This window comes from Anolis sagrei, chromosome 1, assembly GCF_037176765.1.
Source record: "Anolis sagrei isolate rAnoSag1 chromosome 1, rAnoSag1.mat, whole genome shotgun sequence".
NCBI classification, from domain to species: Eukaryota; Metazoa; Chordata; class Lepidosauria; order Squamata; family Dactyloidae; genus Anolis; species Anolis sagrei.
The window spans coordinates 219,187,142-219,305,693 of NC_090021.1; the positions used below are offsets into that span (position 1 = coordinate 219,187,142).

Genomic DNA, 118,552 nt, shown 5'->3' on the forward strand with positions numbered 1-118,552 from the left:
AATTTGTTTGTTGTTGTTTTTTTTTAATTTGCTGTCAAAATGTACTGTTCCGAATAAGTTTTACTTCCTGATAAGTGTTCCCTCCAAAAGAAAGGATCCCCCCCCTCGAGAGAGACCCTCCCCTGGGCGGGTGTGCCTTCTGGTCCCAGTCCAGCTGGGCAGCCGGTGCGTCCTGGCGAGGGGCTGGAAGGGGGTTGCCTCTCTCTCTCTCTCTCCCTCGGAGGGGAGGGGAGGGGAGGGGAGGGCTGGAGGGGCCGGGCCTGGGCTTGGTCCGGGGCTGATGTCAGCCTCTCCGGGCGGAGCCTGCCTCGCTGGGCGCTGCTTTGACTTTCCCCGCAGGCTCCGGCCAAGCCGCACTGCTGCTCCCGCTCCCCTCTGGACCATGCCGTCCTCCCCGCTCGAGGCGCCCTCTCGGCCATGGAGCTGCGGGACTTGGCCAACCGGGGCTGCGCCTTGAGCGCCCTCCTTCTTCCCCTCCCGGAGCCTTCCCATTGTCCCCCCACGCGCTCCACGACCGGCACCACCCCCAGCAGCATGTGAAGCCCCCAGCACCATGCCAGCAACGCGCTCGGGTCTGCTCCATCAGTTCCGCCTCCTCCTCTTCTTCCTCTTGCTCCTGGCTCCTCTCTCCGTGGGCTCTCTCCCCTCCAGCGCCTCGGGGCTGCCTCCCACCGGCCAGGAGAAGGAGGAGGAGGAGAGCCCGGCCACCGAGGGACGCCGCACCGAGGGACACCCGGGTGAGTCAGGGAGCCCGCCAGGGGGAAAGGCCCGGCACGGAGGGCAGCGAGGACCGACTCTGGTTTGGGTTGGAGGTCTTTGGGGTCGAGGTCTCTCATTCTCTGACCACAACAGAGAGAGGAGGGTGTTTCAGCCGAAACTGCATGACCATCTGTCGGGAGTGCTTTGATTGTGCCCTCTTCCAATATAAGGCGTTCGTATGTCCAGTTCTTTTTCCAGAGGGATTCCTTAAGGCATGCAGAACGCGTACACTTTTGTGTAATGGTTGGAGGCTGTGGAGTTTGCCGGAGTTTGGTAGGGAAGGCTCACTCTGGCCCCTTCCACGCTGATGAATAAAATCCCACACGATCTGCTTTGAACTGGAATAGATGGCAGTGTGGACTGAAATTACCCAGTGTCAGAAGCGACTTGAGAAACGTCAGGAGAGAATGTTTCTAGAACATGACCATACAGCCCGAAAAACCCACAGCAACCTAGACTTGAGAAACTGCAAGTTGCTTCTGGTGTGAGAGAATGGGCTTACCATCCTTGTGGGAAGCTTCTCTCATGTCCCCGCATGGGGAGCTAGAGCTGACAAGAGGGAACTCCCCCGCACTCTCCCCGGATTCGAACCTCCGACCCGTCGGTCTTCAGTCCTGCTGGCCCAAGGGTTTAACCCACTGCGCCTCCAGGGCCCTTCTTTGAATGGGAATATATGGCAGCGAATCGGAGCTCCCAGTGGGACAGCGGGTTAAACTGCTGAGCTGCTGAACTTGCTGATTGAAAAATTGGTGGTTCAAATCTAGGGAGCGGGGTGAGCTCCTGCTGTTAGAGCCCCAGTTTCTGCCAACCTAGCAGTTCAAAAACATGCAAATGTGAGTAGATCAATAAGTACTGCTTTGGCAGGAATGTAAGGGCACTCCATGCAGTCATGCTGGCCACATGACCTTAGAGGCATCTATGGACAATGCCAGCTCTTTGGCTTAGAAATGGAGATGAGCACCAACCTCCAGAATCAGACACCACTAGATAATGTCAAGGGGAAATCTTTACTATAGGGCAGTGTGGACTCAAATAACCCAGTTCAAAGCAGATATTGTGGGATTTTCTGCCTTGATATTCTGGGTTATATGGCTGTGTGGAAGGGCTAGAACTCCCTGGATTTCCCAGCCCTGAGTCATGTCAAGGGTGTCAAACTGTGTTCATCTTCCAGCTTGGCTTGGTCAGTTCAATGCCTTGGAACGCCAGCCCTCAGCAGATGGCATCATTCCCCACACTAGCAGCAGCAGCAGCACCCAGAGTCTCCTGCTCAAGGACTCACCCTGCTTAGCTTCCCAGATCAGACAGGATCTTTAGGGCCTTTAGGATTAGGGGGCCATAAAGGGAAGGCCCACCTGGCTGGGGAGTTCTCTCATCCCCCAAGAAATCCACCCCCTCCCCCTGCTACACTCTTTCCAAGAAGGCGGCATTGATGCTCATCTCACCTTCACTCCCAGCAAGACGCTGTGGACAGTGAAACCAGCACCAACCTAACAAGGGGCATCTATGTTGTGGAATCAGTACAGTTAATGCCATGGCTCAGCGCTATGGGGTCATGGGGTTTGTAGTTTGTGAGGCACCTGCTCTCTTTGGCAGAGAAGACTAAAAAGTTCATAAAACTACAACTCCTACAGCCCCATCACATTGAGACATAGCAAATAAAATGCAGAAAATGGCATTATTTCTACAGTGTCGATCAGGCATGGACAAACTTTGGTCCTCCAGGCGTTTTGGACTCCAACTCCCACCATTCCTAACAGCCTCAGGCCCCTTCCTTTTCCCCCTCAGCCGCTTAAGGGGCTGAGGGGGAAAAGGAAGGGGCCTGAGGCTGTTAGGAATGGTGGGAGTTGGAGTCCAAAACACCTGGAGGACCAAAGTTTGTCCATGCCTGGTGTAGATGCACCCTTAGTCTTGAAACAATAGGACCTTCTGCTCAGCCAACCCTCTTCTCTTCCCTCCCATTTCCCTCCTCATGGGGTCTGGATTGATGGGAGGGGGTTCAAGCTTGTCCTCTGTGAGTGGTGGGCTGTATGTCCAAGGGACAGATCTCTCTCCCTTTCAGTCTGCCCCCCCCCCCCCCGCCCATTTGCCTGCTGATGGACAAGTGGTAGGAAAGAGACAGCTGCTCTTTTTCTTGCTAAGTCAGGCTAATGGAATTATGTAGTTGGCAAAAGCGTTTTGGAGAGTTTGCTTTGGAGGCAGGCAAAGTCCACTACTGGGGGAACAAAAGGGAATAAGTTCATTGAATCATAGGTCTGGAAGGGAGCACAAAGGCCACCCAGGCCAAGCCACTGCCATACACGAACACACAGTCAAAGCACACCAGACAGATGGCCACCCACCTTCTGTTTAAAAATCTCCAGAGACGTTCAATTTAACAAGCCACTGCCATACAGGAATGCACAAAGCACACCAGACAGATGGCCATCCACCTTCTGTTTAAAAATCTCCAGAGACGTTCAATGGATAATCTATGCGCAATTAGTCAGTTCAATTACCTTTATCACTATTATTGTTTATTTATTTTTATTTATTTACCATACTTGTATCTTGCCTTTCTCAATCCCAAAAAGGACTCAAGACAACCTTACAAAATCAAAAATTCAGTGCTGCATCTAGACATACATCAATGGATAAACAAAAACATTAAAGCCACCCAATTAAAAAAATAACATTAAAACAACAATTAAAAGCACATAGTGATTTTTTTGTGTGTGTTAGGAGCAACTTGAGAAACTCCAAGTCACTTCTAGTGTGAGAGAATTGGCTGTCTGCAAGGAAGTTGCCCAGGAGACACTCAGATGTTTTGATGTTTTTACCATCCTTGTGGGAGGCTTCTCTCATGTCCCTCCCTGGGAAGTTGGAGCTGACAGAGGGAGCTCATCCGCACTCTCCCTGGGTTTGAACCTCTGACCTGTCAGTCTTTAATCCTGCCAGCACAAGGGTTTAACCCATTGTGTCACTGGGGGCTCCATTATCACATCGTGATAAAGGTAATTGTTACTCATGATGATGATGACTATCATCATCATTGTCATTACAGCATGTAATGCTTGAATGCAGTTCTCCCCCAATAGCTACCATAGCTTCCCAAAACATGAAATGTTGCCAACTTTGAGTTTGAAAAAGAAATAGAATGAATGCATTTGAAGGCACCCATTGTTTAGAAATGGCTGATCATTTCTTAGGGATAGCACACCTCTGTTTAGCCAGAGTAAGTAGCTGGAGATTGGAAGAATTAAATTTAACTCCCAGAGCAGCTTATATGGCTCAATGTACTTTATCTTGCTGAACTAGTTTTTATCATTGTGATGGATGTTGCTGCCATCACGCAAATTGAAAAGTTGTGTCGAGAAGAGAATGAAAACAGAGTGAATACATCTTTTCTGTCTAAATTATATTGAATCGGTTATTTACAGTTCTCCAAAGTTTTTTTCAAGAGTGTTTTTAATAAGATTATACACAAATACAGTTAGAGAAAATAGATAAATGTGTGGCTTGCAGGACAAATGTCAGATGTACTTTATATGTGAATTCAATATTATTTATCTCAGGAAATGTATATAGAATTATATAGAAGTATATAGAATTGCAATCTTAATCTGTGGATTCTAGATGAAATTCTATACTCACTGCAGAGAAAGTTAAATTGAGGTTAATGTTTCTCACATTTGAGTGGACCTGTATACAAATGCACAGTCACACATCCTAAAATCTAATGAGAAGTATAGCGGTAAACATTATATGATATCAATTCTTTTGCCATTCTTAAATTACGCAGGATTATTACTTTAAAAAATCCTAAGGATGTAAGTAGGGTTGGAGTAACCCATATTAAATATATGTAATTCAATGCTTGATTTATTTTTGAGGGGAACAATACAGAGGGCTTGCTTAACCTGTCCCATTCTTCTTTTGGAATTAGGTAATTTGGCTAAAATGTAAGCCATAGGATAAGATTTTACTCATGCGCCTTCTTTTTTTCCTTAGGTAATTCAAGCATTGATAATAATTTGCATCCCATGAAAGTAAACAGAAGTACCATATTTCTTCGATTCTAAGGGCCCTTCTACACAGCCATATAAAACAGAATATCAAGGCAGAAAATCCCACAATATCTGCTTTGAACTGGATTATCTGAATCTGCACTGCCAAATATCTCAGTTCTAAGCAGAAAATGGTTGATTTTATTCAGCTGTGTGGAAGGGGCCTTAGACACCATTGATTGCAAGATGCTAATTCATTTGAGTACCACCAACAGAAAAAAGTAGCCTGTTTTTAGAGATGTTGCTATGGGTGGGGGGAAAGCGTGACTTACAATTGAAGAAGTACAGTGCTTTTAAAATAGGAAGCCAGCCAGTCCCCAAGTTACAAACATCTAACTTACAAACAACTCATAGTTAAGAACGGGAGTGAGAAAATAGGAAGCGAGAGAAAAATACCCCGAGGGAGGAAAATCCACTTCTGGAAGAGTTATCATGGGGGAAAGTGTCTCAACTGGAGCTTTATCACCGATCCTTGTTTCCACAACAAGCCAAATTTTTTGAAATGCAATTATTACAGAAAAGGAGGCGAAATCTTCTGAACAGGGGCACAAACAGCAAAACAATCTCCACAGGGGTGTTAACCCTTCCTGTGCTAGCCAAAGCATGCACACACACACACACACACACACACTCTAGCAGTACCCGCCATGCGTTGCTGTGGCCAACCCTCCCTCCCTCTTTCTCTTCTTTCTTTCTCTCCTTCCTTCTCTTTTCCCCATTTTTTCTCTCCTTCCTTCTCTTCTTCTTCCCTTCCTTCCCCTGCACATTTTCTTTACCTTCCTCTTTCTCCCCATTCTTCCTTCTCTAAATATTCTGGGACTGCAACTCTCAGCAGTCCTCCTGATCTACCTACCTATCTCTAATTTATCTATCTGGAGGACTGCTGGGAGTTGCAGTCCAGGAATAGGAAATTGGAAATATGCAGGGATCGAGATGCTCTCAAAGAAATCCAAGGAGAAGAAAGCTTGCACCTTGGAAGCAGTGCATTTGGATCATCCTCTTCTCCTAAAGGGCCTGGTCTAGGGGATGCTGGGAGCTGTCATCTGGAAGAAAGTGTGGATATGCTATTATGTGCATCCTTGAATTAAGTCTGGATTTGTGCTGTAGATGGATTAAAAAGACATCATAGTCAATTGAGTGGTCAGGTATTCGAAGCATTATTGTGTTAGCTTTTAACAAATAGTGGAAGAGTGGTAATTCTAAAACTTATTTTTTGAAACAATGATTTTAAATCTACATAGTGCTACTAAGTCGTTATTTATAGATTATCATCCACATCCACATATGAATTAAATTACATAGACCAAGGAGATCTTGATATTTATAACACAACCACAGGGAAAGATCAAATAGTTACAATTCAAACATATGCATATTATGAATATTTTCGTTGCTTATTAAGCATCAACTTTCCAGGAGAAAATTATATTCAGATACATTTAAATCTTTGTAGTTAACTGTGGCTATGGATTAGCAACTTTTTAAAAAAGACAAACATGTTAAATATGGTTATGCTTAAGTTTTAGGGTAGAGATTCCTGCTCTTAAAGGAAATGTGTGGAAACTGTCTCTTGTGTGGTTCACTGAACTTTTAGTCTTGTCAGTGTCATGAACTGACATTTATATAACAATGGGAGCCCCTGGTGGCACAATGCATTAAACCCTTGTGCCAGCAGGACTGCTGACCAAAAGCTCAGCGGTTTGAATCCGGGGAGTGGGGTGAGCTCCCATCTGTCAGCTCTAGCTTCTCATGTGGGGACACGAGAGAAGCCTCCCACAGGATGGTAAAACATCCAGGCATCCCCTGGGCAACGTCCTTGCAGACATTTAATTCTCTGACACCAGAATCGACTTGCAGTTTCTCAAGTTGCTCCTGACATGGAAAAAAAAGAAATAAAAGGTAGACTGTCATGTATGAAAGTGTAGTTTTTGGGTTTGTGGAATATTTGACAGTATTTGGCCATGATCAAATTGTTGTCTGTGAGCTAACTAGCACCCCAGTTTTGATAAATCACTTTGTTGATACAAAGTGTATATTCTGTAAAGTGAGGCATATATGGTTTACCATAGGTAGGTAAAGATGTGAAGCTGAAATGAAATGCACATTTCCCATAATCCTTGGATACTATGAATAGTTTGTCTCTGATGTGTTGGGTACATATTTTTGTAATCATTTTTGAAAGAGAGATGGTAGGAGATGTCAACCAATTAAAATGTAGCAAAATTGGTAAACCCTAGAGTTTAAATGAAACACATTACAAGTCATGTATTCAAGGATTACCAGATCCTTGAATATCAGGTTACAATGCGTATGGAATTTAACAAGTGGGGACATGAGAGAAGTCTCCCACAAAGATGGTAAAACATTAAAACATCCAGGCATCTCCTGGGCAACATCCTTGCAGACGGCCAATTCTCTCACACCAGAAGCGACTTGCAGTTACTCAAGTCGCTCCTGACATGAAAAAAAAAACAACCCCCCAAAAACAAGTGGGTGCAACTACTTTGCTGGTGCAATGCGTAACATTTTCTTGTTACAGTACATTTTAGTAGCATCTTGAGAATGCTTATTTAGCAATAAATGTTATTATTTTATCAGTCCTAGGATACAGCCCCGGGTAGTAGCTTGAGAGTTGGACTATAACTTGGGCATATGGATCCCCACTCAGACATGGAAATTCACTGTGTGGCCATAGGCAATTTGTATTCTCTCATCCCCAGAGGGAAGGCAAAGGCAAACCCTCTATGTACAGATCTTGCTGAAAATATCCTGTGATAGATTCGCCTTAGCATCGCTATAATCAGAAAACATCTTGAAGGCACTCCAAGTGAGAAGGCTGTAGTATTCGGTGTGAAGTTCACCTCTACTCATGATTAGAGGCAAGATACTGGGCTAGATAGTCTCACTTTCCTTGTGCCAGTTAAAACATTTATTAAAAGTAAGGAACAATTGCCTAAATAATAAGGGGACTGGGCAGGGATTCAGAAGTCTTCAGTTCCGTCTTTTTTTGAAATGGAGGAAACTCAACAAATTTACTCAAAATTACAGTTCCTATTTGGCTATGATGAATGATTGAGAATTTCCTATCTTGTTTGGGGTATTGTGAGGACAGATCATGAAAACAGTTGAGGAATGTATCATCCTCCAGACGGTTATGAAACTTAACATTTGGCTGGGACCATTTATCGTAATCTTACTAACATGAATGAATTAATGCACTTTACTTATTTATATGATTGTTGCATTTGCATCCTGTCTTTATTTTTCATGCAGGAACTGGAAGCAGGGCCTCTGTGGCATCTGTAAGGATATTTGTGATGTTTTTGAGAACAATTTAAAAAGTAATGACATTTGAAACTTACAGTATGGGCAGCCACTTTGCCATTGTTTCCTGAAATGTCACAGTAATTTATTGGGATTTATAGTATGCCTGCCCTCCCAAAGCTTGTGTATCAGTTGTCAAAGGCCTTACATGCCTCTGTATGTAGAAACCTCTCAAGTGAAAAGTAAGATAAGAAAAGCTAGGAATGGGAATGATAACGAAAAGCAAATAGGATAGTGTCAAACCCACGGGATAGAACCACTGGCAGATTTGTTTGCACAATCACACTGGATTTCTGTTCATAAATTTGAAACCAAGTGTTTTGCAATCAGTTCAAGTTTTTGTCTGTTGAACTCTAGCATTTTATGGTTGGTAATCCCTTAAACACTCATATGGCAAACTCTCTGGTGAAGCAGATCTGTTCTGATTTCAAACAGCAACATTATTACACAAAAATACCTTGATTTATAAAGCTGATAATTTTCTTTAAAACTTGGAGGAATTTGCCCAGGGGATTGCCTTATGCCCTCATAGTTTCCATGATGGATCCTTTATGATAGTATGGTAGAGTGTGTTGAGAAAGACCACAGCCTTTGCGTGCAAAAGATATTATTTTAAATCCTTGCTATCTCAAAAGAATCAGCATCAGGTAGCAAGTGATTTGTCTGAAGAACTCCTTACCATCAGAGTAGATAATATGAGATGAATAGACTAATCCATTTAAGATTTTAAGTTAATCTTGTAGAATGAGGAATGCTCCGAAAAGGAGGAGGGGATATTTTAGCCATATGTGTGCGTAGATGCAGAGACCATGGAACTGCCCATTGTTTGTAGACTCTTTGTGGCTCCTAAAGTTGGTCATCCAGGTAATTTGGACGTCAACTCCCAGAATGTTGGCCAAGCTGAAGAGGGTTTCTGGGAGATGAAGTCCAAATTGTCTGGATATCCAAAGTTTGGGAAACTAGAGTTTTAAAACAATGGAGAATGGGCATCCCATATATTGGAGACTTTTGGGTAGCATGCCCTCATTGGGTTCACACCTGAAACACTTGTCTCACAGGTGGCTTTGGCAGAATGTCTGGCAAAAACTGGCTATCTGAAGTACAGTGGATCTTTTCTCTATGCTGAGATTTTGTTCCAGTACCACACAAAAATAACAAAATCTGTGGATTATCAAGACCCATTATATACAGTGGCAAGGTAAAATGATGTTTCTGTTATCAAATGGCAAAATCAAGGTGGTGGTTGTTTTTATTATTACCCCATTCCATCCCCCTCAGGATTGAAATCCAAAGTGATTCACACTTAAAAACACAAAAGGTAAATATTAACATGAAGCAGAACTTCCACAATTATTAAAACAATTCCATCAAAATACAATTAAAATGAATAAACAAAAAGCTTTACAAGCCTGCCTGAATAAAAAGGTGTTTGCCTGCTGCTGGATGAAGTCGACGGAGTCTACAGAAGCTTATGCAACAAACCTCTTTCAGTTCACTAACTCAGGTTTGGTCGTTTTGGAATAATACCTTATCTGTTCAATGGTTACAATCTTCTTTATAGTTTGGGTGACTTACTGAGTTTAATGAGCTGACTAACTGAAAGAACAGTTTTCTCATTTCCTGGTGGATAATGGGAGTTGGTATCTTCTATACGGATATTTTGATGGTACTAGTTTTAAGAAAATTTGCAGAGAATCAATATCATGTCCCATAAATTTTGCTCTGTCCATCTGTGGAAGTAAACACTGGAGGCAAAAGCACCTGTGTGGTAGTAAGTGGGAATGGTGTGTGTGGCCGGGATGGAGGACAACAGTAATTTCGAGCAGTACTTTTGTAAGCAGCAAAGAGATTAGATAATCAGTTGTAACTGAACGGAGATACCTTACCTAACACCTCGGGATCTGTCATAGTGATCTGCTAGTGGACTTCTCCCAAACAAGATGTACAGATGCAAAGGGAGATATATGAAAGAGTGGGTTGTATGGCAGTAGATACAAAGAGGTCCAGGCATGTATTATCTGCTTGAGTCTCATGCTGTTTCACACAAGGCATTGGCTCATGAGCCTGGACTGACTGCTTTGTTGGTCTTCTCAGAACATTCACATCCTCCCTTTTGGACTGAAATCATAATTTGAGTCCCTGTTCAAGGAGGAAAAACTTTCCCACCCAAAAGGGAAATGAGATGGCTGTACTGCCGAGGCAGCTAGCCCAAGTAATAATATAATCTTAGAAGAATGCAGCTCCCTTGAGTAAAGGAAATTCTAAAACTTCAACATTTGGCACTATTAAAATAGCTCTTGCTCGCAAGTTTGGCTGCAACATTTCTATTTGGACCTAGGTTTCTGAAGGGCCATAGTGTTTGCTTTGGGGAAAGATGGAGGGACATTCAGATTAAGAACGAGGAAAGGAGTATTGTTGTTTGGCTGAAACATTTGTCTACGAACCGAGGCTTTTGAAGGACCATAGCATTCGCTGGCAGGCATTAAACCTAAGAATGGGAGAAAGCTGGGAATCTTTCATATCCCAATGGCCAGTCTCTTTAGAATTTGTGGTGTTAATAAAAATTCCTCAAGACCCCAACATCTGCTTTTTCTTGTCTGTCAGCTAAGAGGCCTTGATGGACACAAGAGGATGGAAAAGCAGATACTAGAACAGGAGGAATCTTGAAGAGATGAGGATAGATAGTGAAGCAGGAAGCCATATGGGTAGTTACAAAAACAGATTGCAACTTGTTGTTGTTTATTCTTTAAGTCATTTCCAACTCTTCGTGACCTCATGGACCAGCCCATGCCAGAGCTCCCTGTCAGCCATCACTACCCCCAGCTCCTTCAAGGTCAAGCCAGTTGCTGGAGTATAACAAGTACTTTCCAAATGTGTACCACATAAATAAACAAAAAAGAACACTTTCAAACCAGGAACCTTTTTCCAAATTGTGTTTCATAGTGTAATAATAATAGGACTTGAGTGTCCAAGGATCTCAGTATCCACGGGGACTCTGGAATCAAACCCCAGTGGATAGATGTCAAAGGTCCACTAGATGTTCATTTCAGGAAACTCCTCAAAGTCACATCAAACGAAGTGGTTCAGACTTTGCTGCAGCAATGTTGTTTATTCAGGGCTAGTAGCTTCCTACACTTCATGATCTCATGGACGAGCCCACGTCAGAGCTCCCTGTCAGCTGTGGCCACCTTCAGCTCCTTCAGAGTTAAGCCAGTCACTTCAAGGCTACCATCCATCCATCTTGCCCTTGGTCAGCCCCTCTTTTTTCCCTTCCATTTTCCCCAGCATCATTGTCTTCTCTAAGCTTTACTTTCTTCTCATTATGTGGCCAAAGTACTTCATCTTTGCCTCTAATATCCTTCCTTCCAGTGAGCAGTCAGGCTTTATTTTCTGAAGTATGGACTGGTTGGATCCTCTCACGGCCCAAGGCACTCTCAGAACTTTCCTCCAACACCACAGCTCTATAGCATCTATCTTCCTTCACTCAGCCTTCCCTATGGTCCAGCTCTATTGCAACTATTGTACCAAAAATGTACTATTCCTAAACAACCAAACCTGAATCACTGTGACCCATCATGGCTAACATGAAAGCATAAATATTTTGTATATGTGCAATTACACATGGTATTAAATATTCCTCTGCAGAAGGGCTGTTGAGCGCAAAATACAATCAGGATGTGGATAATCTATTGTTTTGAGCAATGAGACAGGAAGTCCTGCAAGGCGACAAGCATAAGGAGATAAGAGGGGCTTAAACTTAATGACATTTAAGGGCAGAAGGGAAGGCATTTGGCAGGCAGGGAGAGGCAACAGAAATGGTGAGGCTTAAAACATGGAAGTAAGGATGTACATATATGAAACAAGAAGAGCAAAGAAAGACGGAACATGCTTGCTCTGAAAGGACAAAGAAGGCAAAGGACTCTCAGGCGTGATAGATAACTGACTCCCAATCAGAATACGGAAAGGATATTTTGGGGCTTTAACTCCAGAATCCCTAGCCATGACTTGAGACTGGGTCATTCTGAGAGTTGTACTCCAAAATTAGACTTTTGAAGCCATGCGCTAGCTCTAATGTTTATCTGACACCTATAAGAGCCATCTGAATTGCCACCACTACTCCCTCAGTGCCTTCCCCAGCTTCACATCAATAGATATAAATATGGAAGACGATATGGGTGTACTTACAACCGGTATTTCCCAAAGTAGATAATGTAATGAAAGAAATTTACATAGCCAATTTATATGTTGCTATATAAACTCTTAACTCATAGCATGTCAAGTGGGTTTAATTTCTGGAATACTGTCATTGAAGTGGTATGTCCAAAGGAGGAATTTTAGTTTTAGAGGTGCTGAACTATTTTTGATGGTAAAGGCTCTCTGGTGCGATCTCAAAAAATTAGAAGAAAGCAGAGAAGCCAAGAGTGCTTTGTGAGTAATTCAAGGTTCCCAGTTTATCATTATATACTATTTTTTACATGTCAGAAGTAACTTGAGAAACTGCAAGTCGCGTCTGGTGTGAGAGAATTGGCCGTCTGCAAGGACGTTGTCCAGGGGATGCCTGGATGTTTTGATGTTTTACCATCCTTGTGGGAGGCTTCTCTCATGACCCCGCATGAGGAGCTAGAGCTGACAGAGGGAGCTTGTCCGCGCTCTCCCCGGATTCGAACCTTCAACCTGTTGGTCTTCAGTCCTGCTGGCACAAGGATTTAACCCATTGTGCCACCGGGGGCTCTTATCATGATATAATTTTGTCAATGTCATTTTGTCAATGTTTATTGCGGAAAGTGAGTATAATTAATTGCATCTGTGTCTAGAAAATGTAATGCTTACCACTTATGGCCCTTCCAGACAGACCCTATATCTCTGGGTCTGATCCTAGGTTTTCTGCTTTAAACTGGATTATATGAGTCCCTACTGCCAGATACTTTGGGATAAACAGAAAAACCTGGGATCAGATCGTGGGATATAGGGTCTGCCTGGAAGGGCCCTTACAAAGTCATTTTGCCCTGCATGTATGTTCTAAAAGACTATGTGAAAACGTAGTCACGAGTAGATCTTAGCATTTTAACATTCATCATTATCTGGTACTGTATAAAATTACCAGGCTAGATGCTAAATCTCAGTTCTCTTTGATATTATCATTCCATTTATCGACTGTGGGATGTGATACAGTGCTGGTTTGGAAGAAAAGAGCAAATAAAGCCTCTTTTCAAGCACCAGGTCTTAACAAGGTAAAATGATCTCAGCTTGGAATAATCACGAAGGAAAATGGGCAAACTTAAAAGGTGAATAGAGTTGGTCCGAGGCCTTTCTTTTTAATGACACATTTCCTGCCAGCGAGTTGAAAGGGATTCCCTTTCATGCTTACGGTATTTAGATTGTATTTAGATATGTTTCAAAGCTGGTGTTCATGAAATCTGACCAGAAAAAAAAAGATAATCGGAATTGACATCTGTGGATTAGTAACATGGCTACATCTTTTCAATAAAACCTAGGAATTTACCACTTGGCTTTGCTTGTAGCAGTGGGAGGAGGAGCAGAATGGGACTTACAACAAAATATTGTAATGTATCTGCACTTCCTGTTCATGGTTCCTGTGCCACATTGCAGTCACCCATGTCCCCATCGGGACACTCTTTTCTCCTACCTTCATTCTCCATTTGTCTTCTTTCTGCTTGCATCCAATTGCGATACAATAGTGGCAAACCCATTTTTCTGGACATAGAGGCAAAGTTGCTTCAACTGATTTGAAGGAAGATTCTCAAGCATGCTCTATATACAGAAAACGATTAGATAGATACAATTTGTTGATGAGGGTAGGAGGTCACAATTCATTCAGCTGTTGTATTGACATTATAAATAGGTGCTCCAAGTACTAGCCGCTCTTAGAATCTGTGTTTTTTATTATTAGCAAGGTAGTCTTGTTGTGTTGCAGGGCTTTTTTTAGTGGTTTCATGTTGTATCTTTTTGAATAGTCAGTGCAATTATCCCTGAATATGTTTGAAGACACCAAGTTTTGCAGCAACTGGGAAAACTAACAAAAGGGAGAAAATACCGAGTGGATGAGGAAAGTGTGTCCACACACTGCTATTGTGGGACCCACTAAATCTCCCAACTCCCCATTTTTTGCACTGTTTTAGGAAGCTGTCAAGCTCCAAACAACCTGAAAACGCAATAGTTTCATTTGTTGCAACCTCTATGCTTCCCTCAAAATCTTCAAAAAATTGGCTGAAAGTTAGCCTCAAAACAAACAAACAAAAAACCAGGAAGTTACATGATATCACTTCTGCTGCAATGTGCTTAAGCCTGTGAAGAAAGGGAAAACAAGAAGAACATTGTAAAAATTAAGTGTGAAGAATAAATAATGAGGAGGGAGGAAGAAATATCCCTTGCTATTACTTCTGATCTAGATGCTCACAGTAATTTTCACGGTAACTTTTGTGACATTTGCAATTTTAAGCTTTCTTGATTCCCAGTTTTGAGGAACAGGTGGAATTTGGATTAATATGATGATGATTTTATGTGCTATTACATACCAAGCTTTTACCAGCAGAAGTTTTCAATGGAGGCCTTTCAGTATTATCTGGAGACAGTAGCAGGGCTGACTCAAAACATTCACAGATTACTTTTAATATCTGCTGGGGTTTTGTGCCCCAATGGATACCAAAATCAGTGGCTGTTCAAGTCCCATTATATACTATGGTGTAGGAAAACGGTGTCCATTATATAAAATGGCAAAATTAAGCTTTGCTTTTTTGACTTTTGGGGAATGGGGGATATTTTCAAGCTGTAGATGGTCGAATCTGTGGATACGGAATCTGTGTAAATGGAGGCCTGACTGTATCTGCCTGAGGATAGAATAAGATGGCACATGCACCCACAATAATTCCAGTAGGACTGGTAGTTGCATATTTCACTACCACTGAAAATTAATGGAACACAAATCCTCTGGCACACTTGAAGGTAACAGGTCAATCTAGTGGCATGGTTCATTTCTCCATCCTGCACTATCTTCACTGCTTCCTCCTGCCACCTACTTCACTCTGCCTAATGAAACCACTGATCCTGGATGCTAGGTAAGTGGTCTCTTCTGTAGTACTAAACAACAGTGTACCATTCATTGAGGTATTTTCTAGATCTTTTTACAGTAGAGTCTCGCTCATCCAACCTTCGCTTATCCAACATACTGTATTATCCAATGCAGTCTGCCTCTTGCCCGGATCCACACCTGTTTCAATACATTAGGATGTTTTGGTGCTAAATTCATAAATACAGTAATTACTACATAATGTTACCATGTATTGAACTGCTTTTTCTGTCCATTTGTTGTAAAACATGATGTTTTGGTGCTTAATTTGTAAAATCACAACGTAATTTGATGTTTAATAGGCTTTTCCTTAATCCCTCCTCATTATCCAACATTTTCACTTATCCAACATTCTGCCGGCCCATTTATGTTGGATAAATGAGACTTTACTGTTTATATCAATGTATAGGGTGGTTTTTTTTTGTTTTTGCCAATCCTGTTCATTATTACTTGTCATAGCTGGTTGTGGAACGCGGCATTTGACAACTGATTTAATTCTTTGCCCACATGAAAGGAGGATGATGAATGGGATTGTGATGGTGTTGGACGAGTTGGCTCTTTTAACTGTGATGATAATGTTTTAACGTGTATAGTGCTGATATTTTAACCGTGTAATGAAGTGGCATTGTGTTGTTATTGTATATTTTTTGTATGTTAACATATGTTGTGAACCAGTCCGAATCCCTCTTTGAAGGTGAGAGGGTCGGTATATAAAACCTCGAAATAAATAAATAAATAAATAAACAGTTCTATATCTGTTTTGTTGGCTGCTTAATTGACATGCAGAACAAAAGGTTTGGATTCTTTGCCTGTGTAGCTTAATGAACAAAGGAGGAAAGGCGGCACTATTTTGCTCAAGAAACAAGCAGGCATTTGGAAGGACAAGAGGCTGGATGCATGGCATACAGGGTTGGCCAGAGGATTCCTGGCAGAACCAAGCAAGGCTTGGAAATCAGCACAAAGCAGTGTGTTGAGGAAGGAGCTTTGGCAGAGCACAAGGCTCCTCTAGTGCCATAAACTCATTTGGTGTAAGTGATCCCTATGCTCTGGCCAAAATGACTTCTGGCTTTTGTGGAGCTGAATGCGGCAGATGTTAGGTCATGTTCAGTCCCCTTGCTATCAAGGACAACCTTGTTCCCTTGTGCCTTTGAGCTCAGGATTGAAATATCACTGGCTGGACTTTGATTACTGAATTAAAAAAACTGTACAAAGTTTTGAGTGCTCCCTGCCTTTCTGTTTTAGGCCAAATGGCAAGATGGCTTGCAGCAAAGGAGTGTGGTTAAGATCCAAAGGCAGCTCAGACTGATGCTACTACACCCTTCTGAAATGATGGTGGGAAAGATAGGATCAAATTCTGCTTTCTCCAAGCAGTGGGGATTGGAAAAGGGCTACAGTTTCAAGGAAGGAGGGAAAAATAAGCCGAAAATAAGCAGAAGCAATACCAGCCTTCATCTTGTTACTCCACTGGAAGAGAGAATCTTCCAGCAATGCCGAGAGAAATTCTGTACAAAATTTACTGGAAAGAGGTTAATGCATTGCAACAAACCACTTAATGATAGAATCATAGAATATAGAGTTGGAAGAGACCACATGAGCCATCCAGTCTAATCCTTTGCCATGCAGAAAAAGCACAATCAAAGCACCTTTGATGGGTGGCCTTGCAGCCTTCGTCCCAAAGACAGGGGACTTGCGCTTAATATTGCTAGGAACCCAATGAATTCAGTGGTTCTGGACTCATCTAAATACATTAAGGCTGAATGCTTCCATGGATTACAGCATGTCTTTTGTCTAAGAGCCGTCGCAAACTCTGTTCCTGCGGGAGCAAACCTTGCTAGCACGTCCCTGACATCATGAGCCTGCACCTCTCTCCCCGCCCCTTTCTCCGCCCCTTTCTCTTTGCCAGCATGGTTTTTCCTTTGCTAGGGCAGCATTGCCCGCATTTTCTCTCAGTTGAATTCTGCCAACTGAGAGAGTATGCTGGCAATGCTGCCCTAGCAAAGGAAAAACCACTCTCGCAAGGAGAAAGGGGCAGAGAAAGGGGCGGGGCGAGAGGCGGAGTTTCATGACGTCAGGGACATGCTAGCAAGGTTTTCTCCCACAGGAACAGAGTTTGCGACGGGTCTAAGACAAAACTGGTGAAATGTTTATGTGGGATACCAACTTTTCTATGTAACAACTATTTTCTGTGAAATTCACTGATTTTACAATGGCTGTCCAAAAATCAACAAAAAATAAAATATGCAGTATCATTGGGTTCCTTCTGGATTGCCAGGTTCTGGTAATTTGTTCCAGAGCCCTCCTCCCTATTAACTCAGCACTTATATATGTTTCAGTTTAGATATTTTGGTTGAAAATTATGCAACTTCATTATCCAATAAAAAGTACTAGTGGGGTTTGAAGTACAGAATTTCCCCCATTTTGCCTTATTTTTAAAAAGACTTACATTGCCAACCAACTAGTCCCAATCTGCTGTGTTCAGAACCAACACAAGAGGACAGTAGAGGGTTACTTTGGAGACTGATATCATCTGGGTGTGGTCAGTACCTGAGGGACAGAGAAAGTTCTGCTTAGGGTTTCAGTTTGGTGATTTTTTTCCAAAAAGTGAATCACTCCCTTTCCTGAACAGAGTAACAAATTGTTTGGGTTGGGAAATGGCTGTGGCCATGAATTGCAATTTGCTTGCACTGACGCTTCCCCTCGCCACTGAATGACACTCAACTTATCCGTGGATCACATCAAAATCCACAATTTTGGCCCCCAAACCTTCCCTTTTTTTTTTTTTAAAAAAATACTTTTTATTAGATACATTTTCTTAGTTTGGTGAATAATTGTGCATCTTTTATCTAGTGAGGAGGCTGTGTAATGCCTTAAAACCCCCACTTCCATTGGGACAACCCCCTCCAAAACAAAGGAAAAATAAATTACTGTATAAAAGTGAAGTGTATTTTTTTAAACAAATGAATGATTAAGGAAATGTTTAAAAAATCTGGATAGTTTTCTTCACCTCTCTGAATGAACCATCCCTACAATTGTAAAGCTCAAAATTGGTTTTTCTAATAAATAGCATTAGAAAATGCATACCCTAGTTATAAAAATTGGCATTCAAATCAAACATTTACTGATAATAAATTATAAAGAAATTTTGCCATGTATTAAAAATGAAAGCAGATTTGCATACTAATGCGATGGAAGTATTTGTTTATTTTTGCATAAAGAATTACATCTTGGTTGAATATTTGATACTAGAGGATGTGGAGCACCTTCAACATTTTTCATGCCATGCTTGGTTTGCAGCCACAAGTGGCAGACTATACTCTGTTGGCTCTCCTTTTTTCTCTTAGCATGGTCCCATCCCGGTCTTGGTTTACTGGGCAATCTGTGCGCCTGTTGATTGGAGCACAGCTGAATGACATTTCCTCCTGCAAGCAATTTCCAGTGTACTAGTCAGAAGCAGGAGCTCTTCCATAATTCCCCCTCATGTTGGAGAATACTAGCAGGAGCTGTATGGAGATGTCAGTTGTGTCCCAATGAACAGATTCCTGTTGTTTGTAGTGGTTGCTGCTCGGTGAATCAAGATTGAGAGACTTTAATGATCCCTATACATCCCCTATGCTATTGAATATATTGGGATTGTGAATATGAACCAGTCACAAATGTGTAACTCTAGGTTATGCATTTGTAACTGCAATTTTGAATTCCAGATACATCGGTTTATGATGGCACATACTTTTATGGACTACCGTAGACCGATACAATGGCCTGTAACCCATGAAAGCTTGTGCCAAAATTCATTTTGTTAGTTGTTAAGGTATCCTATGACTTTTCTTTGTGTTACCACTATGATCTCTGGCTTTAGATCTTGCTTCAGTAGTTTGATACAGAGTCTATAGAGATTTGGACTTGGCTTCTGACCATATTTTGCTGCTTCCATACCTTCAGCCAAGTCTGTGCATATTTGGAAACTTGCAAGAGAAAAAGTAAAGGGGATCTACGGAATTACTCGGCTTCGGAGCAGGCAGAAACACATGCTGGTCTACAAGCGTAGCACCATAGTCTGGAAAAGCGAGTTATTTAAATTGTAGCTCCCAGAATCACTGTAGTCAGCATGATTACTGGCCATGTGGCTGAAGGGTTTTGGGAACTGTTCCTCAAATAAACAACGTTTTCAGGCTCAACCCAACATTATCAATACTCTCCCTTAACATGGAGAAGTGAAATTGAGTTTGCTCTAAGCTTTGGAATTCTTTGGGCAGCTTCAAAACTCACATTTGGTGGTGCAGTTAGGCGGAAACTTTTTTCAGTCTGAATAGAGTGTGGATAATAGCCTTAAGTGTAAACACAGCAGATGTATCAGATCCTGTCTGGTCTTGAAAGCTAAGCAGGATCAGGGATGGAGAGTAAGCAGGGTCAGGGCTATAGGCTATATTCAGAGAAAGGCAATGACAAATCCCCTCTGAATAAGTCTTGCCAAGAACATCCTATTCTTATTAGTTGTTGTATACCTTCAAGTCATTTATGAGTTACAGTAGTCCTAAAGTAAAGCTATCACGTGGATTTCCTAGCAAAATTGCTCAGAGGGGTTTGCCATGCTCAGCATCTGCAGGGCTCTGGCAAATTACAGAGATCATAAACCAGTGGTTCTCAACCTCTGGACCCCCAGATGTTTTGGCCTTCAACTCCCAGAAATCCTAACAGCTGGTAAACTGCCTGGGATTTCTGGGAGTTGTAGGCCAAAACACCTGGGGACCCACAGGTTGAGAACCACTGCCATAAACCATCATATGATCCATGTGGTTGTGAATGATTCCTCTGGAGCATCCACAGTAGCATCAGCATAAGACAACATCCACTTTAAGACACATAACAGATACAATTGTCTTCTGTTTCTGTATTACTTACGTTGCTTCAACATGTGGTAAGTTGGCTCAGCAGCAATTTGGGGCCCTCTTGCTTGTTCTGTTAAATGGACACCTCATCTTTTGTCCCTAGACCCATACATTTATTCAAAAATAGGAAGGCTTTTCTGTTGTTCTCCATTCAGGGTAGGACTTGAAATGTTGAGGCATATTGTTCTGGAGGATTGGTGACTCATATTCTTTATGTGTTCCTTTCTTCCAAATTGTCCCAGGAGTGCTTACGTGGATAAGCAATCGTGTTTCCAATAAAACTGTGTTTATTTGCTAAGTATAATGTCCTCTGGAAAGTCATTTTGTACGTATTGGCCCCAAAATAGAGATAGTGATGCATAACAAGAGGTTGGGTTGAGAGAGGTTTGTGCATGATAACCTGAGATACCACATGGTGACACATACCAATATCTGTAGGAAAAGAAAGCTGGAGAAATGCATCTTTGTTCCCTCTCCCTCCAGCATTGCAGGTGGGCATTGATATCAGGGGCAGCCAGTGAAAACAAACCAGGAATGTGAGATGACCCTTTGCATTGAAAGAGTTTGTTGGATCAGGAGTGTGGAATATGTGGTCCTCCAAATCATGTTGGATTGCAATTCCCATTAGGCCTAGACAGAATAATTTACTTGTTGGGGTTTTTTGGGAGGTGCAGTCTGGCAGTACCTAGAGGTGTTGCCTCTTCCTCACTCTTCTGAAAGATCAAGATTTATAGATCCCTAATGATGATACTCCTGAAAAGAGACTTTGGAAGTCTAGCCAAAATGTCACTCAGTTGAACTTTTTAAGATTAATGTAATGGAGAAATCTGGAGCCTCCAGTGACGCAGCAGGTTAAGCCGCTGAACTGCTGAACTTGCTGACCAAAGGTGGGTGGTTCAAATCTGAGGAGTGGGGTGAGCTCCTGTTGTGAGCCTCAACTCCTGCCAACCTAGCAGTTCAAAAACATGCAAATGTGAGTGGATAAATTGGTATCGCTATGACAGGAAGGTAATGGTGCTCCATGCAGTCATACCAGCCACATGACCTTGGGGATGCCTATGGACAATGCCAGCTCTTTAGGTTAGAAATGGAAATGAGCACCAACCCCCAGAGTTGGACATGACTAGACTTAATGTCAGGGGAAAACCTTTACCTAATGGAGAAATCTACTTGACCCCTTCCATCATTACAGATTTTCCCCCATTGTCCAAACACAATCAGAAATATGACCAGAAAGAGAACCCTCTCAGTGGTGGCACCCTATTTGTGAATTTCATCCACTGGTATCAACCTGTCATAAGCAATTACTTTTTTTTATTTTCATGGCTTTAAACACTTTTTAAACATATGTTACTGGTATTCTATCTTCTTAATTTATGTTTTGGCCATGCAGCAACACAGAACAAAATACAAAAAACATCAGAGTGATACATTTATTGCACCAAACTAAAGGAATTTGGTTTCTTATAGCAGGGCAAAATCATACAGTAGAATAAAGGTGACAATGTTGGAATTACAGTGGGCCTACATCTTGTTTGAGCTGAGCTGTTTGCTTAAATTGATTTAAGGGCAGCTTTGAGAAGAATTCATACATCCCTTCTTGGCCATGAGGGGGTTGATGACAAAGGCAGTAAAAGCCAGGTGTCAATTAGCAGCAACACAATAATTCTCTTTGAGATTTAAGCTATCACTATCTTGTGGGAGGCTGAAAACCACTTTATAGACTGCATACAGCGAGTCTCTTGGAAAGACTTTGTATTGTTACATCTGGGGATAAGTTTAAGGGCTATAATAAACAAAGCAGTTTTACCTACACTTATCTCAAGTGTTTTTATAATCTACCTTGGAATATCTACAGAAGGATGGTAGAGAAATATTTGCACTAAATATCCAAAGGTATAGCCTCATTAGTCTGTTTCAGCATAAACTATATAAAAGCACCTTTGAGACTGAGATTTCTAGAATAAGCTTTCATGGATTCCAGTCCAGTTCACAAAATTTTCATCAGATGATGTCGACTGACACCCTGAAAGAGCATTTACATTGCAATGATTGATTGCCGTTCCCTCCTCTATATCATCATTGTTTCAGTTATAAAATACTGAGCCTGATATCAAAATTGCAAAGTTCTTGTCACTCCAGATCAGAACTCTATAATGTCTAGACCTTAGAACAGCCTTGGCATGAACTGTGGCTGATTGTGAAACCACTCACAAAAATTTGTTCCATGTTATTACTCAGTTCTGTTACAGTTTACTCTCATCTTTCCTGTGGATCATAGGTTATAAAGAAGCACTGATGTTTCCTGATGACAGCCTAGCAGAAGCTCAGCCCTGGTTCAACACAACATGTTTGGCATTCCACTGACAATGAAAATCTTCATAAATGGGGGGGGGGGGGGGAACCTTAGCTTTCATGTTCTACCTAAAACAGTGGTTCTCAACCTTCCTAATGCCATGACCCCTTAATACAGTTCCTCATGTTGTAGTGGCCCCCAACCATATAATTATTTTGTTGCTACTTCAGAACTGTAACTTTGCTACTGTTAGGAATCATAATGTAAATATCTGATATGCAGGATGTTTTCTCATTCACTGGACCAAATTGGACACAAATACCCAATATGCCCAAATTTGAATACTGGTAGGGTTGATTTTATCATTTGGGAGTTGTAGTTGCTGAGATTTATAGTTAACCTACAATCAAAGAGCATTCTGAACTCCACCAATAATGGAATTGAACCAAATTGACACACAGAACTCCTATCACCAACAGAAAATATTGGAAGGGTTTGGTGGGCATTGACCTTGAGTTTTGGAGTTGTAGTTCACCTACATCCAGAGAGCACTGTGGACTCAAACAATGATGGATCTGGACCAAACTTGGCATGAATACTCAATTTGCCCAAATGTGAACACTGGTGGATTTTTGGGGAAATAGACCTTGACATTTGGGAGTTGCAGTTGCTGGGATTTATAGTTCACCTACAATCAAAGAGCAATCAAACTCCACCATTGGTAGAATTGGTCTAAACTTCCTACACAAGACCCCCATGACCAACAGAAAATACTGTGTTTTCTGATGGTCTTTGACGACCCCTCTGATGTCCCCTTGCGACTCCTCCAGGGTCCTGGCTCCCAGGTTGGAAAACACTGACCTAAAGGAATATTACGGCCAAGGGCATATTAGATGAATACATTTTTCCTTACAGTTTTTCAGATTTGATGTGCTATGCATTTACCTTGCAAAGTCACTGCCAGACAATGTTCTGATCACTCAGGCCTAAAACTATATTTCATTCCAGTCAACCTGTTCTCCATACATCCATGGAGCTGCAGTGGATTTTTATTGTATCTTCCCGCCTGCATCTAGCCACCCACCCACCCATCCTTTTATATTCTGGGCTGGCCTCTTTTCAGCCAGGATGTTTTTTTCCTTGCCTTTTTTTTATTGTTCCAGTGACCTAGCAACCCTGCACTGGTGGAGTCTTGCCAGTCAGCTTCCTTTCCAAGCCGTCTGACAGTCTCCAACTATGCTGCCATCAGAAGGGATCAGGAGTTTAAATGGTGACAAACTCCTCTCTCTCTCTCTCTCTCTCTCGCTCTGTGCATGCTTCTCTCTTTCTACACATTCATACCCACATCAGTGCTAATTTTATCAGAAGCCCGAACTGTCCGTTTTCTTTTTTCCAGGAAAGAAAGATTTCACAGGGAACTTCGCAATAGGGCAGGTAATATTTTAAACAAACACAAGAATTCACCATATATATATATATATATATATACACACACACACACACACACACACACACACACACACACATACACAGTACAGGAGTTTTTTAAGTCTTGGAGAGTATCCGTGCTGCAGAATTATTGCAGCTTGACACTATTTGATCTACCTGGGATTTGTATGGCACCAAAGCTCTCTGACAGAGAAGATTAAACATCTCGCAAAATTAAAAATCCAGATATCCATAACATTGAGCCATGGCAGTTAGAATGGTATCAAACGGATATAATTCCGCAGTGTGAATACCATCTTGATTGTTGAAAATGTGTACTACCACAAGGTGGAGTGAAGTGGATACCTCTTATTTTGTGTATCACAGTGTTATTCTTTTCACACTATTCTGCCTAAAGAAGAAAAGATGTTCCTCTGTTTTTTTTCCCATCTCAAGTATGGAAATAACTTTTTTGGCCTTGAATGCTGTATATCTTGAACTCACACTTACTACTTTGGTCAACTCTACATCTACACAGTGCAATTACCATATTTGTATGGTTAATGCCATAGCATGAAGGCAGATTATTCAAGAAATGAATGACAGGGGATGAGATTGTACAGGACGATCACCTTATCCATGGATTCATTATTACCACACTCCACACTCCAAACACACAAAGAGAAATGTGTTTGTGAGACTCTCTGTATTCTCCAGTGCTATTTTATGGTATGCTTCTGGTCAAAATATATGGTCAAAATATATAGATGATGATTCCATGGTGCCTTCAGCTTTCCTATGGCTATTAAGCAGCTGGGTAGCATAGCAACCTTAATCCTGAGCCCAGTCAAAGAGATAAATTGAAGACCACTGCACAGATGGAGATAAAGGAGAATCATATGGAGATTTAATAGCAGGGAAGTTCTATTCACGGAAGCCTTCATGTTCACTGAGCTTCAGGAGACAATTGTTGCAAACAATTAATGTATTTTGACATTGCAGTGACAGATGGAGCCTGTATCCAGAAAAGAGGACACCGTGTATGTTGGTCTCATGCTGAATGCTTTTCTTTTGAATAGATTTTTTATTTTCACATTTCAGTTTACTTGGAAATAAGTATTAGTGGATGTTTTGGTTTCTAGCAATCCAAGAACAGTAGTAACTGCAACATATTCTTAATAACTTCGCACATCCTGAGCTGCAGCTTGGAAGTCACACCAAGTAATAATGTTAATAATAATGTATTACTTTTTGGGATAGTAAAAACCAGCATGAAGAGTAGCTAGTTTGGATGTGCCTTGTATTAGATTCCCCAGTTTTGCTTGTCTTTTAATTGTCTAAATGATAAGAATGACATTCTGAACAGAATATCACAGATGGTCACTTAAATGTTTTACAGATGTGGAAGCACAATATATACAATTTCACACAGGCATGTAGCCATGGGGGGGGGGCTTGGGGGGCTTGGGGGGCTTCAGCCCCCCCTCGAAATTCTCATGTTGGTCCGCGAGAAGGCCTTACTGGTACATTATTTAAACTGTTATGTTTATTCATATCATGATCTGATCACCATGCTCAATATATCCCATATGCATGGGGGTATTGGAGTAACTGTGGGTGGAAACAACCAGATGGGATGAGTGGTCACTCTCCGAAGGCACATCGGAAAAGCCAAGTTTTTAAATCCTTCTTGAAAGCAGATAGGGTAGGGGCTTGCCTGATCTCTCTAGGTAGCGAGTTCCAAAAACGGGGGGCCACTGCTGAGGCCTTCTCCCTCGTTCCCACAAGTTGAGCCTGTGAAAGAGGGAGGGGCGAGAAAAGGGACTCTCCAGAAGATCGATCATGCAGGTTTGTGGTAGGAGATACAGTCACAAAGGTAGGTGGGTCCCAAACAATTTAGGGCTTTATAGGTGATGACCTGCACCTTGAATTGGGACCAGAAGATGAACGGCAGCCAATGGAGCTCCTTAAACAGGAGGGTTGACTGCTCCCTGCAATTCACAAGGCTTGTCTGTGATGGCTGATTGTAAGTATAAACTAGTTGGAGGAATGGAGGATACATTCCTGGGATTGTAAAGATTATTCGTTTGTACTGCTTTTTGTAAATTACAAGAGGTAATGCCTAGATTGAAATCTTGAGGCTGGGTATAGTCCGGAGTTGGCAAACCTTACTATTGCATTGTGCCTTCAATTTGTTTGCAACATATGGTGACCCTAGAATGACCCTATCATGAGCTTTTCTAGGCAATATTTGTTTGAAAATTATGCCAACTCTAGGACGATCCTAACATGAGATTTTAATGCAGATTGAACTGGCCATATAATCCAGTTCAATGCAGTTAAACTGCATTATACGAATCTACACTGACTATGTAATGCAATTCAATCTGCATTATAATGGCAGTGTAGATGGGGCCCCAGAGGGTTTACATAGCTGGGAAGAGGTCCAGCATTCAAACCACTATATCACACTGCTCAGATTTCTACCTGTCCGTGTTGTTTCTATGGTGTCCTTTCATATTGAAAAGGTTGCTCTCTCAACAAAGAAAAGAATTTTATTTCACTTGTTATTCCACAGAAGAGTGAGCCCTTTCTACACAATAGGGTTCGCTTGCTTTTATAACTCCATAGAACTGGTTTTCTACTTTAAGGATTTTTCTCAGCACTGCTCTTTTCAGGAAAAGAGCAAGGAAGGAAACTGAAGCAGTCCAGATTTAGGAACGAAGCTTTTGTTCGCATAAACTCCCTTGGCTCCAAAACAGCCTCCACCCATAATCATTACATCCGCAGCAGGGCTTAAAAACACAGTCCAGAGACGTTTTCCTAGTAGCTGATAAAGGAGGAGGCTAAAGTGTATGCCCACCCTGTGAGGCAGGATAGGCAGGCTCCGGTCTTTATTATTCTATTCACTTTACATCTTGCTGCCCAAGGTTTCCTGGATAGAGGAAAGAATGAGGGAATTTGGATTTTCTTTTGTGACCTTTGTCTCAAGTGCTAGGACTTAACTGTGGATTTGCCAGATTGCAAACATAGCTTTTATAGCTCCAGATTCTTTTCACATGCAGCTGATTGTTAAGTTCGAGCATTGCTTTTTATTCTGTGTGGTTCAATCCATTTTCTGAGTTCTCTGTTAAGGACCCCTTTAACCTTATGGCTGCCAGATGTCCCCCTTCATTTGAAAGGCATTTCTTTTTGGTCATTTTAAGAAAGACACCACATCTCAAAGCTTTCTAGCAACTGCATTCAATGGAATGTATTGCCTCCCATTTTAGAAAGCATTGTGACAGTGTGCCAATTGAAGAGACACCAGCCAGGTTTTGGATCCCAAGACAAAAGGCAATGGTGGAAAATGATGGAACCCCTTCTCTTTTCTCTCCATTTGAAATACCTCTATAGTCTGCTGGGAAGCCCAGCTGGGCTTTCTGCTTGCATCCGTGATCATTGTGTGGTTAAAGCTAATGGGAATGAATTTGAATTCTTTTTCAATACTAAGCAAACATAAGAATTAATTATAAATCCAGATTAATTACACATTCAAATATCCTTGTCTCAGCATGACAGAAATTCTTATTTTGATTTACGTTCATACAATTTACAATTTAAATTTATACAATTGATAAAATGTGCCATAGGTTAACTTTTGTGTATCATGTTAGAAATACAAATGGGTGCAAAAGGTCCATTTTCTATTTTTTAAAAAATGATGAGCATGTTGAACAAATCCCTTAACATGTTCTAAAACATGTGTGAGAGAGGAGCCTCATGGCCTAACCCAAAGACACTGTAGTGGTTTAGCTAGGACTATGGATAAGAGGACCCATGCCTGGCAAGTCTATGCTAAAACCAGAAGGTCCAAGACAGAGAAACAACTCACCAGGTTGAAGACAAGCCACAGAGATTTATTACGATTCAGCCAAAAAGGATGCAAGTACAAGCAATGTGCCTCAAAATGTAAAAGTATAAACATACAGAGAAATGCAAGGCATCTTTAACAGTTCTGAAAACCAGTGAAACCTTCCTCTCAGTCCTCTGATTAGCCAGAAAAGAGGTTGGCTAGTATCCACACCAGGACTGGCCGAAGGCTCAGCTGACATCATAGCTTCCAGGCAGGGATTTCCTTGGAATGGGGGGGGGGGGGGAGATGTCGGAGGATTGGTTGGGCAAGAAACCAATGCGCTAGTGGGACACCCCCTGGAAAGAGCACAAACTTAGAGGACAATGCTAGTGAAATTTTAAAGATACTGTCCGGTTACATGCAAAACACTGATACAGGGCCCAGGAAACAAAGGTGCAATCAAGGGCTGACGGATGTACGTAATTTGAAGTCTCTGTTTCTGTGGGTGTAACAGGCTCTCAGCTTTGGGGGAATCACACACGCATTTCTGAGCTAATCTGGCTGGCATGGGAGATCATCTATCTTTACACATAAACAATGAAGTTGATGATTATCTTGCTTGGAAAACAGCCAGGGGGATTTGCCCAACCTTTTCCTTTTCCAGGAGATTATCTGAACAGATTTACAGAGGAGTGGCTGTTTCTAAGATACATTTTGATACATTTTTAAGAAGCAGTTTATATTCCTTTCATATATAAGAAATAGATACAGTACACAATTGAAAGTTATAAGTTACACAAAATCACAAAGTTGATACCATTTATTGAAGTGTTAGATACGGTAGAGTTTAAGAGTTTACAGCTTCTGCTGATTAGGTCATGATCTGATGCTTTTAACTTGTGCAAGTCCAGAAATACAAAATAAGAAAAAAATCATATATTTATTTCTGAGCCCTTGGTGAATTATAAATCTTTCGGAGGGTGTTGCTGTGGCTCAATAACAGCATGTCCATCAATCATGCCCCAGCTGGCTGACTGTTTGGCAAGAGAGTTAATTGGTCCTAGACAGGCACTAATGTGAGCAAAACCAGTGCTTCCACATAGGAGGGAATACCAACTGTACCAGGATTTATGCATCTAGACCATAACTGTCCCATCAATTATGTTAGTGCACACATAATGCCATTAGGCATACCAGGCTGAATCACCTATCTTTCCTATTCCCCGCAGATATAAATTTTACACATATTGGAGATTTTCTATGTAGACTTGTGGCCTGTATTCTTATTTGCAATGTACTCATTGGAGCAAAAGACTATCGGCTCTCTGAAACAGCTTGAGAATGTTAAAATGCAGCCTGATCTTTAGGGATGGGATGTGCTAGAATCCTAAATAACATTCCATGACACAATTCAGTAACCTTGCTATTTCTGTATCCCTCATGTAAAAATAATACATATATTATGGGATTCCTCCCTCCTAATTTATTTCATATGTTGGCCAAAGTAGATTCTACAGATCTGATATGTGTGTGTGTGTGCTTGTTATTTCAAAAGAACAAATTGATATTCTGACTTTTTTTATTTACAGGTTTAGAAATCAATTCTAAAAATAGAAGACAAAGCTAAATAAAGTTCTAGGGTACTGTTTCATTATCCACATGGAGGCCACAAGGGGCCACCAGAGAGAGAAGGATAGTCCATTTTAGGGGGTGGAGGATGGATTGAAAGAGAAAAACCGTTTTCTCCTGTTTTCCTGTTACTCCTCTCAGTAATATCGCCATAGTGGAAACAATCCCCATTTATGAAATGGGAAATGGGGAGGGGAATAACCAACAAAAATGGTGGAAAATGTTTTCCTCCTTCAACTCCACCCCCCATAAAATTGAATATCCTTCTCTCTCTAACACCCCCTTGTGGCCTCCACCCGGATAATGAAACAGTACCAGTTTTAGTAGCATAATATATTTTGTTAAATACTGGAAGTATGTGCAAGAAAATGAAAGAGATTACTGTATGCACAAAAACGAGAATAACAGTTGGGTTGATTAACAAATGCTCCCCAACAAGAAGTTCACCCAACACCCAATTTTCCTTTTGTATTTTTTTCTTCTTTTTTCTTCTCCCCCTTTGACTCTATTTTTTTCTTTCTCTTATTTTTCTTACTCAATTTTTAATGCATTGTAAGCTATATTGTTTCTGTTTAATAAAAATATTCAAAAGAAGAAGTTGTTCACCCAACAGACTTGTCAGGCTTATACAAACCAAGAGCTTTGTATGATTTATTCTGTTTTTTCTATTTAAAATAAATTTCTAAATTTACATATTCATAAAAACAATAAAACAAATCTATACCTAAAATCTATACAATATTTGTATTCAATGATACTCTTCCCTCCTCCCACCCCTCCCATTGTAGTGACATTGTGGTTCTCTGAGTTGGACACCTGGCCCTTTTGTACTAGCTCCACTTTTCATATGATTCCCATTTTAATGGCCAGTCATAGATCTATGCTTTTGTAACAAGCTGATAGTAGTGGGTGAAGCAGGTTTATCCGCTATTGCCTTTTCTCTCTGATTTAGTGCTTATACATGCTCAATAAGGTATTTCAGAGGGACCTGCTGTTTACCTTGCCTGTTGGATGCAAATACACACTGCTACAGTATGGTTGATGAGAGGAGAATCCCACTGTTTCTCAGATCAATCTTTGTTTGTTGTATTGTTTACTGAGGATGTGCTGTTACAACCTGACATCAAATATGTATGTGTTTCTTCAGTCCACTTTAACCGTTCCCCTTAGCATGAATGCTGCAGTACTTAAAAAATATTTTGCTAGGTAGATAAAGAGGAAAAATGAGAGTATAAAAATACTATTAAAAGGAACTTATTCGTCAGAGGCTTTGTAAACTGAGATATGCCTGTAGTCACCAGCTGCTGGATGCATATTTCCTCAACTATTTGCAATGTTTGTGGTTAATAGCTGCTGCATTCCTTTGCTTCCTTTCAGTAATCCACATTTAGGAGTGTTGCCTATAGAAGTTAATTTGAGTGTTGCCATCAAATTGACCAGGAACAGGATTTAAGTTGTGATCTTATCAGGCTATATGAGTGAAGTAGAGTCAGGCTTGGAAGGTTCTTAGTGGGTGACCTTTGTGGAAACAGCCGGTGTCTGGACGATTTTGATCCCTTGAAAATACCAAACTACACATCATGGTATTTGTAGTTGGCCTTCTGTTTCTTGTGAGAGGTCTGTTGAGGCACAAAGATAAAGCTTGTAATCCATTTGAGAGTAAGGGATGCCATTTTGGGAAGATGTTCTAATTTTAGTAGATAACATACCAGCAAAACCAGGATGATATAAATAGGTTACCAATGTGTGCTCCTCTAAGTGCTTTTCTAGACATGCCACTAATGATGCAAATAAGAGTGCTCCCAAACCATTTAGGCACATATCTATATGATTTGCATTGACAGTCTTTAACATTCTCCTTTTTAAATTAATTCTGGTTGTCAAATTTTGCAGCTTCAGACACTGTCAGTGTTGCTTTCTCCCACACAAACCTATCCTTTCAGATGTGATGCCACTTCTGCCATTCCGCATTGTACCCTTAAGGAAACTGTTGGGGAATGTGTGGCCTTCTAGGTGCTATCGGACTGCAACTTCCATCAGGCTTAGTCAATACAGCAGATAATTAGGGTTGATGGGAGTTGTGTTCTAAGAAAATCTGTGTGGGGCTACACATCCAACATTAATTACTTTAAGTTTAGGTCTTATATATTTATTTATTATCCTGCTTTCCTTCTATATGAGGACCCAAAGTGGCTCACACTGTGCATTAAAACAATTGAAACAGTCTGACATGCAGAAATCTAAAAAGCATAAAAATGATTCTATGATTCTATAAGCCATTTTAAAAATAGGACTCACTGTAAAAGTCTGTATTTCCCCATTAAAAATGGCTACCACAGTCTCTGTGCAGAGAAGCTCGTGCAGAAAGCCCTTATTAAAAATGGCCACCATCCGTACGCTCCACCTCAAGTGCCCCAAATGGTCCTATTGTATTGCTGATGACATTTGCTCAGGCCAAAAAAGAAGGCGCAGAGAGAGGGAAGGAGAGAGTGGTGTATTTCTCTGTTGGGCAGTGAGGGTTAATGGAATGGGAGCACATTTCATCTCTGCCTCTTCTCATTCCCTAATTGTTCCAAATGGTTTATGGAAGTTTATCGAACACCTCACTGAGATCTGCTGCTATATAAGGCAGGATATAGACAGATAAATGTTAATTGTATTGGGGGAGGGAGTGAAGAGAAAAGATTTGCTCAAAATTCATAATCACAATACAGATTGGAAGGAGCATTCTAGAGAAAGAGCAGATCTACTGACATGGTAGGGATAAGGCACACATTGTTCCATGTATTCTGATTTCCAGATCTTAGATAAAATTGTTTTTTTTAACAATGACTACCCTCAGAATACCAGTCAGCAATGGCTTGAAAAAATCATGTTCTCTTGTAATCTGGGTTTATTCCTCAATAAGGTTGGGATTGGTAGTGTTTGGACATGCATATGCCCACAGCCATATCCACATTTCTGGTTGAGAGCTGCTATAGAGATGGTGGTTTTCATTGCATGCACTAAGCTTGTATACTTTCAAATGGTTTCTGACTTATGCCTATATAAAGTGACCATATCACAGGGTTTCTGGGGCTGAAAATGTGGGACTTGACCAGATTCGCCCAATGGATTTTCATGGCCAAGTGGGGATTCAAAGTCCAAACACTCAAACCACTAATACACCATGCTAGCAGTGCAAATCCATACACTCTGCCTCCTGTTGGCCTTTAGAATGTCAATTAGACCAAACTGGCCACAATAAGCAGTTTGTTAAATGGGGGCATGCTTGGTTTGCTTGTTGTGCACCATTGTCAGATATAAGCTCTCTGGACACTTGCGTGTTTGCTCTTTGGAATGCAGATAACAGAGATGGAATGTGTAGGCTTTCAGCAAGAGAAGCTAACCCATGCCAGAGCAGAGTGCACCAGCTTATTGTTGTGGGGAGAATAGAGTTACCTTTGTTTTATACAGTCCAGAAGACATTTGGGTTGAAGGAATATATTATCTGAAATTACATCTCCCTGTCTCTGGGCTTAAGTCAAGACTTTAAATTATTATATATGGATAATGTACAAGATTTGCTGAATCATGATCATCAAATGCTCACAGCCATTGCAGGTCCCCTGAAAGGATGTTAAAATAATTAGGAGGATAAATTAGGTCACCAGGGTATAATTGTAAAGCTGGGATGTATTCCAACACACAGTTATTCATGGATTTTTTGGGCTGCTGGGTAGCTTGGGGGATGTGAAAGCAAAGAACACAGTGGCTTTGTAAAGTGTCTTACTAAGGACCTATAAATTTGGAATGATGTGAAAAAATATATAAACTATGCAATATTTCACATACAACATAACCCTCTACCCCTGGTATAGGCAAACTTTGGCCATCCGGGTGTTTTTGACTTCTGCAATTGCTAATAGCCAGTAAGCTGGCAGGGATTCCTGGGAGTTGGAAGTCCAAAAGACCTGGAAGCCTGAAGTATGTGTTGTTGCCTGGCCAGATTCTGAGTGCTCAGAATATGAGGAAAGGGATGATGGGATAGATTCAGAGGGCCCAGAGAGGATAGAAGTAGCCTAGAGAGAGTTGTTTTGGAATCTTCTGGCAGTTCTCACAGGACTGAAGAATTTGATAACAGTTTTAATGAGAACCTGCCAGAAGTGCAGGCTGAGAGAAATGTGGGAGATGAATGTTTGCCTAGGTCAAGGCACTTGGAATTGTAGAGACAAAGCATACAACAAAGACAGACTCACCTTTCTCAGAGGCTTAGAGATAAGGAAAGGAAAAGCAGGTGTATGAGAAATGATGTTATGGGAGGGATTGAGGCCTTTTAAAATGATTACTGCTGATACAATTCTCTGTGAGAGCAGCATTGTATTCAGGTGAACAGCTTTTGGTTTTTGGGTCCTGTGTTCTTGGAATTCATGTATTCAGGTTTCTAAGTTTGTTCTTGCTTCAAGTTCATGTGTGGCATATGTTGCCTGACATGGATTCATGCTAATCTTGTTTATGGATTTTTCTGTGGATTGATTCTGAAGACTGTATTTGAAAGGATTTTGAACTCTCAGCTATCTTGGAAATAACCTTTTGAATTTTGATTCTCTCTTTCGAATTTGCTTATTTTTATATATTCTTCTTTAAGTAAACTTGTGGTTTGTGGTGAAAAGGTGTTTCCAGGCTCTCGTTCAACTGTTTGCCCATGTCTGCTCTACTCCATGACATCTTTACTTTCTCTGTTAGCACATGGGTGTACATGTTCACATTTCTCATACAAGCTTAAATACACAATAGGTGATTCCTACACAACTTGTGGTGCATATTGGGGTATCGTTTTTCTAAACTACTCAATGATCTACCATCCCCTCTTAAGTCTCAAATTGTGTATTCAGAGAAGCTTCATTTATGTTAGTGTTTTAATATTATTTCTCGCTCCCATTCTCTTTCAGCCATGATGGAGAGGCAAAAGGTAGTGGAAATAGCAGGCACTGAAACAAGGACTTCCAGTTTTCATACACAGAATGCAGATACCTTTCTTACCCTTGGCAGTGCTGAAGGAAGGACATTGAGGACAATAGGCAACAGTGCTCCTGCTTCTATAGCTGTAACAGGAAGCTTCACATCTCATACTGAAATGATTAGATCTGGTCATTTAACCCACCATTCATCTCCAGTGATGCGAATCAGGAGAACTGAGGAGGCCTTACAGAGTACTGTGGATACTGCTAAGTTTGAAACCGTGACTTTGAAGATAACTTCTCCCGAGACACCAATTGCTTCATTTTCAGAAGTTAATCATCCAGGTGAGTCTCATTATCATTAAGTAACTGAGTAAAAAGTTGTGAAAATCGCTGAAATGGCAAAACTTACCGAATAGAATAAAGAGAAGTTTGGTTAGACACAGAAAACATAGGCTTTGTTTCTTTCTTTGTTTCTTTGTTTCTTTCTTTTTTTCATGCCTTTCAAACCAGCAGGGCCTCTGAGGCGATGTATAATTGATAAAAACACCAAAAACCATTTTAAAACCCAATTCCTCCTTAGAAATAGTTCTAAAATTAGACAAACAGTTTGACTAAAATCAGACAGTAATATGAATAGTTTTCCCCCCATGTAGGAATACCTACATTATACAGTTTTATTTATAAAATGAGTTATTCGTTTATAGGATCAGGAAATTGAATAAGTAAAGGTATTAATACCAACTAAAGCTGAAGTGTGCAACAGTAAACACTTTCTCAAAACAAAAACCTCTTCATTTGTTTAAATTTTTGCTTAAGGTATCTTATCCATGTAGAAGAAGTAAACAGTTATAACAGGGGTCCTCAAACTAAGGCCCGGGGGCCGGATACAATCCTCCAAGGTCATTTACCCAGCCCTTCCTCAGGGTCAACCTAAGTCTGAAACAACTTGAAAGCACACAACAACAACAATCCTATCTCATCAGCCAAAAGCAGGCTCACACTTCCCATTGAAATACTAATAAGTTTATATTTGTTAAAATTGTTCTTCATTTTAATTGTTGTATTGTTTTAAGTGGGGGGGGGGGGTGTTGCACTACAAATAAGATATGTGCAACATGCATAGGAATTCATTGATGTTATTTTCAAATTATAATCCGACCCTCCAACAGTTTGAGGGACTGTGACCCTGCCCTCTATTTAAAAAGTTTGAGGACCCCTGAATTATAATATACTTCTGATTGCACTGTATAGTTGTAGAATAAAATCAAATTGATTATGTACAAAGACCACAACATTGATGGTAGACATAGTTTAATAAAACCTGTGGGACACTGAAAGATTAGCATGTTAGATTCTGATAGCATTGAATTTTCTTCCTTCATATTTCAGCCACTGGCAGCGGCCGCCACCATACAGACAGGCACTGGGAAGCAGACAGCAGTACATCTGGTTTGCAGAGCAAAAGTAGAAACAGTTCATCTACAATAAACCGAGATACAGAAAGACTGTCCCTGTTTCTTACAGAGAGCATCACAGCAGTCGATCCAGTTTCTCAGAGGGAGATCACTGACTCTCCTGTTCAAACCCAGTTCCCATCTCATGCAACACATTCAAGAGGAAGAAATAGCACAAGGGATGTCACGCAGCTTGCTGAGACGTCAGAGTGGACAGTACTTAACCATCCTCACATTCCCCCAAATACAAGTATGTTTTACCCCATTCTTCCCTGGGGTTCATGGGTTTATTTCTTCATTTAATTACATATAGAGACATAATTGCAGAGTACTTACCTACTTTAGGTAATTGATAATGGCATATAAGCTGTGAGCTGGAAAGAGCTCCTATATGGATCCACTTGATGGCCGAAGGAAAGCCAATGTGTGGCAGACACTACCTGCCTTGCACTTTTCTTATAAAGATTTCTGCTATTACATATCTGAAATTGCTGGCTCTTTATAGCAGAACTATGAGTGCTGTGTCACTCCAAAGTCTCAGCATAGTCAGCCTGATGGGACGTGTAATTTATCAGTATCTGGAGTACTCCATAATTCCCACCCCTGCAGTAAACATGGAAAGCAAAAACTGTGGTTAATTCTTTTGGAAAGGGCTGTCTTCCAAAAGAATGACCCACAATTAAGATTTGAGGACTAGATATTTGACAAATCTTTATAAGAAAAGTGCAAGGCATTTTGCTTTCTGCGATGAAAAGGATTTGGGATTTGTAGGTAATAATTGCAATAATCTATGTGTTTGTAATATATTTGTTTTAACCATATTTACCTATGTGCTTTGCTTTATTCTTATCAGTTGTGTTTGACCATGGGGTGAAATATAAATTTAATGACTCAAATGAAAGGAGTGCAAAGGGCAAATACAGATTTGCCCAGCGGGTTAAACCGCTAAGCTGCTGAACTTGCTGGCCGAAAGGTTGGCAGTTCAAATCCGGGGAGTGTGGTAAGCTCCCACTGTTAGGCCCAGCTTCTGCCAACCTAGGAGTTCAAAAACATGCAAATGTGAGTAGATCAATAGGTACCACTTCTGTGGGAAGATCATGGCACTCCATGCAGTCATGCTGGCCACATGACCTTGGAGGTGTCTACGTACAATACCGGCTCTTTGGCTTAGAAATGGAAATGAACACCCCCCCCCCCCCCCCCGAGTCAGATGTGACTAGACTTAATGTCAAGAGGAAACCTTTATCTGAAATAGTTGGATCCAGAAATGTTTTTGGATTTCAATATTTTTTGGCTATTGGAATGCTGTCATATATATCATGAGATATATGGGACACAAGTCAAAATTCATGTATGTTTCATACAACATTCATGTATGTTTCATATATTCCTCATATATATAGCCTGATGGTAATTTTGTACATAATACCTTTTCATAATTTTTTGGATGAAATAAAGCTTCTGTTCACAGAGTTATCTGAAAGCAAAGATATCACTATCTCAGCCAGCCATGTGGACAATTTTAGATTTCAGAGCATTTTGGATTTCCAGATAAGGAATACTCCATCTGTATATGATATGGCTGAGGAGGCAAAACCAGTGTTAGCTTCTAACACTTTACAATGCTATCTCTTTCTGATGAATAGCAGAGAAACTGAGAGGTGTGGAAAGAAGGAAGCAGTTTGGTTTGATCAAGTAAAGAGTCTCAGGGATTGTTAATATGCATCTCAGTTTCCCCTTCTGAATTCCCCTGCCTCCTTGGCTTCTTTTCCCTTCACTGCTTTGTCCCTGCTTTTTTCTCTATCAATGGGATTCCAGTTTAACTAGAGAAGAGTTGCCAGGCCACAACCTGGGAAGTATGCATATATTTCAAAATTTTCTGTGGCTTCCACAATGGCCCTTTTTCCTTTGGATTGCCACCCATTGTTCATTCAATGCTGTTTATGGAGCATCTGTGCCAAGGCTACCTCCAAGTTTGAGGAGGCCTTCCCTTAGTAAACGACCCTCAAATGTATTCCCACCCTTATGTCAAATGAGTCCCCTCCTAAATTTTAATTTTCCAACAATGATCAGCATGATGCTATATTGATGATATTGTCCTCCAACAGATACAAGGCCAACTAGACTAGAGAGATCATTATAGGTCAACATGTGACTTGAAGTCATGCACACACATACACTGTATTTAGTGGACTATGTTTCCTAAAGTCAGTTATATCTGTGTGCAGACAATGTATGCTTTGCCTTGTTCTGCTTTCACCTGAATTCCTAAATCAGGAAGTATTTCATAGCATACTCTTTACTGACATCCATTTCAATTTTAAAGCCTTCCTATAGAGATTTTTAATATGCACCTTTACCCCTTGAACTTTTTCTAGGTGTGGGGTAGAGAAGTTAACTTGTTTTCCATTAGATTGGTAGGCATGTCATCAATGTAATAAAATAGGTGAAATTCTCCTGGTACATGCAGATGACACATCCACTTTCTTCACGTGTTTCAGGTGATGGTGACAGTGGATCTCTAAAGAGCAGCTCAGTTACAGAGAGGGTTGTTTCCATATCTGACAACGATAGCAGGGCTGGTTCAGTTCTTTTTGAAAGACCTGGAGAAAGAACATTGCGAACTCCAAGAGACGTCAGCAGTTCTCAGAATGCAACACAGATATCCACAACTACTAACAGCCTTTTACAGACCAGTCAGATGGACTTATCAACAGGAGATGCTGATTTTACTGAAGTGCTAGTTGCAAATAGCCAGGCTCCTTTAGAAACAACGGGTAAGGATAAAGATTTGTCTTGTTCCTGATGTCAGAACGGAGTTTCACATGTTTAGTATTAAGGGATGGGATGCTGCCAGGGCTTGGTGTTCTATTAGTTTAGTCATTTGAATTTTTCTTTCTCCTAATAATACAACTCAAGGCAGTGAACAGATTAAATACTATACAAAAACTAATGTAAATTTATTTCCAATCCTTGTGGTCACTTGTTCCAAAGGCAGAAGTGGGTGGTTAGTGGACTTTCCAGTTGTCCTTGCCTTTAAAATGAGGAAAGAGTACGGAAGGATGTTTCTTAGTTCCTTCCAAAGGAAAAAGCCGATCGCTGGTGATTTCCCCTGCCTCTGGACCACAAAGCATACTTTCTCGTTGCCTTTGGAACAAAAGAGTGCAGCAGCAGGGCCTTGAAGGTTCTTGGGCTCATTATTTATTTATTTATTTATTTACTGCACTTATATACCGCAATTCTCAACCCCATGGGCGACTCATTGCGGTGTACAACATTTATTACAAAGGCAGTAATACAAACACAAGCTAAACCCATGAAAGTTGAGGTTTAACTGTATTTTCCCCATTGTGTTTCAGCTGCTGAAGACCATGTTCTTATAAGAAGCACTTCATACACAGCTGGAAGCCTTTCCAGTTCTCACGTGGACAATGTTTCTGCTCCAAGTCTGTCGGAGAGAGGCAGAGAGGCTATGTTACAAACTCTAATTGATATTAGTAGTTCTCATACTACAAAAGAAACATCTACAGCCACTGGAGATGAAATCTCCACCTCTTCAGGCCTTCCAAATTCTTCTTCTGCTTTGACTCCAGTACAGAGCAGAGGATCAGACTTGTCATTTGAAGATAATGATTTAACTGCGGAAGCTGCAACATTTTCTCAGGATACTTCAGAAACAACAGGTGAAGGATAAAGATCTCCTTGAGATTCGGAATACTGATATGCTTATCTTGAGGAAAGGTTTTGGGGAAACTATTATGCTTGTCTAGGGTAAAGAGAGATCCAAAATAGGCAGATTAAAAAAAATGAAAGATCAAATAAGGCTATGCTTAGATTAGACAGGGAAGTTGACAAGGCATTGTGTGGGGTGAAGCTAACTCAAAATGTAGAAGATTTGGATCACAGATAAAATGTTTGTTAAAGAAGGATTATTTTTAGAACAGTGTGGAAAGTTAAAGCTATCTGTAGTCTTTCATTTGGATTTTAAAGTTTATCAGCAGGAAAGATGACACTGATATAAAAACACAATTTCTGATTTCTGAGTTGTTAAAATGTCAGATATAAAAGGTAGAGATAGTTATGAAAATGCTGGAGGCCAAGATGCTGCTTCAGGCAATAAGTATCTTTAACATCAATAACTCTTTCTAGCCATGTCTCCTGATGCTGCCTCAAAAATCGACTTTGTAAGCAACATACTTATCACCAGTATTGCTTTTTATGTTGTTATGCAAAGAGGGATGCAGTGAACATGTCCAGCTATTTTCCAATAGTAGATATGCTCATCTACCTACTCCCCAACAACATGGAAATGGCTGTGTTGGTTGGAGGGCAGAAGGTAGATTTTGGAAGGGTTTTGATTACGGCATGGGCAGGGAAGAATTCCAGACTCTGCAATGACCCAAAAAATATGTTGAACTTATTTTAAATTTGATTTATGCAACTCTATATCACAAATGGGAAGCTAGCTTGCATATGTCACAGAAACCTATTTTTATGGTGTTCAGATGTGATATCAACACATTTTGAATAAAAGAAAGAACATTTTAAAAAATACTGTCACAACACTAGTAAGCAAATTCAAGGGTTTAACCTAGGAAAGAAAAGCTATATTTTAGAACTAAAGAATTGGTCTAATAATAATAATAAAGCTGTTTCTGACAGGTGTTCTGAAAAGTAAAATTGCTGGCTCTTAAAAAGTGACATTATGAATTCAGCAAACAGGCTTTGATGTCCAAACAAAATATTATGTTTAAGAAAGAAAATATTTAAACTTTCATTTCTTCAGGAAACGTATTCAGGGGTTATCATGTTGGCCACAAGGTAAAATAAAACAAAATTCCACAAGAATTATATCTTTATTGGCTACCAAACTGCACATATCTCTTTGTACAAGTTTTCAAAGGTCTATTAGCTTCTTCATCAGGCAAAAATATTTTAGAAATTATACAGAAGAAAGGTAAAGTGACATGGTTGGAGGTAAAGGCCTACATTTTGTATTAGATGTCTCTATTATTGTTCAGTTGGTCTGGGGAGATTTCTGTGGAAACAGAGGCTACCCCTTCTTAGGGTGCTTCCAGACAACATCAAAATTCAGATTAAATAAGTGGGTTTAAGAATCGTGGCCAGAAATGAACTGGTATGGTATGTCCAAAGTACAGCAATCTCAGTTTAATCATCTTGGTTTTTAAGGAGAGTTCAGGCTTGATTTTTTTCTAGGACCAATTGCCTTTTGAGCAATCCACACTATTAATAGAATTCTTCTCCAGCACACATTTTTTGGTATATTGAGATGACATATCTAATTTCTCACTGTTACGTTTCAGCTGATGAAGATAATGGCCAACAAAACAGCAGCTTAAATATAGATGGAAGTGTTTACACTTCTCACACAGAGAGAACATCTGTTCCAGGTTTGTTTTACAGAGATGGAAAAAGGACATTAAAAACTCCAGGAGACACCAGCAGTTCTCAGGGTGCAACACAAATATCCACAAAGTTGAGCAATGAAATCTCCACTTTTTCAGGCTCCCCTGATTCTTATTCTATACTAAATCCAGTTCAGACCAGTCAAATATATTTGTTACCAGGAGGCACTGATTTTACTGAAGCGATATTTACAGAAACTCAAACTTCTTCAGAAAATACAGGTAAAATTTATTATTTATTTATTTACAGTTCTTATATTCCGCCCTTCTCACCCCGCAGGGGACTCAGGGCGGATTACAGTAAACACATACATGGCAAACATTCAATGCCAGTTTGACAAACAACATTTAACAGACAAAGGCTATTTAACTTTTTTTCTGGCCGCCAGGGGAGCTGCTGCTTTTCATCGTCCATCAACGACACCAATGAAGTTCTTCCGCATTCCACATTCCCCGGAATCTTCTTTCTTTATGGCCTCATAAATTAGTTAAATTTAGCCTCCCACACAAGGTGGTCCCTTATTTTCCTACTTGACAGATGCAACTGTCTTTCGGGTTGCAAAGGTTGACAACGGGCTACACAATGGCTGGACACCCACTCCAGCCCGGGCTGGCTTCGAACTCATGACCTTTTGGTCAGAGTGATCTTAATGCAGCTGACACTCAGCCAGCTGCGCCACAATCCCACAATTATTATCTTATTTTTTTCTAGATGTCTAGTCAAAGTGTCACTTATTTGGTGTAAAACCAAAATATTGGATATGAACATAAAAAAGAAGTGTAACAGAGCAGATAACTAGAAAACTAAGTCCTGGCCCATTTTAGTGTTAAGCCTCACTAAAACCATGATGTTTTGTAATACAACCTTTATTAGCCAGTGTGCTATTACCGTTATTGCGTTATCGCAGGCTTTCATGGCCGGAATCACTGGGTTGCTGTGAGATTTTTTGGCTGTATTGCCATGTTCCAGAAGCATTTTTCCTGATATTTCTCCCACATCTATGGCAGGCATCCTCAGAGGTTGTGAGGTCTGTTGGAAACTAAATTCATATATCTGTGGAAGGTCCAGGGTGGGAGGAAGAACTCTTGTCTGTTTGAGGCAAGTGTGAATGTTGCAATTCATCACCTTGATTAGCATTGAATGGCCTTGCAGCTTCAAAACCTGGCTTCTTCCTGTCTGGGGGATCCTTTGTTGGGAGGTGTTAGCTGACCCTGATTGTCTCTTGTCTGGAATTATTTTGGATATCTTCGGCCCATTGGGATTACAATGAAGAGAGTTAGTAAAAACAATGCTTGGGGGGAGAGGAAGAAAAGAGGAAACCAGCAAGTTAGTATCAAAGGACATATAACCCAATGGGCTGGAAGATTCCAAACAAGAAACTATCTGGGCCAGCTAACATCTCCCAACAAAGTGTCTTCCCAGGCAGGAAGCAGCCAGGCTTTGAAGCTACAAATATCACTTTTGTTCTGTTCCTTCAAGTCATTTCTGACTCTAAGATTAATCTATCACAGAGTTTCAACATATAAAGTTTTTAACTGCAATTTTGATTGTTAAAATTATTTTAAAATATTTAAATTATTGTCACTTTTATGTATTTAACATTTTAAAATTATTTATAAAATTTAATTGTTTAAAATTAATGTTATTTTTTTTAATTGCAGTCAAAAGTTACTGTTGAAATTACAATTATTGTTAAAATTACAACCTATGGTATTATTGTTGCATTTCAGCTGAAGAACACGGTAATCTGCTACGGAGCAGCTCAAACACAGAGAGAGGCTTTTCCAATTCTCACACAGAGAGTGCATCTCTTCCAGGTCTGTTTGAAAAAGGTGGATGGAGGACATTACGAACATTAAGAGATGTCAGTAGTTCTCACCATGCGACACAAATGTCCGCAACCACTAGTGATAAAATTTCCAGCTCTTCAAGCCTACCTGATTCTTCATATGCTTTGGCTTTGGTGCAGACGAGACAAATGGATTTGTCACCAAGAGACACAGATTTCACAGAGAAAGCAGTTACACTTTATCAGGATCTCTCAGAAACAACAGGTGAATGATAATGATTTCCATCATTATAGCTTTCCATCTCTCATAGAGTGATATATTGATAATGCCCCACTTTTGATAGGTGTTATATTTATAGCTTCATTTCCTGTATAGAGATTGGAGTGATTAAAAAAGGCCTCCAAGATGTCACCTTACTTCACAAAGCACAAAGATGAGGGATGGGCAACTGTCAGGGGTTAGGTAGATTGCATTGGCCTTGTAAGGGTGCATTTACACTATGGAAATAATCCAGTTTGATATGCCTTTAACTGTTGTCGGTCAGTGGTATGGAATCCTGGGAGTTGTATTTTATCAAGATCTTTAACCTTTTCTGCCAAAGAGGGCTGATGCCTCACCAAACTGCAAATCCAGAGGGATGCAGTCTCATTGACAGACTTAACACAGAAGTAATAAAACTTTTATTTGGCCAATACACAAAATGAGTCCTTGTGATAAGGATTTTAGTCAATGATATCCTTTCCATGATTACATTGTTTCAATGCAAACAGACCCAAGGAACTTGTGACCTAGTTGTTGATGGATGATAACTTTTATCATTCCCAAGCACTCACCATTCTGACTGGTCCTGGTGAGAACTGTCAACAACATCTTGAAAACCATAGGTTCCACTACCCTAGCATTGGAAATAATAGTAAAATATTTTTAGGAGTGAAATAAGCAATTGCAAGGAATTGTGTGATGCATTATCAGAACATGGAGATGGCACATCTATCTTCTTATTATTGTATTTCAGCTATTGAAGACACTAGTTTGCTGAACAGCAGCTCAAACACAGAGGGAGATGTTTTGATTTCTCACATGAACATCACATCTGTCCTGGACCTATCTAGCAGTGGTGAAGAGAGGACATTGGAAACAATAACAGATACCAGCAGTTCCCATAAATTGTCACAAATGTCCACAACCTCTGGCAGGGAAATCTCCAGCTCCTTGGGGCAAACTGATTTTTCAACTGTGTTGACTCCGGTAGAGACCAAAGGAATGGATTCGTTGCCTGAGGAAATGGATTTCACTGAAGCCACGGTTCGACATTCTCCTTCTTCTCCAGAAGTAACAGGTGAAGGATTAAGATCTAATGTGTTATAGATTTCAGAGCACAATTTAATATCAGTGCTACACACCAGGCTTTCTGTGGAAATATGAGGATTGGTGCTCTTTATAGAGCAGGGATAAGAGAAGTATAGACTTTGACTTGAATACAGCCCCCTAGTCTCATTTCTGTGCCCCCATGAAACACGATGTATCTATCCTGCACTAGTCTGCATTTATTATTATGCACAGGAAGTCCTGAGCCATGTTTATTCTCATCTAGATGCCAGGGACCACCAGCATCCCTCTGGCCACTTCAGTGCAGAAAAGGTGACGACTCAAACCGTGAGTGTGTCTTCTGCTGCCAGTCTTGCCAGAAGTGGAGAAGGGACAGTAGAAATGCTCACCAAATGGACCGAATCTACAGATACAACTAATCTCTCAGCTTCTCATTTGGAAAATGTCAGTTCATCAGTTTTAACCCAGACTTCATCTGCTACAGTGCAAGATGGAAAGGAAAGCTCCCTGTTTACAGGGAGAGATTTCACTGAATCTTTAAGAGATTTCACTGAATCTTTAAGAGAATCTTTATTTACACATTCTTCCAACGCCTCTTCATATTTATTTTCTACAACAGATCTTTCAAGTAAGTTTTTATATTTATATAATTGCCTCAGTTAAATGTCCAATAGAGATCCAACTGCTTTTATTGTATGCCACCCGGAGATCTTCAGAAAGAGAGTGGCATAAAATATTTGTATTAAATATACATTAAAATAAGGAACTAAATTAATTAATTTCCTGTGGATCTCTTAGATTTCACTTTTTCTTTTCCTTCCCACTTTTTTTTTTTTTTTTGAGAAAGTTGAAGTCTGTTTTCAGCAACAAATGTATCTTTTGAGGGCATGTCTGTGTTTTACATGTCTAAGCATGAAGCCAGCCATAGTCTTCATCTGTGGTGGGATCAAACAACTCCTTCTTGGTTGTCAGAACTCAATATATTTCACAGGCAGTTTTCTCCCCTTTGGAAGCATTTGAAATGGTGCTAACATACATATATACAGTAAGACCCCCCCCCCCCCCCAATATCAGCTTACTGTATATACATATATACAGTAAGACTCCCCCCCCCCCCCCCCCATAAGTTCCCAGCTGGATCATGATTAAGTGATATTGCATATACAACCAAACACCATAAAGAGGCCTTTGAGAACCTAGAATTTTGTAGAGGGTTATCCTCCTTAGGAATTTGCTTGGTCCACCAAAGCATCTATGTGGTAACATCATCATCATCATCATCATCATCATCATCATCATTATTATTATTATTTGAAACACAACAAGATGAGTCCACAGCAGACAAGATCACTCTGCTGGCTGAGTAGACACTTGGGAAGTGTATCGGCAAATAATGCATGGAAATCTCAGTAAAGTGGCCTTCTGCAGCTGGCAGATGGTAATTTTGTCAGTGCCAATTGTGTTTAAGTGTAGGCCAAGGTCTTTAGGCACTGCACCCAGTGTGCCGATCACCACTGGGACCACCTTTACTGGCTTGTGCCCATTTATTTATACCCCACTTTATCTCTCCCGAAGGGGACTCAAAACATCTGGGGGAAGCATACCCTGGACCAGACTTGCATACCCTCCAGGTATTTGGGACTCTTAACTCCCAGAGACCCTAGCCAGCTTGTTCAATTGATAGGAATTCTGGGAGTTGAAGTCCAAAACATCCAAAGGGCCACAGACTGTGCCCTCTGCCCATTTTAGACTTCAGCTCCCAGAATTCCTTGCTGTTGCCCAATAATACTGGGTCTTCTGGGAGTTGAAATCTAAAAAACCCTACAGGACTGAAGTTTGGGTACCACTGCCCTAGAATCACCTGGAGGGCCCAACAAATTACCTAGGAGACCATTTTCACATGGTTGCAGGTAAAGATATGGGTTCCCTAGTTATGAGACTCTTACTGTATCTACAAAACACAAATGTATACCACTACTATTTTTGAATTGAGGAATAGCATATCTCTTTGGCAATAAGAAGTGAGCTGGCTTCTTAAACTATTGTACACACATACAAATACACACAGCAAGCCTTTAGTTTCAAATTATGAAATTATTATTTAAAGTGAAGTAGTGAAGGCATTTCCGATTTTACAGAACTAATGTACAACATTTACAATACCCACTGACCTTTTTTCATTAAAAATAACTTGCTTTGCTCTGCTGTAATGCTGTAATCACATAAATCTTTTTGGAACTAGAAATCTTCAGGATGTAAATTGGACAAAGACACGGTGAAGTTCATCTGGGTTCCAGTTGCTAACTCTAGCATGTATCATCCAGAAACAGGCATGCTTTATATTTCTTTGAAATCAAAATTATTTAAACATTTAAGCCTTGTCTCAAAAAGATTTATGGATTAAGCGGTGAAGGCTGACATATGGTTAAGACTTTAAAAGTATTGTAAGAAGTTATGGTTATGGAGCATTTATTTTCTCTCCCTCTTCTCCATATTCAATCTCATTTTAGGCACTAGAAACAATATTCTGACCGATCAAGGAACAGATGAAGAAAGAAGGCTTCCTAGTGTTTCTACAGCTAGTGGATACCTTTCTCCCACATCCACACATAGTGGAGAAAGGACCTTGAGATCTCTGCCAGATAACAGCACTTCTCCAGATGATGTAGATATAAGCATGTATGATACCGAAACTTTTAATTCTTCACATCCATTCTTGACATTAGCATCTGTGGCAGAGACTGAAAGATACAACGTCTCATTAAGTGAAGCGGAATCCACTGCAGCTTCTACAGAGAGCTCACTTGAACATTCCTCCTCAATTCCAATGTATTCATCTCCACCACAGGATTCTTCAAGTGAGTTTTCTTAGGACAGAGACAAAAGGATGAATTTGCTGTACAATGTTATTTGCATTGCGTAGGTGGAGCCCCCGGTGGCGCAATGGGTTAAACCCTTGTGCCAGCAGGACTGCTGACTGAAAGGTTGGCGATTCGAATCCGGGGAGCGATGTGAGTTTTCGTCTGTCAGCTCCAGCTTCTTATGAGGAGGCATGAGAGAAGCCTCCAACAGGATGGTAAAACATCTGCGTGTCCCCTGAGCAAAGTCCTTGCAGACAGCCAATGCTCTCACACCAGAAGCAGCTCAAGTTTCTCAAGTTGCTCCTGACTGAAAAAAAATTTGTGTAGGTCTGTGTTGTTGTGTGCGTTCACGTCATTTCCAACTTATGATAACCCAAAGACAAATCTATTATGATGCTTTCTTGACAGAATATGCTCAGAGGTGGTTTCCCTTTGCATTCCTCTGAGGCTGAGAAAATGTGGTTAGCACAAGGTGACCCAATGGGTTTCCATAGTTGAAATGTGATTCAAATTCTGGTCTCCAAAGTCATTATCCAAGACTCAAACTACTATGCCACACTGTGCTGGATCATGCAAACTAAATCTTTAGGTTTAGGTATATATTATATACATATAAGTATGTGTTCCCATTGGTTCATCATTATACACATTCTGTGTTGCTATTGGGGTGGGAGAGGATGAGGGCATTGCCCTCCACGAATTTTCCTTCAGTTCCCAAATTTCTGGATTTGTAATAATTTAAATATTTGAATATTAATATTAATTTGCATGTTAATATTAATTAAATAGGCAAAGTAATCAAGAAAATATGAACACAGCAAGTATACACTTTCTAGATGAGAAGAATCTTTAGTGCCCTCACTGACTGCAATGCTAAAAATTTGAGGACTGAAGGAAGTTTTCAGAATTCTTATATGGGAAGCAAAACCCTCATTCCCACCCCTTAATTGCACACCAGATTGACGCACACGCACACACACAACACACACACACACACACTCATTTTGAACACTCAGTAAAATATGTTATGGATAATGATATTTGCATAATACGAGATATGTGGGTTTGTGTTTTGTGTGTGTGTGTGTGTTTTTCCCCCAACCCAATTAGTTTTGTCCCAAGTGACATTTAGAATGCATGACAATCCAATGAACTGTGGCTATTTTGCGTATTCTGTTAACCAAACATGGGAAGGGGTTAGTTGCAATTACATGTCCTATAAGAATGGATGTACAGGCAATACCCTGAGTTACAAACATCTGACTTAAATACAATTTATACTTAAGAATGGTGGGTGAGATAACAGGAAATGAGATAAATCTACCCCTAAGAATAGAAATTCACTCCTGGAAGAGATATAAAGGGGAAAACAGTGTACCCACTGCAGTTTTATCATCAGCCCTTGTTTCCACAACCAATCAAGTTTTTCAAAATCCAATTATCACAGTGAAAGAAAGTGAGGTGAAATCTTCTGAACAGGGGCACAAGCAGCAAAACAATCTCCACAGGGGTGTTAACCCTCCCCTATGCTAACCAAAGCTTATATATGTATGTGTGTGTATGTGTGGATATATATACTTGTATATCTGGAGTTACATTCAGAAAATGTACCTGTTCCAACTTACATATAAATTCAACCTAAGAACAAACCCAACTTGGGGATCGCCTGCACAAATTCTGATTGTGTGAGCATAATTTACATTTTCATTTCTCAATTCCCATTTCAGCTATTGGAAGTGGTCAACCTTCAGTGAGTGAATCGGGCCTTTCACATTCTTATACTGAGAGCACCTACACTTCAGCATTGTTCATCAAAGGAGAAGAGGAAACTATGCAAACCAGCATGAACACTACAATTGCTCAAGTGACTGAAAGCCTCTCATATACTGAAAAGCCAAACAGCTCAGAACTGAACCCTTCCTCGCCAGATATTGGATCTATAAGAACTGACTTCTCATCAGCAGATTTTGGTACCTCTGGACCTTCAACTGAGACTTCTCAAAGTGTCCGCCCATCAAGGATACCAACGTCTTCTTCCTTCCAAAGTGAATCTTCAGGTTAGTTTTATGTTGTGCCTTTTTCTAGAATTCATTGTAAAGTAGCACAACAACCATATCTTTTCTACAATATAACCTGTTTTGTTGGGCTGCATATTTTTGGTGAAATTTAATCAAAACAAGCAAGTAAAAATGCTACTTTTGTACTCTTTCTTTATACTTTTGTTCTGTAGTTTGAAACTCGAGATATTCTCAGTAGAGCTTTCTAGAAATATCACCTCACTTATTAGACTCCCCAATTAATTGAATTATGACATTGAAATTAAAATGCGCCTATGAGTATTTGAGGAAGTGCATAACACAATTCTGCTGTTAAACATGCTAATCTAAGCAATGTCTTTTAAGAAGATGTTAGGGAGAAGGAAGGGAGAACTTTCTTGGATGTAAGTCAGAGCAGAAGGGCTTGGTTTGGGAAAGATGAAAAAGAACAGAAAAGGAGGACAAAATTGAATGAGGATGGGGTAGGCAGTTATTTGCTTGCTTGGCAGGAGACTACGGCCCTCAAGCAGCCAGAGCCCTTTCCAAATGCCAGGTCTGTTAGGCTTGAAAAGTACCAATAGGTTTGCCCTGCCATTGACCTATACAGGAGGACTGTGTTCAGATTGTTTCTGAGAGATGGGAGTGCATTTTGACTCGTCAGTAACTCTCGACAGTAACTTTGCCCTCTATCAATTAGATTCTGGATTTGTTTCCATAATATATTTAATATAAGCTGCAATGAATCTCTTTGCAATCTTGTTCACATAGGGTTATGAATCTGGATAATTAAATAAAAAGGGCATGCACCTACACATATTGGATCCTTGTACTGGATTCTGCTGGATTCCCATGTTATGCTCCATTGATTGTGTCAGAGTGAGCAATGAACAAATCTCCCAGGGCAGGAACTTTTCCATTCTGGGTATCACATCCCCTTAGTATCTGTTGGGTATATATTGGGATTTGGTTCTAGGACCCTGCATGGATCCAAAAATCCATGGATGCCCAGCTCCTCAAGTGGAGATGGGGCAAGGATTCCTTGTGGAGCTTGTGGGTGGGAGGTCTCCCCAAGGGAAAGAATACAAAGACAGTGTCCCGCAGCCATGCTACCTCTCAGACACGTGGCACCTCCACAGGCATGCTCACACAGTGGCCCCATATCTCAGGAAGGTAGGGATAAATGATCACACCCACTGCTTCCCTTCCCAGTGTTTTGTGAATGTCATGTGTACATTCACACGGCAGCTCTGCAAGAGGAAGCATAAGTCACATAAGTTGTTTGCGGTATTGCCAAAAAGTTGTTACTGTGTTTGATTTTTACATATCAATGCAAATTTCATATTATTAACCAATGATCACATTTACTTGTATTTCAGACACTGGAACAGGCTACCAGCCAATTAGTAGTACTGACACTGGCAAACAAACCTCTGTTTCTCATACTGACAGCACATACATCTCAACCACCTTCACCAGGGGTGGAGAAAGGACATTACTCTCTATTTCACACAACAGCACCTCATCAGCTGACTCATTAAACCGTTCCACTTTTTACACAGAAACTTCCAGCCCTTCAGAATCTCTTCAGTCCTCATTTCCTGTGAACCAGAGCAAAGGAAATAGCATATCCTCCGGTGACATGGATTTCCCTGAACCATCAACAGAGCCTTTGGCTGCACATGCCCCACAAACATCAGGGTACTCTTCTACAGTGAGTGAGCCACACACAAACCAGTTGTATTCAACACCTTCATTTGCTAGCATCATGTCATTTACCACTTCCTCACCAACATCATTAAAAGAGGATTCACATTCTCCTACTCAGCCACCAATACTGTTGGCTTCACCAGAGCCTTCTCTCTCATCATCTTCCTCTGCTTTCCCATTGCCATTTTCAGCAACCCCTGAAACACCTTTAATAACATTTTCACATAGGCTGTCATCAACTGTATTGACCCCATTGCCATCCCAACTGCCTTCAGTTGCTTCGTCACCTTCATTGCCACAATCTAGTGGAGGTCTTGAAACAAGTGTCCCTATGGCTACATCTGAAGAAACAACTGGAATAGACTCCCGTACATCTGGAAGTTTCCTCACTGAGTATCACAATCAAACTGGGACAGATTCTCCAAAGGATAGTAAAATATTACAGTCAACAGAACTTTCTCCTCTTCTGACCGAAACTACTGAACATTTTTTGCCAGTGACAGTCTCCCTAGAGGAAAGTGAGGGCAGCAAAGGACAAAACACTTCTATCCCTGGGACCAGTGTTGGAAAGACCCTTCCCATATTAACTACCTCTCCCACATATTTGCCAGGAAGTACCACAAGTTATGAAGCTGACAAAGCAACAGCTCCTCCCTTGCCAAGAGCAACTACGCAAAAGGTGGAGATAACCACAGGGAAGAAACTTATAACATATACAACATTAAGATTGCCTACTTTGGCATCAAGCACAGATGCTTTGACCACTGCAGAGCCTCACAAAGTCCTGCCATTTTCTACAACCAAGGTATCACACACCTCTGAAATGTCAACAGAAGGGACAGAAAAGACCAGTGTAACCACTACTAAAGAGCACACGATTGCCACTACTCAGCCGCCCATCCTGACTACTTCTAGCAAAACCACTGCAGAGACTTTTACTTTTTCTTCAGTTTCTACCAAAGCAACTACAGTTGCTCGGTCAAGAAGCCCAAAGACATTCCCAACTTCTCATGGAAAAGGTAACCCTTCTTTGAAAGTTGTGGAAAAACACCAGATTGAATTCAACTTGCTTTGGGAAATTGCACATTTGTGAGATTCTTTTAAGATGTATGAAAAATGACTGTGAATTTCATAGGAGGGTTTTATAAGTTGACTGAACTAATCCAGAAATGACTCATATCATATACAATACATGTAAAAAAAAACTAACTCCCAAGATATTTTTCTTAAAAACAAAGTATCATATATACTAATAGCAGATTCAGGTGCTGGGTTATTTAAGGCCACGCAGAAAAAAATGGACTATTGAGAAACAAGAGGCAGGTATCAGCATACTCAGAGGGGATCCACATTTGCAAAAATAGGGGAAAAGGCAAAAATGTCAGACACTAAGGGCACAGCCTCTGAAAAAAGCCCAATTGCAACTGAACATGCTTATTTATTTATCGTATCAGAAGCAAACCAAGGGTACAGTTGTAATGTATTTTTTTTTAAAAAACCCACAGACATACAAAGCTAAAAACTTGAACATGCGGAGTAGCCATAAAATACTAAATATCTGTTGGATGTAGGGCAGAAAACCAGAAGCTTTGGAGTTGGGCACAGGTTGGAAAACTTCTGTAACCATGTTGGCTGGGGGATTCTGGGAGGTTTATAGCAAAAATGTGACTTTTCCAATGTTTGTGTAGAGGAGATGAAATGGAGCACTGTAGAAAAGGACACGGTTGGCTAGCTTGACTCTGAACTTCAACATTTTATTGTAAGGCCCACTTCTATAATAGCATAGTTTTGTTTGCTGGCATAGCATTCTCAGTGCAGTTAGGAAGTGTTATCATTACTACCTTAGCTAAAATTGAAATTTGGCAGGAATAATCTCTAGGTGTGAAATAAGACAAATATCAACACTGTCCCACTGAGCTTGGCATACAACATGTCATTTAGGAAGTAGAAGCTGAATGGCAATTTGTCTTTATTACATAGGGAATCATAGAGTTGGAAGAAATTCCCATGGCCATCTAGCCTCTGCTTAAAAATCTCCAGAAAAGGAGACTCCAGACATATTCCCCTAAACAACTCTTACCATCAGGAAGTTCTCCCTTGTGTTTAAGTGGAATCTCTTAGGTAGAAAATGTCTTGCCAGTTGCTGACGACTCCATAGGCCCCTCATTTGCTGGACCCTTTAATTAACATGGATACTGAACCCAGCGGTATAAGCAAAAGTTCATATTACTGAGCATCAATCATCCTTATGATGCTTCTGAACAATGGGCTCGTGTCACTCATCTTAGGGTTCGCATGAGTTAGAAATGATTTGTATGTTTCTTATGAACCTATGTTTTGCCAAAGTAACCAAATTTGTGGGATGCAGAAAGTTTGATGTTTTTAATCCTTCAAATGTTTTGTTTCACAGCCAATGTGTGTACTGCTGGTACGTGTCTAAATAATGGAAAGTGTGTATTGGACAGTTTGACAGGCAAATTCCAATGCCAGTGTTTACCTGGTTGGCAAGGAGAAGACTGCAGTATAGGTAAGCTGTGTATAATGGCAGATATGCCATTCTCTTAAAGAGAAATTAATGACTTTATTGGCCATTAAGTCTAATCCCTGCTTAATGTAGTATCTCCAACTAAAGCATCTCCAGCAGGTAGCCTTTTTGTGTGAAGACATCCAGAGAAGGAGACCTCACCATCACTCTAGGCCAGAATTTTCCAAACACTGTGTCAAGACACACTAGTGTGTTGCCTGTAATCTACAGATGTGTTGCATGAAAAATGCCCGTCCCCCTCCCACCCAGATAGAATTATTGACAGGAAGACACAGTCAAAGCCCCATTGACAGCCATCCAGTCTCAGTTCAAAAGCCTCTAGAGAAGGAGACTTCACTGGATTTCCAGCCAGTCTATAATTCATTAGAGTTGGAAGAGACCTCCAAAGGGCATCTGGCCCAATCTCTATCAGCTAGGGATGCACAGCAGATGACCATCCAGATCCCATTTAAAAACAATCAGAGGTTTAATCACTACTGCAGTTTAGTGATTATGCTGTTCAAGTGTAGGCACTGTTACAACTGTTATAATTTACACAATTTGTTGATTGAGTTGCAGTAATTACCACTAAAATGGATACGCTTCTAATTAAGAGTAGAAAATATGTTGACAGTGATGTTTGTGATGGAGCAGCTATTGAGGAAACTATATAAGAACCAAGTGTAGCACCTAAGAAATGTAAAGGGAAATTTTCCAAGCTTTGTTTCTACAGTAAAGATTATATGAAACTTATATATTATATATATTATTTTATATATGTATCTTATATTTTACAATAATATATATTGTATGAAATACTTATAGGGGTTTAGTTTAACCTCTGGTTTCCTAGTAAAACAGAATGACCATATTGTGAAAAGATGCATATCTAAAAGGTGTGTCACCAACACGGAAAGTTTGGAAAGCTAGGCACTTGATTTGTAGTTTATCGGAAGCACTCGGGGAGCTCTCTGGGGCCCCTTCCACATAGCTGAATAAGATCACACATTTTCTGCTTTGAACTGGAATATATGGCAGTGTGGACTCAGATAACCCAGTTCAAAGTAGATATTGTGGGATTTTCTGCCTTGGATTATATGGCTGTGTGGAAGGGCTCTGGCTGAGTCTAGTAAATTCTAAACTGTCAATCCCAGGATACTGTCATGGCAGTTAAAGTGGAATCATAGTCTTATAGTTGTATAGTGTGGAAGGTCTCCTGCTACAGATTGTGTTTTATCTCTTTTTTTCAGATGTAGATGAGTGTCTGTCTAATCCGTGCCCAGCATCAGCCGCATGTGTTAACACACAAGGTTCGTTCAAATGCACTTGTCTCCTGGGTTACCAGATGGAAAAAGGAAAGTGCAATTTAGGTAAGAGAACCAAAAAGGACAAGAGCGAAAGCAAATAAGCTTCTTAGTAAGATATAAATCTACAGAGAGATTAAATCTTTTAATTTTAAAAGGATTGGTTGTGTTAGCCAGGAATACCTTTAGACATAATTTTCTTGATTTATGACTGTATTTTGATGGCTGTTGCTTTTTGTTAGCATGAAATTGATGTGGTTATGCACATCAAAAACTTCAAAGTTTTATCATGTAACTATCAGTATTCTTGATTATACAGTAGACTCCCTTTTATCTAGACACCTCATAGAACCTAGACTTAATTGTTTAATTGCCTTTTGGCGTGAAGTCCAAAACATTTGTGTGAAGCCACACAATGATTTCATGCCATGAAATACTCTGATAACTGATTGAATTGCCATGCTAAAACACAGAACTTGTAGTTGGGGAACTGTAATCCTAGCTGGAAGTTCAATCAGTTTCCGAAGTTCATTATACCAGCTCCTATGAGAGCAGCCAACTATATACAAACAAACACACATACACACAGATGTCTGTGTTGTTGAGATACAACACACCGTAGGTCTCAGTGATTCCAAATAATTTTCATGGGCAATCAACAGGAAGGAAGGAGAAAAGCCCCCCCCCCCCAAAAAAAACCCCTGCAGAAAATGGTATCATCTTTTGTCTCAAGTTTTAGACTATACTTCTTAATTTTTCTTCTACTCAAGATGGCTTTCTTCCCAGAGGAGAGGAGAAGGAGGAATCTAGCCGTATTATTAGATAACAAGCATCTTCTTGTCTTTAGTGAGAACATTTGTCGGTCAGTCTCCGTTGACGTTTAACACTACTGGAGGGAAGTATTCAGAGCTTCATCAAGTTGAAGAAGATATCATGAACATGGTGAGTGTCAAAGGATGACCTAGAATTTCATTGACGATAGTGACATGTGATCAGGGTGTAGCTGTGAGGCGGGGAAATGGAAGTATTGCATTACCACCCCATAAGAATACCCTCCCACAAATAAAAAAATACTTCTGTCTCCAAATTTCCTATTGGAGAGACCAAGGCCCATGGTATTCTTAGGTTTGTGTCTTTTTGGTATCTTTAAAGAAGTAAGGGTTTCTATAAATAACCAAGGACACTGTAAATACTAAGGGCAGTTCCATACAGCAGCAAAGTCTGCTTCAGGGTGGACTGTAGTCCATACACCAGCCCCAGTGACCCTGGTGGTGCAGCAGGTTAAACCGCTGAGCTGCTGAACTTGCTGACCAAAATGTCGGCAGTTCAAATCCGTGAAGCAGGGTGAGCTCCCACTGTTAGCCCCAGCTTCTGCCAACCTAGCAGTTCAACATCGGCTCTTCAGCTTAGAAATTGAGATGAGCGCCACCCCCCAGAATCGGACACGATTAGACTTAATGTCAGGGGAAACCTTTACCTTTACAACTGAAGTTTTACATTATTGCAATGGTGAATTCTTATTTGGAGGGAACCTTAGTTTCAAACCCCTCCCAATAGTCATAACATTGCATGTTGAGAGGCAGTTTGCATTAAACAAAAGATGTTTCTTTGACTGGGTGGTAGCTGTTGAGAAGAGGAACCCAACATCTTTACAGTAGAGCTTCAGAAGGCAGAGGCATAGTGGATGTTAACCAAGGACCACATAGATGTGCAGCTGTCAAATGGCCTCTCAGCTCAGTTTTCCCATCTGTAAACTGAGTACATCTGGACCTCTGGACTGTACAGCCTGCAAAATGCATCTTTTGTATCAGTGAGGAACAGACTAGGAAAGCAGTAAAGTAAAGACTCTTTGCATAGTTCAGTTTTCAGCTAATCTGGTATCCTATTTTTCTTACCTGAAATGGATGATGCCTTGGGCTTTCATCTGAACCATACCATAGGATCACACAGGAGGACCTAGAAAATGCATAGAGAGTTCTCTTCAGGCCTTCATGATTATATGGTCAACTTTCAGCAGAACTTCTGGCAAAAATTTGGTGCAGAAGCTGACCATAGAATCATGCTGGAATCCTCTTCTCTAGGTATTTTCTAGCACATTAAATAACCTTGAGTAATAAATGGGCCTAGTCTAGTATGTGCTGAATTCTCCTGCAAACGAGAATGGATGTTTTGGCACTTATGCTCATAACAAGCACTCTGATAATATATGCTGTGTTGAAAAATGACATTTGTTCCCCTTCAGAACGGTATGTCTCAGCAGAGTAACATCACACTTACATTTACATCAAGCACACATTGCCTTGGCGTGGAAAGCTGCTATACTTGGAAGAGGCTATAACCTAACTAAAATACCTTGGAAGAGGCTATAGCCTAACAAAAACACCTTGGCGCGTGTCATTTATATATAACACTGGAGAATTTGTACAGAATTGATCCTCTGTACAAATGAATACATAAATAAGCTGCAGCTCTCTTTTCATGATTAAAGATAGTAGGTGATGTGAAAAACCTAAAATTCTAGCTGCCATCCAATACAATCAATACTGAGCTGACTATGCAAATGCTCCTACCCGATATACAGCACCTTCCTTGAATCAAAATGAAAAAGTGCAAAATAAATAAAAATGGCATCCTTTTAATTTCCTACAGGACAAGATGGGTGACAGAATATGGGTAGGATTTAGATGTGTCCGTGATCCTGGAAAATCCCTCTCCAGCTGTTTTGCGATCATGTTTCTTCTTGGCATTTTTGTTGTTGATGTTGTTGGCTGGAGTCCTGTTGTGGATTTACTTATGTGTAAACATGGTGGTTACACAGTTAATCCCATCCTCATCTCCTCTTACTGGGTAGCAGGTACTAAAATTAGTGGGGGTCTATTCCCCTGTTGCCCAGGAAGCAGCTGACTGAGGCTCCTTCTGCACTGCCCTCTATCCCAGGATCTGGTCCTGGATTATCTGTTTTAAACTGGATTATGTGAGTCTCCACTGCCAGATAATCTGGGATAATCAGATAATTTGGGATCAGTTCCTGGGATACAGGGGCAGTGTGGAAGGGGCCTGACATTCCCATCCCAATCCCCTGAGTGATCTTCAATGCAATCTCTGTTGCAATTCCTCTTCATGCAAGAGATCACTTGCACAAGGGGGAAGCATATTTGGCAGTGGCATCCTGAGCAAAAGAAGAACAGAGCACCATCAATTGTAGCAGCTACTCTTCAGTAAGTGGAGACTGGAAGACTTTCATGGTTCTTACAAAACCCCTAAAACTACAATTTTCAGAAGCAGCGCAAGGGAGGGATTCTCAGCCATGTGCAGCTTCCTGACTAAACCTTCTGGTGTTGCTGGCCCTGAGTACACTTTGTGGTTGCAAAGCTCATATTCTTAAACAGAGATAAATTATGTATTCTTTCCTCCCTGCTTTTTTTCTTTTCAGTTGAATGCTTCCCTTTCAACACTTCCTGGCTATTACACCTCAAGTGTCAAGGCATCAAGGTAAGGAGCCCAAAGTAATGAAGGTGTTTGGGTGTTGATTTTAATTCTTTCCCCAGCCCTGCTTTGATGTGTTGCAGTTATTTTGATACATCCTGATCTGTGTTCCCGAGGATTTTCTTAACTTCTGTAGAAAGAGAGAGAATGGGGTTTATTCCTACTATAGATGTGTTTCTATACAGTTCATCAGATGGGGGCTTCATCAGTTGAAACCAGTGCAGAATTTGGAAATCTTACATTTTGGACCATGTTGTTGTTTATTGGTTCGTTCATTTCCGACTCTTAGGGTGACCTCATGGACCAGACCATACCAGAGTTCCCTGTCAGCCATCACCACTCCCAGCTCCTTCAGAGTCAAGCCAGTCACTTCAAGGATACCATCCATCCATCTTGCCCTTGGTCAGCCCCTCTTCCTTTTTCCTTCCATTTTCCCCAGCATCATTATTTTCTCCAAGCTTTCCTGTCTTCTCATACTGTGGCCAAAGTACTTCATCTTGGGCTCTAATATCCTTCCCTCCAGGGCATGATTTCCTGGAGTATGGACTGGTTGGATCTTCTTGCAGTCCAAGGCACTCTCAGAGTTTTGCTACAGCACCACAGTTCAAAAGCATAAATCTTCACTCAGTCTTCCTTATGGTCCAGCTGGCATGTCTATGGGGAATACCATTGTTTTAACTATGCAGATCTTTGTTTCCAGTGCAATATCTCTACTCTTAACTTTTAAACCATATGTCTCTCTAGAAATTTTAGCCAGGATTTCATTAATGCACCAAGGAAACAGAAATTTGCCACTATATTTACCCTGAAAAAGAAGGCTGATCCATTCCCTGATTGCACAGTGCAAAGGATTGGTTCCACAGCAATCGGTGGCCAAGGAGTAGAGCTCCACCTGAGCTCTTTCCAGGTGTGGTTCAGCCAAGAGAGGATAATCCTTTGACTTCCCAGAACTGCAACTCATTACTCTGTGTCTGATCAGTGGGTGAGGTGACAGAACTGTGCCTGGATGGCTTCTAGTGACAGTTTTGCACCACCAAGCCAAGACTAGAAAAAGTGCCCAATTACATTAGTGTCATTACAAATTGTATATTACAGAATGATGATGTAGAATTTAAACCTTTCGCTCTCTCTTCAGGCAGGCAAGTACCATCCAAGTATCCGTCCTGAGCACATTTTCCTTACTCTCTAATGTCACCCTTTATGACATCGTCACCATCATGAGAAGCCATATTCGAGCCTGCAAAGCTCCCGCAGAAACTTGCCAGTTTCTCTCCAGCCTTACACTACTTCACAGAGGTAAAATGACATGACTGAAGACTGTTGCTATTTCAAAGTATTTTAAAGAATTAAAAAAAATTCTTCCTTCAAAATTTCCTTTGAAAGGTTCCTTTTCACCCAAACAGGAGGAGATCTTGCAATGCTCTGTATCAGAAGGTACAGTAGAGTCTAGGAAATGTGAAAATGTGCATTTCAGTCCAAAACCAGGGGAGGGCCATCCTGCTTTATAGAATAAAATCTGTTGAAAGGCTTCACTTCTATTCTAACATGTATTTGAGGTTTACCGTTCTACAAAAACATTTCCGACAAGGAAATGTGGATTAGCAGTGTGATACCAATGTGCTTACATAGCCTTCCAATAATAATAAATATAGTAATGTGATAAATGTAATAATAATAATAATAATAATAGAGTAAAATAATGGAAATGTAATATAACAATAATAGAGAAAATAAATGTAATAATAATAGAGTAAAATAACAAATGTAATAATAATAGAATAAAATAATGTAAACATAGTAATAATAATGATAATATAATAAATAGAGTAAAATAATAAATGTAATAAAAATAATAATTAGAGAGTAAAGAAGAGGAGGAGGAGGAGGAGGAGGAGGAGGAGGAGGAAGAAGAAGAAGAAGAAGAAGAAGAAGAAGAAGAAGAAGAAGAAGAAGAAGAAGAAGAAGTTCGATTTTGAGAGTCCTCAAAATTGAACTGCAAAGGCTCTGGCATAAACCAGTACAGGTGGTCCCAGTGGTCATTGGCACACTGGGTGCCGTGCCAAAAGATCTTAGCCAGCATTTGGAAACAATAAACAAAATCATGATCTGTCAGCTACAAAAGGCTACCTTACTTGGATCTGCGCGCATCATCTGAAAATACATCACACAGTTCTAGACGCTTGGGAAGTGTTCAACTGGTGATTTTATGATACAAAATCCAGCATATAGATCTGGTTTGCTGTGACATACTGTGTTTTTGTGTCAGTAAAATAATAATAATAAGAGAGTAAAATAATAAATAACCTTGACTCGAGTATAAGCTGAGGAGGGCTCTTTCAGCCTTTAAAAATGGCTGGAAAACTTGGCTTATACTTGAGTATATATGGTACTCCTAGATGAGAGCTTTTCGGAGCATATGGGTAAAGGTAATATGGTCCATTCGAATTGAAATAATCCATAGTACTATTTTTAGCTCAATTGACATTGTGTGAAACAAAGCAAAGAACTCTAGTTTTATTATTCCACTTAAAAATTATTATGTGGAATTCTGGGGTTTGTAGGTTAGTGAGGTCCAAGAGCTCTAGAAACTACTCATCCCAGGATTCTATATTAGGTTGCCATGACTATTAAAGTGGAATAATAGTGCTATAACAGTGTAGTGTGGTAGTGCCACAATTGTGCTTGCTTTCTGAAAATTAGGAGCCCTAAGATAACTTCTTAGATGGGAACACTGGAATTAGGTTATTGATTCTAGCAGTTACTGTCTAATCCTATTTGGGTATTTGTAGGGAAAGAATCAGTCAAGGTGTGCTTTTCTCCAGCAAATTTCTGACATTTCCAATATTCTTCTTGCAATAGCTGGTGGCCTGTGTAAACACAAAGATCCGGAATGTGACAAAGAAACTTCTGTTTGTGTGGACTTGGATGGCATTGCTGCCTGCCGATGCAGGCCTGGGTACTTCAAATACAACAAGCTGGATCACTCATGCCGAGGTATTGTGCCTTACACAGCTGGATTGCCGCGGCCGGTCTTTAATCTTTTGGTTCCAGTTCAAAAGATTTTCTCGAGATCAATGTGATTTGTTGTATTTCTATGCACGCTAAAGAGCTCAGCTCTCTAAGTATTAAGAGCTTATTAGGTTTCCTCCTCTCTGTGCTGGTTTTTCTACAGTAGAAATTGGAGGTATTGTCTCCTGGCTACTCCCTGTGCAGCAATAATATTATCTTTTTACACAGCATGCTGTGTAAGCCAGAGAGAACCAGTGAAAAAAGGAAAAAAGGGGGCTGGCCAGGGAGAGGCCTGATATGCCTGTGGTGCAAGTTCAGTTTTTAGAGATGACATAGTGCAGTTATTTCTGTCTCCGTTTTGTCTGATCTCCAAGGGAAGTAAAAAGATCGTTGCTTTTTATCCACAGGCTCTTTGGGTGAATCCTTCATATTGTTCCAAATGAGCTGACACAAAAGGACGCATTATTTGAGACCCCAAAGTGGAGAGACACATCAGCCTATGCCACTCAATTAATTCTGTTGAAAGACTCTTAGGCCCCTTCCACACAGCTGAATAAAACCCCGCATTTTCTGCTTTGAACTGGAATATATGGCAGTGTGGATTCAGATAACCCAGTTCAAAGCAGATATTGTGGGACTTTCTGCCTTGATATATCTGGATTGTATGGTTGTGTGAAAGGGCCCTTAGATTAATTTCAGTTCAGCTCAAAACAGAATGTTGTCTTCTTAACAGATACAGAGATGGCCTGCTGACATGCACCCTAGATCCTCTCTAGACCTCAGCAGTTCATGTCAGGAGTGACTTGAGAAACTGCAAGTCACTTCCAGTGTGAGAGAAACGCCATCTGCAAGGACACTGCCCAGGGGATATCTGGATGTTTTGATGTTTCACCATCCTTGTGGGAGGCTTCTCTCATGTCCCCTCATGGGGAGCTGGAGGTAACAGAGGGAGCTCAACCCGCTCTCCCCAAATTTGAACCGCTGACCTATTGGTCAGCAGTTCTGCCAGCACAAGGGTTTAACCTATTGCACCACTGTGACATATAACAGTTGTGTTTTCCACATACTCTGCTACATGATCCTTTCAGCTGTGGAAATGCCAGATACCCAACCTGGAACCTTCTGCAGCAAAACCAGTTGCTTCCCCACTAGTTTCATCAGCTGCAACTACATAAAGTTCACAGTATTGTTGCCCATAACTAATACCTAATGGAAGAGCTTGAGAAGAGAACCTCAATAGGGAGCTATGAGCCTGCTGGGGCACTTTGCTGTGCCTTAGAACCATTCAGTTCTTCTAGTCCTCAAAGGTGCTGGGGTTCTCTTTCTCATTGTTGGTACTTCTTCCAAGCAGTATTTTAAACACATGCTGGGCCCTTCCAGGTAGACCCTATATCCCAGGACCTGATCCCAGTTTTCTGCTTTAAACTGGATTATTTGAGTCCAAACTGCCAGATAATCAGGGATAAACAGAAAACCTGGGATCAGATCCTAGAATATAGAGCCTGTCTGGAAGGGCCCGTAGTCTGTGGAAAATGGGGAATCTGGTGAGGGGAATGCTTAACTCTTCATTTGACAATTTTCTATTCAAAATCAGCCCAACTCCTTTTTCCCTATAGAGAAAAATTATCTGTATCTTTTCACTTGGGAAGCAGAAAGAATAGTTAATTAAGAGGGTGTTACTGAAGAGAAGCATGGTAGGAAGCCAAAGAGTCAAGAAGTTGCCATCACACTGTTCCTTTGCTCAGCTCAGGCCTCCACAGGTGATTTCTGATAAAAGTGTGATTTGGAAGAAGAAATATGCACCACTGGCTCCTAATATCAGGAATTGGAATGGAGTCACAGTGACCTCGAGTGGTTAGTTGGTTCCAGTGCAGCTAGTTCCTTGTCTTAGTATTGAATGTGATTTTATTGTGTGTATTCTCATAATCTTCCCACTATTATTTTTACAGTTGTGCTCACTTGTTTGTTTATAGTTTACAGTGATATATGTCTTTGTTTCATCCCACTTGGATTAGTACAATGCATTCTATGCGAGGCTATTTTTGAAGGGTGTTCAGAGGCTTCAACTGGTCCAAATCATTGCAGCTAAACTGCTAACTGGGACTGGGTACAGGAAGCAAACAACTCTCTAATTGGGATGATGTAGGTTTTTCGGGCTATATGACCATGTTCTAGAAGCATCTGAGGATACTTGCCATAGATGCAGGTGAAACATCAGGAGAGAATGCTTCTAGAACATGGCCATATAGCCTGAAAAACCTACAACAACCCAGTGATTCCAAACATGAAAGCCTCTTCGACAATACAACTCTCTTATGGCAAAAGCTCCACTATATACTAGATTGTTTCTGGACACAATTCAAAGTACTGGCTATGATCTGTAAAGCTCTATATGGTTCAAGAACAGGTTATTTAAAGGCCCATAAATAGCTTAGACATGATTGTTAAGATCTTCATGGAAGATGCTTCTCTCTATCCCACCACGTTTAAAGATATGATTGATAGGAATGTGGAAGAAGACTTTCTCTGTGGCTGCTCATAAACTTTGAAACTCCCTCACTGGGATGACTACCTTTTTTGCGAATGGCTTAAGACCTTCCTTTTTCAGAAAGCCTTTGGAAACTAGCTTTTAACAAATACAAAAAAGGGGACTGTTTATAGTGCTACATATTTTTTTATTTTTGTTTTAAAGTTTTAAAAACCCCTGCATGTTGTTATTTAATACTGTTTAAATTTTAATGTTGTATGTTTTAGCTATTGTAATTTTCTGCTTTTTGCAGAATTAATTAATAATAGCCTGCATCTTGAATTGAGCCTGGAAACTTGTTGGAAGCCAGTGGAGCTGTTTTAGTAGGGAGATAGTATGTTCCCTATAGCTAGACCTAGTTAGTAATCTGGCAGCCAACCTTTGTACTAAATGCAGTTTCTGAACCATCTTCAAAGTAAGCCCCACGTAGAGTGCATTACAGTAATCCATGCTGGATGTAACTAAGACATGGACCATTGTGGCCAAGTCAAGGTTTTTGAGGTACGGTCGCAGTTGACACACAAGTTTTAACTGATGGGTGGATTGATTAATTTGTATCCCACCTGATAACAGAGAATCTCAAAGTGTTGTACATCAGTTTAACCAATTTAAATAATATATATCACTATGTTTTGTCAGGAGCGTGAAACATATTGGCTGAGTGCTTTAAAATGGTGCAATTGTTTCTCCTGAATGACAAGCCAGTCTTCAGAAGCAATCTCTCTCACAAATTCACTGTATAGAAAGGGCGTAGTAGGGAGAGATCAGATATCCACATAGGATATAGTAAAAACCATTATATTTTCTTTTTCTTATGGATATATTTTCTTTCTCTTTAGCTTGTGAAGATGGGTATAAACTTGAAAATGACACCTGTGTAAGGTACAGTAGTCTACAGTACTGTTTCTTCTCTCTCCCCCCCCCCCCCCATGCATTTAGATCATTTTGGATTTTGATACTAGTATAATTCCTGAGTCCCAAATTAGCCAGCTGTCATATTTGCATCATCACATGAAGGGAGGGAGAGAAGGGTTCCTAGTGTGGCCAGCAGTGCACTAAGTTGTGTGCTAACCAATTCTATAGTGTCCCAAACCAGATGTTATAATAGTTAGTTTTGGGTGATAAGATCCGACAGCATACCTGACTGGGAACCACTTGCTTCTTGTCTACTCTTAGGCTTTGGTTCAATTAATGCTTCAGGGTTGTAAATATATAACAACTCTCTTCTTTTACAGTTGTCCTTTTGGTTTAGGGGGATTCAACTGTGCGAATCGTAAGTATTCTATCCAACATCCCAGCTCTGCTTTCTTGAATGTAATAATGGCTGTGTTGCTGTATTGGGAGAATCAGCATAAAGATCCACTCTGGAGGAACTACAAAACAACTCTCCTGCTCCTTGGGCAGTCTTCCCCTTCTTTCTGAAGCCCCTACCCTTCATGGCCATGTAGTGCCATGATAATCTTCTGGATTATCTTCATGGGAATCCTTCATACAATAAGATAATCTAATATTATTTTCCAACTAGGTTTTTTTAAAAAATTCCCCAAAGAGGTTCAAGTGCATCAGCATTCATTTGTTCATCTTGAGCTTAAACATTCGATGCCATCACAGCAGCTTAGATAATATTGTAAGGATTCATGGACTTTTATAGGCAACTAGAGGATGGCAGCTAATATTTGCCTTATAGATTACACCTGCAAGATAAACAACCTGTAACTGAGACTCTTCTGTTTTTGTTGTTTGTTTTAGCATACCAGTTAATCACCATTGTGATTGCAGCTGCTGGCGGGGGACTTCTTCTGGTCATGGGGATCGCTCTCATAGTCACCTGCTGCCAGTATGTATTATAGGCCAAATGCCTAATTTATTTTAATATTTTCCAATTATCTTACATAGATACCCCTGGTGGGAAATAAAATAGGATGTAAGTTTGGGGTGGTGGAATTGTCTGCTTATTATACTTTTGTTGAATTATTTGCAATAGTCTGAGCATTTAACCTAAGAGACACTCTAATATATATGTGAACCTCTCTCTCTTTTAAAAAAATATATTATGTGAGTGTTTTTGTTGCAAAAATAAGAACTAACACTTATTAGCACCTCCAGAGGAACATTTGCAGTAAGAAATAATTATTACAAATGCTGAAAAAACGAAATAAATCCTGGAAATATAGTATGGCCCTGCACTTTCGCAAGGGTGGGATGGGGGGGTGGGGCAGGATCCACATGAGAGAAGGAAAATAGCAAAAAAAAACAACCAATTTTTCTGACTTGAGGGAATATCTTTCTAAGAATCTCTAGATCCTCCTAAATATCCCTGCAATCAACTTTTGGTGGAAATAGCATATTAATCAACTCCAGGAATAATCACATCCAAAAAAAGTTAAAATGTGGAAGGCCAACTGTACTATATTTTGTTTTTCAGAAGAGAGAGTTTCTTTCTTCTGAAAAACCCTATTGGGTTGCTATGAGTTTTCCAAGCTGTGTGGCCATGTCCCAGAAGCATTCTCTCCTAATGAGAGAATCCTCATCAGGTATCCTCAAAGGTTGAGAAGTCTGTTGGAAACTAGTCAAGTGGGATTAACATATATGTTAAATGTCCAGGGTGGGAGAAAGAACTCTTGTCTGATTGAGGCAAGTGTGAATGACCACCTTGTTTGGCATTGAATGGCATTGCCACTTCAAAGCTTGGCTGGTTGCTGTATGAAGGATCCTTTGTTGGTAGCTGTTAGCTGCCCCTGATTGTTTCTTGTCTGGAATTCCCCTGTTTTTTTAGTGTTGCTCTTTATTTACTGCCCTGATTGAATGGCTGCAAGGTCACTCAATTCTAATCAAGATGGCCAATTGCAGCAGTCACACTTGCCTCAATCAGACAAGAGTTCTTTCACCCACCCTGGACAGTCCACAGATATATTAAAACCCACTTGCCTAGTTTCCAACAGACCTCACAAGGTCTGAGGATGCCTGCCATAGATGAGGGTAAAATGTCAGGAGAGAATGCTTCTGGAACATCACCATACAGCCTGGAAAACTCACAGCAACCTAGTGATTCTGACCACGAAAGCCTTCAACAACACCATTTTTCTATTTTCTTGCCATTACTCCAAGAAACATGGGGCTCTCCCCAATACTGGATACTGAAAACATTTCTGATAAATGGGCTAAACTAGTAAAGGATGATTGACTCAGGATCATCTGCCAAGGGTGACTGGGGATTTGAACCCAGATTTCCCCAGTCTTAATTCAGTGCTCTAACCATTAAAGTATTGTAATTTTGTAATTTTTTTAATCACTGTCCTGAGTCCTTCTGATGTGGTTTATATCTATAAATGTCTTCTTGTTCCAGGAAGAATAAAAATGACATAAGTAAACTCATCTTTAAAAGTGGAGACTTCCAAATGTCACCTTATGCTGAATATCCGAAAAACCCAAGAGTTCAGGAATGGGGACGAGAAACCATTGAAATGCAGGAGAATGGGAGCACTAAAAACCTACTGCAGATGACAGATGTTTACTATATGGTAACTACTTCTGAGTTGCTTTGAGATACACTTTCAGTCAACATCTCTTTCATGAAAGGTTCACATGCAGGTACTGCCAATCCACTCTAGTTCCCATGCTTCAACAATATAACTTGCTTTGCTTTATATTTTTTAAAAAGAGAGAAGCCACTTTGCTAGGGATTGGGCCTAAAAGTAGCCTAGAAATACTGAAATAAATAGATAGGTTGCCGCAGTCAGGGATCGGAATGGACTGAGTCATTTATACATCTCTACTGGTTCAATATCCCTTATCTGAAATGCTTGGAACCAGAAGGTTTAAATATTTGGATTTTTCTAATACCTAATATACATAATGAGATATCTTGAAGATGGAACCCTAAGCATGAAGGGTTAACCTTTGAAGACTTTTCGGAAGCTCCAAGTAGTCCAACGGGCAGCAGCCAGATTACTCATCGGAGTGGTATACAGGGAGCACAGAACCCTTCTGTTACGCCAGCTTCACTGGCTGCCAATCTGCAACTGAGCACAATTCAAAGTGCTGGCTTTAGCCTATAAAGCCCTAAATGGTTCTGGCCCAGCTTACCCATCCAAACACTTTGTTGTTGTTTATTAGTTTAGTTAGGAGCCCCCAGTGACGCAGTGGGTTAAACCTTTGTGCTGGCAGGACTGAAGACTTGACAGGTCACAGGTTCAAATCTGGGGAGAGTCAGATGAGCTCTATCAGCTCCAGCTCCTCACATGGGGACATGAGAGAAGCCTGCCACTAGGATGATAAAACATCAAAACATCCGGGTGTTCCCTGGGTAACGTCCTTGCAGACAGCCAATTCTCTCACACCAGAAGCGACTTGCAGTTTCTCAGGTTGCTCCTGACATGACCAAAAAAAAAAAAAAAATTCAGTTGCTTCTGACTCTTTGTGACCTCATGGACCAGCCCACGCCAGAGCTCCCTGTCAGCCGTGGCCACCCCCAGTTTGTGGCCACCCCCAGTTCCTTCAAAGTCAAGCCAGTCTCTTCAAGGATACCACCCATCCACCTTGCCCTTGGTCGGCCCCTCTTCCTTTTTCCTTCCATTTTCCCCAGCATCATTGTCTTCTCCAAGCTTTCCTGTCTTCTCACTATGAACCTGTTAGAGTGTTTAAGATCTCCACCCCCCTTGCAAGTGCAGTTGGTAGGGACAAGAGACAGGGCCTTCTCAGTGGTAGCCCCTTGGTTATGGAACTTGCTTCCCAGTGAGATCAGTCTGGCCCTCTCCCTCCTGATTTTTAGAAAAAAGGTGAAAGCCTGGTTATGCAATCAGGCGTTTGGGTAGTGCGATATGGATCCAGCAGTACTAGGTACTATGTTTTAAAGTTTTATGATTTTTTATGTGTTTTACTTGATTTATTTTTTACATATTGTATTGTTTGTATATTGTTGAATTGTGGCATTGAATTGTGCCAAATTATGTAAGCCGCTTGGAGTTCCCTTTGGGGGTGAGAAAAGTGGATTATTAATATAGTAAATAAAATAAATAAATATGTTTTCATTTCATGTACTTGTACACATAGGGTGAAGGTAATTTTATACAATATTTTAAATAATTTTATGAATGAAACAGAAGTTTTGAACAATCAGAAAACAAAGGTATCATTCAGCTACCCATGTGGACAATTTTGGAGTTTTTCAGATTTCTTAATAAGGGATACTCAACCAGCAGGACATGATAATCACCACTCCCCCATATCCACTCCTGCTTGTCTTGCATCAGCAAAATGATATCTTTGGCCAACCTTACAATCTCTGTTCTGCAAAAGTAAAGTGCGTTGTTCTCCTCTCTAGCCAAATAGCTATATATGATAGTGATGGTATAATGTGTCATTATCACATATGTCTAGTTCATTTGTAACATAAATTTATATGGGACAAAATTATCTAACCATCCATAAGCATTGCCCCCTTCCAGGGGAGGGACAGGGATCCAACAACTGAAATACATTTCCCATTTACAAAAGTAGCTTTTGTGAAGCAAGAAGTCAGGAGGCTCTTTTCCCCATTTTTTCTTTCAACCTTCATCCACAGCTCCCGATAACAACACGTTAATTAAAGAGTGTCTATTAATTCACCAGGACTATTTGGAAAGTGCAAGGAGTAGCTTTTTACAAAAATCAAACACCTGCCTGCCCTTCTGTCTATGGGAGCATCCAGTTAAAGGACCTCTGCTCTGTGCCGGTTTGGGTCCAACCAATAAGGTTCTTCACTGAAAATTTTTCCCAGTTTGGAACCCACTTCTTTGTACCATAGGCAATCCCGAATTTACGAACACAATAGGTTCTGTAAGTTTGTTTTCAAGTTGAATTTCTATGTAAGTCAGAACAGGTACATTTCTTAAATGTAATTCCAAATGTGTGTGTGTATGCACACACACGCACATACACAAACACACACACATACTTGTTTTGGATCACATAGGGAAGGTGGTGTTTGTTTTGCTGTCTGTGCACTTGTTCAGAAGATTTCATCTCACTTTCTGTTCCTGTGATAATTGGATTTTGACAAATTTGGATTGGTGGGAAAGCTTCAGTGGAAACACCTTTTCCCCATGACAACTCTTTCAAGAGCGGATTTTCCTTCCTAGGGGTAGATTCCTCTCACTTCCTGTTGTCTCACCTTACTTGGTTTTTTAAATAATAATAATAATAATTGTTGTTGTTGTTGTTGTTGTTGTTGTTGTTATTATTATTATTATAGTGGATATGCCTATGTACCACAAAGGCATTAGATCCTGTGTGATTGTACAAACAAAGCAAAATCTGCTCTGATTAATATTTTAATGGGAAACAGCCAAGGAATATTTGGTACTGTGGGCTGTATTTCAGAAGGAGGAACTGGTAAAATAACCTCTGAGTACATTTGCCTAAGTAAACCTGGTGAAACTCATGGTGTTGACATAAGTTGACAGGTAACTTGAACACACATGAATTCTGGCATAACTAAAGTGTCATGTGAACTGATGATGAATAGAAATGACTGTACTTACTTCTTTGACTTGATTTCCATATTTTCATTTCATAACAATATTATCTTTTTTATAACTTTTTTAAACACATAAGGAACAAGTGATGGTTACTAAATCTTTTTTTGTATGTCCCATCCTTCTAGCCCACCAATCTAAGGAATCCTGAGCTAGAAAGAAATGGCGTCTATCCACCCTACACAGGTCTTCCAGGGTCCCGACACTCATGCATCTATCCTGGGCAATACAACCCTTCCTTCATTTGTGATGACAGCAGAAGAAGAGACTATTTCTAATGACATTTCAGGAAGTCAACTGGCAACGTGGGCATTAACATGCCACTTGTTTTCTGTGCACACTGTCACCAGCTGAAATGTCACAGTTGCATACAGAAAGGGGACTTTGTACTTTGAGGTAATACAGAGCAGAGGTTCCTGAAAGAAGCCATTTCTAGCTGCTGTTGAACAGCAGACAACAAGGGAATGGTGAACCACAAGCCAGTTGGGTTACAGATCTATTGAAGATGTGAACAAGAAACGTAGTGTGTGCATTCTAAGTGTTTTCCTCACCACTAACTGTGTCACATAATGTGAATTGGATAATTAGGTCACTAAAGGAAAACTAACAAACATTGTGGATGACACTATAAAACTGATGCCACTAGGGTGTGTTGTGTTTACAGATAATATGCAGTGTTGTGTTTTTATTGCCCATCTTTTATGCAAAGCTGCCTCAAATGAATTTCGTAGGAAGAACCCTTTCCTTAACCCCAGATATCTATTAATAGACACTAGGGAGTTACTCACCCAATAGAAGTCATGTGCCCTGGAATGTGGCCAAGAGTTGGGCCATCTTTGTGGAATCTCAAGGTCCTCTTTTATCATAAGTGTCCTATTCCTTCTTCATGACTTGTCTTGTCCCTCAGTTATGTTCTAAGGGTGTACCAATATCGCTTACCTCTGTTTTCCTTCACATGTTCTCGTCCAGGCATTTCCATATCTAGGTTGTTGTAGGTTTTTCGGGCTATATGGCCATGTTCTAGAAGCATTCTCTCCTGACGTTTTGTCTGCATCTATGGCAGGCATTCTCAGAGGTTGTGAGGCAGGCATCCTCAGAGGTTGTGAAGACCTCACAACCTCTGAGGATGCCTGCCATAGATGCAGGCGAAACATCAGGAGAGAATGCTTCTAGAACATGGCCATATAGCCTGAAAAACCTACAACAACCCAGTGATTCTAGCCATGAAAGCTTTTGACAATACATTTCCATATCTGTTAAAAACAGTAATCATTGCCCCCTGGCCATACCTTCTACAGACTATTACATTTGCCTTTGTCCTGATCCCACAAACATTTTCAAGCTATAACCCCAGGATGAAGGTTCACTGGCTCCCCAGATTTTTTGAAGAGATATTCAGAAAGATGTGACCAATGATACTTTGCAAATATGATTTGGGATGCTTCTACGAGGAGCTTTAATGAAGCAGTCACCTTGCCTCATGCAGAGACTTTTACAGGGCACTCAGATGAGCATGTCCTGAATGTGTAGTTCTCCAGTGCTTTCCCACTCTTCCTTCCATCTTTTTTCAGGCAACAAAAGCACCTAATTCTCATATAAGAGGATTAGCTAGCTTAACATCAATTAAATTCAATTATATCTTGTGATGTTTATGGGGAGTTGGATTCAACTTAGTTTCCTTTTTTTTGTTGTTTATTTGTTTAGTCACTTCCAACTCTTCATGACCTCATGGACCAACCTGTCAATTAAAGTTCCCTATTGGTAGTCTCCTTTAAACATACTGTAAAATTACATTGCAAAAATCTGTCACATTTTAATGCCAAACTATACCAAGTCTCTCTATGAATAGAAGTGGACAGGGCAAAAGCAGTCTGTTCTGTCTTGTTCGCAAATGATGAAAAATGAAAAATCTCTGAAATTATATGGGAGCCATTTGACAGCAGGATTTCCAGTTTTCAATTTGGGAGGCTTTCAGTTCAGTTTTGTCATTTCTGTGTCATGATGTAATTATGTGAATTTATTTGGGTTATATCCCAAGACTGGTTCTGTGTTTTCAGATAGGAAAAATAGTCTGGATTTGCCTTGATTTTTTTTTAAAAAAAATGATTCATATGTGTCAAAAGCTTGTGCATTTGGGGAACCCCTGCCACAATACGCAACTAGTATGCTGTGTATAAGCTGATACTTGTTGCATGAGATTTACCCCTGTCGAATGGTCAGTGCAGTCAGCTGTAACAGATCTAGCAGCACCTGCCATCTGTTCAGCGTGGGTAAGTATGTACATGTGCCCACACAGAAATACACTTACAGAAATGTCCATTCAACCATATCCTGCATCTCCCTGAACATGTCTTCTGATTTTGACAGCTAAGTCGTGTTGGGCCTAGTTAATATGCCAGTGGAAGCGACTGAGGAATACCAAGGCAGTTGGAGAACTGCATCTCCAACTAAGGCTAAGAAAAAATCTCCCTTGATTCCCTTTGCTGCCAGTCAGAGTTGGCAGCACTAGGCTGATTCAGGATAAGGTAGCATCATGCATTCCCATCTCTTGTAAAGACACTTAGAGATATTATTTTGGATGTGGAAAAGCTATTATATCCATAAAAAGATTCCATTTTATCAGGGTTTTTTTTTTTGACAAAACTGGGCAAACACTGCTTGACAACTTTGGACTTTCAATCATATTTGCATTGTACAATTCAAAGTAGCTTATTAGTCATCCACACACTATCGATATTTTCATATCCTGTCACTATCCAAAACTAGGAAATGGGGGATATGGTGTTGTTAGAGTGTGATTTGAACAGAAAGGGGAAGCCTTGGACATGCTGATCACAACACAGAATTTATACCATCTTTTTAGCCTTGTGGAGCTTAAGGGAGTTCAGAGGCTCTAGCTTTGCATTGGGATTATCCTGTTAGTCGAAATGAATTGATCATTCCACCTCAGGTTTATTTGTTTGAAATAATCAGTTTTTAATGTTTCATTAGAGCAGTGGTTTCCAAGCTATGGGTCTCCAGATGTTTTGGCCTTCAACTCCCAGTAATCCTAACTGGCTGGGATTTCTGGGAGTTGTAGGCCAAAACACCTGGCGACCCACAGCTTGAGAGCCACTGCATTAGAGGCTTCATTGAGTCTCCTCCACCTCTAATTTCATCATGTGCTTGGCTGATGGTTGGAGGAAACCTATGTTGGATATCTTTTACAGAGGAGAAAATCTTGAAATCTTTTGACAATAGAGTATTTTGCAAAAAATATTCAAGGTTATGAACTTATGTACTTTCACAAAGACCATGCAGCACTTTTCCATATGAGATATGTGATTTCAATGATCATGTATGCAACATATTTTTGGGCTATATTATTATTAGATATCTTTGTAAGGGTATTTTGAGTACTGCTCAGTTTGCTCTTTCACAGAAGATCCTGTGAAATTGTCAGGGAAAACAGATGGGGTTTTGCAAAGCTTGTTGGAGAGTTGCATCTTTGTTATATCTTTCTGCAGAAATTTTAAAAAGAAAACGATTTTATAGAATCCAATATACATTCCTCGACAGTTTTAGTTTTTGAATGAAACCTTTGGCTTTTTTCTTCCAAAAAAGAAAATAAACGAAAGAATTGTGTAAGGACTATACAAGTTGTGGTCCCATCTACACTGTCATATAAGTGCAGTTTCAAAATGCATGATATGGTCAGTATAGACTAAGCATGGGCAACCTTCAGCCCTCCAGGTGTTTTGGACTTCAACTCCCATGATTGCTAACAGCCAGGAAGCTGTTAGGAATTGTGAGAATTGAAGTGTAAAACACTTGGAGGTCTAAAGTTTGTCCATGCCTGGTTTAGACCATTATATGGCAGTGTAGATGGGACCTAAGCCATTGTCACCTCTACCATTCTCAATGCAGCCTGCTGTATAATGTCTCCCATGTCTTTCAAATAAGAAAGACAAAGCATTGTTGTGTGTCTTCATGATGACTCTGAATGTACTTGTCCATTGACTTGTGATTATCTATTGTACATTGTTCTAGATGTTAACTTTGCATATCTGTGTACATAACTTCGGAGTTGTTTTGTTTTAATTTCCAAGCACAGTGTTATTTAAATTTGTATCTTATTTTCAGTCTTCACTAATTATACAGTACTGTAGATCCAAAGTATAATTTTTAAGGATTGGGTTATTTTTGTACCAGCATCCAACATATTTGAACTCTGGCGTTCTAGTCAGTATAATTAAAAAAGTATTAATATTTGGACTCTGAATCTTTATTCGTCTAAACAAGATCACAACCAAACCTAAGAATTGTGGGAGAAATTGTAAAGGATATATTTTATCATTGGATTTCACACAGGATTTTCAGGTAATTGTGTGTTATCTATACACAGCACCATTTGTATAGATAACAAATTAAATTAATCTAGGCCAGGCATGGGCAAACTTGGGCCATCCAGGTGTTTTGGACTTCAACTCAAAAGGGCTGAAGTTTGCCCATGCCTGATCTAGGCACACTTCCCTGTTGTCTATTTTATTGCACTGAAAATATAATAATGATAGTGCCTAGAGAATCTAATAAGGCTGTTCTATGATCATGGTGCCAGTTCTGAAATAGGCCCTCCCTTTCATGACCACCCTCCTTCCCACATTTGTTGGGGACCCTTGGTGTAGAGTCCCTGAAGGAGATTAAACATGTTGTGAACTTAACTGAGATGGCCCCAAGCTATGTAAGCACCTTAAAGAGAAAGGAGGCATTTTAGGTGAAAAAATGTTTGGGAAGTCAGTGCAGTGATAAATTATGCATCTACACTATAGAACAAATGCTATGGAATGATGAGAGTTTTAGTTTTATAATCTCTCTCTCTCTCTCTCTTGCCTTTTCTGCCAAAGACTCTTGGGTCCTCATGAAACCAAAACTCCCATGCTTCCATAGAATGGAGTCATGGCAGTTAAAGTGATGTCAAACTGTGTTCATTCTACAGTGTAGAAGATGCACCCAAATACAGAGCTAACATTACTGGAAGAACCTGTCTGAGTTAATAATCTTGGGGCCTTGTTCTGAACTTCCATTCCAGGCTGCATTTAAAAGGAGTGCACACATAGATGGAACTGTACACAGCAGGGATCCCCAAACTAAGGCCTGTAGGCCAGATGTGGCCCTCCAAGGCCCTTGATTTGGCCCCCGCTTTAAACTTTAGGCTGACTTGAGCTTCAGCTTTTTTTTCTTTTTCTTTTTTGTTTCAGGAGTGACTTGAGAAATTGCAAGTTGCTTCTGCTGTGAGAGAATTGGCCATCTGCAAGGACATTGCACGGGGATGCCCAGATACATGATGTTTTACCATTCTTGTGGGAGGTTTCCCCCCAGCTCACATGGGGAGCTGGAGCTGACAGAGGGAGCTCAACCCACTCTCCTCGGATTCAAACCACTGACCTGTCGATCAGCAGTCCTGCTGGCACAAGGGTTTAACCCATTGCACCACCAGGGGGGCTGATACACCAAATCTGATCATACCTGAGTGAAGAGAGCCTGGCTACAAATGCAGATGCTGTATACCAGGGCTCTTCAAAAGTTTTAGGCAGAGAGCCAGTAATAATAATCCTATTTAACTTGGCTATCTCATCAGCCAAAAGCAGACCCACACTTCCCACTGAAATACTGGAAAGTTTATGTTGTTTAAAATTGTTCTTCATATTAAATATTGCATTTTCCTACATGTTTCTTTGTACTACAAATATGACATGTGCAGTGTGCATAGGAATTTGTTTTTGTTTTTTCAAACTATAGTCCAACCCCCCCAACTGTCTGAGGGAATGTGAACTGGCCCTCTGCCTAAAACGTTTGAAGACCCCTGGTATACAACATCTGCATTTGTAGCCAGGCTCTCTTCACTCAGGTATGATCAGATTTGGTGTATCAGCCTTAAACAAAGGTTAAACCCTTGTGCCAGCAGGACTGCTGATCGATAGATCAGCGGTTCAAATCTGAGGAGAGTGGGTTGAGCTTGCTCTGTCAGCTCCAGCTCCCCATGTGGGGACATGAGAGAAGCCTCCCACAAGGATGGTAAAACATCAAAATACATCTGGGCATCCCCTGGGCACTGTCCTTGCAGACGGCCAATTCTCTCACACCAGAACCAACTTGCAGTTTCTTAAGTTGCTCCTGACATGAAAAAGAAAAAACCTGAAGCTGCTAAAATGAAGCTGCTCTCTGGGCAGGCCATGTTTGGGGGGGGGGGGGGGAGGGGGGAGTACTGTTTCAGGATTTTAAAAGTCTACACAAAATATCATTCCAGAAAATGCAGACAGGTGACCTTTTGCAATGAGAACATTTAAAAGTACAGTCATCCCTGCTGGAGTTTGGTTTCCAAGAGAAAATGCCGGATAGCTTTCTTTCCAAGTGGAGAAGGAGAAGGCGGTGAAAAGACCAAACCCTTCCCTTGTCTGTCACTTTAATCCTCACTAACCTCTCTGTCTCCCAACAGAGGCTCTAAATGCACAGTCCTGTTACAAACACAGGTATTAGGTTGGGCAAACTTGGGAGAAGTAACTGCAGACCTAATGATCAGTCTGTAACAATTGGATCATTATTCTACCAATTAATGGATTCTTAGTTTCCTGTTCATTTCCCCCAAGTTAAACTTTCCCCACACTCTAAATCATGATGGCCATGGCCTATTACGTGTTTGATCATAGCTAAGAATAGCAACATTTTCTCTCATAGTAATAAAATAATCGTCTCAGCCCATAAATTCTTATCCTGGTAATAAATTCATTGGACTTTAATACCAGGAAATAGTTTGCATTTGTTGATTCACAAGTTAACTTTTCTAGCATGCTCAGTTGAAACTTCTTGTAGCAATGCTATTTATTTATTTATTTATTTCCTTAATTTTATTTCAGGAATTATCATGCTGCTTTTTAAAGTGTTTTCTTAAAGTGGCACATAATGAGAACATTATAAAAGTGGCACATAATGAGAACATTATAAAAGTAATGTCAGTATCAAAAAATATTAAAGTGCGAAAAGCATAATCAAACATTTGAATACAGCAGGCCTGACTTGAAAAGAGGGGTGGGGAATAGAGTCGACAGGGGGGAAAAACTGGAGAGGATAGCTGTAACTGTAATGGGTGTGTAGAACAGGGAACTTCAGGAGGAAATGCTTGTTACTGGATTGCATGATAACACTGTAACACAATTTTCGTTCCTGGGTTATAAATATCATTTCCCAATTGATTCTATCATAAAAACATGGAAATAGTTAATTAAACTACAAAAACTGTGTTTTTGCGGGATCTCCTGCAGCACATTTTGCTATAGTTTTTCAATGAATATCTCATAGACAGCCCTTTTACTACGGGAGTTACTGCAATAAAAAGGCGGCTGTCCAGATGATGTCCTGAACAAACACTCATTAATCCACCACAAACCAAGAAAACCATGGTTTGTGCTGAATTAATTTGATAGTGGCATGTAGCCCGGGGGGGGGGGGGGGGGCTTGGGGGGCTTCAGCCCCGCCCTCCGCCCCGAAATTCTCATGGTGGTCTGCAATAAGGCCTTACTGGTACATTATTTAAACTGTTATGTTTATTCATATCATGATCTGATCACCATGCTCAATATATCCCATATGCATGGGGGTATTGGGGTAACGATACAAAAGGTTTGCTAGGGTAGACCCTCTTTCACTCAGACTCAGCGCCCCCCGGAACCAAACTCACCCCGCCCCCAAAACAAAATCCTGGCTACGGGCCTGGATAGTGGGTTTATTCCACGGCTTCCTGGAAGGCACTGGACAAACCCACTACTTCCGATGTCTGGACTGCAGAATACAGCTAAATTAGCCCGGAAAACTCTGAGAATACTAACTCATTCCCCAAAAGCCAGAAAAGGCATTTTAAAAAGAAAAGTACTTACTCGGCCTCCACTTTCTCCTGACACATCATTTCTACATGCTAGGAGAGCTGTGGCAGCTCTCCAATGGAGGCCAGGTAAGTACTTTTTAAAAAGGGCTTTTTAAGGGTTTTTGGGGACAGGGGGTTAGAGTGTCCTGGTGATCTCCTGGGCCAGTCCTGGAAGGACATCTGGACACCCACCCCAGAAAGTGCATGCTTTGGGGGGGAGGGTGGACAGGGCCTCAGGAACATTAGCATTTTTCAAACACGAATTCTCATGGGATAAAGCCTTGTCTGGAAAGGTCCACAGATAACTACTACTACTACTACTACTACTACTACTACTTTATTCTTATATCCCACTACCATCTCCCTGAAGGGACTCAGGGCAACTTACAGACAGCACAAAGTGGCTAAAAATCTATATAAATAAAAATGTAATGTTTGTTTGTGGGATTAACATAACTCAAAAACCACTAGACAAATTGACACCAAATTTGGACACAAGACACCTTCTAACCCAAGGAGTGACCATCACTCAAAAAATTGCTTTTGTCATTTGGGAGTTGTAGTTGCTGGGATTTATAGTACACCTACAATCAAAGAGCATTCTGAACTCCACCAATGATGAAATTGAACCAAATGTGGCACACAGGACTCCCATGACCAACAAAAAGCACTAGCAGGGTTTGGTAGGCATTGACCTTGAGTTTGGGAGTTGTAGTACACCTACAACCAGAGAGCACTTTGGACTCAAACAGTGATGGATCTGGACCACACTTGGCACGAATATTCCATATGCCTAAATATAAACACAGATGGAGTTTGGGGGGGAAAGCCCCTCAAGCCTCCCCCCTGGCTACATGCCTGGACTCAGGAGACCTATAGATCCAGACAGTTTGGGGGGAATTTCCTATTGCCTTGGAAGATAATCCTCTCAAAGTCTTGGCCAGGGCAGCAGACATGGTTGTGCATAATTGTCCCAAAACCCAGCATCTTAATCAGTGGCTGAGACTGGATGAGAAACTCCCTCCTGGGGACACAGAAGATTGGGCGATCTAGAAAGCACTGAACAGGCTGCATTCTGGCATCACAAGATGCAGAACTAACCTTAAGAAATGGGGCTACAAAGAGGAATCCACAACACGTGAGTGCGGAGAAGAGCAAATCACGGACCACCTACTGCAATGCAACCTGAGCCCTGCCACATGCACAATGGAGGACCTTCTTGCAGCAACACCAGAGGCACTCCAGTGGCCAGCTTCTGGTCAAAGGCCATTTAGCATTTTTTTACTTTGTGTTTTTAAATGCATTTTAATTGTACCCCCAACTTGCTTCTGAAATGATAAATTAAAAAAATTGGGGAAAGGTCAAGTGATATAAGGTAAAGCATTATGGGAACATACGAAATTTGAGAAGATAACTCAAAGGAAGGTTAAAGAAGAGAAAAGGTTTCCCCTTGACATTAAGTCTAGTTTTGTCCAACTCTGGGGGTTGGTGCTCATCTCCATTTCTAAGCTGAAGAGCCAGCATAGTCCTTAGATGCCTCCAAGGTCATATGGCCAGCATGACTGCATGGAGCACCGTTACCTTCCTGTTGAAGTCGTACCTATTGATCTACTCACATTTGCATGTTTTCAAACTGCTAGGATGTCAGAAGCTGGGCCTAACAGCAGCAGCTCACCCTGCTCCCTGAATTCAAAACATTGACCTTTCAGTCAGCAAGTTCAGCAGCTCAGCAGTTTAACCCACTGTTCCACTAGGGACTCCTAAAGAAGAGAACATAATATTAAAAGGCACAGTAAGCAATATCTATAAACGATTATTAATGGACAAACAGGAACAAGACCACTGGAGCGAAGTATGGGAAGTAGATTTAAGGAAAGAAGTGAATAATCAAGAATGAGCAAGGATATGGAGTATGCAATTCCTTAAAAAATATGTCCATAAGAATTAAGGAAAACTATTACAAAATGGTATGGAGATGGTAACCTAACCCTGGTTAGATTAAATCGGATAGATAAAAAAAAATCAAATCAGTGCTGGAGAGGTTGTCAGAAATAGGCTCATATTTTCATATGTGGTTGTCTTGTAAAATTATACAAAAATTTTGGGGAAAGATATTTAAAGAAATAAAAACAATAATAAAAATAGAGATTGAGACTACACCAAAATCAGCATTGTTATCCATACACGACAATACAATTCCTTCACAAGAGCAGAAGGATTTGGGCTCTAATTTGCTAACAGCAGCAAAATTGTTAGTAGCAAAAATTGGAAAGAAAGGAAATTCAATTAAAAAAATGGTACAAGGAAATTTGGAACATAGCTATTAATGACAAATTGATTTGCAATATTAAAATTTAGAGGGGAATATGAAAACAAACTGGTTTTTGGAAAATATGGAGAAAATGTATTGAGTATACCTTTAATGAGGGAAAGGGGTACATGCCGGCAACAGAAACAATAAAATTATCGACTTGTGAAACAAGATAAGTTCATCCTGGTGAAGGTGGCACAAAATAGGGTAAAGGGGAGGAGGAAAAATAAATATAATAAATATAATAATAATAATAATGAAATAAAATATGTATAAGTAGATAACAGATATATTGTAGTGGTATATGCAGTATAAGCTGCATTGGGGAAAGTTAAAAACTGATAAGAAATGTGCTTAAGGTGTTGCCGAAGGTTTTCATGGCTGGAATTACTGGGTTACTGTGAGTTTTCCGGGCTGTATGGTCATTCTCCAAAAGCATTATCTCCTGGCGTTTCACCTACATCTATGGCAGGCATCCCCAGAGGTTGAGGGGTCTGTTGGAAACTAGGCAAGTGAGGTTTATATATCTTTGGAATGTCCAGGTTGGGAGAATGAACACTAGTCTGCTTGAGGTAAGTCTGAATGTTGCAATTGGCCATCTTAATTAGCATTGAATGGTCTTGCAGCTTCAAAGCCTGGCTGGTTGCTGCCTGGAGGGATCCTTTGTTGGGAGGAGTTAGTTGACCCTAATTGATTCTTGTCTGAATTCCCCTGTCTTTTGAATATTGATATTTATTTACTGTCCTGATTTTGGAGGTTTTTTTTTAAATACTGGTAACCAGATTTGGTTCATTTTTATGGTTTCCACCTTTACGTTGAAATTGTCCACATGCTTTTGGATTTCAGTGACTTCTCTGTGTAGTTTGACATGGTAGTTGACATTTCACATATATCTAAACCTCACTTGCCTAGTTTCCAATGAACCACACTACCTCTGAGGATACCTGCCATAGAAGTGGGCGAAACGTCCGGAGAGAATATTTCTGTAACATGGCCATACAGTCGGGAAAACTCACAGCAACCCTGTGTGCTTCAGGTGATTTTCTTCTTTTTATTTGTGCAAAATATGACATGCTTCTCTGTCCAAAATATTGTAAAAAGGGGGGAAAGGATGTATACTTGATTGATAAATAAAAAAGTAAATCATTTTATCATTTCAAAATAGTTTTATAGCTTTAAAAATCTGATCATTTTAATTGTTTTTAAATAGTAGCTTGTAGTCAGGTTTTAACTTATTCCTTCAGCGAGCCACCTTGGGTCCCACCCTAAGAGAAAAGTAGCATATACATGAAATAAACAAAACAAATAAAACTGGAGACTTTCTGCAAGTCCGGTTTGTCACATGATTATTGACAAACTGGACTCAGGACTCTTTCCTGAGTCCAATATGTATTCACTGAACATATGAATCACTTGTGCTTCTTAGTGTCCATTTCATTTCTGAGCGCAGAAAGGGGTTGTACTTCCCAATAACTAAATTACATTGGCAAACACTACCAATAAAACAATATTGTGATATGCCGGGTGGAGAACACACTTGTGTAAGCTAAGAGACATTTATTAGAATCTTGTCTCATATTTTAGGAAGACAACTATAAATTAACTGATATAATCCATTTGCAGTTCTGACGTCAATTAAAAGTTGAACTCTGTACTCATAATAATGTTCTAAAAGACACTAATCTGAGTGGGGGAAACATTTCCTTGTTGGAGAGCAAGAGAGAGCAACGACAACAATGAAAGCTTGTGTCTTTCTCACCATGATCTGCTTAGCCTTCTCTATTAAAAGTAAGTGGAAAACTCTTCTCTGGACATTATTTTAATCGCAGCTATTTAAGACAAACCTATCATATTTCTGGATACGTTACCTTTTCTTCTAAAGACAAACTATCTAATCTCCATACTATTATATTATTTTTCATCCGCTGGAAGGAAATTCTGGTGATTTCCAATGAATGATAGTTTCCAGGTTTTTAATAGCTAGTTTCATGATGTTTTTAATAGTCATTTTCATGATACTTTTTATGTGCTCTTAAAGGGATTACAATTTTGACTGTGGCAATCTTCCCATTCTAAATAGGAATTAGATGTGTATGTAGAAAGGGTGTTTTCTGTAGGAGTATCTCAATCATGGAACTGCCAAGAGAAGTCAAGCTAGTCCTAGACTGAGTTGCAGCCAGTCAAAACACACACACACACACACACACACACATTTTTGTCAAATAGTTGAGGAAAATTATTATGTTTTTGAATAATTAAAAATGCTTGGTTTCTGTTTTATGTGATGTGATGTTATTGTATTTATTATTCCAAATTGTACAACATCTGGGAGCTTCTGTGAACAGAAAGTATAGTTATTTATTTATTTATTTATTATTCAAACTTATATGCCGCCACTCCCCTGGGGCTCGGAGAGGCTTACAAGAACAGGCTAAAAACTAACACAATTTAAAAACAATTTAAGAACAATTTAAAAACAACAATATCAAAGATCAAAGTCCTGTTGAAACAGATGTCTTAGATGTCCTGAGGAAAGCTGATAGGTCCCGCAAGGCATGGACTTCAGGTGGCAGAGTATTCCAGAGCGATAGTGCCACTACTGTAAAGGCTCTGCATCTGGTTGCTGTTAGACGCAAGGTCTTGACATTGGGAATTTCCAATAAATCTTGGTCCTCAGAACGGAGGGATCTCTGGGGTTGGTAGGGGGTGAGGCGGTTCCTCAGGTACATTATAAATATTTAAAATAAAAAAATAAAGTACCATACAAAACTCATGTCTATCATATACAACAGGTGCTCACCTTTTGAGAGTAGAAATGAGAATATCTATGCTGGCCTAAACCTATCGTTAGCTGTTTGCATGATGTATATACTTCCAACTCCAGCTTTTAATATCAGTCGTTCATTATTATTATTATTATTATTATTATTATTATTCTACATTTATACCCCAATTTTCTCACCCCAGTGGGGGACTCAGGGTGGCTTACAATCCATGCTGCATATATATTTTTTGGTCGTGTCAGGAGTGACCTGAGAAACTGCAAGTCATTTCTGGTGTGAGAGAATTGGCCGTCTGCAAGGACGTTGCCCAGGGTTCGCCCGGATGATTTGATGTTTTATCATCCTTGTGGGAGGCTTCTCTCATGTCCCTGCATGAAGAGCTGGAGCTGATAAAGGGAGCTCGTCCGCCTCTCCCCGGATTCGAACCTGTCGGTCTTCAGTCCTGCCGGCACAGGGGTTTAACCCACTGCGCCACTGGGGGCATTACACATATAATAATAAACATAACATATGAATTTAAACAATTAAAATATCAATTTAAATATACAATAATAAACATGAGATAATAATTCAAATATAAATACAACAACAAGCTTAGAAGTAATATAAACAGAAATACAATAAAAAAGCTTAAAAGTAAACATACAATAATTCAAATATAAATAGAAAAAGAGCTTAAAAGTAAACATTGAATCCCAACCGAAGTGGGCTGAAGCAACAGGAGAGGCAGGGGAACCCCAAAAACGAGCGCACGCACAGGTGTTCCAATGTCCAAATGATGGGCAGTGTGGCTATAGAGGCACCTGGCGCAGGTATTCCACCAGCCGAGCAATGGGTGGCGTGGCCATTAAAGTAGCAGCGCGGCGAGGCTGTGGGGGCCATGTTCTCTCCCTGCTGGATCAGCTGGCTGTAATGAGGGTGTGGCTGCAGGTCTCCTCGTGTGTAAGCCCTGAGCTGAGCAGGCAGCAAAGCTGGATGGCAATAATCAGGCCTCAGGGTCCCTCTTACAGCAGAGCCCAACAAAGCTCATACCCACAAGTGGTTCTAGATCAGTGTTTCTCAACCTTCCTAATGCCATGACCCCTTAATTCAGTTCCTCGTGTTCACCTACAATCAAAGAGTATTCTGAACTCTACCAAGGATGAAATTGAACCAATCTTGGCACACAGAACTCTCATGACCAACAGAAAATACTGGAAGGGTTTAGTGGACACTGACCTTGAGTTTTGGAATTCTAGTTCACCTACATCCAGAGAGCACTGCGGACTCAAACAATGATGGATCTGGACCAAACTTGGCACAAACACTCAATATGCTCAAATGTGAACCCTGGTGGAGTTTGTGGAAAATAGACCTTGAGATTTGGGAGTTGTAGGGTTACAGCCTGTGTTGGATGGGGTCACACTCCCCCTGAAAACACAGGTTCGCAGTCTGGGTGTGATCCTGGACTCAGCGCTGAGCCTGGAACCCCAGGTTTCAGCGGTGACCAGGGGAGCATTCGCATAGTTAAAACTGGTGCGCCAGATGCGCCCGTACCTTGGGAAGTCAGACTTGGCCACGGTAGTCCACGCTCTGGTCACATCCCATATAGACTACTGCAACACTCTCTACGTGGGGTTGCCTCTGAAGACTGCTCAGAAGCTTCAAATGGTCCAACGATCGGCAGCCAGGATGTTAACAGGAGCGGCACCCAGGGAGCACACAACTCCACTGTTGCACCAGCTCCACTGGCTGCCAATTTGCTACTGGGCACAATTCAAAGTGCTGGATTTAGCCTTTAAAGCCCTAAACGGTTCTGGCCCGACTTACCTGTCCGAACGCATCTCCTCCTATGAACCAGTTAGGACACTAAGATCGTCTGGGGAGGCCCTGCTCTCGATCCCGCCAGCTTCTCAAGCACGCCTGGCGGGGACGAGAGACAGGGCCTTCTCAGTGGTGGCCCCTCAGCTGTGGAACGCCCTTCCTACGGACATTAGATCGGCCCCCTCCCTATTGGCATTTCGGAGGAGAGTGAAGACCTGGCTGTTCGAACAGGCATTCAACTAGGCAGTGCAATTGATTATTGGAACACGGAAAATGGATATGGAGACTGGATTCTGATTTTATTAATGAGACGTGATGGATTGTTAAATTGATGTATTGATTAGGCCTGGGTAACAACGGAAAAATTTGTTTCTAAAATCGATTCGTTTTTTGGGGGGTTTTGCGTTTCGATATTTGAAAGAATTCCGAAATTTTTCTTTTAAAAAGTTCGATATTTACGAAATTTCGTAAATGTTAAAAAAATTACGAAACATTAATGAAACAAATACGAAACAATAACGAATCGATTCGTTAATGGCGGACGCGACCGCGCAATACGCTAAAAAACCTCCAAATGGGACAGGGGGAACTTCTGAAGCTTCCCTCTCCCTCTGTTGTTGACTGTTGGTGTGATATTATAATTTTTTTTCACTAATTAAACAAAAAACAACTATAAAACTTGCCCCAGACATGCGGAAATAATAACGAAACGACCTCAAACCAATAACAAAACGAATACATAACGAATCCGAAGCATTTACGAAACGAATTTAAAAATTCGTTTCGTTTTTAAGTTGCTCCAGAATGGTTCGTTATCGCTTCATTATAAAAAAAATTAACGAATTTTTAACGAATTACGAATTAACGAAACGAAACCGCCCAGCCCTAGTATTGCTGTATTGATGTTTGATGTTTACTCACTTGCTTTTATATGTTAATGATTTTCTACTGTGTATATTGGAATTTGTTGTTAACCGCTCTGAGTCGCCTAAGGGCTGAGAAGTAAATAAATAAATAAAATAAATAAATAGTTGCTGGGATTTATAGTTCACCTAAAATCAAAGAGCATTCTGAACCCCACCAACAAACTTCCCACACAAAACCCTCGTGACTAACAGGAAATACTGTGTTTTCTGATGGTTTTGGTGACCCCTCTGACACCCCCTCGGGACCTCCCCCAGGGTCTGGATCCCTAGGTTGAGAAACACTGCTCTAGATTATGTTGTACATTATTATCTACATTCACACAGAAAAGCAATTTTTCACCTGATTCAGATTTATCAGAGTGTGATAAATCTTACAGAATCCCTTGGCCTCCCCCACCACCCTATGAACACAGGGGACAATATAGTTGACATGGCCATAGTTAATAGTTATAATCTATCCAGCCTTTACACAGTTTGGATTGTGTGCTCCTCTGTTGTTTGTATTGCCCAGGTAACAGGGTGTGACTTTCACGAGCTACAGTTCTAAAGCCACAATTTGCATAATGGAAAAAAGAGAATCTTTCATGAAACTGACAAAGAAATTACCTAATAACTCAAGGCCCTGCTCTCGGCCCCACCTCTGTCTCAAACATGTTTGGCGGGGACGAGGAACAGGGCCTTTTCAGTGATAGCCCCCCACCTGTGGAATTTACTTCCTGGGGAAATTAGGTCATCATCATCCCTCCTCACCTTTAGAAAGAAGGTTAAAATGTGGATGTGGGACCAGGCCTTTGGGCAATTAGGTTAAAGGACAATTGATAATGTTTGACTATGGCTTGGAAGTGGATTTGGATAAGTTAAGTGGAGTATTCAATAGTATATGACTAGTTAAATAGCCACCAGACTGGTAATAAGTCAATGGACTATAAGTATCCTGTTTTAATTTTTATGTCTTAATGTTTATGTTTTTAACTGTTATATTTGCTGTTTTGTATTTTATGATGCACCATTGAATTGTTGCCAACTGGAAGCAGCCCTGAGTCCCCCTAGGGGTTGAGAAGGGCGGGGTAAAAATGGTCGAATAAATAAATAAATAAATAAATAAATAAATTCTCTTCTTTTTGCCTCTGCTGGTTTTTCAGTTCCCCAAGGAAATTATTTCTAGTTTCTTTTGGTTTAGTTTGGTTTATGGATGGTAGATGATTGACAGAAGATATTCTAAGTTTGCCTCTGCTATCTTTGTAAAATAATGTAGGTTTAACTTAACAGCAAACATGGTATGGAGAGCCAGCAGTTGGAAATTAAGAGCATCAACACTTGCACAGAGTAATTCACTCTGTTGCTTTATTTTATGTACACAAGCCTTTTTGCTCCCTTCCTGTCTGCAGACATCACTCCCCCTTCTCCTAAAAGCCACTCTTTTATCCTTTTGTCTGTGGAAAAAAGGACCATTGAAATTCCTATCTCAGGATGGCTCTATATCCATACATTAGACCCAGCTTTGTTGTTGTTCATGTTGTTTATTCGTTCAGCCACTTCCGACTCTTTGTGACTTCATGGACCAGCCCATGCCAGAGCTCCCTGTCGGCCGTCACCACCCCCAGCTCCTTCAAGGTCAAGCCAGTCCCTTCAAGGATACCATCCATCCATCTTGTCCTTGGTCGGCCCCTCTTCCTTTTTCCTTCATTGTCTTCTCCAAGCTTTCCTGTCTTCTCATGATGTGGCCAAAGTACTTCATCTTTGCCTCTAATATCCTTCCCTCCAATAAGCAGTCAGGCTTTATTTCCTGGAGTATGGACTGGTTGGATCTTCTCATGGTCCAAGGCATTCTCAGAATATTCCTCCAGCACCACTGTTCAAAAGCATCTATCTTCCTTCGATCTGCCTTTCTTATGGTCCAGCTCTCGCATCCATAGATTACTATGGGGAATACCATTGCTTTTACTATGCGGATCTTCGTTGCCAACATGATGTCTCTAGTCTTCACTATTTTGTTGAGATTGCTCATTGCTGTCCCCTCAAGAAGTAAATGTTTTCTGATTTCCTGGCTGCAGTCTGTGTCTGCAGTAATCTTTGCGCCTAGAAATACATAGTCTGTCACTGCCTTCACATTTTCTCCCTCTATTTGCCAATTATCAATCAGTCTGGTTGTCATCTTCTTTGTTTTTTGAGGTTTAGCTGCAACCCAGCTTTTGCTCTTTCCTCTTTCACCCTGGTTACAAGGCTTCTCAGCTTCTCCCTGCTTTCAGCCATCAAAGTGGTATCATCTGCATACCTAAGGTTGTTAATGTTTCTTCCAGCAATCTTAACTCCAGCCTTGGATTCGTCAAGCCTCACACGTCACATGATGTGTTTTGCATATAAGTTGAATAGGTTGGGTGAGAGTATACAGCCCTGTTGTACTCCTTTCCCAATCTTGAACCAGTTGGTTGTTCCGTGGTCTGTTCTTACTGTTGCTACTTGGTGGTTATACAGATTCCTCAGGAGACAGACAAGGTGACTTGGTATCCCATACCACCAAGGACTTGCCACAATTTATTATGACCCAGCTTTAGTGGGTCTTTTACTAAACTATTGGTAATCTTCTTTTGTCTATCTCCTCTCCTATTCCTAGATGGATTTTCTGAAATAATAAATGTGTGTTTTTCCATTTTTCAAACTTATAACAGCATCCTAATATTTCTCTTCATTTTTCTACTGCAAACTCATATTACTTTGCCAATACTGCACTATGTTTGATATAGGGAACTTCCACACACTGCAAAAATATGTGCCAGTTTGGGCTTTGGTGTGGATTTTTGTCCCCACTCCCACAAAAAACAAAAAAACAAAACAGGGAGGGTGGCAACATGCCATCCTGATAACAATCAAAATGACATGCAGTCACCTCAAATCCCAAGTTTACTCCTAACAAATAAAGAAAGCTTACCTGGCCATTATTATGTTCCTCCTTGCACCCTCCTCGTGTGAGAGAAATAATGTGGCAGGAAACAGTGGGCGAGGAGGAGAATCCTTCCTTGCCCCCCGTCCCCCGTCCCCCTCCGGTCTCCTGTCATGTCATTTCCTCTCGTCAGGCAATACGAAGAGGAACATAATGGTGGGCAGGTATGTTTTCTTTTTTTTTTTTTACAGGTAAATTTGGGATTTGGAAGGAAGGTGTTTGTTCTCTCTCAGTTTTTTGGCCTTCTGGAGCCTGAAAAGCCAAGATGGCTGTGTGGATTGGGCCAAGGGATCGTGTGATGTGGTCGCCGGGCCCAATCCACACTTGGTAAGACCCAGATCTTGCCATAAGATTCAGATATTACCAGGTGATTAATTAATTTGGAACAAACCAGGGAAACCCTGGTTTGCTATGAATTAATTTGTTTTTACCAGAGACGTCGTTTGGGCGCCGCCATTAAAACCAAGACAGGTTTCAGGATATGGGCCTGTCTGAATGAGTCCATAGATACCAAATATTCGTACACCAGAATGGTATACTTATTGAATGTTGGACTCTGGAACACCTTGGCCATGGAAACGCACTGGGTGACATTGGACACATCTCAGTTTGAAAAGAAAGCAGTGGCAAACTTCTTCTGAATAAATATCACTAGGAAAGCCCTATGAGATATTTTACTTGAAGACACAAAACAATATCAAGCCCCTTAATTCCAAGAAATTAGGTTGATTGTCATGTAATATACATGTATAAATAGCTCTTGAAATTAAAGACAGAAGATAAACAAGCAAGTGATTATATGATAAAATGGGCTGCCTTTTCTCTAGTAGGGAAAAATCAATTTAAAGCAAAAAACAAACACGGAATACCCTCTGGAAGCTGATGTCCATTGTGAGGAAAGTCAGAGGTCCATTCATGATTGATGGGTGGGTGGGGGATTGACAATGTTGACAATCTTGTGGATTCCAATTCCCAGAATCCCTGGCTATTCTCAAACTGGCTGAAACTTCTGGGAGCTGAAATTACAAAAAAACAACTGGAGGACCACAATTTGGGAGCCATTGACCTAAAGTAAAACAAATGTTTGGATGAATTCAATAACTATGCTGTGTGGTTTCTTGCCTAAATTTTCTCCTTCTTAAATCCATCTCTTCCTACCCCAAAGGTACAGCTGGAAGCACAATAACATCTTATACAGGTAGGAGAAACTCCTTTTTAAAGTTTATAATTCCCTTGCCAGTGAGCTACAATTGTTTAGAAGATATTTACATTTATTTAACTTCTGGATCAAAATAAATAAGAAATGTTATCAGCCAAAAACGTATAACACAATGGAATAAATAGCAAGATGATCATAGTAATAATATTTTTTAAAAACCAAAAACAAGCAGAAAACAGGTCTACCAGTTGAACCCATTACCTGAGATATCAGATTTGGTTGTGCTGATACATAACTGGATTACACTTCATTAAGATTTCTGTATACACACATGATGTGGAACTGTCTTTGGAAATTCTTTGGAAATTTCAGCTGGTATAAAAAGCAGCAGTTAGGTTGCCGACTGTGACGTGTTATAAAGAGCATGCAACACACTTGTTGAAAGTGGTCGAGGAGTTACCAGTCCATTTCTAGACAAAATTCATGTCTTGGGACCAGACTGTCAGAAAATCTGTTATCTCCCTATAAGCCTTTTGACCTTAAACACGTTTTGTGGGTCCTACCACTATCAAAAACATGTTTGGTTGGGATATTATTGATGGCTTCTACCAAACTGGCCCCCTGGTGGCACAGCAGGTTAAACCACCGAGCTGCTGAATTTGCTGACCGAAAGGCTGGCGGTTCAAATCTGGGGAGCAGAGTGAGATCCCGCTGTTAGGCCCAGCTTATGCCAACGTAGCAGTTCAAAAGCATGCAAATGTGAGAAGATAAATAGGTACTGCTTCTTCTAGAAAGTAACGGTGCTCATGCTGGCTACATAATCTATGGACAATGCCAGCTCTTCAGCTTAAAAATGAAGATGGGCACCACCCCCATAGTCGGACATGACTAGACTTAATGTTGAGGGGAAAACTTTACCTTTACTTTACTCACAAACTGTGAAACACTCTTCAGTCAGAAATTACCTTGGTTGACTCCCTGCTGTCTCTACTGGTAACCAAAGACCTTTCTTACTCCTGCATACCTTTTTAAACCTATTGTTGTACAGTTTTTAATGTGGTATGTGTATCTTACTATATTTGTAAATGTCTTTTAAAACTGTTTTTAATTGGCATTTTAAAAACAGAATTATTGTTTTATTACTTTTATTTGTTATATTTATATGGGTTAACTTATTGTAGGCAACCTAGAATCCTGGGCTGAGAGAACACTGGACTATTTATTAAATTATTAATGAATTGATCCCTCATTAGGAATTATGTAACCTTTGAATTGCCCCGTGTTATCCTAATCAATAAAGTTAATCCTCACTCATGAATTCCACAGATGCACATATTCGAGGCCATGCAACGATGCCTTTTCAAGACTCATGTGTGTGGAATCTGGGAAAAGGCAGACCACCTTTAGGGGCCCATATAGAAGCACATAAACTTATCCATAAAGTAACAAATAGTCCATTATTTACATAGTTCACAATTCCCACAATGAACGAATCTTGGGGAAATATCATCTTGAAAGTCCTATATGACCTGGGTCCAGAATATAGGAATGTTGGATGGCTTCACTTTTAAAGTTTTAATTCTCAATCTTCTTCTTCCCTGTTTCATTTTTTTTAAAGTTCCGGATCCAAACGCAACAAGTCCTACAAGTAAGCACTCAGTTATTTCCATAGTTCACAATTCTCTCCATCAATGATTTAGAAAACAGAATATTTGTTTTGCATGTATTTAACTGCTGTGTCCAAATTAATAAGAATTGTTATGCTCCTAGCATTTAAACACAAATGAACACCTGAATGACAATAAGAAGAACAAGTCTCCTCCTCTGCTTTTCGGGAACTCCTTGCGCTGTTTGCACCAGGTTCCCCTGAGAGACCAAATGCAATTCTTTTAGTCCAGGTTTTAATTAAGAATATAACATCAAACAATCCCAGAAAAAGTGGTATCTTAACCATGATACTTTTAATCCAGTTCTTAATGAAGGTTATAAGGACAAACAGTGCCAGAAGGAGTGGCATCTTAACTCTAGTTACATTTGGCAGGAAAGAATGGTTCCCTGCCATCTCTGCTGCTGCTCCTGGAGAAATTAGTGGGCGGAGGCACTGGAGAATAGTCAGGATTTAAAGTGATGATTATGATCTTGAAAGTCCTATGTGGCCTGTGCCCAGAATATAGGAATGTTGGGTGGTTTCTCTTTTAAGGTTTTCTTATCAATCTTTTTCTTCTTCTTCTTCTTCTTCTTCTTCTTCTTCTTCTTCTTCTTCTTCTTCTTCTTCTTCTTCTTCTTCTTCTTCTTCCCCATCCCATTTTTTTTAAAGTTCCGGATCCAAATGTGACAAGTCCTACAAGTAAGCACTCAGTTATTTCCATAGTTCACAATTCTCTTCATCAGTGATTTAGAAAACAGAATATTCGTTTTTCATGCATTTAACTGCTGTGTCCAAATTAATAAGAATTGTTCTACTCCAAAATTAAAACACAAATGAACACCTGAATGACAATAAGAAGAATAAGTCTCCTCCTCTGTGTTTTGGGAGCTCCTTGTGCTATTTGCACCAGGTTCCCCTGAGAGACCAAATCCAATGTATTTCATCCAGGTTTTAATGAAGAATATAACATCAAACAATCCCAGAAAGAGTGGTATCTTAAGTATGATACTTTTAATCCAGTTCTCAATGAAGTTTATAAGGACAAACAGTGCCAGAAGGAGTGGCATCTTAACTCTAATCACATTTGGTAGGAAGGAATGGTGCCCTGCCATCTTTGCCACTGCTGCTGGAGAAGCTAGAGGGTGGAGCCAGTGGGGAATAGTGAGGATTTAAAGTTCTGATTATGATCTTGAAAGTCCCATATAGCCTATGTCCAGAATATAGGAATGTTGGGTGATTTCTCTTTTAAAGTTTTCCAATCGTTTTTTTTTCTTCTTCTTCCCCATCCCATTTTTTTTAAAGTTCCGGATTCAAACGCGACAAGTCCTACAAGTAAGTACTCAGTTATTTCCATAGTTCACAATTCTCTCCATCAATGATGTAGAAGACAGAATATTCCTTTTGCATGTATTTAACTGCTGTGTCCAAATTAATATAAATTGTTATGCTCCTAGAATTAAAACACAAATGAACACCTGAATGACAATAAGAAGAATAAGTCTCCTCCTCTGTGTTTTGGGAGCTCCTTGTGTTATTTGCACCAGGTTCCCCTGAGAGACCAAATCCACTGCTTTTAATCCAGGTTTCAATGAAGAATATAACATCCAACAATCCCAGAAAGAGTGGTATCTTAAGTATGATACTTTTAATCCAGTTCTTAATGAAGGTTATAAGGACAAACAGTGCCAGAAGGAGTGGCATCTTAACTCTAATGACATTTGGCAGGAAGAAATGGTGACCTGCAATCTTTGCTGCTGCTCCTGGAGAAGTTAGAAGAAGTATGTGACCTGTGTCCAGAATATAGGAATGTTGGGTGGTTTCTCTTTTAAGGTTTTCTTATCAATCTTTTTCTTCTTCTTCTTCCCCATCCCATTTTTTTAAAGTTCCGGGTCCAAACGCGACAAGTCCTACAAGTAAGCACTCAGTTATTTCCATAGTTCACAATTCTCTCCATCTATGATTTAGAAAACAGAATATTTGTTTTGCACGTAGTAAACTGCTGTGTCCAAATTAATAAGAATTGTTTTGCTCCTAGCATTAAAACATAAATTAATATGTAAATGACAACAAGAAGATTAAGGCTCCCCCTCTGCTTTTTGGAAGCTCTTTGTGCTCTTTGTACCGGTTTCTCCTTCTGTTCCTGGAGATGTTAGACGGCGGAGTTAGTGGGGAATAGTCAGGATTTAAAGTGATGATTATGAACTTGAAAGTCCTATGTGGCCTGTGTCCAGAATCTAGGAATGTTGGGTGGTTTCTCTTTTAAGGTTTTCTTATCAATCTTTTTCTTCTTCTTCTTCCCCATCCCATTTTTTTAAAGTTCCGGGTCCAAACGCGACAAGTCCTACAAGTAAGCACTCAGTTATTTCCATATTTCACAATTCTCTCCATCTATGATTTAGAAAACAGAATATTTGTTTTGCATGTAGTAAACTGCTGTGTCCAAATTAATAAGAATTGTTTTGCTCCTAGCATTAAAACATAAATTAATATGTAAATGACAACAAGAAGATTAAGGCTCCCCCTCTGCTTTTTGGAAGCTCTTTGTGCTCTTTGTTTCTCCTTTGTTTCTCCTTCTGTTCCTGGAGATGTTAGACGGCGGAGCTAGTGGGGAATAGTCTGGATTTAAAGTGATGATTATGATCTTGAAAGTCCTATGTGGCCTGTGTCCAGAATATAGGAATGTTGGGTGGTTTCTCTTTTAAGGTTTTCTTATCAATCTTTTTCTTCTTCTTCTTCCCCATCCCATTTTTTTAAAGTTCCGGGTCCAAACGCGACAAGTCCTACAAGTAAGCACTCAGTTATTTCCATAGTTCACAATTCTCTCCATCTATGATTTAGAAAACAGAATATTTGTTTTGCATGTAGTAAACTGCTGTGTCCAAATTAATAAGAATTGTTTTGCTCCTAGCATTAAAACATAAATTAATATGTAAATGACAACAAGAAGATTAAGGCTCCTCCTCTGCTATTTGGAAGCTCTTTGTGCTTTTTGTACCGGTTTCTCCTTCTGTTCCTGGAGAAGCTAGAGGGTGGAGCTAGTGGGGAATAGTCAGGATTTAAAGTGATGATTATGATCTTGAAAGTCCTATGTGGCCTGTGTCCAGAATCTAAGAATGTTGGGTGGTTTCTCTTTTAAGGTTTTCTTATCAATCTTTTTCTTCTTCTTCTTCCCCATCCCATTTTTTTTAAAGTTCCGGGTCCAAACGCGACTAGTCCTACAAGTAAGCACTCAGTTATTTCCATAGTTCACAATTCTCTCCATCTATGATTTAGAAAACAGAATATTTGTTTTGCATGTAGTAAACTGCTGTGTCCAAATTAATAAGAATTGTTTTGCTCCTAGCATTAAAACATAAATTAATATGTAAATGACAACAAGAAGATTAAGGCTCCCCCTCTGCTTTTTGGAAGCTCTTTGTGCTCTTTGTACCGGTTTCTCCTTCTGTTCCTGGAGATGTTAGACGGCGGAGTTAGTGGGGAATAGTCAGGATTTAAAGTGATGATTATGAACTTGAAAGTCCTATGTGGCCTGTGTCCAGAATATAGGAATGTTGGGTGGTTTTTCTTTTAAGGTTTTCTCATCAATCTTTTTCTTCTTCTTTTTCCCCATCCCATTTTTTTAAAGTTCCGGGTCCAAACGCGACAAGTCCTACAAGTAAGCACTCAGTTATTTCCATAGTTCACAATTCTCTCCATCTATGATTTAGAAAACAGAATATTTGTTTTGCACGTAGTAAACTGCTGTGTCCAAATTAATAAGAATTGTTTTGCTCCTAGCATTAAAACATAAATTAATATGTAAATGACAACAAGAAGATTAAGGCTCCCCCTCTGCTTTTTGGAAGCTCTTTGTGCTCTTTGTACCGGTTTCTCCTTCTGTTCCTGGAGATGTTAGACGGCGGAGTTAGTGGGGAATAGTCAGGATTTAAAGTGATGATTATGAACTTGAAAGTCCTATGTGGCCTGTGTCCAGAATATAGGAATGTTGGGTGGTTTCTCTTTTAAGGTTTTCTCATCAATCTTTTTCTTCTTCTTCTTCCCCATCCCATTTTTTTAAAGTTCCGGGTCCAAACGCGACAAGTCCTACAAGTAAGCACTCAGTTATTTCCATAGTTCACAATTCTCTCCATCTATGATTTAGAAAACAGAATATTTGTTTTGCACGTAGTAAACTGCTGTGTCCAAATTAATAAGAATTGTTTTGCTCCTAGCATTAAAACATAAATTAATATGTAAATGACAACAAGAAGATTAAGGCTCCCCCTCTGCTTTTTGGAAGCTCTTTGTGCTCTTTGTACCGGTTTCTCCTTCTGTTCCTGGAGAAGCTAGAGGGTGGAGCTAGTGGGGAGTAGTCAGGATTTAAAGTGATGATTATGATCTTGAAAGTCCTATGTGGCCTGTGTCCAGAATATAGGAATGTTGGGTGGTTTCTCTTTTAAGGTTTTCTTATCAATCTTTTTCTTCTTCTTCTTCCCCATCCCATTTTTTTAAAGTTCCGGGTCCAAACGCGACAAGTCCTACAAGTAAGCACTCAGTTATTTCCATAGTTCACAATTCTCTCCATCTATGATTTAGAAAACAGAATATTTGTTTTGCATGTAGTAAACTGCTGTGTCCAAATTAATAAGAATTGTTTTGCTCCTAGCATTAAAACATAAATTAATATGTAAATGACAACAAGAAGATTAAGGCTCCTCCTCTGCTATTTGGAAGCTCTTTGTGCTTTTTGTACCGGTTTCTCCTTCTGTTCCTGGAGAAGCTAGAGGGTGGAGCTAGTGGGGAATAGTCAGGATTTAAAGTGATGATTATGATCTTGAAAGTCCTATGTGGCCTGTGTCCAGAATCTAAGAATGTTGGGTGGTTTCTCTTTTAAGGTTTTCTTATCAATCTTTTTCTTCTTCTTCTTCCCCATCCCATTTTTTTAAAGTTCCGGGTCCAAACGCGACTAGTCCTACAAGTAAGCACTCAGTTATTTCCATAGTTCACAATTCTCTCCATCTATGATTTAGAAAACAGAATATTTGTTTTGCACGTAGTAAACTGCTGTGTCCAAATTAATAAGAATTGTTTTGCTCCTAGCATTAAAACATAAATTAATATGTAAATGACAACAAGAAGATTAAGGCTCCCCCTCTGCTTTTTGGAAGCTCTTTGTGCTCTTTGTACCGGTTTCTCCTTCTGTTCCTGGAGATGTTAGACGGCGGAGTTAGTGGGGAATAGTCAGGATTTAAAGTGATGATTATGAACTTGAAAGTCCTATGTGGCCTGTGTCCAGAATCTAGGAATGTTGGGTGGTTTCTCTTTTAAGGTTTTCTTATCAATCTTTTTCTTCTTCTTCTTCCCCATCCCATTTTTTTAAAGTTCCGGGTCCAAACGCGACAAGTCCTACAAGTAAGCACTCAGTTATTTCCATATTTCACAATTCTCTCCATCTATGATTTAGAAAACAGAATATTTGTTTTGCATGTAGTAAACTGCTGTGTCCAAATTAATAAGAATTGTTTTGCTCCTAGCATTAAAACATAAATTAATATGTAAATGACAACAAGAAGATTAAGGCTCCCCCTCTGCTTTTTGGAAGCTCTTTGTGCTCTTTGTTTCTCCTTTGTTTCTCCTTCTGTTCCTGGAGATGTTAGACGGCGGAGCTAGTGGGGAATAGTCTGGATTTAAAGTGATGATTATGATCTTGAAAGTCCTATGTGGCCTGTGTCCAGAATATAGGAATGTTGGGTGGTTTCTCTTTTAAGGTTTTCTTATCAATCTTTTTCTTCTTCTTCTTCCCCATCCCATTTTTTTAAAGTTCCGGGTCCAAACGCGACAAGTCCTACAAGTAAGCACTCAGTTATTTCCATAGTTCACAATTCTCTCCATCTATGATTTAGAAAACAGAATATTTGTTTTGCATGTAGTAAACTGCTGTGTCCAAATTAATAAGAATTGTTTTGCTCCTAGCATTAAAACATAAATTAATATGTAAATGACAACAAGAAGATTAAGGCTCCTCCTCTGCTATTTGGAAGCTCTTTGTGCTTTTTGTACCGGTTTCTCCTTCTGTTCCTGGAGAAGCTAGAGGGTGGAGCTAGTGGGGAATAGTCAGGATTTAAAGTGATGATTATGATCTTGAAAGTCCTATGTGGCCTGTGTCCAGAATCTAAGAATGTTGGGTGGTTTCTCTTTTAAGGTTTTCTTATCAATCTTTTTCTTCTTCTTCTTCCCCATCCCATTTTTTTTAAAGTTCCGGGTCCAAACGCGACTAGTCCTACAAGTAAGCACTCAGTTATTTCCATAGTTCACAATTCTCTCCATCTATGATTTAGAAAACAGAATATTTGTTTTGCATGTAGTAAACTGCTGTGTCCAAATTAATAAGAATTGTTTTGCTCCTAGCATTAAAACATAAATTAATATGTAAATGACAACAAGAAGATTAAGGCTCCCCCTCTGCTTTTTGGAAGCTCTTTGTGCTCTTTGTACCGGTTTCTCCTTCTGTTCCTGGAGATGTTAGACGGCGGAGTTAGTGGGGAATAGTCAGGATTTAAAGTGATGATTATGAACTTGAAAGTCCTATGTGGCCTGTGTCCAGAATATAGGAATGTTGGGTGGTTTTTCTTTTAAGGTTTTCTCATCAATCTTTTTCTTCTTCTTTTTCCCCATCCCATTTTTTTAAAGTTCCGGGTCCAAACGCGACAAGTCCTACAAGTAAGCACTCAGTTATTTCCATAGTTCACAATTCTCTCCATCTATGATTTAGAAAACAGAATATTTGTTTTGCACGTAGTAAACTGCTGTGTCCAAATTAATAAGAATTGTTTTGCTCCTAGCATTAAAACATAAATTAATATGTAAATGACAACAAGAAGATTAAGGCTCCCCCTCTGCTTTTTGGAAGCTCTTTGTGCTCTTTGTACCGGTTTCTCCTTCTGTTCCTGGAGATGTTAGACGGCGGAGTTAGTGGGGAATAGTCAGGATTTAAAGTGATGATTATGAACTTGAAAGTCCTATGTGGCCTGTGTCCAGAATATAGGAATGTTGGGTGGTTTCTCTTTTAAGGTTTTCTCATCAATCTTTTTCTTCTTCTTCTTCCCCATCCCATTTTTTTAAAGTTCCGGGTCCAAACGCGACAAGTCCTACAAGTAAGCACTCAGTTATTTCCATAGTTCACAATTCTCTCCATCTATGATTTAGAAAACAGAATATTTGTTTTGCACGTAGTAAACTGCTGTGTCCAAATTAATAAGAATTGTTTTGCTCCTAGCATTAAAACATAAATTAATATGTAAATGACAACAAGAAGATTAAGGCTCCCCCTCTGCTTTTTGGAAGCTCTTTGTGCTCTTTGTACCGGTTTCTCCTTCTGTTCCTGGAGAAGCTAGAGGGTGGAGCTAGTGGGGAGTAGTCAGGATTTAAAGTGATGATTATGATCTTGAAAGTCCTATGTGGCCTGTGTCCAGAATATAGGAATGTTGGGTGGTTTCTCTTTTAAGGTTTTCTTATCAATCTTTTTCTTCTTCTTCTTCCCCATCCCATTTTTTTAAAGTTCCGGGTCCAAACGCGACAAGTCCTACAAGTAAGCACTCAGTTATTTCCATAGTTCACAATTCTCTCCATCTATGATTTAGAAAACAGAATATTTGTTTTGCATGTAGTAAACTGCTGTGTCCAAATTAATAAGAATTGTTTTGCTCCTAGCATTAAAACATAAATTAATATGTAAATGACAACAAGAAGATTAAGGCTCCTCCTCTGCTATTTGGAAGCTCTTTGTGCTTTTTGTACCGGTTTCTCCTTCTGTTCCTGGAGAAGCTAGAGGGTGGAGCTAGTGGGGAATAGTCAGGATTTAAAGTGATGATTATGATCTTGAAAGTCCTATGTGGCCTGTGTCCAGAATCTAAGAATGTTGGGTGGTTTCTCTTTTAAGGTTTTCTTATCAATCTTTTTCTTCTTCTTCTTCCCCATCCCATTTTTTTAAAGTTCCGGGTCCAAACGCGACTAGTCCTACAAGTAAGCACTCAGTTATTTCCATAGTTCACAATTCTCTCCATCTATGATTTAGAAAACAGAATATTTGTTTTGCATGTAGTAAACTGCTGTGTCCAAATTAATAAGAATTGTTTTGCTCCTAGCATTAAAACATAAATTAATATGTAAATGACAACAAGAAGATTAAGGCTCCCCCTCTGCTTTTTGGAAGCTCTTTGTGCTCTTTGTACCGGTTTCTCCTTCTGTTCCTGGAGATGTTAGACGGCGGAGTTAGTGGGGAATAGTCAGGATTTAAAGTGATGATTATGAACTTGAAAGTCCTATGTGGCCTGTGTCCAGAATATAGGAATGTTGGGTGGTTTTTCTTTTAAGGTTTTCTCATCAATCTTTTTCTTCTTCTTTTTCCCCATCCCATTTTTTTAAAGTTCCGGGTCCAAACGCGACAAGTCCTACAAGTAAGCACTCAGTTATTTCCATAGTTCACAATTCTCTCCATCTATGATTTAGAAAACAGAATATTTGTTTTGCACGTAGTAAACTGCTGTGTCCAAATTAATAAGAATTGTTTTGCTCCTAGCATTAAAACATAAATTAATATGTAAATGACAACAAGAAGATTAAGGCTCCCCCTCTGCTTTTTGGAAGCTCTTTGTGCTCTTTGTACCGGTTTCTCCTTCTGTTCCTGGAGATGTTAGACGGCGGAGTTAGTGGGGAATAGTCAGGATTTAAAGTGATGATTATGAACTTGAAAGTCCTATGTGGCCTGTGTCCAGAATATAGCAATGTTGGGTGGTTTCTCTTTTAAGGTTTTCTCATCAATCTTTTTCTTCTTCTTCTTCCCCATCCCATTTTTTTAAAGTTCCGGGTCCAAACGCGACAAGTCCTACAAGTAAGCACTCAGTTATTTCCATAGTTCACAATTCTCTCCATCTATGATTTAGAAAACAGAATATTTGTTTTGCACGTAGTAAACTGCTGTGTCCAAATTAATAAGAATTGTTTTGCTCCTAGCATTAAAACATAAATTAATATGTAAATGACAACAAGAAGATTAAGGCTCCCCCTCTGCTTTTTGGAAGCTCTTTGTGCTCTTTGTACCGGTTTCTCCTTCTGTTCCTGGAGAAGCTAGAGGGTGGAGCTAGTGGGGAGTAGTCAGGATTTAAAGTGATGATTATGATCTTGAAAGTCCTATGTGGCCTGTGTCCAGAATCTAGGAATGTTGGGTGGTTTCTCTTTTAAGGTTTTCTTATCAATCTTTTTCTTCTTCTTCTTCCCCATCCCATTTTTTTAAAGTTCCGGATCCAAACGCGACAAGTCCTACAAGTAAGCACTCAGTTATTTCCATATTTCACAATTCTCTCCATCTATGATTTAGAAAACAGAATATTTGTTTTGCATGTAGTAAACTGCTGTGTCCAAATTAATAAGAATTGTTTTGCTCCTAGCATTAAAACATAAATTAATATGTAAATGACAACAAGAAGATTAAGGCTCCCCCTCTGCTTTTTGGAAGCTCTTTGTGCTCTTTGTACCGGTTTCTCCTTCTGTTCCTGGAGATGTTAGACGGCGGAGCTAGTGGGGAATAGTCAGGATTTAAAGTGATGATTATGATCTTGAAAGTCCTATGTGGCCTGTGTCCAGAATCTAGGAATGTTGGGTGGTTTCTCTTTTAAGGTTTTCTTATCAATCTTTTTCTTCTTCTTCTTCCCCATCCCATTTTTTTAAAGTTCCGGGTCCAAACGCGACAAGTCCTACAAGTAAGCACTCAGTTATTTCCATATTTCACAATTCTCTCCATCTATGATTTAGAAAACAGAATATTTGTTTTGCATGTAGTAAACTGCTGTGTCCAAATTAATAAGAATTGTTTTGCTCCTAGCATTAAAACATAAATTAATATGTAAATGACAACAAGAAGATTAAGGCTCCTCCTCTGCTTTTTGGAAGCTCTTTGTGCTCTTTGTACCGGTTTCTCCTTCTGTTCCTGGAGATGTTAGACGGCGGAGTTAGTGGGGAATAGTCAGGATTTAAAGTGATGATTATGAACTTGAAAGTCCTATGTGGCCTGTGTCCAGAATCTAGGAATGTTGGGTGGTTTCTCTTTTAAGGTTTTCTTATCAATCTTTTTCTTCTTCTTCTTCTTCCCCATCCCATTTTTTTAAAGTTCCGGGTCCAAACGCGACAAGTCCTACAAGTAAGCACTCAGTTATTTCCATAGTTCACAATTCTCTCCATCTATGATTTAGAAAACAGAATATTTGTTTTGCACGTAGTAAACTGCTGTGTCCAAATTAATAAGAATTGTTTTGCTCCTAGCATTAAAACATAAATTAATATGTAAATGACAACAAGAAGATTAAGGCTCCTCCTCTGCTTTTTGGAAGCTCTTTGTGCTCTTTGTACCGGTTTCTCCTTCTGTTCCTGGAGATGTTTGACGGCGGAGCTAGTGGGGAATAGTCAGGATTTAAAGTGATGATTATGAACTTGAAAGTCCTATGTGGCCTGTGTCCAGAATATAGGAATGTTGGGTGGTTTTTCTTTTAAGGTTTTCTCATCAATCTTTTTCTTCTTCTTCTTCCCCATCCCATTTTTTTAAAGTTCCGGGTCCAAACGCGACAAGTCCTACAAGTAAGCACTCAGTTATTTCCATAGTTCACAATTCTCTCCATCTATGATTTAGAAAACAGAATATTTGTTTTGCACGTAGTAAACTGCTGTGTCCAAATTAATAAGAATTGTTTTGCTCCTAGCATTAAAACATAAATTAATATGTAAATGACAACAAGAAGATTAAGGCTCCCCCTCTGCTTTTTGGAAGCTCTTTGTGCTCTTTGTACCGGTTTCTCCTTCTGTTCCTGGAGATGTTAGACGGCGGAGTTAGTGGGGAATAGTCAGGATTTAAAGTGATGATTATGAACTTGAAAGTCCTATGTGGCCTGTGTCCAGAATCTAGGAATGTTGGGTGGTTTCTCTTTTAAGGTTTTCTTATCAATCTTTTTCTTCTTCTTCTTCCCCATCCCATTTTTTAAAAGTTCCGGGTCCAAACACGACAAGTCCTACAAGTAAGCACTCAGTTATTTCCATATTTCACAATTCTCTCCATCTATGATTTAGAAAACAGAATATTTGTTTTGCATGTAGTAAACTGCTGTGTCCAAATTAATAAGAATTGTTTTGCTCCTAGCATTAAAACATAAATTAATATGTAAATGACAACAAGAAGATTAAGGCTCCTCCTCTGCTTTTTGGAAGCTCTTTGTGCTCTTTGTACCGGTTTCTCCTTCTGTTCCTGGAGATGTTAGACGGCGGAGCTAGTGGGGAATAGTCAGGATTTAAAGTGATGATTATGATCTTGAAAGTCCTATGTGGCCTGTGTCCAGAATCTAGGAATGTTGGGTGGTTTCTCTTTTAAGGTTTTCTTATCAATCTTTTTCTTCTTCTTCTTCCCCATCCCATTTTTTTAAAGTTCCGGGTCCAAACGCGACAAGTCCTACAAGTAAGCACTCAGTTATTTCCATATTTCACAATTCTCTCCATCTATGATTTAGAAAACAGAATATTTGTTTTGCATGTAGTAAACTGCTGTGTCCAAATTAATAAGAATTGTTTTGCTCCTAGCATTAAAACATAAATTAATATGTAAATGACAACAAGAAGATTAAGGCTCCTCCTCTGCTTTTTGGAAGCTCTTTGTGCTCTTTGTACCGGTTTCTCCTTCTGTTCCTGGAGATGTTAGACGGCGGAGTTAGTGGGGAATAGTCAGGATTTAAAGTGATGATTATGAACTTGAAAGTCCTATGTGGCCTGTGTCCAGAATCTAGGAATGTTGGGTGGTTTCTCTTTTAAGGTTTTCTTATCAATCTTTTTCTTCTTCTTCTTCTTCCCCATCCCATTTTTTTAAAGTTCCGGGTCCAAACGCGACAAGTCCTACAAGTAAGCACTCAGTTATTTCCATAGTTCACAATTCTCTCCATCTATGATTTAGAAAACAGAATATTTGTTTTGCACGTAGTAAACTGCTGTGTCCAAATTAATAAGAATTGTTTTGCTCCTAGCATTAAAACATAAATTAATATGTAAATGACAACAAGAAGATTAAGGCTCCTCCTCTGCTTTTTGGAAGCTCTTTGTGCTCTTTGTACCGGTTTCTCCTTCTGTTCCTGGAGATGTTTGACGGCGGAGCTAGTGGGGAATAGTCAGGATTTAAAGTGATGATTATGAACTTGAAAGTCCTATGTGGCCTGTGTCCAGAATATAGGAATGTTGGGTGGTTTTTCTTTTAAGGTTTTCTCATCAATCTTTTTCTTCTTCTTCTTCCCCATCCCATTTTTTTAAAGTTCCGGGTCCAAACGCGACAAGTCCTACAAGTAAGCACTCAGTTATTTCCATAGTTCACAATTCTCTCCATCTATGATTTAGAAAACAGAATATTTGTTTTGCACGTAGTAAACTGCTGTGTCCAAATTAATAAGAATTGTTTTGCTCCTAGCATTAAAACATAAATTAATATGTAAATGACAACAAGAAGATTAAGGCTCCCCCTCTGCTTTTTGGAAGCTCTTTGTGCTCTTTGTACCGGTTTCTCCTTCTGTTCCTGGAGATGTTAGACGGCGGAGTTAGTGGGGAATAGTCAGGATTTAAAGTGATGATTATGAACTTGAAAGTCCTATGTGGCCTGTGTCCAGAATCTAGGAATGTTGGGTGGTTTCTCTTTTAAGGTTTTCTTATCAATCTTTTTCTTCTTCTTCTTCTTCCCCATCCCATTTTTTTAAAGTTCCGGGTCCAAACGCGACAAGTCCTACAAGTAAGCACTCAGTTATTTCCATAGTTCACAATTCTCTCCATCTATGATTTAGAAAACAGAATATTTGTTTTGCACGTAGTAAACTGCTGTGTCCAAATTAATAAGAATTGTTTTGCTCCTAGCATTAAAACATAAATTAATATGTAAATGACAACAAGAAGATTAAGGCTCCTCCTCTGCTTTTTGGAAGCTCTTTGTGCTCTTTGTACCGGTTTCTCCTTCTGTTCCTGGAGATGTTTGACGGCGGAGCTAGTGGGGAATAGTCAGGATTTAAAGTGATGATTATGAACTTGAAAGTCCTATGTGGCCTGTGTCCAGAATATAGGAATGTTGGGTGGTTTTTCTTTTAAGGTTTTCTCATCAATCTTTTTCTTCTTCTTCTTCCCCATCCCATTTTTTTAAAGTTCCGGGTCCAAACGCGACAAGTCCTACAAGTAAGCACTCAGTTATTTCCATAGTTCACAATTCTCTCCATCTATGATTTAGAAAACAGAATATTTGTTTTGCACGTAGTAAACTGCTGTGTCCAAATTAATAAGAATTGTTTTGCTCCTAGCATTAAAACATAAATTAATATGTAAATGACAACAAGAAGATTAAGGCTCCCCCTCTGCTTTTTGGAAGCTCTTTGTGCTCTTTGTACCGGTTTCTCCTTCTGTTCTTGGAGAAGCTAGAGGGTGGAGCTAGTGGGGAATAGTCAGGATTTAAAGTGATGATTATGATCTTGAAAGTCCTATGTGGCCTGTGTCCAGAATCTAGGAATGTTGGGTGGTTTCTCTTTTAAGGTTTTCTTATCAATCTTTTTCTTCTTCTTCTTCCCCATCCCATTTTTTAAAAGTTCCGGGTCCAAACACGACAAGTCCTACAAGTAAGCACTCAGTTATTTCCATATTTCACAATTCTCTCCATCTATGATTTAGAAAACAGAATATTTGTTTTGCATGTAGTAAACTGCTGTGTCCAAATTAATAAGAATTGTTTTGCTCCTAGCATTAAAACATAAATTAATATGTAAATGACAACAAGAAGATTAAGGCTCCTCCTCTGCTTTTTGGAAGCTCTTTGTGCTCTTTGTACCGGTTTCTCCTTCTGTTCCTGGAGATGTTAGACGGCGGAGCTAGTGGGGAATAGTCAGGATTTAAAGTGATGATTATGATCTTGAAAGTCCTATGTGGCCTGTGTCCAGAATCTAGGAATGTTGGGTGGTTTCTCTTTTAAGGTTTTCTTATCAATCTTTTTCTTCTTCTTCTTCCCCATCCCATTTTTTTAAAGTTCCGGGTCCAAACGCGACAAGTCCTACAAGTAAGCACTCAGTTATTTCCATATTTCACAATTCTCTCCATCTATGATTTAGAAAACAGAATATTTGTTTTGCATGTAGTAAACTGCTGTGTCCAAATTAATAAGAATTGTTTTGCTCCTAGCATTAAAACATAAATTAATATGTAAATGACAACAAGAAGATTAAGGCTCCTCCTCTGCTTTTTGGAAGCTCTTTGTGCTCTTTGTACCGGTTTCTCCTTCTGTTCCTGGAGATGTTAGACGGCGGAGTTAGTGGGGAATAGTCAGGATTTAAAGTGATGATTATGAACTTGAAAGTCCTATGTGGCCTGTGTCCAGAATCTAGGAATGTTGGGTGGTTTCTCTTTTAAGGTTTTCTTATCAATCTTTTTCTTCTTCTTCTTCTTCCCCATCCCATTTTTTTAAAGTTCCGGGTCCAAACGCGACAAGTCCTACAAGTAAGCACTCAGTTATTTCCATAGTTCACAATTCTCTCCATCTATGATTTAGAAAACAGAATATTTGTTTTGCACGTAGTAAACTGCTGTGTCCAAATTAATAAGAATTGTTTTGCTCCTAGCATTAAAACATAAATTAATATGTAAATGACAACAAGAAGATTAAGGCTCCTCCTCTGCTTTTTGGAAGCTCTTTGTGCTCTTTGTACCGGTTTCTCCTTCTGTTCCTGGAGATGTTTGACGGCGGAGCTAGTGGGGAATAGTCAGGATTTAAAGTGATGATTATGAACTTGAAAGTCCTATGTGGCCTGTGTCCAGAATATAGGAATGTTGGGTGGTTTTTCTTTTAAGGTTTTCTCATCAATCTTTTTCTTCTTCTTCTTCCCCATCCCATTTTTTTAAAGTTCCGGGTCCAAACGCGACAAGTCCTACAAGTAAGCACTCAGTTATTTCCATAGTTCACAATTCTCTCCATCTATGATTTAGAAAACAGAATATTTGTTTTGCACGTAGTAAACTGCTGTGTCCAAATTAATAAGAATTGTTTTGCTCCTAGCATTAAAACATAAATTAATATGTAAATGACAACAAGAAGATTAAGGCTCCCCCTCTGCTTTTTGGAAGCTCTTTGTGCTCTTTGTACCGGTTTCTCCTTCTGTTCCTGGAGATGTTAGACGGCGGAGTTAGTGGGGAATAGTCAGGATTTAAAGTGATGATTATGAACTTGAAAGTCCTATGTGGCCTGTGTCCAGAATCTAGGAATGTTGGGTGGTTTCTCTTTTAAGGTTTTCTTATCAATCTTTTTCTTCTTCTTCTTCCCCATCCCATTTTTTAAAAGTTCCGGGTCCAAACACGACAAGTCCTACAAGTAAGCACTCAGTTATTTCCATATTTCACAATTCTCTCCATCTATGATTTAGAAAACAGAATATTTGTTTTGCATGTAGTAAACTGCTGTGTCCAAATTAATAAGAATTGTTTTGCTCCTAGCATTAAAACATAAATTAATATGTAAATGACAACAAGAAGATTAAGGCTCCTCCTCTGCTTTTTGGAAGCTCTTTGTGCTCTTTGTACCGGTTTCTCCTTCTGTTCCTGGAGATGTTAGACGGCGGAGCTAGTGGGGAATAGTCAGGATTTAAAGTGATGATTATGATCTTGAAAGTCCTATGTGGCCTGTGTCCAGAATCTAGGAATGTTGGGTGGTTTCTCTTTTAAGGTTTTCTTATCAATCTTTTTCTTCTTCTTCTTCCCCATCCCATTTTTTTAAAGTTCCGGGTCCAAACGCGACAAGTCCTACAAGTAAGCACTCAGTTATTTCCATATTTCACAATTCTCTCCATCTATGATTTAGAAAACAGAATATTTGTTTTGCATGTAGTAAACTGCTGTGTCCAAATTAATAAGAATTGTTTTGCTCCTAGCATTAAAACATAAATTAATATGTAAATGACAACAAGAAGATTAAGGCTCCCCCTCTGCTTTTTGGAAGCTCTTTGTGCTCTTTGTACCGGTTTCTCCTTCTGTTCTTGGAGAAGCTAGAGGGTGGAGCTAGTGGGGAATAGTCAGGATTTAAAGTGATGATTATGATCTTGAAAGTCCTATGTGGCCTGTGTCCAGAATCTAGGAATGTTGGGTGGTTTCTCTTTTAAGGTTTTCTTATCAATCTTTTTCTTCTTCTTCTTCCCCATCCCATTTTTTAAAAGTTCCGGGTCCAAACACGACAAGTCCTACAAGTAAGCACTCAGTTATTTCCATATTTCACAATTCTCTCCATCTATGATTTAGAAAACAGAATATTTGTTTTGCATGTAGTAAACTGCTGTGTCCAAATTAATAAGAATTGTTTTGCTCCTAGCATTAAAACATAAATTAATATGTAAATGACAACAAGAAGATTAAGGCTCCTCCTCTGCTTTTTGGAAGCTCTTTGTGCTCTTTGTACCGGTTTCTCCTTCTGTTCCTGGAGAAGCTAGAGGGTGGAGCTAGTGAGGAGTAGTCAGGATTTAAAGTGATGATTATGATCTTGAAAGTCCTATGTGGCCTGTGTCCAGAATCTAGGAATGTTGGGTGGTTTCTCTTTTAAGGTTTTCTTATCAATCTTTTTCTTCTTCTTCTTCCCCATCCCATTTTTTTAAAGTTCCGGGTCCAAACGCGACAAGTCCTACAAGTAAGCACTCAGTTATTTCCATAGTTCACAATTCTCTCCATCAATGATTTAGAGAACAGAATATTCGTTTTGCATGTATTTAACTGCTGTGTCCAAATTAATAAGAATTGTTATGCTCCTAGCATTTAAACACAAATGAACACCTGAATGACAATAAGAAGAACAAGTCTCCTCCTCTGCTTTTCGGGAGCTCCTTGTGCTATTTGCACCAGGTTCCCCTGAGAGACCAAATCCGATGCATGTAATTCAAGTTTTAATGAAGAATATAACATCAAACAATCCCAGGAAGAGTGGTATCTTAACTATGATACTTTTAATCCAGTTCTTAATTAAGGTTATAAGGACAAACAGTGCCAGAAGGGTTGGCATATTAACTCTAATCACATTTGGCAGGAAGGAATGGTGTCCTGCCATCTTTGCCACTGCTGCTGGAGAAGCTAGAGGGTGGAGCCAGTGGGGAATAGTCAGGATTTAAAGTGATGATTATGATCTTGAAAGTCCTATGTGGCCTGTGTCCAGAATATAGGAATGTTGGGTGGTTTCTATTTTAAAGTTTTCCTTCTCACTCTCCTTTTCCCCTCTTCTTCTTCCCCATCCCATTTTTTTAAAAGTTCCAGATCCAAACGCGACAAGTCCTACAAGTAAGCACTCAGTTATTTCCATATTTCACAATTCTCTCCATCAATGATTTAGAGAACAGAATATTCGTTTTGCATGTATTTAACTGCTGTGTCCAAATTAATAAGAATTGTTATGCTCCTAGCATTTAAACATAAATGAATATGTAAATGACAATAAGAAGAACAAGTCTCCTCCTCTGTTTTTCAGGAGTTCCTTGTGCTCTTTGCACCGGGTTCCCCTGAGAGACTAAATTTGATGCATTTAATCCAGGTTTTAATGAAAAATATAACATCAAACAAACCCAGAAGGAGTGGTATTTTAACCACGATACTTTTAATCAACTTCTTAATAAAGGTTATAAGGACAAACAGTGCCAGAAGGAGTGGCATCTTAACTCTAATGCCATTAGGCAGGAAGAAATGGTGCCCTGCCATCTTTGTTGCGGCTCCTGGAGAAGTTAGAGGGTGGAGCCAGTGGGGAATAGTCAGGATTTAAAGTGATGATTATGATCTTGAAAGTCCTATGTGACCTGTGTCCAGAATATAGGAATGTTGGGTGGTTTCTCTTTTAAGGTTTTCTTATCAATCTTCTCTTCTTCTTCTTCTTCTTCTTCTTCTTCTTCTTCTTCCCCATCCCATTTTTTTTAAAGTTCCAGATCCAAACGCAACAAGTCCTACAAGTAAGCACTCAGTTATTTCCATAGTTCACAATTCTCTACATCAATGATGTAGAAGACAGAATATTCCTTTTGCATGTATTTAACTGCTGTTCCAAATTAATAAGAATGTTTATGCTCCTAGCACTTAAACATAAGTGAATATCTGAATGACAATAAGAAGAACAAGTCTCCTCCTCTGTTTTTTGGGAGCTCTTTGTGCTCTTTGCAGTGGGTTCTCCTGAGAGACTAAATCCGATACTTTTAATTCAAGTTTTAATGAAGAATATAACATCTAACAATCCCAGAAAGAGTGGTATCTTAAGTATGATACTTTTAATCCAGTTCTTAATGAAGGTTATAAGGGCAAAAGTGCCAGAAGGAGTGGCATCTTAACTCTAGTCACATTTGGCAGGAAGAAATTGTGCCCTGCCATCTTTGCTGCTGTTCCTTGAAAAGTTCAAATGCAGAGCCAGTGGGGAATAGTCAGAATTGTGACGATTGTGATGATTATGATCTTGTGGCCTGTGTCTGGAATATAGAAACATTGGGTGGTTTCTCTTTTAAAGTTTTCCTTCTCAATTGTTTCTTCTTCTTCTTCTTCTTCTTCTTCTTCTTCTTCTTCCCCATCCTCTGCTTTTTGGGTGGAGCCAGTGGGAAATAGTCAGGATTTAAAGTGATGATTATGAACTTGAAAGTCCCATATAGCCTATGTCCAGAATATAGGAATGTCGGGTGGTTTCTCTGTTTTTCTTCTTCTTCTTCCCCATTTTTTTTAAAGTTCCGGATCCAAACGTGACAAGTCCTACAAGTAAGCACTCAGTTATTTCCATAGTTCACAATTCTCTCCATAAAATATTTAGAAGACAGAATATTCATTTTGCATGTATTTAACTGCTGTGTCCAAATTAATAAGAATTTTTATGCTCTTAGTATTAAAACACAAATGAATATGTAAATGACAATAAGAAGAACAAGTCTCCTCTGCTTTTTGGGAGCTCCTTGTGCTCTTTGCACCACATTCCCTTGAGAGACCAAATCCAATGCTTTTAATCTAGGTTTTAATGAAGAATATAACATCCAACAATCCCTGAAAGAGTGGTATCTTAACTATCATGCTTTTAATCCAGTTCTTAATGAAGGATATAAGGATAAACAGCCCCAAAAGGAGTGGTGTCTCAACTCTAGTGACGTTAGGCAGGAAGGAAGGGTGCCCTGCCATCTTTGCTGTGGCTCCTGGAGAAGTTAGAGGGCGGGGCCAGTAGGGAATAGTCAAGGTTTAAAGCGCTGATTGTGATCTTGAAAGTCCCATATAGCCTATGTCCAGAATATAGGAATGTTGGGTGGTTTCTCTTTTAAAGTTTTCCAATCGTTTTTTTCTTCTTCTTCCCCATCCCATTTTTTAAAAAGTTCCGGATTCAAGCGCGACAAGTCCTACAAGTAAGCTCTCAGTTATTTCCATAGTTCACAATTCTCTCCATCAATGATGTAGAAGACAGAATATTCCTTTTGCATGTATTTAACTGCTGTGTCCAAATTAATACGAATTGTTATGCTCCTAGCATTTAAACATAAATGAATATCTGAATGACAGTAAGAAGAATAAGTAGACTTTATAACATCCCATTAGGGCAGGTATCCTCATGCTACAGATGGTAGAGGAACAGCTTTCACACATGATGCAGACCACGAGAGGAAGTGCATCCCCTACAGAATGAATATAGATTGGCAGCGCTTTAACTGACATGTCTTAATGCTATGCAGCCCTGGAAGCTGTAATTTGGTGAGGCAGCTAAAACCTACATGCAGCGCAAAGAAGTTTAGCCTATTATTATTTTGGCCTCTTACTACTGCTGAATTGTGCAGGACTCCTTTAGGGTTCCAAATAGAACCGCAACAACTTAACCGCAACAACTTATCCACAAATTGTCCATTATTTACAGAGTTTGCAATTCCCCCAATCAACAAACTTTAGGAAAATAGTCAGGATTCAAAGTGCTGAGTATGATCTTGAAAGTCCTATATGTGCCCAGAATATAGGAATGTTGGGTAGTTTCTCTTTTAAAGGTTTTCTTCTTAATCTTCTTCTTCTTCCCCATCCCATTTTTAAAAGGTCCAGATAGAACCACGACAACGTCTGCACCAAGTAAGCACTCAGTTATTTAAATAATTCACAGTTCTCCCCATCAATGATTTGGAAGACAGAATATTATTTTGTGTTTATTTAACTTCTGTGTCCAGATTAATAGGAGGAAGTCTTACCCTTCTAGCATTAGAACCTAAATGAATATCTTAATGGTGATAAGAATAATTAAATAAACAAAAGTTATATGGACAGAAAATGGGTGCCCATATTCTCAAAACACTGGAACATAAGTGAACATCTCGATGATTGTAAGAATAATAATTTTAAGGACACATTTTCTATGGGAAGAAAACAGGTGCAGTAGTTGAACCCCTTCCTTTAGATGTCAGTTCTGTCTACATTGACATAGGACTTGATTACACCCCATTAGGGCAAGCATCCTCAAACTCTGACTCTCCAGTTGTTTGGGCTTCCAGCTGTCAGAATTCTTAACCATTAAACAAGCTGGCTAGGACTTCTTGGGGTTGGAGGCCCAAACATCTGGAGGTTTAAGGATGCCTGCATTAGAATTTCTGTAAACACAAATTATGTGGAACTACATTTGGAAATTGTTTGGAAATTTCAGCTGGGACAACATGCTGCAGCCAAGCTGCTGAGAAGGCCTGGTTATATTCGCATTTAACTTCCTTGTTGAATATGTCCGGTAGATACCAGTCCCTTTCTAGGCAAAATTGAAAGCCATACATGAGTTTTGGGACTAGATTACATGTATCAAACTCAAGGACTGTGGGCTGGATCCAGTCTACCAAATAATTTTATGTGGCCTACAGATGCTGGACTATAGTTTCTGTATTCCTCATTTTTTCATGAATGAAAGTGTGAGAGTGGCTGTGTTTTCCCAGGAATGAGGGCTGGTATTTGGGCATCAGGTTAAAGTGAAATCAGGTGATCAGAGCTGTAAAATGAGGCCAGTAATTGTGATGAAACCAAGCTGTTGTCAAGAGGCAGGTTTAAGGAGCAAGCCCGGGGATAGAACCAAACATCAACCAAGTTTTTAAAGACTATTTTAATACAGAGAGGAAATCCTCCTATACAACCTTCCAGGGGCGGCTCAACCGTTACGCAAAGTAAGCCGTTGCGGAACACTTCATTTCAGCCAGGGGCGCCTCCTCCTCGCCCCTCTGCTGCTCCGTGGCTAAAAGGGTTCCTTCCTCCGAGCAAGAGCAGCAAAGGCGCGAGGGGGAAGCTGCCGCCGCTGAGGCCCTCTTCGGCAGGAGCCTCCCCCTCACCCTTCTGCTGCTCCATGGCTAAAAGGTCCCTTCCTCGCCAGGCTGGGCTCCCAAGCCTGGCGCCCAGCCTGAGGAGGAAGGAGGATGTAGCAACAGAGGTGCGAGGGGGAAGCGGCTGCCGCTGAGGCCCTCTTCGCCAGTAGCCTCCTCCTCGCCCTCAGCGGCAGCAGCTTCCCCCTCGCCCCTTTGCTGCTCCATGCTCCTTCTTCCCCAGGCTGGGCGCCAGGCTTGGGAGCCCAGCCTGGCGAGGAAGGGAATTTTTAGCCACGGAGCAGCGCAAGGGCGAGGAGGAGGCTGCTGGCGAAGAGGGCCTCAGCGGCGGCAGCTTCCCCCTCGCCCTTCTGCTGCTCCGTGGCTAAAAGTTCCCTTCCTCCTCAGGCTGGGCTCCCAAACCTGGCACCTAGCCTGGGGTGGAAGGAGGACGGAGCATCAGAGGGGCGAGGGAGAAGCTGTCACGGCTGAGGCCCTCTTTGGCAGGAGCCTCCTCCCCGCCCCTCTGCTGCTCCGTGGCTAAAAATTCCCTTCCTTCCCGGGCTGGGCTCCCAAGCCTGGCACCCAGCTTGGGGAGGAAGGAGGACGGAGGAGCAAAGGGGCGAGGGGGAAGCTGCCGCCGCTGAGGCCTTCTTTGCCAGCAGCCTCCTCCCCGCCACTCTGCTGCTCGTGGCTAAAAGGGTCCCTTCCAAGCCTGGGGAGGAAAGAGCACGGATAGTCAAGGGGGAAGCCGCCGCCACCAATGCCCTCTTTGGCAGCGGCCTCCTCCTTGCATAGATATATATGTATACATATATATATATATATATATATATATATATATATATACACACACACACACACACACACACACATACACAGATATGTGTGTGTGTGTGTACACACGCACACATACATATACATACACAGGCCTGGGCCAATTTCGGCCCTCCTTCCAGGGTCATTTGGGAATTGTAGTTGCTGGGATTATAGTTAACTACTATCAAAGAGCATTCTGAACTCCACCAATGATGGAATTGAACCAAATTTGGCACACAGGACTCCCATGGCCAACAGAAAATATTGAAAGGGTTTGGTGGGCATTGACCTTGAATTTTGGAGTTGTAGTTCACCTACACCCAGAGAGCACTGTGGACACAAACAATGAAGGATTTAGATCAAACTTGGCACAAATACTCCATGTGCCCAAATGTGAACACCTGTGAAGTTTGGGGGGGAAATAGATCTTGACATTTGAGAGTTGTAGTTATTGGGATTTATAGTTCAGTTACAATCAAAGAACATTCTGAACCCCAATAACGATAGAATTGGGCCAAACTTCCCACATTGAATCCCCCATGACCAACAGAAAACACTGTTTTCCAGTGGTCTTTGGCGACCCTTCTGACACCTCCTTGTGATCCCCCCAGAGGTCTCAACCCCCAGGTTGAGAAATGCTTCCTTATAGCCAACCAGACCAACTCCCTTCACCAGAGCAAGAAAACAATCAAAGCCCTCCTGACAAAGAGCCATCCTGCCATAGATATAGATAGATCTATAGGATTCAAACACACACACACACACACACACAGAAGATATAATATCATAGATGTGAAAGGGATCCCTAAAGAAGGACAATGATATGTTTTATGTTCCAAAGTAGGCAAACCAGACAATCACCACATTAACACTGACAAAGAAACAACAAGAAATACTGTTTACCCACAAGCATCAAAAAATTACATAAGAAACCAACTTTCTCATTACTTTCTTTTCAAGATGACCAGACTGGATCATAGCAACGCGTGGCAGGGGATGGCTAGCATATATATATATATATATATATATATATATATATATATATATATATATACACACACACACATATATATGGCATGGACCAACTTTGGCCCTCCATGTGTTTTGGACTTCAACTCCCACAATTTCAAACAACCAGTAGGAAGTTCAAAATACCTGGAGGGCCAAAATTTGTCTATGCCAATATATATCTATATATCTATATCTATCTATCTATCTATCTATATCAGTGATTGGTTGGGGGGGGGGGGCGCCAAAATACTGTTTGCTTACCATTGAAAATTACCTAGGACCGCCTCTGCAACCTTCTGTCCAAGAGAGTCTCAGAGCTCCATGGGTGGGTGGCAGCAAGTGGCTTAGGTTGTGAGAATACTACAATGTCTAGGCAAATGGAAACATGCCAGTCTGAAGGGTATAGCACTGGGTGGCTTTTCTTGTTGAGTGGCTTTTCTTCCTCATCATTTTAGGCAGTCTAACAACAATTTCTCCACCAGGGAAGAATATTCTGTTAAAACAGAGTGTGGATCTTTTAATTGGGGAGGAGGGGATACCCATAAAATTTATTTTTCATAACTTCTGTTGTTAAGGTGAATCTGCTTGACATATAAACTACAAATTGCACTAATTTGTATCTGTATACAGACTCTACATTCTGTATTTCTGAAACTTAATTACATATTGTGATAAAGTTACAGCTGCTATTATTATTGTTGTTATTGTTATTTCTTAGAACCGGTCAATTGTAATAGCCAGTCGTGTAAATATGGAGCTACATGTGTTAACCTGTACACAGGCGTTCTCTGTGTATGTCCCTACGGCTACTATTATTCAGAAGGTTGCCAGTTAGGTAAGTTTCTGTTGTAGTTCTTTTTATTCCTATCCCACCTTTTCCACAGATTTGAGATACAAGGGCGTATTCATCTCATGTATTTGCTATGTTTCTGTATTTAACGTATTTGAAAAGCTCACTGTTATGCTTCTGTAGCAGTGGTCTTGATATTGCTGCTGAACTTGTCAGAAGAAAATTTGAATACTTTTTTTGTTCATTACTTAAAACACAGAAATGTACCCAAAATAATGTCTCTTTGCCACAATCTGCTGTGCTGCCATGTTGATAGCACACCAAACTAACAGAAGTTTCAAAACCCAAATACTATTAAAATCAGAATTCCTCAGCAAGCCAACCAAGACAGTGAAAGTTCACAACAGCATAAATGGAAACAGCCAATCTTTCTCAATTAAAAAAAGAAAAAAAGAAATGAAGGGTTTTTTTTCAGTTCAGTTAATTAGAAATGAAAAGGGAGCTCAAGCTTGCTAGAAACTCTCGTAGAAGGGAAAATACTATTTGACATCCAAAGGATGACTAAAGGTGCATCTTCATTGGTGCTTTACGTGTGTATGTGGTGGTGGTGGTGGGGGGGGGGGGTGGTGCCAACTCTATGGCTGTTACATGATGCACAAACCTGATTTGGCATAATGTAGGCCATGGCTACTTGAGTCATATTAACTGATGATGCTGGATAGGAGCTCCCAGTGGCACAATGGGTTAAACCCTTGTGCAAGCAGAACTGCTGACCAAAAGGTTGGAGGTTCGAATCCAAGGAGCAGGGTGAGCTCCCATTTGTCAGCTCCAGCTTCTCATGTGGGGATATGAGAGAAGCCCCCCACAGGATGGGAAAACATCTGGGTGTCCCCTGGGCAATGTTCTTGTAGACAGCCAGCCAATTCTCTCACACCAGAAGTGACTTGCAGTTTCTCAAGTTGCTTCTGACACATGCACACACAAAAAACAATGCTAGATACTCCAGAGGTTTGCCCAAACTCCAGAACATCCCTGGCTCAGGAAGCCTGAGGACTGGGGATGGTGCCTAACCTCCATTTGCAGTGCCCATCAGTAACAGTACCCAGGGCATAGAAGTAAATAGGGGAAACAAACACAGAGAGAAGGGAGTGATTCCTGCTATTTCCATTACCTCCTACTCTGTTACTTTATCACTTGGATATCATCACTCCTAGCGCTACAAACAGTGGCATTTTCACACCCATCTTAGAGGGTGATATGGTTTACATATTGAGTTCTTGTTCATTTCATAATAGGAAGAAAAAATTCTCACACAAGGGGCAACAGAGCAAGTTGCAATAGAGTCAGTGGAGTTTATGTCATCAAGGATCACTAACTAAACAATAGTTAGCAATGGTCTTGATAAAGACCTTTGTTGTTCATCCATATGTGGAGGAAAAAAAGACACACCTCCAATTTAAAACATTTCAGGTGTTTAAAAAACAATGCTTTTGGGTTTGGATTCCCCCCCCCCCCCCACGAGGGTCTTCCTCCAGGGGCAAACCAAGAATGGGCAACTTGGAAGTCCCTGAACAGACTCAGAAGTGGAGTGGGCGGAACAAAAGACAACCTGGCAAAATGGCACTACCTAAAAGAATCCCACACCTTATGCGACTTTGGAGGAGAACAGACAACTCTGCATCTGTATGCTTGTCCACTATGCCCTGCCTCATGTACAGAGGAAGAATTGTTGGAGGCTACAGACAATGCCATTGATGTTGCCCGTTTTTCGTCAAAAGATATATAACCACCTACGCTCCTTCTATATTTTATCGGTTTTATACTAATTTATGCAATGCTTTTGGTACAAAATAAATAAACTAACTAAACAATAACCATATAATTTAGTCCCTCATTTGATATCTTTCTCCTTTTCAAACACAATTGAAACCAACAAAAGGGTGGATCTTCAGATGAAAAATAAATAATATACATTTTTGTAATTTCAGGGCAAATATTCCCAGGACAAATCAGTCTGGACAAGCAGTATGACCCTGCAATGGCAAATGAACAATCCAAAGAATATTTAGAAGTATACACCAGTGTCACTAACTTCGTAAGTTTATGTTTCTGACATTTGATTTTTTTCAAACTAGACCTTCACTTTAAAAAAAAGCTGTATCTTGAAACTAGATTATATCTAGAAAAGGGAACTTTCAGAGAGATAGCTGCATTAGTTTCTTCCAACATAATGAGAAGGAAGAACTATCATGACACTCTTAAGACCACCAAAAAACTTTTCTTTGTAAACTGAATATATTGGTTTATATAGAAAACACAATAAAATATGGTATATTTGAGACTAGTCAGGCTAGTTTTGATGATCAAACAAACCAGAGCCCAAAGATAGGATGAAAGTACATAAGAAGGAGATATCCATTAATCTCTTCACAAAGTAGTTGCTTTTCATCAGAAAAAACATCCCTGGGTATATACAGAAGTTAGTTTTGTCATGTAGTACACAAACATCCTGAATGCATAGAAGGAGAATATGCAATGTATACAAAATGCAGTATGAAACCGACATGGGGTTTGTCCACACTGTATAGTTAAAGCAGTTTTACACCACTTTGACTGCTAGGGCTCAGTGCTATGGAATCATGTGAGTTGTAATTTTATAAGGTTTTAGCTTTTTCTGCCAAGGAGCACTGGGACCGCACCAGACTAAAAATCCCAGGATTCTGCAGCATGGAGCCATGACATTTAAAGTGGTGTAAAACTGCATATATGATTCAATGTAGATATAACCATAGAGACAATTCTCTACCAATTTCTACAATTTGAAAAGATAATGGAATACATTCATTTCAAAATTTGATAGATGCCTTGAAATACCCTTAAAATGATAGTGTTTGAAAGTAACTGAAGTGTAAGTCATTACACAAATAAAATATACTACTTTTAGAATTTGG

General features: G+C 40.1%; 2 protein-coding genes across 5 annotated transcripts in view; both read left to right on the forward strand.

Annotated features, from left to right (window-relative positions):
* Positions 1–300: 300 nt before the first annotated feature.
* Positions 301–71,344, forward strand: HEG1 (heart development protein with EGF like domains 1). 4 transcript variants are annotated; one of them, XM_060775040.2, is made up of 23 exons: positions 301–737; positions 34,219–34,572; positions 35,620–35,934; positions 38,186–38,461; positions 39,044–39,367; positions 41,009–41,332; positions 42,842–43,165; positions 43,917–44,240; positions 44,496–44,858; positions 46,741–47,088; positions 48,819–49,148; positions 50,504–51,853; positions 53,245–53,361; positions 54,609–54,728; positions 55,510–55,604; positions 58,096–58,154; positions 59,284–59,444; positions 61,008–61,142; positions 64,524–64,566; positions 64,920–64,957; positions 65,434–65,521; positions 67,031–67,275; positions 70,328–70,410. In XM_060775040.2, the coding sequence occupies exons 1-22, from the start codon at positions 554–556 to the stop codon at positions 67,227–67,229; spliced, it is 5,871 nt and encodes a 1,956-aa protein (XP_060631023.2). In that variant the 5' UTR covers positions 301–553; the 3' UTR covers positions 67,230–67,275; positions 70,328–70,410. The 4 variants fall into 4 exon arrangements, with proteins under 4 accessions (XP_060631023.2, XP_060631014.2, XP_060631031.2 ...); XM_060775031.2 differs by having other exon boundaries at positions 302–737; positions 67,031–67,205; positions 70,328–71,344; XM_060775048.2 differs by having other exon boundaries at positions 302–737; positions 35,755–35,934; positions 67,031–67,205; positions 70,328–71,344.
* A 39,935-nt stretch (positions 71,345–111,279) lies between these two features.
* The window catches only part of MUC13 (mucin 13, cell surface associated), a 17,092-nt gene continuing 9,819 nt past the window's right edge, over positions 111,280–118,552 (forward strand). The window contains exons 1-4 of the mRNA XM_067464870.1: positions 111,280–111,291; positions 111,704–111,782; positions 115,530–115,646; positions 117,590–117,696. Of these exons, the coding sequence (XP_067320971.1) occupies positions 111,280–111,291; positions 111,704–111,782; positions 115,530–115,646; positions 117,590–117,696 (315 nt within the window). The remainder of the gene's footprint in view (positions 111,292–111,703; positions 111,783–115,529; positions 115,647–117,589; positions 117,697–118,552) is intronic.

What these genes read in the sequence shown, in the direction of transcription:
- HEG1 (XM_060775031.2), top strand. Translation starts at nt 554, where the DNA reads ATGCCAGCAACGCGCTCGGGTCTGCTCCATCAGTTCCGCCTCCTCCTC. An exon ending in TCACATTCCCCCAAATACAA is followed by an intron (nt 35,935 to 38,185) that starts GTATGTTTTACC and finishes CACGTGTTTCAG; the next exon opens with GTGATGGTGACAGTGGATCT. An exon ending in GGATCTCTCAGAAACAACAG is followed by an intron (nt 43,166 to 43,916) that starts GTGAATGATAAT and finishes ATTGTATTTCAG; the next exon opens with CTATTGAAGACACTAGTTTG.